Genomic DNA, 121,975 nt, shown 5'->3' with positions numbered 1-121,975 from the left:
GATATACTGGAAATATCTCTGAACTGGAAGTTAAAAGCTCTGGATTGTAATCTTGATTGTACTCTTCAAAATGCATGGCACTTAATTGCATCATTGAAATGATATCTCATTGTGGTTTTAATTTGCATTTCTCAAATGGTTAGTGTCCATCAGTAGATGAGTGGATAAAACAACTATGGGATATTTACACAATGGAATACTATTGGTGTAATACTACCGTAGAAAAGAAAGTTTTACCCTTTGTGACAGTATGGATGGACCTGAAGAACATTATACTAAGTGAAATAAGCCAGTCAGAGACAGACAAATACCATATGATTTCATATGATAAGTGAAATCAACAAACTGAACTAACAATCAAAATAGAGACAGACTCATGAATAGAGAGCAGAACGACTGTGAAGGGTGGGAGAGGGTAGGGGGTAGAGGAATTGAACAAAAAGGTAAAAAGACTCCTGGACAAGGACAACAGTGTGGTGACTGCAGTGGGGAGGGAGGTATAAGGGGACTAAATGATGATTAAAAAAAACATGAACTGAAAGAAAAAGTGCCATTGAAGAAACATTTAAGTCCTTCTGATATGCTAGGTAACTATGTTTAGAGACTTGGCAGTGAGTAATCAGAGAATATACTCGTTCTATGATCAATACTATATTAGGGTTCTCCAGAGAAACAGAACTGTATATACATACATATGGAAATTTATTACGAGATTTGTTTTGAGGATTGGATCATGCAATTACAAAGGATACAACCTGCCATTAGCAAACTGAGACCCAGGAAAGCTGCTGGTGTAATCTAGTCCAGGCCCAAAGGTCCAAGACCAGGAGAGTAGATGGAGTAAATACCAGCCCAAGGACAGGAGGAAAACTGATGTTTCAGCTCAAGCAGGTAGTCAGGAAAAAAAAAGGTAGACTTCCTCCTTCCTCTACCTTTTGTTCTATTCAGGCCCTCAGTGGACTGGATGATGCCCACCCAGATTGGGAAGGGCAACCTGCTTTCCTGAGTCCACTGATTTTAATGCTAATCTAATTCAGAAACACCCTCAAGACATAGCCAGAAAAAATGTATAGTCAGATATCTGGGCATCCCCTAATCCAGTCACATTGACACCTAGAATTAACGATCTCAAAAGCTGTCATTTAAAAGACTTCTGTGTTAGTTTGCAGAGTTTGCAGAAGCTTCCATAACAAAGAGCAGAAACCGGGTAGCTTTAACAACAATGCATTGTTTCACAATAATGGAGGCTAGAAGTCTGAAATTAAGGTGTCAGCAGAGTCAGTGCCTTCTGAGGGCTGTGAAGTGTTAAAAAGGAAAGCACAGGCCCAAAATTGCATCACTTATGCTAAAGCCCATGATACCAAACCTAGATTTAATACCTGACCTACTTGCTGTTTGAACCTCTCCCAGAAATATAATCTTAACCAACCAGTGTGGAATTTTCTGATCAAACTGTAACTGAGCAAACTGGGGCTCAGCCATATGGAACCTTAACACATGACCCAACAATTAGTGTTAAAGAAAACAGGTTTTTATTGACAGGATTTCAACCTCAGGGGGACTGAGGGCACTTCCCACAAGACCCAGAGCTTCCCTTGCTCCCCAAATGGCTACAAGCCAAAACCATGCCCAGAAGTTCCCCATATCCTTACCTGTCTGTCAGCCAGTCATGCAAACAAGTCTCCATCCTCTCTGGAATGTGCCTGTGGGTTTCAGAGTCCCATCATCTCACAGCAGCTCTCTCCTTCAGGATCTGGGGTGCACTGTTCTCAGCCTCCATGCAGTGACTCAGGAAACCATGTGCTGTGCTACACTGGGTCATGGTGGGGTCCAGGGAGGCACACGTCCCAAGAGAGTGGCTTCTCCATATGTCCTTCAGAGAAGCAAAAGTACCTCCTCTCTTACTCCAGACCACATGGCTTCTCTCTCTTTTCTTTCATCCTGCTCTCATTTTAAATGCTCACCCTAGAACTTCCTGCATGACCCCATATCCAGCCCCTCACAGTGTGTTAGCATCTGCCATTTGTGACAGTTCCCTGTGTCTTTTACCTTCTTTCGGCTGCCATCTTTAGTCAAGGCAAGGGTTCCCAGTGGCACAGGAGCATCGGGGTGGGCATCTGCCTCCCCTGGCTATGTCACAAGTCAGTACACACTCTTACTGTCACATACACCTTCGCCCTAGGCAGCAGTCCTCTTCCCTTCAGGAAAGTCATAGCCATTAACTTTCCATTGTTATGCAAAGTATCTCAACCACCATATCATCCACTTCCCCCTCCCCCCAATCAAAGGTTGTGGGAGATACATTATGGTTCTGTTATTTTCAGGGGACCCCACTCTGAACCCCATCACAATACCAATGAGGGAATCTGTCATATGGACCCTTTCCATCTCCCATAACAAGAAGTATCAATCTGTATAATAAAAACCCCTGCCACTCCCTTCCTCCCCCTCCACTGCAAAATGTCCTGATCTAAAAATAATTCTTTCTTTTCTTTTATTAACAGTCCTCTTGCCCTACTCTTCTTCCTATAAAAACATTTCATTTTGCACAACCCCTCAGAGCATCCCTCTAGGTGCTGAATGGGTGGCTGCCTAATTCATGAATCACTTAATAAAGCCAATTAGATCTTCAAATTTACTCCATTGAATATTGCTGCTTAACAGAAGAAAAAATCAGTTCTGAGCCTCTCTTCTTATTGTGTAGATGATATTGTGTAGATGATGGTTTTCTCCCTGTGTCCCTTCGTATTGTCTTTCCTCAATATGTATCTCTTTTTATAGGGCACTGGTCACATTGCATTAGAGGCCCACCCTACTACTCCAGTATGACCTCATCTAATTATTGGGTTGGCCAAAAAGTTTGTTAGTTTTTTCTGTATGATGGCACTAATAGTGCTTAGTTGTCTTTAATTCAAAACAATTTTGTTACATTGTATTGTGACAGCTGTCATATCAGCATGCATTTAAAAAAATTATCAAAATTGGTGAATTTTTGTGTAGCCATTTTAATATTGAAGGTGGAAGAAAAATAAGCATTACTTTTGGCATATTTTGCTTTATTATTATTTTAAGGAAGGTAAAAATGCAACTGAAATGCAAAAAAAGATTTGTGCAGTGTATGAAGAAGGTGCTGTGACTGGTCAGATGAGTCAAAAGTGGTTTGCAAAGTCTGATGCTGCAGATTTCTTGCTGGACAATGCTCTGGGATTGGGTAGACCAGTTGAAACTGATTACAATCAAATAGAGACATTAATTGAGAACAATCAACATTATACCACATGAGAGATAGCCAACATACTTAAAATATCCAAATCAGTACAGTTATTGGTGAAAATGAAAAATGCATCTTTCATTTTACAGAAAAAACTAAATGGACTTTTTGGGCAACCCAATGTATCTGCAATGACCCTCTTTCAAAATTAGATCACCCTCTGAGAGGCTGGGGAAAGGAGTTCAACATATAAATTTCATGGAACAAAATGCAACCCTAACAACTTCCATGGCTCATCTATAAAGCCAAGACAACAGCATCTTCCAATATTTTAATTAAAACTTCCTTCATTTTTTTAAAGCATAGTTCTAGGCAACAGGCAGCCCAAGTGGAATAAAGTATCTCTGGAACACACAGCCTACTCAGGCCTTACTCATCTTTTGATTCTCAAAAGCAAGTGTAATGCTAAGTCCAAAATACAGGGTCCATAAATATTTGAATAATGGCAAAAGACACGAAGCAAAGAGGGAGGGAGGGAAGTGGAATGGAAGGCTCTGCTTGCTTTAGATCTTCCCTGTTGACAAAAAAATCATTGCTTGTTATTTCCTCAGTTAATTCAAGGCTTTGTATAGTCCAAAATCACTGACTCTAACAAATATGAAAATCTTAAATATCTAGATCAAATGCCCGGTATAAATTCACTGTGGACCAGAAGCCTGCATGCTGTCCTTACAAACTCAGAGACTGAATGTAACCACCACATAGAATAGTCTAAACATAAAAATTCCTCACTGAAAGTAGGTCATGGAGAGTAGTCACATCCTAAGTTTGTAGTTTCCTTGAGAAAAGTCAATCTTTACCTTAACTGAGTCTGTCTATTGTCTTTTTGCATCTAATCTAACATACCTTTGGAATGTCAGGGTAATCATCTTTTCCCAGACCTCTCAGGGCACAACCGCAGAACAAGAGCAGAGACCACAGAAAACCCCTCATCATTATCCATGTTTTAGTTAAAAATCATTTTTCAATTATAGTTTACATTCAGTATTATTAGTATTAGTTTCAGGTGTACAGCATAGTGGTTAGACAACCATATACTTTACATAGTGTTCCCCTGATAATTCCAGTACCCACCAGGCACCATACACAGTTACCCTCATGGTAATCTTATTGCCTGAATACCATCTCTATGTGCTATAAATGTTAATTAACTGTCCTGTACCCAACAATGTAAAAGAAGTATGTGTTTCTCAATTTTACCTTTTTAATCCAATCTCAGAGATTTCTTGGCTTTGTTTTCTCCTGCCCCCTTACTCTAGAGCCAGTGGAGTTCATGGAACCCTTTACATCTCCTCCTTTTTCTAGTTTTTGAAGCAATGTATTTTTTTTCATTTTTGTTTCTTCATTGTTGTTCGAGTACAATTGTCTCCATTTTCCTCCCTGCCACTTCCCCCGTCCCTCCTATCCCCACCTGTCTGCTTTGGCTTTGTCCATGTGTCCTTTATACATGTTCCTTAATGACCCTTCCCCTATTTTCCCCCATTATCACCCTCCGCCTCCCCTTTGGTTACTGTCAGTTTGTTCTTTATTTCAATGTCTCTGGTTGTATTTTGCTTGCTTGTTTGTTTTGTTGATTAGGTTCTATTTATAGGTGAGATCATATGGTATTTGTCTTTTACCACCAGGCTTATTTCACTTAGCATCATGCTCTCCAGTTCATCCATGCCATCGCGAAGTGTAGGAGCTCCATCTTTCTTCCTGCTGTGTAGTATTCCATTGTGTAAATGTACCGTAGTTTTTTGACCCACTCATTTACTGATGGGCACTTGGGTTGCTTCCAATACTTAGCTATTGTAAATTGTGCTGTTATAAACATTACACCTTTTCTAATGTATAAAATAAGCTTCAAAATTTCCATTCTACAAGGCATTTTCTCAAACCCTTGAGATTTTGTTTTCCAGCAGTTGTCATCAGTTTGACTCAAATAAACTCATAAAAATTCTTACAGATTTGAACTTCCTTTTATATTGACAAGGGATAATATCCTTCTTTATTTTGGTTTCTTAGGCAGCCTGGGGCTAAGGGTCTCAGACTTACATATATAATATCAACATGAGGATTCTCATATCATAATTTTGTGACCAAATATCCAGGCCCTTCTTTAGTTTCGTCTCTGTCCCTGTTTGAGTGACTAGGTCACTTCGCAATCTAAACTCTGACTCTGTCTACCTGACAAGCTGCATTCCCTGTTTCACCACAAAACATTTTATTAGTTTGTTTTGCAGACTCCAGAGGGAACTGAGGTGTTGGCTTATGCCTTGTGATCCTGCCTATCCTGCTGACCATGTCTTATGGCTCCAACTGTTGGCCATACTTGTGACTCCATCTGCTGTCCATGAGTCACCTAAAACTACTCATTGTTCTTATCTCACAACCCCATTTATTCACCACAGACTCAGCTGACCCTTGAAAGTCCAGTTGCTCCCACCAACCAGAAAATGAATGATACAGATTTATGTTCTTGTTTCCCTAGTAACCCATCCCTTTGACTCTTGCTTTGTAAACCCTTGCCTTATTCTTCCCACTTCAGAGTGAGTTTTCAGTTCAACACAAAGGTCTTTGATTTGCAAGTCATATCAAAACAAAACACTCCTTAATTGCTCAGAAAAGCCCTGTGGAACTTTTGTTTACATACATTAGATGTAACCTTTAGATCTAGCTCTACCCTGTCCTTTTATAGGAAAGGGACTCTGTCCCAGAAGCGCTGCCCGCAGTCACATAGCCAGTTATCTGGTAAGTGAAGCCTCAAATGGCTTCTCTCTTCTTCCACTGTCATTTTTATATCATGGTACTGCCCCTGCTTCTTACACAATAACAGAAACAGCTAATTCCTCCCTACCTCTGAGGGTGGGAGAGAGCAGATAAATGCCCCAAATAACAGACCTTCCCAATGTTGCAAATCCTCACACAGGCCTTGCTGAAATGGACCGGGTATCACCTCAGAGTGAGGGTGGGACAAGTGAGGTCCACCTATTTATTACCTGTGTACCTTGTGAGGGATGAGCCCACAGTCACTGTGAAGTAATCTCAGCCACGAGGCTACTTCGCTCAGATCTTAACCTCAAGGGCCAGAAAATAGGAGGGTATCTTCATTCAGGGCTTTGACAGGCTTTGAGAGAACACTTTCCCCAAATTCCCTATTTGGTCTGATGCTAATGCTTGCTAGCAAGCCATTCTTCTTTGTTACCTATGACAATGAAGGCTGTGAAAACAAGAACCATCCCAACAATTGGCATTACCATATGGAGGGCATTGTACTAAGTGCTTGACATGCATTATATCATTTAGTTAGTTCTCACCACAATGCTGTGGCATAGGCACTGCTATTCTCCCCAACCCACAGATGAGAAAACTAGTGAAATTAAGCACCCTACCCTAGGTCCCACAGCCAGAAGAACTAGAACTCCATCCAATCCAGGCAGGCTTTAAAGGTTGCACAAGCATCAGCCAGGTGGCTTAAGGTAAGTCACTCACCTCTCAGAACTTCAGTTTGTGATGTCAGCTGGGATTAATGATATTGTTACAGGGGGGATCTGGCCAGACTGCTGGGCCAAGCGAGCGGAGGGACCCCCGAAAGAGGTCAGGAAGTGCCAGAGGTCAGCAAAGCTGCAGCTGGTGCTTGATAGATTGCCATACCCTCCAGTGAAGGTAAACAAACTAGTAGGGCTCATGACAGAGCTGGAGGAAGCTTGCACAGAGTGTGCATGGGCTGAAAATGTCACAACAGATGTGTACCATGGAGGTTTTCGTGATGGCAGGAGGAGGGGCAGAGATGCTGTGCGGGCTGATGGGTATGGTGGACGCTAGCCTGGAATGGCTGGGAATTTGGAAGCTTTCACTGCACATGGAATTCTGGGCCCAGACTTTCAAACGGAGGAGGTGCAGGAACTTGCCCTTTTTTTTCTTCCCCTCGCTCTCATGGTTGTGAGCCTGGAGTTCTCACAGGACCCGGCGGGTGCTGGGCTCCACTTGCCCCCTTTATCCCTTGCCCTTGTTCACCTGGTCAGGTGCGGGCTGGTGCTGGGGCACACCCCACTGACAGCAGCCCACAGGACACTGTGGCTCTGCTCTGCACGGGTCCCTGACATTGCCCCTTCTCTCGTTCAGATATCAGCACACAGATACATGGCCCAGAGGCACGAGCAGAAATGGGCACCAGACTCCACAGATGGAGCCCCTGGCAGGACCAGTGGCGTGGTCAGCAGTGGCCACGAGCCCCAGGAGAGGAAAGAACTTGTGGTGAGGCAGTGACGATGCAGACCCCACAAGTGCACACTCCACGGAGAGAGCCTGAAGCTGGAGACTCGTTCATGTAACAGACATGAGCAGACAGATGTGAGTGGAGTGAAGTGTCTGTATGCTGACTCTAGCTTTGGAGGTGGCTGGGTTCTATCTGTGTTTTGCAGAAGAGATTGGCCTGGATCCCAGGAGCCCCAGCTCCACCAAATTGAGCAACCTTTTAATAAAGACCTCTTTCCTTTCCCATCAATCTTTGTGTTTTGCCTGTGTTTGGTGGCAGGTGGCCAAATCCCACTTTGTTGGGTAACAATACCTGCCTCGAAGGTGTGTCATGCCTGTGAAGTGCTTAATATAGACTCCACACTGCAGCCAATTCTTCATACAAAAACGTGATTTTAAGGCCCTCTTCCTGTTATTCTCATTTACTATATAAAAAACATGGGAGAACAAATATATTCCTTCTCTTAATACTTCAATGAGAATAAGAATGAATGGAGGGCCTAGTGAAGACCCTGGGAGACCAGGGGGTTATGGACACAGGAGAGAACCCAAAGAACAGTTAACACAGTTTAGTCTAAGTCTGACAGTCAGTGAAAGACAGGCTATTACCCATGTCATAAAACTAGACAGAGGATATTTATGGACTGGACAACAGGGAGCCTCATTTGACTAGTGAAAGGAGGGCACCTTTGGGATTCCCAGTGAAAAAGTGAGCTCACTTCTATGGTGATAATACAAGAGCCATTACGTGGGCCAGCTACAGAGTGCCAATGCCAGCATTTACACACAGCCCCTCACCTCATCCCCCACAGCAACCCCAGAAAGTAAGGATCATTTTGCCTATTTTATACAAGAGGATACAATCCTAAATCTGCTTGATTCATAAGCCCATGATCTTAAAACTGTACTTACTAGAACAGGCTGGTTGCAAGTGGAAAACAACAAAAAGAGGAAACAGAATTATGAAAGCAGTATTTCACAGATTTCCTGAGTAAGAAACCAAAACTAGAAACTAGAAACTTGTACTCTTCTCTCTTTCTCTCTGTGTCTGTCTCTCCTCCTATGCCCTCAGTCCTATTGTACAATCAGCCACTCCATACTTCTGAGGTTATGTGCTACAGATCCGTCTTCTATCAGACCCTTTTCAAGTTCCCAGGAGAATCATATTGGTCCCGTTTGAGTCAGGTGTCTTCTAATGTTTATACTGGTTGGGTACCAGTACAAGCATGGCAGGCAGAAACCACCCCTGGTAACTGAAGGGAATAAAGAAAGGGGATTGAAGCACTGGCTGGCGTAGCTCAGTGGATTGAGCGTGGGCTGCGAACCAAAGTGTTGCGGGTTTGATTCCCAGTCAGGGTACATGCCTGGATTGCAGGCCATGACCCCCAGCAACTGCACATTGATGTTTCTCTCTCTCTTTCTCCCTCCATTCCCTCTCTAAAAATAAAAAAATAAATAAAATCTTTTAAAAAAAAGAAAGGGGATTGATGTTTGGGGTGGATGAACACTGGAAAGGTATCTTCCTAGCTGTACTACTTCCCTATAATATGTTCAAGCATTTATTTATTTATTTCAGAAAACTCAAACCTAACATGACCTGCATTAACATAAACATTAGTTGAGAAATGTGTAATAAAGATTATAGGTGCCTAAAGACAAGTGCTTCAGACAGAGAAATGAGCAAACCTGGAGTGTATGGTAGTCAAGTAAGTGCAGCAGGCCGGCTGCCTAATTTAAATATTTTTTAGTTGCTATGACAGTGCTGTCTGATAGGGAAAAAAGCAAGCTACAAACATAATTTTAAACATTTTAGTAGCCACTTCTTTTTTAAATGAAAGAGGTAAGTTCATGTTAATAATATATTTTATTTAACCCAACATCCATATTATCATTTCAACATGTAATCAATATTAAATAGTAATAATGATCTACTTTACATTTTTGTACTACATCTTCAAAAATCTGATATGTGTGTTTCATTTACAGCACATCTCAATTTAGATACAATATTTTCATTGGAAATATCTGATCTGTATTAGACTTCCTAAAATTTACAGTTAAATAAGTAAAGTTGTAATCACATGTTCCATTATTTTATACTATCTCTCATTAATTACACAGGATACAATTAATTCATGTCATGAGTTTCAGGTACATCCCACTCAGCTGACCCATCACCCCGACTGCTCCTCCTGTGCAGAAGTGATCATCAGTGAAATGCCATGCAGAGATTGTGGGCCCCTACCCCAAAAGACAAAAATAGCTAGAAAATGGGAGATACACTCATTCACCTCTTTGTTTACTCTAGATGATAATAAATAATTTTTTCATTGATTGACTAAACAGTGTTTTAGTAATTTTTGAGGGGGTTTTTTTGTATTTAAACAACCTAGTTTCCTTAGGGAGAGTTTTTCTGAAATTCTATAATTGCTTGTGGGGGTCAGGAGATGCTGATAAGTGCAAATCACTGAAGACAAAAGGCAAGCAGCTGACACTGTCTCCTGTTGGCAATTCTTGTGGACAGTAGGTATTAGCAAGAGACAATGGTTGGTGTGCAGAGCACCAAGGAAAGACTTCCAGGTTGAATGACAAGTTGTCAGCTACCAGTAGAAGCCATTTGGATAATGGTCTAAAAGTAAAATCTTTTAAATACAGCCCACATCTGACAACCTCTGGTCTGGTGCCAGGGAAAGTCTCCCACCAGACAACGTACGTTCTAGTCCCTTTGGCCTAGGTCTTACACTCTCTTCTCTTTGTTATTGCTAAGCCTCATGGGGCCTCGACTTTTCTTATGCTTTTTCTTATTAGTATTTTGATTTGAAGAAGGTAGTGACAGCTCCATCTCCCTTTTCTTGGCATCCCAGTCTTGGTCCCGCTGGTCCAGCAGCAGCCCCTTCTGCCTGGCAATTCTGCGGTGGTCACGGCACTCGGGCTCGGCCCTAGGGAAGGGGGAGACAGTGACTCTCAGAGACCACTCAGGAGAGATGGCCAGGCTTTGAAATGGACCTCTCTTCTGACCCTCTGCACACAGCCTGGGCACCTCAGAGGTCCAGCCCAAAGGAAGGAGGCCAAGTTCAAGCATTTCCAAGTGTATATTAGGGAGGCCTTAGACACTAAAAAAACTACTTGGAGGTGGAGAAAACCAGAGTGCCAGAGTGAGATGTTATCAGAATCAGACAGTTAGGCACATAGCTTGAAGAAGGTAATTCTTGAAGTGCTAATTCTTGAAGTGCTTGCATTTCTACAATGAACAGCATATTACTAGAGGCTGTTTTTCTTAATTTATGTGTATTTTTATTGTTCTTAATTATGAAAGCCATGTATGTTCATTATAAAAAGTTTAAAAGTACAGAAACATATATGAAAATAAAAATGGCTAATAATTGTGTATGTACTGGATGTATAGATGGATTCATGTAAGGAATGGTTATTGGTGATAGGTAGGTCATTAGACAGATGGATGAATAGATTGTCACACACACATGAACAATGAGAAGTGTACATATGTACTGGTATATATATGGGTCAAAGGTGAGTATGTGACTTGCCAAAAGGCATCGGTGAAAGGCACTTCACAGAAATAAAATTTGAGCCAGCATGAAGACCAGTGGAATTTGAGAGAACAGTATGTAAGTGCAAAGCATTATACAAAGCATAATTCATTCAGGGGATAGAAAATCTGCATGTCCCTCAATTTCCCTTCTCCCAATAAGCTGGCAGTGACCTTTCAATAATCAGATCACATACATTGTGTCCCTCAATATTCATTGTCCCTCCTCTGCCCTGTTCTTATGACCCTTGTCACTTCTATCTTATATTACTGTCATTTATGTCAATAAGTTATCTCTTGTCCCTATTAGGGAACTTCTTGATGTCCCAGTACTGTATCAGATTTATCTTTCGATCCTTTTTAGTATCCAGTTCAATGCCACACACATAGTAGGACTCCAAAGTATTTGTTGAATGAGACAGGCACTACTTAGTGAAGATGGATCAGAAGTTGAATTAGCTAGGATCCCTCAGATATTCAGAAAATTGTCAAATACTATCTAGGCTTCTTTTAAACTCTCTTACATTCTTTCTCTTGATCATGTTCACCCAGGAGCTCACTCAGTTGCAACGTGAGTTGCAAGGAATTTCTAAGAAATTCCTTATGATCTTTTTACCTATAATCTAATTGCCTTCAATCCTATCTCAACAATACTTCTGCCTCTCCTACTAGAAGAGTAACTTAGCTGAGCATCTCTTTTAGCTTGTCATTTCTTTAATGAGCTCACACTCATATGTTTGCCCAGCTCCTTATGGCCAACCACTAGCCCACCTGACCTTGTTCTCCACTTCTCTCTGGTGTGACACTCTGCTTAGCCAGGCCGCTCACTTTTCCACTGCCTCTCCACCTCCTCACATGTACATACAACCTGTGCACATTTCCAACCTGGTGTCTTTCCTCCCAATCAAGAATCTTTTTCCTTCCTTCATTAGCCAGGTCTTAGCCATCTTTCAAGGTCCAGATTCATTTCTCCTTAACCAGGATTTCTTCTCTCTAAACCCCATGACCATCAGAGGGAAGTTCTTCATGGGAGATGACGGTAAGTAGCGATGACTTACACATGATGCGTTTTTTTTTTTTTTTTTGTCTGCTCAGCACTCTCTGCTCACTTGTCCTGGTAACAGCACTCCCAACTATTTGGAGGAACCACTCCTCCCCCACTTCACTTATCCTGGGGTGCCTTTCATGCTCAGCCACCCTTTGGCCACTGAGAGGGGCCAAGATCACTCAGAGAAAGTCAGTGGAGGGAAGCCAAGGGCAGAACCCTGAGGAATTTCACCAATTCACTCAGGACTGAGTAAAAATAGGTGCTTAGAAAAAATTAGGAGGAGAAATAGATCAGTAGATGGAGAATTAGAAAAGAGTAGCATCAGCTGCAGCAAAAGACAAGCGTTTCAAGAGTATCAGATATCAAATTAAGTGGAGGCAAGATATGAACTGAGAAGAGGCCATTGATTTGAGAGCAAGACTCCTTGGCAGCACGGATGAGGGCTGATTTAGCACAATGATAACTCTTATACCATGTCCCATTTTCCAACTTGCTGCTGTCCTACCTCTCTTATCTGAGATCATTTTTGTATAATCTAAAATAATAATTATAATAATTATATGTTATGGCATTAAAATGATAGTAATGTATAATTACAAAAATTATAATTTTGTATAATGTATAAGTAATAGATTTTACATAACCTAACACACAATAGTTTCTACACCAAATTTGTCATTTCAGTAAAAAATGAATAAAAACAACTCAAACAATAGTTGTCTGAATTTCCTCCTTTCATTTTCGTTGACCTAAGATCACTGAGTCAGCAAAGACGTTGGTCACAAGCTCCTGTTTCTCTGTCCTTTCAATAGTGAGAAATGAATGGAACTTACTTCTCCAGGAATGCCACACAGGCTTTCTGCCCGTAGATCTGTGCGATCCTCTTTGGTGTGTCTCCAAAGAAGTCGGGGGCATCGATGGCGGCGTGCAATGCATGGAGAGTTTTGAGCACGTTCAGGTGGCCTGACTCAGCTGCAAAATGAGCTGGGGTCCAACCCACATCAGTGACCAGGCAGGGTCTGGCTCCATATCGTATGAGGAGCTGCAGCACCTCCATATTCCCTTAGGTGCGCCAAGAAGAAATAGGAGAGGATTAAGATTAAAATATCTCTGCCAGCCGGAGGCCAGGGCTAATTTAGGCAGCATGAAAGAGGGGAAGAAATTGGCCTTCAAGGCCCCTCCATCTTCCTAGCATCCTTCCCTCCTTCCCTTTTTTCTCCTTAGGAAGGACCCATCACCCCCCTCCCCTTACGCCTGAAGAACTGAGCTCTCACCCAGGGTCCAAGGCCCTGTAAGTATTCCCTCTACTCCTTCCCAGGCACTCTCCTCCCCGTCCATTCCTGCAGCCCTAACTGGAAATAGTGCTTTCTCTCCCAAGTCACTCCACCCCTTCCTATGCTGGCACCGACAGGGCTGGCTGCTCTTGGCAGTCCCAAGGCTGATTTCAAAAACAAATATTTTGCTACAGCATGGATGGACCTTGAGGGCATTATGCAAAGTCAGACAGAGAAAGACATAGGTGAGTCAGACAGAGAAAGAGAGATACCATATGACCTCACTTATGTGTGTGATCTAAAAAAAAACTGAAGCCAAGCTCATAGGTACAGAAAAAAAGATTGTATTAGTGGATTCTAGAAGTGGGTGGTGGGGTGAAATGGGTGAAGGTGATCAAAAGGTACAAACTTCCAGTTATAAGATAAGTTCTGGGAATGTAATGTGTAGCCTGGTGACTATAGTTAATCATACTGTACTACATATTTGAAAACTCCAAAGAGAATAGATCTTAAAACTTATGACAAGAAAAAAGATTGTAACTATGGATAGAGATGGATATTAACTACACTTTTTGTGGTGATCATATTACAATACATACAAAAATCAAATCATTATATTGTACACCTGAAACTGATAAAACATTATATGTCAATTGTACCTCAATTAAGAATATTTGAAGTCCCACATACATTATAGCTAGGAAAGATTGATTGTATAGGCTTTCTGCTCAGATAGGTGGGACTTCTTATCTGACAATAAATACCAGTTACTAAACACCAGTTACTAGTTTCTATGTCACCCCAGACAAGCAATAAATGTCTACAGCTCAGTTTCCTCATTTGTAAATTAAGGATATCACCACTTACTTCACTGAGTTCTTGTGAAGTAGAAATAAAATCACAGACATGAATTACATATAACATATAGCAAGTGTTTGCTAAAAGGTCTCTGATATAGCTACCATGACATTGCACTTAAATTTTTGCAAAATACTCCCAATTGATTTCTCTATAGCCAGTGTTGCTTCCTGCCAATCCATGCTCTGAGCACTCCTTTGGAGGTTCTAGCAGGGGAGCACAGCTACTCATATACCCTTGACCGAAGACCGGTCCTCTCCTCTAGTTGGGAAGGTTGTCCTCTTCGACCGAGTGCACAGCTTCGGGAGGGACGCACATGGATCGGTGAGGGACGAAGGGGACACCTGCCTAGCCAGCCAGATCAGCCGAATCAACCCTGGCGATCAATGGGGTGACAGATGTAGCAGCCAGATCTCCCTCACATCCCCTGCCAATCCATTCTTTATACAGGAGATAAAACAAATTTTTAGAAAGCAAAGCGGACTGTAACATTTTCTTAGTTAACATTCTTCACTGACGTTCTATTGCCAAAGGCCTTGACAAGCCCATTGGCTGAATTTTTGCCACTATCCTCCTCCAATTCTATAACTGAGCCATGTTAGGCATGGGATATACAGCAACAAACAAGAAAAAGGCCCTGTCCTGCTACAGAAACAATGCTTCATTCCCATTAGAGGTCAGGAGGGCAGAGGACCAATATTAATTGAGAGCAGACGATGTGCTGGGCACAGTACACCCTTTATCTCACTGAATCCTCACTACAAGACTCCAAGGTAGCATTATTGTTCCCATTATACAGATGAATAAACTAAGGCCTACAGACATTAAATAACTTGGTAAGGTGCTATTCCCAGTAAGTGAAGGTGCCAGGATTGAAATGTCCCAATTGGCTCCCAAGAAATGTTCTTCTACTTCCCCACACAGACTACTGACCGGTGCCTTCATGAATGATGGACTTAAGGGGATGGGTTCTACCTCAGCATTGTCCACTCACCTTTGATTGCTGCCCAGTGAAGTGGGGTTCGGTCATTCCAGTCCACATCCTTGTAGTTTGGGTCACAGAGACCTTTCTTCAGAATCTTTTTCACTGAATTGTACTCCCCTGCAGCCACAGCTTGGTGGAGCTTGGTCATGTCTGACATTTTGGTCAATTCCATGACAAAAAACAACTGTGGGAAAAACATGCCACTTAGGAATTCTCCACAGCTTTTTATTCCTGGTGAGGAATCTTTATCATAAATTTGCATCCAGGTTGCTTCATGTGTGTGCTCTGCTGAGTGTATTTGGATCCTAGCTCCTGTGGTTAGTGTGTGTCCCTCACCTACCCAAATCTATTAATGGTTCCCTTCTGCCTCCAGGACTACAGGCTACATACAGTCATGGGCTGGCACTTGTTATTTGTCCTCAAACCACTTTCCAGGGCTGGTAGCGTGACTCTGAGTTAATTGTGCAATTCTGTGCCTTACATTCCTCATCTGTGGAACGAGAACAATGTGCTGAGGCTGTTGTAAGGGTACAGTGACAATCCACATGAAAAGTTTGTACTGGGTACAGAATATATACGCCATGGAAATTAAATACCATTGCTACGTCAATTCAGGAGATGGACAAAATGTAAACATACAAATAAAATGGCTAAAATTATTTACAGCATTAACATACAAACCAACAATTCTCATTGTCTTAGATGCTTGGGAATCCTTGAAAGTCTTTCACAAGATTCATGAGGTCAAAATGACTTTAATTATAATATGAAAATATCTTTGGCCTTGTACACAGTGCTGACAATTGCCCTGATGGTGCACATGCAAAGGGGTAGAAAAGCTGCTGGTGTCTTAGCACAAGGAAAGGAGTAGTGGGCAGTGGCCCTAGATGGGACCAGCAGTCATGGTAACCTTTACTGCCACACATGTGCAGTTAAAAAAAAAGCTAATTTCAGTAAAGAAAGTAAAGCAATAAGAATTATTAGCTTTTATAAAATTTTCAGCCTTGATTACATGACTTAATGAAAGGAATTTTAAAATAATAAAATATGTCAACATGTGGAATGCCTGCATAACTCCATGAACCCATATGTTCTGTATGACAAGGACAGAATTTTGCAAAATCTCACATGGGAACAGAGACCAATTCAAAACAGGCCAATGCATTTTAGTTCAATGAAGTTTAATTTAGAGTATGAAAAGCACACTGAGATCATTTTAGATTCCAACTGACATTCAAAGCACTACCACTTGTCCAGTTTCGGTGCAGTATCAAAAAAAATGTTCACAGTATCTGAAAAGGATATAAAATACTCCTCCTTTTTCCAGCTTCATATATGTGTCAAACCAAATTTTCTTTATATTCTTCAACCAGAACAACAAACTGAATGCAGAAGCAAATATGAGAATACAGCTGTCTTCTATTAAGCCACATATTAAGAAGATTTGACAAAAAGTAAAACAATGCCACTCTTCTTCACATTTTTTTATTTTATAAAAATAGTTAATTTTCATAAAAATATTTATATTATTCTCTATTATGCTTATTATTATTTTTGCAAGTGAATTAATCCACATTTAAAAATTTTTTGTTTTAATTTCTAATGGGATAAATATCAATAGCTATAATCCACATTAAAAAAACTCCCTTTGGGATTCTCAGTAATTTTTAAAAATGGAAAGGAATCCTGAAACCAAAAAGTTTGAGAATTACTGATGTAACAAAAAAGGGGCTGAGATATAGGGAAAAAAAAGAATGAGAAGAGAGCCACTTGAAAAGGGGCTATTAGAAACGTTTCTTTGATCCCAACATTGAAGTTGAGATGTTTAGAAGTTGGAGTCAAATGCAGTTGTGGTCCAGCAGCAGCAGCTGCCAGCACACTTCAGAAACCAAATTACTGGGCCCCAAATCAGGCCTACTGAATGAGACACTGGGGTGGGAGGAGCAATCCATGTTACAGTCAGTCCTCCAGGTGAGTCTGATGTATGAAGACATATGAGAGCCAACCCAGAGTGGGAGAGAAGGAAGCAACGTTATTTATGTGCAACATCCGAAGTGTTATGATGGAGGTGATTTTCTGGGGACAGAAGGAAACAACATTCACCAAGACTAGGAAGTGAAAGGCACTCTCTCTCTAAAAGTGACCTAAGTTGGGTCCCAAAAGAATGATGAACAAAATAGAAACAGAGGGCCGGGCACATGAAACAAACTGACAGCTGTCAGAGGGAAGGGGAAGGGGAAGACTAGATGGAGGAAGGTGAAGGGACTGGCTGAAGAACACACATGCATAACCCGTGGGCGCAGACAGCAGTGTGGTGATGGCCAGAGGGAAGGGGGTGAGGGCCAGGGGCAGGTGGGCAAAAGGAAGGAAAATGGGGAACTCTGTAATAATATAGACAATAAAAATAAAGAAAAAAGAAATTATAGAACATGGAATAAAGTTTTTTTGTTATGTACAATAATACCACAAAATATGACAACTATAGTCATTCTTCTTACAGCTCTAAGTTTGCTTATACCATTCACTTGAGGGGGTTTCTTATGCTATGTAATGCTTAATAGCACAAAGTCAAAATAAAATATATTTTAAATAAGTTTTACCACCTATAATTGAAATAAAATTAAAGCCACAAACATTATTTTTTAGAAAGGATTGTCTTATGGTAGTGTCATGTATTTATGTATCTGTGTGTTTATTATGGTTTAAAGAAAATCATCTTCTGATAAAATATCTAGAGATACCCTATGTGGAATAATTAATTGATTCACCTTTTAAACAAATTATTGGACATTTCCACTGTGCAACACAAAATCATATTCTTCTTGTTATAAAATCATTCAAGAATTTCATCCAATGTTTTGAATGTTATGTTTCTATTTTAATATTGTAACTAAATTTACTTTTAAATAGTTAAAAAAGAAAAGCAGGAATAAGTCACCTTGGGCGCTGACAGTGGCGGAGGGTCCCAGCTCAGGCGCAGCACGTCTGTGGCGGGAAGGCACACTCTGCCGAGTGCAAGCCCTTCACCTCTAGTGTGTAGACCAACGGTCCGCAGATTTTATTATAAAATGCTAGATAGGAAAGTTAAAAATGCTTTTGAGGCTTTGTGGGCCAACAGGTAAAATCAAGACTGTTATGTAACAAGAAAAACTCCTGCCTGCTTTAACGGGGATGCGGTCCCCTAGGAAAGAGCTGGTGATGGTGGGCAAGCATGGTTTGTGCCCAGCACCGCTCAGCCAGAGACATTCTCAGGGCGAAGAGCAACCTGCCTGAGTAGGAAGGGCTGGCAGGTGGGATGGTCACTTTCATTCTCCCCCAGGATGCTCAGATCCCAGCACACTCTCCTCTCCAAGAGCCCGACTGTTGCAAGTTGGCAGCTGGCGGGAGGCAAGGTGACTTCACCAGACTAGGGCTTCACTGCTCAGTGCCCTGTAGTTGCCAGCAGTAGAGTCCCCAAAGTGTAGGTGGTGAGCAGCAGGTCCCTGAGCAGTGGCTAGGCACAGCAGTGGGCTCCAGAGGCAAGTGCTGAGAGGAAATGAGGGACTTGGGGCACAGAGAGTGACCTCAGCTGGCTTCCCCAGGCCCACAGTGCTTGCCCAGTGAGGCCCACCTCCATAGGTGCTGACCATGAGCCTACCGAAACAGGGAGGGAGCCAGATTTGCATTGGAGATTAGTTTTACCAGCCTCTGGTGTGTATGAAGTATCTGGGATCTTGTCAAAATGCAGGTGCTGATTCAGTAGGATGGGGATGGGGCCTGAGATCCTGCATTTGTAACAAGTCCACATAGCAGCTACTAGTTCACAAACCACACACTGGGTAGCAATAGCTCTGTAGCTACAAACTGGGGAGAGAGTGGAAGTAAGGTAGAAGCAGTCTGGCTGAATCGCTGGTGGGTTTAAACAGTAGATGCCTGGGCCTCAGACCAAAGGTGTTTAGCATCTCTGAGTGTCTGGGCAAAGACAAGGCTTTTAGCGTGAAGTGGGTACTCAGTGCATATGTTAGGTAACAAAAGATGGTACAGGATTTTATTTTGTTTTCATAGAAAACCCTTATACCGGTGTGTTCAATCAATGATAAAATAAAATGATAAACAAAGGTGCCAGATGGTTTCTAATCTGCAGGTGTCACAAAAATCCAAACCATTTTTAGCACCAGTGCATGGAAGCCTCTTTTCCTGCCGTTCACACAAACCTTTATGCAGGTTTACACTTAAATAAATCCCACTTGTTTTACATGTGAGTTCATACCAAGAAAATTCTACAACTGCCCATGGATAAATTACAATTTAAGTAGACATCTCAATGGGTAGGTAGCTAAATTTATTTGCAGAGAAATTGATGAACTGATCCTAAAAACTCATGGAAATGTTAAGGGACTTGGAATGGCCAAAGAAACCGTGAAAAAGAAGAATAAAGTAGGATTCACACTTCCTGATTTCTAAATGACTAAAAAGATACAATAATCATGGCAGTATGGTACAAAGCATGTCATGCAGCCTAAAGATAGACATTTGGAACAACAGAATAGAATTGAGAGTCCCAAAATAACTTTACATTTACAGTCAATTGATTTGCAACAAAGATACCAGGAAAATTCAATGGGGAATAAATGGTCCTGGAATGGTATCGGCACAATTGGCTATCCATATACAAAAGAATGAAGTTGGTCCTCTACCTCACGCCATATACAAAAGTTAACTTAATGTACAACAGACCTGCATATATATCCTATAACTAAAACAGTTAGGAGAAAACAAGGAGGTAAATCTTTATTGTGTTGGGTTAGACAGTGGTTTACAGATAGAACAACAAAAGCACAAGCACAAATGAAAAAATTAAATAAATTGCATTTCACTAAAATTAAAAATGTTCTATAAATGATACCTTTGAGAAAGTATAAAACAACTACAGAATAGGAGAAAGTATTTGCAAATCATATAAATGATAAGAAATTTGTATCCAAAATATATAAAGAACTGTTACAACTAAACAATAAAAAAACAAATAACTCAATTAAAAATGGTCAAAGAATATAAACAAAAGTTTCTCCAAAACAAATATGCACATAGCCAACAGTGCATGACAGGTGCTCAGCATCATTAGTCACTACGGAAATGCAAATCAAAACCACAATGAGACACCACTTCACACACACTAGAATAACTATAATAAAAAAGACAAATAATCACAACTGTTGGCAAGGATATAGAGGACTTGGAACCCTCATACACTGTGGTGGAAATACAAAATGGCACAGACACTTTGGAAAGCAGTTTGATAGTTTTTCAAAAGGTTAAACATAAGAGTTATTATTATGTGACCAGTAATTCTAATTTCAGGTATATACCTAAAAGAAATGAAAACACATGTCCACATAAAAGCTTGTACACCAATGTTTACAGCAACATTATTCATAATATCCCTAAAGTGGAAACAGTCCAAGTGTCCATTACTGGACAAATACATAAAGAAAATGTGGGATACTCACACAGTGGAATATTATTTGACAATGAAAAAGGAACGAGGTGCTACTACATGCCATAACATGGATGAATCTTGAAAATATGCTAAGTGAAAGAAGCTAGTCACAAAAGACCACATATTTTAAGATTCTATTTATGTGAAATGTCCAGAATAGGCAAATCTATAAAAATAGAACATTGATTATTGCTTGCTTAGCACTAGAATGAGGTAGGGGTGGGAAGTGCCTGCTAAAAAATACAGGATTTTTAGCCCTGGCTGGTGTAGCTCATTGGATTGAGAGTGGGCTGCAAACCAAAATGTTGCTGGTTTGATTCCTAGTCAGGACACATGCCTGGGTTGCAGGCCAGGTCCCCAGTAGGGGGCACATGAGAGGCAACCACACATTGATGTTTCTCTTCCTCTCTTTCTCCCTCCCTTCCCTTCTTTCTAAAAATAAATAAAATCTTTAAAAATATATTTTTTAAAAGTACAGGATTTCTCTTTGTGGTGATAAAATGTTCTAAAATTAAATAGTGGACGGTGATGCTTTGACAGCTTTGAACATATTAAAAACCATGAATTGTGTACTTTAAGTAGGTGAATTCTATGGTATGTAAATTATATCTCAACAAAGCTGTCTATAAATGATACTATAAATTAGATGCTTTCTTAAAAGAACAAAAAAGTTATTTGTAGAAAACATACACAATTCACAAGCCTACCACTGACTACTAAAATTTAGCAAATTTTTCTTCACATGAATCCCTGTATATCTAAGTGTGCCTGAATCTCTATCTTCCTGGTACAGGTGTCACAATGTAACAAAGTAGCCAAGAAATATAAACTCTAATGAATATGAATAATCTAGAATAACAGCAGCAAACATCTGAAGACAAGAATAATACAGCAATACTCACTGTCTTGTTTTAAAGAGACTCACTCAGTGCCGGCAGGAAGTCCCAGCAGCCAGTCTTGTTGTTTAGCACCATGGAAACTGACCCCTCCTCTCTTCCTCATTAAAGCCTGTCAATTATCCTCAGCTTCACTGGGTGGTAACTCTCTAGTGGATGCGGACTGCCCCTCTGCTTTGCACTGAAACTGGTCAGCAATTCCAGTCTGTTTCCACAGTCCAAGTGTGGTCCCTGGCATGTTAATTTCAAATGGCATTTAATCAAAAAAACATGAAAATTGGAAAACTGATGGGCAGTCCACAGGACAGTGTGGAGTAGTGGGGGACCAGGTGCCCTCCTCACATTCAGGACCAGCTGGGAGAACTTGGACAAAGCCCTTAACTTTGCTGAACCTCTTATCTCACCAGTAAAATGAAGTTTTAACATCTTTCCCTAGGGCTGTGAAAGATGAGCAGCTGAAATAATTTATGAAGCTCCTGGCACAGGGTAGAGGGAGGGAGGGAGGAAAACTTTAGGTGCTTTCTCACCTCCCCTTTCTGCTCCCTTACTCTAAGCATCTACTATCTTTATGATGATGCTACTCTAAAGAGACGTTCTTCCTCCCTCTCTCTCCCCTCCGTCCCTCTATCCCATACTTCCTTTCTCCTCTCACTTCTACTCCTCCTCCTATTCCTCTTCCTCCTCCTCTCTCTCTCTCTTATCCTTTCTCTCTCTCCTTTTTTCTTTTCCTTCCTACATGTATTTTTGTATTTGTTTTCTTACTACCTTTCTCCCTACAAGTATTTATTTTCTTTCTACCTTTCTTCCCACGGGTATTTATTGAATGGCTGGTATCTGCCAGACACTGTGCTGGGCCTTGTGGAGAACAAGGCAGTCATTGTCCTCTCTTCCTTGATCTCAGAGTACAGAGAAAAAGACAGGCAATAAGAAAACAAATAAATGTATACATGTAAAATTACAACTTCTGTAAGTTTCATGAACAAACAACATGCAATGGCAGAGAGTAATGGGAGAAGAGGGCAATCATGGGTGTCCTGAAGTAGTGATGTTTGACCTGAGACCTGGCATGCAAGAAGGTAAGCACCTGAGGTGCTAGGGCAGGTGTTCCAGGCAGAGGGAGGGAGACAGTTTGGATTAAGTGAGAAACAAAGAAGAGGAGGGTGCAGCTGGCTTACAGGGTGTGGGGCAAGTGGAACAAGATAAGATGAGTTTAGCATAAGCAAAAGCTAGATCATTCAGAGTCTCCAAGGACACAACGAGGATTTTACATTTTATTCCAAGGACAAGGGGAAGTCATTGAAAGGTTTTAAGCAAGGAACAAGATGGGGCAATTTATTTATATATATATTTTTAAGGTGACTTTGGCTTCTACTTGGGATAGAGGCTGAAGGGAAACAAGATCAAAAGCAGGAAGATCACTGAGAAGGCTACTGCTCACATCCAGACAGGAAAGAGTAGTGGCTTGTTGTGTTTGGCCGTGGAGATGCAGAGGAAAGATTGAAATCAGAAATTATTTGGGAGGGAATATTAACAGGACTTATCGATAGAGTCTACATGTGCGGTGAGGCAGATATGGAAATCGAGGATGATTGTTGGACTTCTGATTTGACCACTTTGGTGTGAAGGTGGTGACTTTTGATGGGGTAGCAATGACTAGAGGGGGGCCAGGCTTCGATAGCAAAAGGATAGTTTAAATTAAATGTTCTGTTTTGAATGTGTTAAGTTTTGAAGTGCCTGTAAGGCATCCAAATATTGAATAGGAGTCCAGAGTTCTGTGATACCCATTGGCAGATGTCAGCACATAGGTGGTATTTGAAAGTATAGGGCTATGTAAGATAAACCAAGGATATAGCAAGTACAGGAAGGAAGGAGACCCAAGCTCTGAGGCCTGGCATCAGTTAGAGATCTGGAAGCAAAGGATGAATTATCAAAGCAGATTAAGAAGCACTGTCAGAGAGGTTGGAGGGAAACTGGGTGAATACAGCTTCACAGAAGCTATAGGCTAGAAGGAGTAATGGTCAGCTGCATCAAGGAGGGCAGAGTGTAATGAATGCCTATGCCAGTGTGGAAATATTCCTGTGAGATCCCTTGCTCACCCTCAAAGAACTCAGTATCTTAATACGCTTTCTAAACATCAGAACAGTTCCAATTCAGCTTGACTTTATTCAACAAATACATATTTGGTAAGCAACTAATGAGTGTGGAATGATGCAAGGATGCAAGGACAGAGCCCTACCCTCAAGGAACCTGCACTCTAACAAGGATCCACTCATAAAAAGTGGTGCTGTTGTCATCCGCAAACTGCGTGCATCTGGGGCCACAGCTCCTACATGGTTCCTTCCCTAACACGCATGTTGTTCACTTTGTGAAAGGTCACATTACCTCACTTTGCTCTTATGAAAAATCTATATTAGTACCTATTTTTGCTAACCGGAGAAATCCAGAGAGGATTTTCATTTTTTACAGAAAAAAGGTGAAAAGGGTTGGTTTTGCAGCAGCCATTAGAGAGGCCGCGTGCACCCCAAGCAGCGAGAGTGGCCTCCTGGAGCTCCTTCCCTGGAAGCACGCTCAGCGTCCGGCACCGAGCCACCAGAGCTCTGAGCTGTGTCTGGGAGCATCTGTGCTTCATCCCCACTTACTTTGTGCATCTGTTAGCAAGATGAGCTGTAAGATATCATTCACAGAAGCCTAAGAGAGCACATAAGAGTGTTATGCTTAGCATAAAACCAGATGTAATTAAGCGTGTTTGGTGTAACTTGGTAGGCTATTTTGAGGTCTGGGAATACTCAAAATTTTTCCTATATAAATTAGTGGTCCCTCTATCTTTGCTTACACCATTTCAGCTTACTAAAAGTTTTATAGGAAGCTCCAGTTTTGGATAGCACAGAAAACCTGTAATAGGTTTCTGACCTTCAATCTTTTGACAAGCCATGAGCTGGTCAGGAAGTGAGGCAACCAAAGGGAGAGGTCCCCAGGATTTCTTGTAAGTCAAGGGTGAGGCAATGAAAAAATGCCTAAAAAGAGTATGCTTTGATCTAATTTTTAAAAAAATTTTGACACAAACAGCACACAAAGCCATATAAAAGTAAGATGAAGATAAACCTTACCTTACAAAAATATTAATTCTTTGTATACAACTAGTAGTAGTAGGATCTGCTAATGGGATACTGAATTTGTGTGCTAACTGCCTTTCAATGTGACCTCATAGTTGATGAGTAATTTCATCTGGGATTAATGTCAAAAATCTATTCTTAAGTGTCTCTTGCTCATGTCATGATAGGCAACAGAGTCACCAGCAAATATCTGTGGGCCAGCCATTGACCTTTGGTCACACTGACTCAGGCACTGGGACTAAAATTCCTGACCAAGGTGACTTCCATGGAGTCTTTTCCTCCATAGAATCAAATCCATTTTCATATCAGGATCAGACTCTAGAAATCAGGATTCAAAAATTCATTTTATGGATGAGAATATTGAGACCCACTGACATGAACTTATTTAATGAAAGTCACACTGCTACTGGGTTTTAATTCATGTCTTACAATCCCCCACACCATAGTTAAGTTCAGCATGTAGGGTAGATGTACAGTGACCACAAGTTCAAGTGAGGACCAGGCAGCTTTGCCATTCCTTTGCACATTTACTGCTTATTATTGAGCCTTCCTCCGGACACTGTGAATTGACTCTCCTCTACCTCACTTCAATTCTAAAGAAGATGATAATAACAAGTCCATGTAGGCTTTGATCTCAGTGCTTCAACATACATTAACAAGTTTAACCATGTGGGGCCAGTACAAGTATTATCCCTACCTTACAGAAGAACAAACTAAGGCAATCAAATAAGGCCTAAGTCAGTGACAAAGCTAGTCACGGACAACCCAGTGACTTTGGACAACCCAAGTACTTTGTTTATAGTAACTATGGCCTTATCTACTTAGTTGTATTGTCTCCTGAGATGATAAGTCAAAATCACATGCTAGAGTTATTGAAGTTACTTCTTTTCTCCCTAGGAAAATATATTGGTATTTCAAACCAATACTGGTGAAAGAGGCAGTACAGTGAGGTGGACAGAATGATGACATAGGAACTGGGAGTGGCAAGAAGGAAATGAAATATTTGTTGAATGTCTTCATGCATCAAGCATTGTTCTAAGTGTTTTATGTGTATTAACTCATCAGTCCTAACTAAGTCGGAGATATAGATAGTTTACAAGCAAGGAAATGGAGGCTCAGAGAGCTTGAGCATGCTTAGACCAGGGCTATCTATTTCCTGTTGAGGATGGGACAGCTGATCAAACCCAGGCCTGCGTCTGAGACTAGGAAGGTGAGAGTAGGGTTTCATGTGTGGCTCCCAAATCATTTGTTCCCTTCTGCCTACATATATCTTGTAGGGTCTTCCCTGGGGCCTCCTAGTCAGGAAGAAGGACTTTGGTTGACATTTTGGACCATCCCTGGGATTAGACTGGAGAAGGGGGATAAACTGGGCCTGGGATTCCAGCATCGCTGCTGATCAGCACAAAGATGTGTGCCAATACAGAATGAGGCTTATGGAATCTTGTTCTGCAGAGTGAGGATTTCCAGATTGTCCATATTTTCTCTAAGGTGTTATCTTGTCATCTTGTATCATTTAGAGACGTAGCTATGTTTCCCTTAGCCTCTACTGGGTGCTGTGTAGCCTGAATGTGGGGTCTACATAGCTCTCTCATATAATCCAAAATGCCAACTTTTGGATTATATAAGGGCTTATATAAGGACTCTGTGTCACTGTCTATGTACATAATATCCCTTCCACATAGCAGTCTGTCCAGGTGATGCCGAACAGCAAGTGGGACTCTGCTGCCCACCACCACCCTCTAGGCAAAATTCCAGAGGCAAAGGTTTGGTGATGAAGGAAAGAAGTCTTTATTCAAAAGGTTCACAATTTTGGAATAACAGCTTTCCACATGCATTAGTCACTTCAGCCTATCAATTAAGGCCAAACTCTTTAACATCTGAGTTCTATCATTTCCTGTGTTAGTTTTTAATTATCTTACTTATACAAGGTTAGTTTACAAATTAAAATAACATAAGGTACAAAAACTACACAATTTTGGAAGAATAGCAGGCTTTGGAGGGAGAATGGAGGGTTTGACCTCTGAGGCAGAACACGCAAAGAAGAATAACACTGCTGCCCTCTGCCAGGATAGCCTGATCCTAGGTTGCACCCTGAGTTCCTTCCCATCCAATATACTAGCTGCTGGGAAATGCAGGCAGCTGCTGCACAATCATCCAGGCCGCCTAGAGGAAGAAGAGAGCCTGAGAGCCAGAGTTAGCCAGTCTGAGAGTGTGAGAGCCCTTCTTTTATTTCAAATTTCCTAGCCCATAATTCCATGCACTCTGGAGGTGCTCAGCTTCTCATCCAATCCCGACCTAGACTGTTTAGCATTGCCTCCTCCCATGGCCCCCCCTTGCCCCTCCCCAGTGATCTGATCAGATGTCTCTATATGGCAGACATTTCATCTTATACATTGTCTGCTGTGGCTGTTCCCTCTGGCTCAACTGCCTAAAAGAAGTCCCTTTGAGGGACAATTTTACAACAGAATTTCCCTGAGTTTATTATCATACATGTGAAAAGGCCATGTCTCTCTTAAAACAGTGATTGATCCAGTTGAGGAGCCAGATCTTGCATAAATAAAAGATAATTGAGGCTGTATTAAATGGCCCAAGAGAAGCACTAAAGCACTTGAAGATATAACATGTAGGAATCTTTAGAGGATGCAGGAAGTCTTCCATCTGTTCCATCAGGTTCATTCTGCACTGTTCACCGTTACCTGTAGGGACAGTATCCATGGGTACCAGTGCCATCTGGCTTCCAACTGGGCCTGGCCAATTTCCAGCAGGAGATTTGAAGGTGGACGGGAAGTAGGGCTAGAGCATTTAGTCCTTTGGCTTCCTACATGGTTCAGGGGTTTGCTGCAGAGGTCACAGCCCCTGTCAGGTGACCCTTTCCCTGGAATTATCCTCACCAGGTCCCAGTCTTTGCTTTCTCTGTCCTCTTGTTCCTCAGGCCCCTGGGTGGTAAGGGCTCCCTGGTGTTGTTTGCCCAGAGGCACTGCGCTATGCCCAGTGGGGTCCCCTGAATTCTACTCTCAACTTGCTAAACAGTTCAAGTGATCAAACACTCATTAAATAATCCAGTTTGAGGATGACACATGATTCCCGAATCTGACCAATAAAACAGGAATTCTATAGTCAAAGGGGAAAGCCCAGGATGGAATTCAGAATGGGTGAGTGTGAAGTGAGTTGAACAGGGGAAACCTAAATGAAAAGAAGGTTGAGGCCAGATCCTGGAAGGCCACAAATGCCATGGCAAGGTATCTGGGCTTCATTTCTACCTGTGTACGATGCGTTGAGTTTCCAAATAGAGAAGTAAAATGATTACAAGTTCATCATTTTTAGAGAAATAGTTTTGCTATAAGAAACTATAAAGTATTATGGGATGAAGAACATCCATGGAGGAGGGAAAAAGAATAAGAAGGCAATAAAAATGTATATATTTTAATTCAGAAAGTCCATTTCTGGGGATTTATCACAAAGAAATAACTAAAACATGCACAAAGATTTAACTGCAACAATTTTCACTAAAGTGCTATTTCAAAAACTAAAAATTGTAAACAAACAAATTTCCAATAAATAACCTGAATTTATACTAATAAGGGAAAATATAAAGTGTAGGAGACCATTCTGTGTGGCATGGGCCCAGCTGCCACTCAGAGATGCACAGGACCCACACCCACAGATAGGTTCTCCTGTGGGGAATCAGGCCTGCAATGTGCCTAGGCCACTTTGAGTCTTGCTCTTGCTAAAATACTCCCTCAACCTGAATTGAGGACATTTACTGCAAAGTAACTTCCTAAAATCCATGCTAAACCTTCCAAGGATGAGTGTAACTGGTTCAACCACTTCTGTCTTTTCATTTGCAAATATCCCTCTTCTGGGATGTGATTAGCAGCATTGGCTCCTTTGATCTCTGTGAAAGGTAACCACCTAAAGCGAACCTGTGCATAGTAAATGAGGACCATCATGTAACCCAATAAAGGCTGGTCACGGCAAGGGTCAAGGCTTTTGCTCCCCTTGAGAGAAAAGCCATGCTGTCCCTTTTCCTCCACCAGACTCAGTAGTCCATGTGAATGTCTCATTTCATCCATTATGACGTGGACACTGCGGGCCGGTGTCTGTATCAATAAAGCCATTGGAAGTGATACTGTAAGTGTGCACTTATTGACTTGGTGAAAGATTGGTATTCTATTGCTACATTAAAATAGAATGTTATAAAACTGACCAAAAATTTAGTATATAAGCATGTGCTGGTTTATATGGAGAAAAGCTTAAAAGAGTGTACATTGAATTCATAGCTAAACAGTATTTTTTCTACAATGATCATGCATAAATTGTCTAACAAAAGAAACATTATGTAGTCATCGGGGGTTGAGCTTTTGAGGACCTTGATTAGCATGGTGATAGTAGGAATGGGAAGGAGAGATTGTGCATGTGGAATCATGTAACCTGGTGCCTGGATAAAGGAGACAAGTGGCTGTGAATCATAGTGTCACTGAGAGAAACCTGGAGCCTTGGACTTAGCACAAAGCCTCCCACACCTTGATTGAGGTTAGCAGAGGTGTTATCAGTGAGTTGAGCAAGAAAAAAACACATCCTGGAGACAGGTTTGACAGGCCACCTCTCACGGCCCTAAAACTGAATGCATACAAACAAGTCAATTGTGACACCCACAGTTCTGAAGTCTCTAGGTAAACCACGTCTGCAAAGGCATAAGACACTACCGAGGAGGAATGAAGGCTAAGCCTGGCATGGAATAATAAATTTTGGAATTGGCTAAAATATTAAAGAGAGGATTCTTTACCTTCTCTCCACTTTAGAAATTAGAGGCATTACCAGATGGGACCACTGTGTTCCGGAAGGGCTTCACCTCTGAAGTCTTGTACTTCAGTTCCATTCTCTGACCACGACTTTTTACCCTCCCACATAGTCACTCTGCTCAGGGTAGCTTCTTCCCACCAACTCAAATCACCAATATGTTTCAGTTCTTCCTGGTTATTCATGTTATACATGTGTGTGCATGTATTCCTATAAATACATATATATATATAAATTCTCTTTTTCATAGGTGTGTGTGTATAAATTTATGTGTATGTTGTGTTTATATATGTATATGTATATATGTGTTTATATGCATATGTATGTATATATATGCATATGAACATATGCATACATATATAGAGTGTTCACTCTGCTTACCAAATATTGTTCGAAGCAATTTACATGCATGATCCTTTTACTTTCCACTACAACTGTGTGATGTAGATGCTATTATTATTTCTATTTTACAGATTAGGAAACTGAGGGGTTAAAAGGCTATATAACTTGCCCAAGGCCTTAGAGCTAGTGAAGTAAACCAGATACAAGCTCAGGTCTGTCATACTCAGCTGTTTGAATTATTTTACTTCAGTCTGGAGAAGTGTCAGGAAGATATGTACCTCATTCTGAAATAATTACCTAATAAGGTTGGGGTTGTGGGGACACCCCCACTTTATCTTTACTATTGTTGTTGTTTTATCCAGATTTCTAACAATACAAATGTATGACATCTTACCTAGGAAGAAAATTTATCTTTTCAAATTACCATCAATTCTCTTATTTTCTTTGCCTTTGGCCAAGCTACTCTCCCAATTTCCAGGCCCAGCCAACCTCCCTGCCCAGTCGTGCTCCTGGACTGGGGAACAGGACCAGACGGACTCCATGCCACGTGAGTGAATCCCAGCCACTGAGGGGCTCGGAAGGCCTCTCACTCCTCGGCAGATCTCATGACCGTCCCCCAGATGTTCACTCTCCTCCTCCTGCTTTTCACCCCTCAGGCTACAGCCATGTCTCTTTCTTCTCCATGAAATGTCATCCACTTTAGAGTCCTTGTGTCCTCATCTCTACACCTTCCTGACACCCTCCCTTTATTCCTCAATTATAGTAAAATTGGTTTTAGGGATTAAAACTTAAAGTTGGTTTTTGCCCTCCTAATTTCTAAATCCCACAGCACTTTTTTGGTCTTCACCCACTCTACTTAACCAATAGTGCTGACACTACTTACCTTCTGAAATCCCTTTTCTTCCATGACTTCCAGAGAGTCTCTCTCTCCCATTCTCCATCATCACTTTGAACAACCTTTCACAATTTCATTCACGGGCTCCTTTTCCTCCCACCTTCCTTGAAGGTGATGTTCTTTTGAATTCTATCACCTACCTCTGCTCTCTCTAAAAGCTCTCAGTGGCCAATCTCATGCACTCTGGGCATCCTTACTTCCAAATACCTTCTGCCCGGGTCTCTGGATTGAGCTTCAGGACTTCATAAGTAACTATCCATCAGATGGTTCCTCCCAGAGGTGTGCTAGCTCACTACAGTAGAAAAATGTCCCATTTTCTAGTGTTTGCTGGTTTCTGAGGTACAAAGTCCCCACATGACTGATTTCTAGGTATCAAGGTGAAGTTACTGAATAAGGTGGGAAAGAAGTGTGCACAGGAGGCTCTGTCAAGCAGGTATAAGGTGACCCTACACCACTTGTTCCACCTGGTATCCAAGTGCAGAGGATCTAACATTTTTTGACATATGGCAGAAAATACATTTTATATCAGTTACATACATAACTAATTATGTACAAATGAAAGTTCTATGAAACAACACTTAACCTTACCACATGATACACTTTAAAGTTTAACATGTTCTATTTCATTTAAAAAAGTACTTGTCTAGACTCACCAAGTAGATTTCATAAGCCCTTCATAATTCTAGACTCACAATTCTTAAAATATCACTCTCAGGTCTTTCAAATTTAATATACATAGAATTGCATTTATTAACTCACTTCTCCAACCTGTTTCTTTTCCCTATTTTTTTTTCTCAGTGAATGGCCCATCATCTTCCTGGTTTTCCCCAGTTAGGAATCTCAGGGCCATTTTCAATTCATCCCTCTTTTTCAACCTTTCACCCATTTCTACCCTGCTAATGTCTCTCAAGTAGATCCTCCTATCTCAGTTCCCACTGCCACTGTCTTATTTTACACCTTTCTCCTAATAGCCTCCTAATCCATCCCCTGCCTTTGGTTTCTCCAATCTCAATTCATCTTTTTTCAGTACAAAATTATCTTCCAAAAATAAGAAAAACAACTGCTCTGCTTAAAACTTCAATGTCTTCCCATTACCCCCAAGATATTTCTCATTCATTCAGAAACCAATTTATTGGGTGATTACTGTGTGCTATGTTCCTTACTGGATATAGGCTAACAAGAAATGACATCTTTTCTGTCCTCGAGAAGCTCAACTCTAGCATCAACTCTATTGTATTACTCAGAAGACTGTTATTGTTCTCCCAGCTCACCTTCACACCTTTACTTTCTGCTCCATCCTATCTATATACCCAATGCTCTTGCCACATGGAGAACTTGACATTCTCAAGGTATACTGTTTGACTTGTACACCCCTTTGCCTTTGCTCATGGAGTTCCACATTCTGTAGACTTCTCTTCCTTCCTGATGAACTCTCACTTATTCTTGCAAGCCACTGTCATAGTGAAGCCTTTCTTTTCACAAATTCTTATTCTTAAAAAGTTTTAAATATTTAATCAATGTCATCATGCACATACTCCAAATAGTTCAATAGTACTAAAAAACAAGAGAGAAAAGCCAGAGTCTCCCACTTCAGCCCATCCCAGTTCCAATACAATTCCCCAAAGAGAATAACTCTAATGATTTCTGTTTTTAAATAGCTGGTCGCAACCTCCATGCTTCCAGAACAATATACTCTATTATTATTTCTTGGCATATTAGCACTATCTATCTCATTTCTAGCTCACGTGCACACTGGTCCATTCTTTTCTCTTCCCTGATCCTCCTAATAGAGTGCCATCTCTACATTCAGGTCCTGCCCTGTTCTCTCCTCTGCAAGGTTTCCATGTATCCAGACCTTTATTAACTGTGCTACCAACGATAGACAGTATCTTTTCATTCTCCGCTTTCTAAAATGAGGCCCTTAGTAACCCAACCTTCTCTCTATCCTGCTTGCCCTTTCTACATCCTTTTACTATTTAAAAATTACATTAAAAATTAATCATATTAATTTCACATTCTCTTGAATAATCACAGTCAATTCTCCTCTGGCTTGTTTATAAGGTAAATCTGAACCTTGAAAACCAGTAAGCAATATTTCCGTGGTTAAACTAAGTGGAGCTTTCTGATCACAGTTTCTTCCCTGGGCCATTTGCAGAAATATATTCTTGAATTTCAGGTTTAACTGTAGTCTCCAAATTTTAGATACCACCCCATAAGTAGCTCAAAAATCAATCTGTTTTAGGTTTCATCACACTTGCGTATGTTTTTGCTGCAACATTTTCCTCTCGCAGTTCCTAGTTTTAACTTAATTTTTTAAATTAAAGCAATTTAATCTTTTGTTAGTATGTTTGTTTATTGCATTCTGCCACTTTCTAACAGACTCAAGGGTTTCCAAGTTCCTAATCATACTTTCAGTTTTATAGAATCCCATATTCCCTCCACTTTGACCACTGCTATCAGGATGGGTTAGTTTCCAGGCCTGGACACAGCTGTTATCCTGGAACTTCCCTCCTCTGTTCGCTCACCTGGGTTGGAGCCACTTGAATCCTGTGCAGCCAGGGCAGCTGTGACTCCCACCCTTTCCAAAGACAATCAGTAACTCCCTCTCTGAACTCCCACGGTCCTCTGCACTTACTTACATGAGGGAGCACTCTATGTTGTTATTTTATAATCCTTCAGGCAGACTGCATCATATTCATTTTTGAAAGGGTACCTGACATACAACTGGCCCTTAATAAAAACTACTTGGAAACACTATTGAGCACATTATTAAATCTAATATCTTACTGAAGGAGAGAGCCATCATTTTTGTTCATATTAAAGAGCTGACAGTGACCACAGGGGAGAGAAGAGGGAATTTCAGGGGACAATGGGGAGGGTTCACGGGAACAAATTTAAAGGACACATGGACAAAAACTAGGGGGAGGGTGGTGATGGGAGGGAGGTGGGGAGGGTTGGGAGGGTGGGCTGGATTGGGAGTAAAAGGGAGAAAACTGTACTTGAACAATGATTAAAATAAAATAAAAAAAAAAGAGCACCTAAGCACTGCTCTGTTGGTGGGAAATGGGAGTGAGAATTAAAGGCTAAGGAATAGCTTCACAAAGAATCAATTTATAAACATAAGTGCATTATTTCTTTTTTTCACTAACAGTAAAACAAAATCAATATCAGACCCACCTTATAATCTGTATGTCTGGGTCGACTTGCTGTCCTTTTGGAATGTGAGACCCATTCTTTATTAATTTCACTGGACTAAGGTTGCCAGATAAAATACAGAACACCCAATTAAATTTGAATTTCAGATAAAAAATATAATTTTTAGTAAGAGTATGTTCTAAATATTGCATGGGACATATACTAAAGCCTTTTGGTGTTTATCTAAACTTCAGATTGAACTGAGTGTCCTGTAAGTTTATTTGTTCAATACGGCAACCCTACTGTAGGTATTTTCTCAAGGCACTAACCTGCTAAATGCCAACCAGTGCAGCAGCCTCAGAGAATATGATGTGCTGATGATGGGAGAGGCACAGAGCTGGCATTGAGAGAAATAAATAAAATAATGCATACTTGTCTTCAAGACCTGCTTTCAAAACCTTTTAAAGTGTAACACAGGGTCGCAGGCTGTTTAATCTCATTTTAGGGCCAAAGGGAAGAGGGTCTTGGAGATTTCTTGGGTACTCTGTTAGATTATATGTACCCTTTTATATTAATATTATGGGGTAATTTGTTTCACAGGAGGTTATGTCAGATAGGACAGGAAAATGTCATTAGGCAAATACGTTTTAAAAGTATATTTTATTGATTATTCTATTACTATTGTCCCAATTCTCCCCGCCCCCACCCTTAGTTCATGTCCACGGGTCGTGTGTATAAGTTCTTTGGCTTCTCCAATTCCTATACTATCCTTAACCTCCCGACTCTGTACCTACCTATTATGCTTCTTAATCCCTGGACCTTTTTCCCTATTCTCCCCCTTCCCCCTCCCAGCTGATAACCCTCCAAAAGGCTAATACAGTTTTATTTAGTTTTTCATCCATTAGGTTTATGTAAGTCACTGCTTCTTTATAGATATTAGTGTTAGATAACAATGTTGAATGTTCCCAGGAGCCAGGCTCATCCTGTGTTTTACCTGCATTTGCATTTCGTTCTCACAAGGTGACTCAGACTAATGTACCTTGACTATCTCCATGTTAACGATGAGGAAATTGAGAAATTCAAAAAGGGTAAAGGATGTGCCCAAGGTCAAAGCACTCATAAGTGGGAGGAAGAAGCTGTAATCCACGTCTTCTTACTGCTGAGTCCTCAGAATAAAAACTAAATTTCATTTACAGTTCTGTTATCCACCCACAAAACCCCCCACAACACTATTTTAAAAATGCAAACACCAGACATAAATTTCAAACTTTGTTCCCTGAGTCTCTAACTGAAACGTTGAATGAATATGTTTTTATTAGAAAGAGGACTGAAGAGAAAGCATTGGAAAATGAAGAGGGGAATTTCAGTTAAAACCCCAATAACTGGGATATTAGGTGCGCCCTTCTTACACTATTTCCCCCCAAGTCATAGTCGATGTTCCTGATGGCCTTGCATTGTATTTCCACCGAAAAATGAAACCAACACAGTAGTAGGCCTTCCAATCTACAGCACAGTTTACATAATTTTTGAATTGGTGTCCACCCTACAAAGCAGCAAAATGCAGAATGCGCAGGGCATACCAGATTGCAGATGCAGGCAGACGGAATCTAGTGAAACAAGCTACTCTGGCTTGATGCGGGGTGAGCAGTACCCGCCCCGGAGCTTTCTGGGTCCATCCCAGGGCGGGTTAAGTTAACTCGCAGGTCCAGGCCTTCGGACCCCGGGCCCTGGGGAGTGCGTTGGGTGCGCCGGAGCACCTTCGCGTCCCAAACTGCCTGTGTTTGTGGGAGGCTGGTGGCCACACGCTCCTCCCTGGTCCCTCCTCCTGCCGCCGGGGGAGGAGAGGGTCGGGAGATAAGACCTTCCCAGGGCGGGCCGAGGGCAAAGCCCGAGAGCAGCCGACTCGTGTGCGGTAACCTGGCTGCCCCTTGGCCTCGGTGACCGCTGCTGGTAGCCAGCCGCAGTCGGGTTTGACGCGCTCAGGTCGCGTCGCTGCGCCGCGGAACAAGCTTGGTCCCCGGCTGGTGGAGAGCAGCTCGCCAGGGCGCCGGGTGAGGAGGGACCCAGGGGGCGAGGAGGGAGCGGGCGGGGGCGGGGGGCCAGCGGGTCGGCCGGGACCAGCGCCGCCGCGGTGGAGGCCGGGCCCTGGGGCCGGGGAGTGGGGGCTGGGGGCTGGGGGGTGGTGGAGCTGGAATCGTACCGCCTCCTGGTCCGCGCTGGGCTCGAGGTTCTCGCCGCCCTCCGGGACCGCGCTGGGATGTTTGCGGGCAGCGGGACGGAATTCGACCCCAGTTCTCCCAAACCTTTCCCCAAAGAAGCGACCTAAGAATTCGGTATGGGGAGGGAGAAGCAGGCCAGGGGAACTGGGAACTCAGGGAGTTTTCTTATCTGCGGGACTCTCGCTGGGACGCAGCAAACAAAACCAAACCCTCCCTTTGCTGAGTGTTGCTTTTGCATCCACACTGTTCTGAGGAACTGTCTCAGGACCAGAATTACAAAAACAAAGCAAGGCCCGGTACTCGTCACAGCCCCCCGCCCCCGCTGGCCAGGTTAGATCTCCGCTGCATACCCAGCACAGTCCGGTCCCCGGTCCCCCGCCCTGGTAAGAGTAGGGGCTTGTTTTTAAAGGCAAAACAAAACGTGGAAGCAGAGGATCTGTTCTTCCCCATCATCCCCTGGAGCTTCTATGAGAAATTTCTCTCTCTCAAAACGAAAAGGTCAGGCTTTCAGTCAGGCTGGTGGTGCTCAGGACTGCTGCAGAGGTGATGTGGAAGGGGGACGGAGGTGTGTGGAGGGCTCCTTGGGGGAGCTTGCCACCTTTGAAGGACACATCAGTTCAGGTTTGGGAGGGCCTTGTGTTAACCAGTCTTGCACAAGTTGCCTTTGACACAAGTAAGAATGCTGAGCTGGGATCCTGGCATGTGAGTAGGAGCTGGAAAATGTGTCCTTTAGAGTGCTGACAATCCCAAAAGGCTCGCGACTAACTCTTGTGCTAACTTTGAACTCAGGGATCAGGATGTTAAGTATTGACCTGATCCATAAGAAGGAGGTGGCCTTCTGGCCACAGCAATGAGGCACTGGTGAGCTGCCAGGACCCGGACAGACTTATTTCTTCAGAGGGATGCCGGTGGTCCTGATGAGAGAGCCCACAGACTTGGCATCTTCCAGCCAGCCTGCCTGCCTGCCTGCCTCCACTCACTGCCCTTGGGCGCGGAGTGTTCTCTCTTCCCCAGACAACTGAGCAGAAGTTACTGCTGTGGACAGTGTGGTGATGTTCCTCATTGAAATTGGTGGTGTCCTCAAGGCTGACACGACAGTCTGACACCACAGACTGTCCCTGAGGCTGTCAGTGTCTGCAGAACTACTGAGAGTTGGAAGGATGTTAATCTGCCTCAGCCTCTGATTTGACAGTTGGGAAATCCCTTCTGAGGTGTAAAAGGGTATGCCCAGCACCCCAACTGTTTCCTGAAAACAGAAGCCAGGACAGCTGTTTCCTCCTTTCGTCTCCATTTTCTGTCTGTGCCCTGTGTCCTGTGCACTTCAGGGGTGAGGAACACCCATTCCGTCACCCATTTAGATTTGGGGACAATACCATTTTCCATCCTCCCGAGGCTCTCAGCACAGAGCATTAAGGAAAGTGCTGACTAGGTACCCGAGCAACCTGAGTGGGACCCCTGGGAAAGTCAGCTGGAGTTTAGGCATCTGTATTCCTTTCTCTGGCACCCCAGAAAATGGGTATTTCCTAAAAAAGAAGGTGATCATCAGGTTATGTATACCTTGGTTAATCTTAAGCCTGAGTTTTTTGTGTGTAACACCCATGATGTTGGCCCCACTGACCTCTGGAGACATTGAGAAATTTCCATAGAAGTGAAACATTGAAGAGAAAATATTGAGTGACAAGAAATCAAAGGGGGAACGTTGAGCTCAAAAGTCATGTTGTTCTGGAATTCTGTGGAAGTTTTGTGGTTTGAAGGGATGGGCAGTGGGTTCTGGCTGCCTTTCACTGTGAAGCTAACACCTGTTATGTACCCTGACGCTGACTGTCACTTTGCTCCATTTCACAGGTATAACACACTAATAGAAACGGTCAAATATTTGTAGGCTTATAGTTTCTTCTAAAAAATAATGTAGCAGTTGAGGAGAAAGAAAAGTCTATTATAAGAATAGATACTTATTGAATCTACTGGGCTAGTTGATTCCTAGTACTAGGTTTGTTCATTCTTTCACTGACTTGAAGAAATACTTATTGAGTACTAACTATGTGCCAGGCACTAAGTATAGAGCAGTGTGATTAAGACAAATAGAACTGATCTCATGGAGTTTGCATTGTAGAATTGAGGGATGAGCAAGGTGAAGTCAAATAGTACTATATGTCTTGAAGAAAAGGAAACAGTTCCCTGTGGTAGAGTATCACGGGGTCTGTGTGTGTGTGTGTGTGTGAGAGAGAGAGAGAGAGAGAGAGAGAGAAGGGGTGGGAGTGAGGGTGCGGGTGGGGATGGGGGGCAGGGGCTCGGCTTGTTGGATTGGACTTAGAAGAGAGGCTTTTCTGAGAGATGGCCTTCAGGTAAGCCTTCAGAAGATGGGCAGATAGTTCCAGTGGACGGAACCACCAGTGCCCTGTTCTGGGATAAGTTCAGCATGTTCCAGGCACAGTTGGACTGCAGTGTGGCTAGAGGAAGGGGACAGAGAAGGAGAACCAAGGACTGAGGTTGAGGGGCAGGGGCCAAGTCATACAGAGCCTTTAGGCTGAAGTAAGCTGTTGGGGCTTTAAGTACAGTAAGAAGCCGAAAGCAGAGGTGTGACAAGACATGTTCTATTTTTTTAGAGTAACTCTGGGTGTTCTGTGAAGAATGGATGGTGATAGGGGGGAAAGAAGAGAGGCATGGAGACCAGCTCCCAGTTTATTGGGAGTGGTCTAGTGGAAGGTAGAAGCAGGAGGTGAGCAGAAGCTAGTTTTGGAGGTAGAGTGGGAAGTTAATGTTTCCCTCTCAAATGTCCCATTTATGTCATTGTTATATCTTATGAAAACAAATAAGCTAATGAATATGCCTTTAAAGGTAATATAAGATTTTATTACTGTCACTATTTGCTAATATTGTGTTACTTTGAATTCCCCGTGCATCGTTTTCAAAATTTTTATAATAAATTTTTAATGTCTTTTTATCTTATTCTTCTCAATAAATATAACTTATTACACATACAAATGTTCTGCTTTGTTCAGAGTGTTGGGAACCTTTGACTAAGAGCTACTTATAAAACACACCATCATAGAATGTTGTGATATTAATGGTAAACTGAAAGCCGGCTTATTTTTGGAAGTCTAAAGTGATCCGGGAAAATTCAAAATAGATTATGTGAGGTTGGAAATTGGAAAAAATGCAGAAGAGAGCTAGCAGCTTTGCCTTTGTTCTGGATATGCCTGTGCACAAACATCCGCTGGGCAAAGATCTTTTTAAAAAATTTTCATTTATTTTATTTTTAGACAGAGGGAAAGGAAGAGAAAAGAGAGGGAGAGAAACATCAATGTGCGGTTGCCTCTCATGTGCCCCCAGGCCTGCAACCCAGGCATGTGTCCTGACTGGGAATCAAACTGGCAACCTTTGGTTCCCAGCTCAATCCGCTGAGCTACACCAGCCAGGGCAGGCGAAGATCTTTTGATAACTGAAAATCTATGTGTGGCAGCATATACATTTCTGGAGATGGCTGTGAACCAGAGTTGAATAGGATTGTTTCCCTTAGTGAAGCACTCTCCCTTGAAGGAAGCTTGTGAACATTCCCTAATTGGTCCCTGACTAGATTTTAGGGGGCCAGGGAAGAGTGTCTGATGTTGTTTACCAACTAAGGAAGAGACGACCTCAGCAACAGGATCACTAACTGCCATAATAAGGCAACCCTTTTTTCTCTTTGCTGGCTCATTTTGAAGTGGAACTCACTAGACGGAAATGTTTCTGTTTACAAGAAAAAGGAAGCCCTTCCTCATTTACATGGTGTGAGAGGGAAGAGCCAGCTCTTAGCAGCTTAATGGTCTCTTGGTTATCTTCACTTGCCAGAACCCATTCATTATTTATTGGTCAGTGCATCTGAATTTCAGCCTGAAGCAGCCACTCTGGTGATTCAAATTGCAGACAAAATGTGACGGTAATTCGGGGTCCTGTATGATTTCTTTTCTGCCATGTTTACCATCCTAGTCTCTTAGGGTTGAGGATGGTTGAGGCATCTTTAACAAAGAGGTTCAAGTTCCTCCTGCAGGCCATTAATCCATTCTGTTTGAGTTATGTTTTGAAATGTTGAATTAGCTGCTACCCTTTATAAATCAGTAGATTTTACATACAAGTGTAGTTTTCCAGCTTTTCTTGAGGAATAAACCGGAAGATCAGGTAACAAGGGGTTCTCATTCCTGCATGACAGCAATCAGTGAAGAGTGATGTGACTCCCTTTCAGACAGTCCCGTTCGTCAAGGTCCCCACCACTGACCTTTCTGGTACGCAGCTCTGTGTAACTCACGGAAGTTGCCTGGCTGGCCCTTGGAGACTTCTGATCTTAACCCTCAGGTTTAGGGTTATCTGGCCTGTCTGTTCCACTTTCACCCTCATTCAGTGCAAGGATCCTTCTCAGGATCCTTGCTGGTTGGCAGTCCCCAGACCTGTGCTTACACTGTCCTCTAATAGAGAGAACATGGGTCCAAGTAAAACATGTCCCTTTTCCATAAATCTCTAACTGTCATGTGCTGTCTGGGTTTTCCCCCAGAGGAAACATCCCTGGCTCCTGCAACAGCTTCTCGTGTGACTTGCTGCCTTGTCCCTTCACCTGTCTAATTATTGTTGGGTTATTGTTTCCTTGACTAAACTTTCATTAATCACAGTCCCTTTAGCCCCAACAGTTCCTTAAGACATAGTTTAACTGGTGTGCAGTGTCCCAGTATGCTTCCACTATGACATCCACCTGCTTAGAGAACTTAGAAAATTCTCACGGTCTTAAAGCTGATAGGGTAGAAGACATCTGGATGTTTGCAAACTGGATGAAGATGAGCTCCCATTTTTAAAATCTACGTAAAATCAGTCAGTTTCATTTTAGTTGCAGCTGTTAAGTACCTGTATTTATAAATGGTTGTTTTATTACATTACTTCCACAATAGGGTATTACTTCTTATTTTGCTTTCTTGATCTTTATCACTTTTCTTAGGTTGTGAAATGATTTCACAAGAGTTGTGTTCTACTTCCCAAGTAGAGTCATTAGGTACTTTTGCAGAAGTCACTTAGATGTTATACATCTGAGATAATATCTATACTAAATTTTGATTCCATTAGTTCATATAGGAAAGAGAAAATAATATTAAGTAAGAGTGGGTATTTTTTCTCTTTTCAACTTTCAATATAAACAAGTACAAGGTAAGGAAATTTGTGTTGATGCTTTTAAAAGGAGTCATATTCTTAGATAAAGATGGAGCCCCAGAGTCTAACCGTACCCAGGCACCCATCCCTTTTTTCAGCACCCCTGGGAGAGGACCAGTTAGTGGTGTTTAAATCCTTCTCATCATAGAGAACTCTCTCTACTTTGTGAGATAAACATTGCAAATGGCTTGTATTGATCAGGCATCTGCCTCCCTATAACTTGTTTCCAAATGAAATAAACAAGGATATGGTTTCACCTCCATTCCGTAGACCAGGGTTTCCCAATCTCAGCATTAGTGACATTTGGGGCTGGATATTTCTAGCTCGTGGGAGCTATTCCATGCATTGTAGGGTGGAGAGCAACATCCCCGGTCTGGTCCCACCAGGTGCCACTAGTACTCACTCCCAGGAGTGACAAGCAAAAGTGTCTCCAGACATTGCCAGGTCTCTTCTGGGAAGCAGAACCACTCTGGCTGAGAGTCACTGCCATAGGATGATGTTCTAGCTGCCTTTAGTGTGTTTCAGAATGAAACTCTGTGTCCTTATCAAGCAAACATATAGTTGCTTTTAAAACATTGATATAGAAAAATGTCTGAGGTCATTTATATCCAATTATGAGCAGGAGTTTCCACAAGACGAAATTGCTTCTCAGGGGAAGGAATGTGTGTAAAGTTACAGAAATTTGGACTTTCAGAGTTACATATACCTTTCCATAATTTTTGAATATTTATTTTATTTTTTATCTTATATTTTTCCATTACCATTTAGTCCCCTCATACCCCCTCCCCCAGCAATCACCACACTGTCGTCCACGTCCACAAGTCCTTTTTCATTTTTCCTCACACCTTCCACTCCCTGAACTCCCTCCCCAACTAGCTGTCATCTGCTCATCTATGAATCTGTTTCCTTTGCTTCTTAGTTCAGTTTGTTCATTAGATTCCACATATGAGTGAAATCACATGGTATTTGTTTTTTTCTGACTGGCTTATTTTACTTTGCATAACGTTCTCCAGGTCCATCCATACTGTTGCAAAGGGTGAAGCTTTCTTCTTTTTTATGGACAAGTAGTAGTCCATTGTGTAAATGTACAATAGTTGTTTTATACACTCATCTATTGATGGACACTTGGGCTGCTTCCATATCCTGGTGACTGTAAATAACGCTGCAGTGAACATAGGGGTGCTGGTGTTCTTCCGAATTAGTGTTTTGCTTCCTTCAGATATAGTCCCAGAGGTGGGATTGCTGGGTCAAAAGGCGGATCCATTTTTAAATTTTTGAGATGTCTCCATACTGCTTTCCACAGTGGCTGCACCAGTCTGCATTCCCACCTACAGTGCAAAAGGATTCCCCTTTCTGCATGTCCTCACCAGCACTTGTTGTTTGTTGATTTATTGATGATGGCCATTCTGACAGGTGTGAAATAGTATCTCATTGTAGATTTTACTTGCATTTCTTTAATGACTAGTGACATGGAGCATCTTTTCATATGTCTATTGGCCATCTGAATGTCTTTGCCCAATTTTTAATTGGGTTGTTTACTATTTTGGTGTTGAGTTTTATAAGTACTTTATAAATTTTGGATATTAACTCCCTATCAGCTATGGCAGTGAATATGTTCTCCCATTCTGCAGGATGACCTTTTATTTTGTTGATGATTTCCTTTGCTGTGAAAATTTTGAATTTTTAAACAACAAATATGTAACACTTACATAAAATAACAACAAAAGGTCCTACAATAAAAAATACTAATACATTGCTTAAAAAGCAGGGCTGGGAGATTGACAATCTCCTGTCTCTGTCCTGTTGTAAAATATCCAAAGCAGAAGATTTCATCTTCTCAATCATTCGGTTGATATTAGGTCAACTGTGAGATTTTAAAAATCACTTTCTTTAACTGTAGCTAAAAATAAATTATCTTCTATTTGCTCTCTGGTCTCATTCTGAAACTTTCTATGCTTTGTGTTAGTTTTCTATTGCTGCTATTACAATTTATCACAAATTCATTAACTTAAAGCAACACAAATTTATTATCACGCAGTTCTGTCGGTCAGACATCTAAAATGGCTTCACAGGGAATTTCGGGGGAGAAGGGGAAGGGTTTATAGGAACAAGTATAAAGGACACATGGACAAAAACTAAGGGGATGGAAATGGGAGGGAGGTGGGGAGGGATGGGGGGTGGGCTGGGATGGAAGTAAAGGACAGAAAAATGTACTTGAACAATGATTAACATAAAATTAAAAAAAGTAAAATAAAACGGCTTCACAGGGCTAAAATCCAGAGGCTCTCAGGGCTGTGTTCCTTTCTGGGGGCTCCAGAGGGACATCTGTCTCCTTCCCTTTTCCAGATTCTGGAGGCCATGCACATTCTTCGGTTTACGGCCCCATTTCTCCATCTTTAAAGCCAGCAGGGGTGGGGTGGGTTTTTCTCACATCTCATCACTCTGACTTCCTCTTCTGCCTCTGTCTTCCACTTTTCAGAACATTTGTGGGGGGTTTTAACAGACAAAATTTAATATATGCACACAGTTTTATATAGAATGCAGCACCACACACCATGCAGGGCCTTTACTTTTGTACATTCAGATGTGTTTGAAATACTTCTTAAGACTATAAAACAGAACATAGAAAAATAAACAGGAATATATTCAATACTTAAGAAAGTGATGATAAAGAATATAAAGTACTATTTTCCTTTCAATACTTCAGAAGGTATTTATATATATTTTTACAGTTAACATAAAAAATAATCATATCTTCCCATGCTTTTAAGTATTATTTGTAATCAATGTAAAGCTCTATCATTTTTCACACTTAAACTGTTTTCTAGCCATGGCTGAGTGCTCTGCTCTTTAGAGAGTCATCCCAGTAAACCAAGGTTGCACCAGGTTTAATCCCAGGTCAGGGCGCATACAGGAATCAACCAATGAATGCGTAAATAAACATAACAATAAATTGATCTCTCGCTCTTTCTTCCTTCCTTTCTTTTTCTAAAATCAATTTTAAAAATTAAAATTTTTTTTCTAGCTCTGTAACTGCAGTTTTAATCCATTCAGGTAAATGCAACCCCAAAGTTACCATTTCCCAGCATTAAGACACGCACCCACCCCTCTCCTAGGATTTTCTAAAACTTACTTGTGGAGGGGGGGGGGCGGAATCCAAATTAGTGGGCAGTAAATGGCTGACACTAGTAGCCAAACCTTAGGTCTTTGAAATTGACATGCTGGAACTGAGTCATTATTAAAATTTTAAACAAAACAATAGCATTTTTGCAGAACAAGTTTGCAGTTCACAGAGATAGCAGTTCACCCTGGAGTCACAAAGGAAACACAATGCAAATACACATGGAGTTCACTCCAGGGTGTCCAGACTTCTGATGTCTTTGGGTCACAATGGAAGAAGAGTTGTCTTGGGCCACACATTAAATACACAAACACTAATGAAAATAAATCTCAAGATATTTTAAGTAAATTTATGATTTTGTGTTGGGCCATACTCATAGCCATCCTGGGCCACATGCGGCCCGTGGGCCGTGGGTTGGCCACCCCATTAAGCTATATCAACATTGTGCTTTGGGAAAATCTGTTCCTGCCAGATCAAGAATATTCTGGGATAATCTTCCTAAATTCAACTAATTAGCAACCTAATTCCATCTGCAACCTTAGTTCCCCTTTGCCAAGTAACATAACATACTCCCAGGTACTGGGGATTAGGATGTTGGCTTTTTTGGTGGGGCTAGAGGGAAGTAGTGTCATTTCTCTGCCTGCCATATACTCCCACTCCAAAAGTTACTAAAAAAGAGTCTGACAAAGACAGCACTGATACCTGTGAAACAGCACTTTCTTTCTCTTTGTCAGTAACAGAAGACTTACCTGTTGCCGGGTCTGTGTTTTACTTGGACTCATTCATGAGCTCTTGACAGAAATTCTGAACTTGAGAAGGACATTTTACCTAGTGTTTTGGTTTATCTTTATTTTAAAAGGAAGGTGATGTCTGATGAGAATTTGACAGTGACAGACAATGGGGGAAAACAGGGTTAGTGGATGTAATGGTAGTCTCCATGAGATCTTGGCTGAAATTTGAAGAGCGTATAGGAAACTGTGGTGTCAGTGGTAGTTACAAAGCCCACAGAGGAACAACAAAAAGGTATCTATTTCTAAATGGATTGAAATAGAATGTGTTCTCTGAGCTCTCATTTGAAGCCTTCTTGATCTGCCAGGATGATATTTTATGTCGTGGTCAAGGAGCCAAATTTGAAGAAAATGATTTTCAGGCTTTAGTGTTTAAAGAATTGATTTTTAAAAAGTAGACATTCTCATAGATTTAAGATATTGAAAAAGAGAAAAGTAGAGGGGAGGATAAAAAATTACCTTTAGTTTCTAACTATGCAATACCCTTTAAAGAAGATAAACCTTGTAAATATTTGTTATTTCTTTATTTTGTTTTTTCTTCTTGTCTCCTCCTCCTCCCTTTTCTTTTATGTATCTGGAATCAAGGATAATTTTCTCAAATCTCTACATAACATTTTACTAAATATTAAATGTAAATACTTTTCATGATCATAGAAACCCTTCTTAAAATTATTTCTTATTAATAAAGCAATACATTATGTTATAAAATATGTTAAACATAATGGAAAAAACAAACATAATTCCATTACCTTCATTATATTAATAGTCCTTTTAGTATGAATTTTTAATGGCAATTTTATATCCTTTTTCCAATTAAAGTTGCATTGTAAACAGTTTCTTAAGTCATAAAGAAGTATTTTGTAATCATCATGTTCATTATAATAAAATCCCATCAGTGCTATTCTCTTGTTTAACATATGTTCAGTTTCCATGTGTGCACGTATGTGTGTTTGCTCTTCAGAGTTGGAACAAAGACCATAGTGTATGCATGTTTAGGGCTTCACTTCCCTGTATATAAGATGCCTTTGTGTGTTGACTCGGATGTGCTGTGTAAGGGTCAAAGGATACAGAGAACAAATTGGTTGGTGCCAGATGGGAGAAGGATGGAGGGGAGGGGTAGAGAGATGAAGGGATTAAATGCACACTGACAGTTATGAACAGTCACAGGGATGTAAAGTACAGCATGGGTAATGTGGACAATGATACTGTAATAACTATGTACAGTGTCATGGTGATACCAGACTTACTGGGGTGATTGCTTCGTAAGTTATATGAATGTCTAACCACTTTGTTCCACACTGAAACTAATATAATATTGTATGCTGACTGTAATTGAAAAATAAAAAAGTTTAAAAATAAAATACAATAAAGAGTGCAAAAAAATCTTTTTATTCTCAAACATAATGATTGACACATAGGCACTCTTAAAATTGAGTAATTGAAAACATAAACAATTGAATGAATGAATGAGTCAGCCAATTATTAAATCATTTTAAAGGATGAAATCAGATAACACATATGATAGGGTGATGAAAAATGCTCAACAAATAATACTTGTTCCATTGCAGCTGTTTCTGAACACCACATCTGGGATTGGCTGTGTCCAAATCCCCAGGGAGCTAAGATGCAGATGGCTGGGCCTACCTCCTGAAGGTTCTGAGTCAGTGGTCCTGGGGTGGAGCTTCCAAGTCAGTATGGTCCAAGGTCTCCTCAGAGCATTTTGTAGCACGCGTGAGGTCAGGTTGGGAACTCCAGCGTGTAGTTTCACCTGGCCTTGTTGTGTCTCGCTCCACTCTGAGGACCAAAGGTAATAGCCGTATGTGGCACTAGTCTGTTAGGAAACATGGGGTGGGCAGAGCACCCCAGGCCTGCTCGGGGGAGCCTTGCCAGTGCCTGGTTGTCTCCAGTTTTTCCTGAGGTTATTGACAGGGGAGATAGGATGAGTGCCAAGGAGCTGTGGGCAAGCTAACCTTTGTTGGGTCAGTGCAGTGTTCCTAAAAATCACTGTTGATCTCCTTATGTATTGCACTTTGTCTTCATTTTTTTCTATTTTTTATCTCCAGTGATTTTCCAAATGGGGTGAATGACACTCCTCTATTTTGTTATAGACTAAACATTGGGTATGGGATTTTCTAAGGCACTCGGCTCCTGACCCTGTAAACACTTTCTGTGGATGATGCTAACTGCTGAAAAAACAAGTTGTGACAGTACAATAGAGGTGGTGTGGTAGAAGCTGGCCAGAGGCAGCCTGACTTTAGTACAACTTCTTTGTCGTTTCTTCGGGAAACTGAGCAGTCATTTCCCTGGATGTGTACACAGCACTCTGCAGCTTTCTAGCATGGTGCTCCAAATATACATCAGGGCAAAACCAGTGAGACAGTCTCATCTCTTTGGAGAAGAAGTTCTTACTCTTTGCTAAGTCATCTTCTCCATCCAAGCAGTTCCGAGCACCTTAGCATCATTGAAACTAATTTCTCTATTTACCAACTTAGAATATAATAGTTTTTGACTGAGCAGGAACTGATGCTACACAAAGTTGGTATGTCACGGTTAAAGTGGGAACTGAGGCATTCTGGGTTCAGGCCCTGCCTCCAGCTCTTGCTAGCTGTAGGGTTAAGACAAATTAATTAAACTCCCCTTGCCTTCCTGCCCTCATGAACAGGATGAGGATACTTAAACCTCCCTCACAGATTATTTTGGTCATGATTAAATAAGATAACTTGCCAGAAACTGTGCAAAATGTTTGGGATATAAGAAGCCTTCAGATGTCAGCAGTGATATTATTTAATTAGTGGAGAAACGTTACTATGGCCACTCCTAAGTGTGCTGATATGACAAGATATCTACAATGCATTATCAAATTAAAAATGTAAGTGTAGTATATAGTGTGGGGTTTTGTAAATAAAATTCAAAACTATATATTTATATATACATATAGATATATGTGTGTATGTGTGTGTATTGGGTGTATGTGCATATATTCAAACATAGAAGTACATATGGAAAAAATCTATTAGCAAGTGATTATCAGTGAGGAGATAACTCAGTTTTTAATTTACCTTACTGTGTGATGTTTAGATTTTTGAAATCATGTATTAACAGGCATTAACATGATTTGAAATCACATATGGTCATATATAAACTAAAAATAATGCTGAAATAAGATAAAATATAACAAACCAACATTTATAATTTTAAATAATTACACTGTACACATTTTTTTCTGACTGTATATATACATATACATATTTAGGAAATATAGTCATTCTACAAGTAGCCCAAGAAGCTTAGCATTCCAGGGACACTTTTCCCAGCTACCTATCTGGATTTTTATAACCTGTGTGATAGAGCTGACCTTGCTATATCCCTGTCTCCTCTGCAGCCTTTCTCTCTGAATTCCTGTTGCCCTGAGTGTTTGTACCATCTTATTTAAGAATGTTTAAATGTCCCTGCCATTTGCTATTTTCCTGCATTAGATGTGCTAGTCTTATCGCGGAAACCCCATTGTAAGCCCTTGCAGAGCAGGGATTGTGTCGCATTCTCCAGTACTTCCACAGTTGTTGACGTAGCAGAGGGTATGTAGCATATGCTTAATAAGTACCCATTGACTGAATGGCTGCAGTTATGGCTGCAGTCAAGATAAGCCATACTGGGCCGAAATAACAGCTTAACCTGGAGATTTCAGTGGCTTTACACAACAAAGATTTGTTTTCTGCTCTTGAAAGGCCTTGTGAAATGGCAGGGGCTCCTCCCTATTCAGTGACAGGGGTCCAGGCTTCCTCCACCTCAAGAACCACATGCGGTTTCTATGTTGCTGAGTCAGGGAAAGGAAGGGATGGAGAGGACATACTGACTCTCAAGGGTCCTAGGCCACTTCCATTCAATTCCCCGTTTGTCAGAAATCAGCCCCATGGTTCTGTCCAGCCACAAGGAAGGTGAGAAAAAGTAGGGGAGCACATAGGTGCTTAGGAGCACTAATAGACCGGTGTGTGCCACCGGTCTGCATCTTCCTCCAGAATAGCCACGCCAACTAGTTCGCACCCCATTGGTATCAGTGGGCCCGACTTGCACATGAATCATTAGACTTGGCTCACGTCATGTAAGTAACTGTATGTGTAAGAAACTACTAGGAATCAGAATTTATTCATTCAGCACACATTTATCAGTGCCTGCTGTGCACTGGATGCTAATCTAGATTTTGGGAATACAGCAGGGGAAGAAAACAGTCAAAATTACCTGCATTCACAAGACTGACTTTCTAGTAGACGAAGATAAACAATTAAGAAATAATGTCTGAATTTTAGTTGATGATAGATATTGGAGAAACATAAAACGTGGTGGAGGGCATGTGTTAGTGTAGAGGAGGGAGTTGGATTATACTTTCAAATTGGTCAGGGAAAGCCTCACTGAGGAGATAACATGGAAGTAGAAACTTAGGGGTGAGGGAGCCAGCCATTTGGGTCTCAGGCCAAAGAGATCTTCCTGGAAGAAGGGACACATGTGAAGATCCCCAGGTGGGCACAGAGCGCCTGATGTATTTGCTGAATGGCAAGGAAGCCAGTGTGGCTTCAGGGAGTCAGGCTGGGGTAGGATTGGGGGTCTACTGAGTAAGCCTGTGTAGAACCTTCTAGGTGACTTTAGGTATGTGGCTTTTGCTCTGTGTGACATAAAGCCATTTGGCAATTTTGAGCAGAGGGGTGACATGATCAGTCTGGCTGCTGCATTGGGAATAAGCTACAGGGACAAGGGTAAAAGCAGGGAGACCAATTTAAGGTTATTGCTGAAGTTCAAGTGAGAGATGGAGATGGCTTGGACCATTTCCATCACTCCAGAAGTTGAGGGGAGAAATGTTAAAGGGGAAGGGCGATGTGCAAATATGAGATGGTTTTTGTGAATAAGATGTTGGCATGAGCCCAATTGCAGTATCATTTACTATTATCATGAGCCTGATATTCTATTCATTGGACCACATACATTTATTCATGGATTCTATAAACATCTATTCAATACCAATGGCACGCCAGTCCCTCTGTTAGGCCCTGGGGACAATAAAGAAGACCTGACCTCTGCCTTTGGGAAGATTTCAGTAAAGTAGGATTATAGAAATAACCAAAAATACAACCTTGTCAATGCCAAAAAGGAACCACAGCTGTAGCAGTATAATCATTCTGTAACTATGATGGAAATATTGGCTAAAACTTATTGAATGTATACTATGTGCTAGACATGCTTCTGGATATTATGATTATGCTCATTATAATATGATTATTACAATCATTATATGTTGATGCTTTTCTTTATAATCAAACTAGACTGCTACAGCTTTAGAGAACTAGTAACTAAAAACCTAATATAACAACCTAAAAGTGTTATTTTTGTGCTCTGCAAACAGATTACCAAAGATATTGACACTCTGGTACCTATCAAAAATGCAGCCTAGAAAATGCATGTGCCTTTTTTCCAAATGTCTTCATCCCTTATTATACATAGAGGCATGTTAGTAGTATCTAATAACACTGATTTGCCAGTCTACTCAAATCTTCTTTATTGCATGTTTTTTTTCTTTTGATAATCTGCCTTGAAGAAGGTTAAGCTGAAACCACTGCTCAGCCTCCAAGATGTTGCCTCCCAAACTGCATGCGCTCTTCTGCCTCTGCAGCTGCCTCACCCTGGTTCATCCTTTTGATTGGCACGACCTAAATCCTGTTGCCCATATTGAACCATCAGGTAAGACGTACATTTATTCAAGGGTTGCTCAGTTGACCTGTTGCCAGACTCAAAGTGGCCTCAGAGAAGTTGGCCTTTTAGCCGGTTTTATCAGGAAGATGCTTGTGGAGGCCCTGTGTTGTCCTGTGGCAGGGAACAGGGCCTTACTTCCTCATTCCAAGACCTGTCTTCAGGTATTATGGACGACTACAGGACAGACCCGGACAAGCTGAAAGCTCAGTTTGCAGCCCCATGAGGAACTTCCCTCCCTCACTGCCCTAACTACTCTCTCTCCCCCATAGTAACCCCACTCTCCTGGAACCCCCTCAGAAGTGACCTCAACACTTGCTTCCACACAGGGGAAGAAGAGGCAGGTGTCGTGTTCAACAGGTGTAGTTCTGGTAGCAGTGGTGTGAGAAGATGGCAGCTGAGGGTGTGGGGATCCAGAGGGGAGCAATTTTTGCTACCTAATGACAGAGAGAAGTAGGAATAAGTAGGCACTAAGGAGTTCCAGATGAAAGTGGACTGCGTCACTTGCTCTTTCTTACACTGTGGTGGGAGGGAAGGAGTAGAGAGGAAGGCACAGACAAGCCCAGAAGAGGTGGCTAGAGTAGAACAGTTCTCTCTAGACAGGTAGATACATCTACCACCATTAAGAAGGAACTTTATTGCAAGAAATTGCTTCTGGAGCTTTGTGAGTTCCTGCTAATCCCAGAGGGTTGTGATGCATAAGCTTCTTTATCTAGTCTCCTCAGGTGAGCATGTAGGTGGCTTCTGAATGATGTCATAAGGTCTGTACCCACAGACCTGTGCACCTGGATAGATAAGGTCCCTCTGTATGTAGTTATTCAGGCTTGATGGGTGACTCATTGCTATAGCATTTACAAAAGACCTTTCATAGCCAGAACCTTATAGATAAATTTTGCCCTAGTTCATGGTCAAGTAAATGAATGCATCAGTAGGAGAGGGACTCCATCTTATATCTGCATTGGTATAAGAAATAGCACAGGATCACACAGGTCCATTCACTCAAAACTTGCCAGGAAGCTGAAGCATCAGTGAACACTGCTAAGCCAGAGAGTTTGTAGTCAAGTTCAAGGAGCTTACAGCCTCATTAAAGTAGTTCCCCATTGCCTTTTCCAAGCATTGAAAACAAGAAACATCTTACATGATGAGCGAATTATTACCTAGGAGACATTAACATCAGGCACTTTTCATTGGTAGAGGGTGGTAATTTCAAAGCGTGTGTTCTATCCCCTCGTGTTTGAAAACCACTGGACACTGTCATTGGACCGGCAGAAGCTTGGGACACTGTGTCACTCATCTCTGCAGTTCCAGCGTTGAGCCCAATGCCCCCTTATTTTAAATGCTCAAAAATGAATGCACAAATGTTTTTTATATTATTAGAAATAGTTCATTAAACAAAAGATTAAAATAAAAGATGATTATATATATTCTTACTAAACAAATACATAGGAAATATGGTTATGTAGTTAAAAGGTTTGTAAGGATGGGCTGGAGTTATCCTATTTGCCATGGAGGACATAAAGCCCCATAAGAGAATGTGGTGTTCCTGGCATGTGTACAGTCCATCTCCAAACCCAGGAGTGTACATCAGGAATACCTGACAAATGATTTCCGCCAGAAATGGGTTATATGATTAATAATATACCAAGGGTTCCAATGCTTTTATGAAAATGAAGTTAAAGAAAAATAGGAAGTTACATAAATTCTGAACCACACAATTAGGTCATCTAGAGAGGGGCCATTCACCTGGCCATCCTCTCCCCTGCCTCTCTCTTCATGATGAGCCCTGATAGATAGCTACAGAACAGGAAATCCAGGGCGATGACCAGATTAGCGGCAGGCTGGTGAGCCTTTCTGCAGCCCCCCCGGCACTGGCTAGCCACAGGACCCTGCAGACCTAAACCCAAACCTGGGCCAGTTGAAAGTTTCCTAAGACCTCATGGGTCAGGTGTCCTGACATAGGCAGGCCTGCAGTTTTCACCTTGACCTGTGGTTGCTGAATGCTGAGTGGAAACACTTGTAGGTGGAGCAGGTTTTAGATTTTTGGGAAAGGCTTCCAGGGCACAGGTGGAACTGAGATCTCACAGGGGGAACATGGTGCCTCCTGGATCCCTTCCATGACTCAAGAACTGAACTCCTGCCCTGGCTGGCGTAGCTCAGTGGATTGAGCATGGGCTGCGAACCAAAGTGTCACAGGTTCGATCCCCAGCCAGGGTATATGCCTGGGTTGCAGGCCATGACCCCCAGCAACTGCACATTGATGTTTCTCTCTATCTATCTCCCTCCCTTCCCTCTCTAAAAATAAATAAATAAAATCTTAAAAAAAAAAGAACTGAACTCCCAACTCCAGAGGTAGTACCTGCAGGGAGCTGTGGGTTCCCTGGGGCTCTCACCAAACTCTGTGAGGACTTTGTGCCATCTCACTGTGGCTGCCCGTGGGTGGGACACAGCAGGACACAAGGCAGGTGTGACCTACCCTACCCTTCTCTGGACTTGATGTCTCCCTGTGACTCCACAAAGCATGGCTCAGTAGACAGTCTCAAATGGGAGAGAAAAAGACTTTATAATTCTAAACCTACCCTAAAATGTCAGCCTTACTAGTGAAGTTGTGTATGTTTTTTAAAAATCTCTGAGGAAATGCCTTGAATTTTGAATCTGCCCAAGGGGAAAATGGTAGGGTTTAACTTCGATCAGCTAAAACGCCTCTAAAGGACTGAACTGGGGTAGCCAGAGTTAACTCACTCTAGGTAAGGGACAGATAACATTAGCTGTTTGCCTCTTATATGTTGTGTTCTGTGCCAGCTACTTGACATATGTATCGCACCATTCTTACAATGGTCCTGTTGCCTGGTCAAGTGCTTTGCTCCCTACTTTACAAATAAGGATAAGAGAGGGGAGTAAATGGCCTAGCTCAGAGCATCACTGCTTATGAGAGATACAGTTGGAGTCTAAGATAGGATCACCAACTCCAAGCCCCAGGCTCCCCCTCTGCCTTCCTTGGAACCACCTTCTACCATTTGCCTGTGAATTGCTGACTTGTCGACAGGTAACCTGGTACCTTAGCCCAGTGCTTCTTAAACTTTAATAGACACACCTTTTCTGGTTCAGTAGAACTGGGGTGAGGCCTGAGGCCCGAGGCCCTGCATTTTCAAACTTCCAGCTGATGCCAGTGATGCTGGTCCATGGACCAGTTTTGTGTAGCCAGACCTTATGTATTGAAAGGCTCATCTCTGGCAGGTACTTCATAGTTATTCACCAATGTGGAGAATATAAATGGGCTTCTGCTTCTGATTCAAAATCTTTCTGGGTGATTCTCTGTAATATTAACACAGGTGCCATTCCTCACATAGTCTAGGTGTCTTAGTGGCAGAGGCAGAATGTGATGGAAAGCATGAGGGGATCCATTTAGCAGAGTAATCAACTCACAGTCCAACAGAAGGAAAGGAGTGGGCAAGCCAACTCTGGAAAAGTAAAGCCTGGCTATGCTGATGTGTGGAACCCCCATCTGGAAATGAAATCTGGTTTAGAAAGGAGAAGACACATGAAGTGAAACCACAGAAGTGTTGAGGGCTTTGACGGCAGAGATGAAGTTCCAAGAGTGGGTTGGGAAGAGAATGACCACCGTGAAGCACTTGGAGGAAATGACAGACCAGTGGCAGTGAAAAGCTCACTTCAGCTCATTTTTACAAACATTCATTGAACACTGACTATGTGGATCTGAGGGTACAAAAACATAGATACAGCTCTTAAGATATAGCCTACTATGAAAGATGGAGTGTACAAACACATAATTTTAATATAATGTGATAGGAAGAATGATAAAAATATATACAGGGAATTGATTTAACACTAAGGATAAAATGATTAAGTCTTAGGGATCAGGGAAGGCTTCAGAGAAGGCCTGACATGAAATCCAGATGTTAAAGGTTGAATGGGATTTTGCTACGGGGATTTCAAACACAGGGAACTGACATTCACGCAGGTGTAGAGGCGTCAGACAGCCCAGTGTGTAGCTTAGGAGTCCCGGCACACGTGCAGGGGAGATGCAGGGGAAAAGCAGGAGAAGAGTCCAAGGCAGTGGAACTCTAGATCACCTTTCTTAAAGTGCCCAGGAGTTGGGGGTTGAACTTGTGTGCCTGCGAACACACCGAACCCCAGAACACTGGAAAGCTAGGCCACACTGGTGCCTCAAGTAGCTTAGGAAGGTATGTGTAGATTTAAATACCAACTGCAAACTACCTTCCAAAAAGATTCCAGAACATTCCCCCTTCAAGAAAAACCATGTAGTGACAGGAAGCCATTGAAGGATTTTACAAAGAATCACCCCGCTGAGATACATGTTCTAAATCACTCCAGGAGCTGGGTGAACTGATGCATTTGAAAAGGCCAATTTCTGAAATAGGAGAGATGACAACTGTCTGCCAAGAAACAGTGAAGGTGTAAATAAGGCAGTTGAGCCAGAGGTAACGCTGAGCTGAAAACAAATGTTAAAATTGAGACTTGGTTGGATGTAGGGAGTTGGTGAGATCCCCAAGTTTCTGGTTGGAGGATGAGGAGGGAGAGTTGGGAGATAGGTTCATTTTGGACCATTGGCTTTGATGTACCTACAGGAAGGACATCAGGTGGGTACATGAACTGGGAAGTTGTAAGCACAGATCAGAAATGTGAGATAAAGTTCATGCTCAGCCAAAACAGATTTTGAAAGTGGGCTTTGATATGCTCTGGATTGGAGGAGAAGGTAAGGGCAAGACCATAAGCTTTGGGAGGTGACAGTCCTAAGTGTCTTTGAGGAAGAGCTATGTCTCCATCATTTTCCCCACACATTACCTTGCATACAGCAGGTCCTCAATAATTGTGCATTTTACTAGTTAGTAAAGAGATAAAGGGTGCCAGACACTATGGGCAAGAACTCAACTGGAATTTGTTTACATAATGAAGTCTGGGATGCAATGGATGACAAGTGAGATAATATTTACCTGTTTTTCAGCACGGATCAATAAAATACAAGCTCTGATGGCTGCTGCAATGTCTGGCCAAGCTAAAATCCCCAAAGGAAGTGGACCTTATTCCGTCGGTTGTACAGACTTGATGTCTAAATATACTCCTAAGGTGATGCTTTAATACCATGTATCCTTATATTGACTGTTGCTATGGCTCCCTAGAGGTCTTAAAACTTGACCTCAACATCATCTGAGAATGATTCATTTTGCCATTTCAATCGCAAAGCTAGCTGAGTCATTCCCCAATTCAATGCTGTCATCTGATTAACTGTGAACTCTGCTTTTTCCCTCCTTAATTGCTGAAACCAAGCTCACTTTCTTTTCATCCAGAAAGCTTGTCATTGTTCTATTTATCTTCTCTTTTGACTGTATTCAATAGTGACAGCAGCTTAAAAAACTCTCTGAACCTCCTCATGAACAATAGAGGTGTTTGGATTCCCACTAAAATAGCTGCTGGAATCTGTTTGAGAAGCAACTTGACTGAAAACACACTAATTTCTTTCCTTTACAGAGCAGCTTCTTGCGCTTGTATTATCCATCCGAACCCGGTGATCACCCGGACACTGTGTGGATCCCAAACAAAGAATATTTTTATGGCCTCAGTAAATTTCTTGGAACACACTGGCTTATGGGCAAAATTTTGAATGTATTATTTGGTAAGATTTCTACAAATCCTGCTTTGTATGCTCTAGAATATAAGAAAGTCTTGAAAACAGCAAGAGTTTCAGGCAGGTAAGGACCAAAATAGATTTCCACCAGTCTCAGCTTCTACCGAGATGACAAAGAAAGTACCTATTTCTTAGAAGGCCAAAGGCCAGGTAACTCTCAGCAGATTCTGTGCATTCTGAATATGATGGGATGGGTGGAGGGGAAGGAAGTGTCAGACTTTCAGACTGGCTCTAACATCTCTCCATGGCTGGTCTTTGGTTTTTCTTCCTACGTGCCGAGCCGTGGGGGAGCCATAACGAGGTGAAAGCAGCAGCTGGGCTGATGAGACTAACAGCCTCTGTGCTGAAACGCTTGCTAACATCGGGCAAAAAGAGAAAGAAAGTAGAAGCCACCATAGTTCTCCAAATCCAAAACAGAGGACTGGAAGTTAATTTTCCTACTTACTCTACTGTCATTCCCATCACCCAGCCCCAAGGGACCAGCCTCTCTTTCTAGGATAATCTGATGTGCATTCACCATGTCATTTGTCTACATTTCATGAATATAGACTTTTCCTTCTTTATCTATTCAACCAGATACTACTGTTGGGCTGGTGTTAGCTATATCTTAAGATTTCCCCCTCAAAACTACCTATAGCTTTTAGCATTTATTTTAAACATCTCCTTGGCATTATTTTTTTTAAACTACACATCTTTATGGTGCCTGAATAACTTACAAGTCACTTCCATAGCAATCATCACATTCAATCTTATGATCCCATCTCCATTCCACAGATGAGAAAGTGAAACACAAGTAAGTGATGAAAGTGACAATAACAACTGAGAAGTGAAGGAAGAGAAGACAATATTTCCATTTTTTGCACCCTTTACTATGTGACTGCATAGGTGGTTTATGTATGTCACCTACTTAAATACAATTCTCATAAATACCCTATGAGATAGATGTCATTTACTTCCTTTTACAGAAAATGAACCTCAGCTTGGAGAGTTCTCTTAACTTGCCCCGCGGTCAATAGCTAGTGAGTGGCAGAGCCGTGTCCAAAGCCATGTCTGAGTATGAAGTCAGTAGTCCCTCCACCTTTCTCTTGACCATGACCTAGACAGAATGAGAGGAGTCTCCTAGTCAAAGATTCTGGCTTTCAGTGTAAAGTTCCTGAAGTTTAGCTTGTTTTCAGAACATTCCCTTTGAAGTTTTGCCAAAACCTGGGATTGGTAGTAAGGAACAGCCTTCCTGACTACACCTATAAGTAGGAAAATGTCTCACTTTCAGCTTAGAGCTGGAAGGAGAACTGGTAATTAATGATCCTGTGGTCTCGGAGAAAAACATGTGGCTCAGGTCTGCGGTTGATGGGTATCTAGTAGGAGAATTTTTAATGAATTTATTAATGATTCATAAAAAATAAATTCCTTGGATCAGGATTTGTACCAAGGAAGTGCAAGTTAAATAAACCAGCAACATTCAAGTCAAAAACCCTAATTATAACCTTCCATTGTTGTCTAGGTTCAATGAAAACTCCTGCAAGCTGGAATTCCCCCGTGAGGACTGGGGAAAAATATCCACTAATTGTTTTGTCTCATGGTTTGGGAGCATTCAGGTAAAGTTTGAGAAGTTGAACAATTTTAGTTTTGAGGGATCAATGACTGAACATATTTCCCCCCCAAAAGGGAACAGCAGGTTTTAGAATGTCATGAGGACCCCTGGCCTGGGAGAGTTGGGGTTCCTCCAGAGTTAGCTGTGATCTATTGATAAGTCCTAGTCCTGTCTTTTTCCCCTACCAGCTCATGAAGACTAGTCTCATAAAGGAGGAGAGAGGGTGTTGCATTTTTGGTTGTTGTCCTTCTGTATTATAATATTTATACTCTCAAAATCACCCACTGTGACAGTTCAGGGCCTCCGAGAAATAGATACCTAGATTGGATCAGCTGTGAAAGACATTTATTGAGAGAAATGTCTGTGAAGGATAGAGGGGAAGGATCTGGAAATGATGGGGAGAGCCTTCAGACCATGATGCAAGTGGACATTGGGAAGGAGATGAGAAACAGAGAATGATTGGGTATGAAGAGTCTTGGACTGAAGCACAGTTCTAAGAAAGATTTGGCCAGGCTAGTGGAAGGAGTACTTGACCCAATGTTGTTCATCAGAGGAGCCCTGGATCTCACAGGAAGGGCCTGTGCTAAACCCACACAGTACCTGTCAGTGGGAAGCTTTCCTTTCATGTGGTGGTAGACCCAGAGGGGTGGGAGCTGAGTGGGGTCTTTAGTCAACTGTGGTCCCCAGAGCGTATCTGAGGGGCACATTTTCGTGATCATCACACCCTTTCCTGTTCTTTCTTACATCTTCTCATCTGCCTCCCCTTCTTTCACCTCAGAGTATTATACAACTTTCAGAAAATAACAGATGGCTTTTAGCTAAAAGTTGGGTAGCATCTGCAATAAGAAATTATTTCCATTTCTTTTATTGTAGTCTAGCTAGTTATTTGATTTCCACTAGACCAGTGGTTGGCAAATTAGAATCCTAGGGCCAAAGCCAGCCTGTTGCTTATTTCTATAAACAAAATTATATTGGAACACAGTCACGCCGATTTATTTTTCACATTGTCTGTGGCTACTTTTGCATGATGACAGCAGAGTTGAGTAGTTGTGACCAATAATGTATGGCCCACAGAACTGGACACGCATATTCTTTGGCCTTCTACAGAAAAGGTTTGCTGATCCTCGTATCAGATCATTGTCCCTTACTGAGTAGATCATGCATCTTCAGGAGTAGAAGACATAGTTCCTACCAACCTCCTTTTTGTTCTTGATGAACATTTTCTACTAAATACATGACATGAGAAGGTTGTGCAGAGTGAAGACCTGGAAGGGGTACAGATGCAGTGGCTCTGCACATGATTTTTAAACATCTCTCCCTGTGCAGTCACTGAAACAACAACTGACATGTTCAGCAATGACCATGTTAGACATGATTATAAGCACTGCAATGTATTTACTTAATCCTTACAATAATCCCACTAGATACTGTACTGTTATAGCATCATCCTCCCACAGATTTCTAAAACAAAACAAAGCAAAATGAAAAACCCAAGCAGCAGTAAGTTAGGTGACTTATCCAGTAAACAGCTAATAGGTAATAGAATCAGGATTCAAACACGGTGGTCAGACTGCAGGTCCTGTTCCCTTAAGCACCACACTGTACTGCCTTCCTATAGGCACTATTTTATTAAAACCTGACAACTCTCCTACAACAAAGGCTTTATTTATTAGCCCTCTTTATAGGAGGACAAAAATTCAGTAATGTAATTACCTGAAGTCATGCAACTAGTAAATGTCAGAGCCGTGACTGAAACTCAGAACTCTCAAAGGCAGTATTTGTAATCTCTGTACCAGGATTTCTCAGCCTTCATACTATTGATGTTTTAGATTAAATAATTTCTTGTTATGGAGGGCAGGCAGTCCTGTGCATTGGAGGATGTTTAGCAGCATTCCTACCCACCGGATGTCAACAGCACCTTCCCCCAACTCATGATAATGAAAATGACAAAAGACATTGTCAAATATCCTCTGAGGAGTGGAAAAGTTGCCCCCCATTGAGAACCACACTCTCTGCCTCCCCCGACCCCTGCACTGCTTTGGGGGTGTAATGGCTTCATTGTTGCCCCAGTTTGTTAATGAACCCCACCTTGGAATCATGGCTGGTAGTTGAATGCATCCCCCTTTTTGTTTTGAAGGACAATTTACTCTGCTATTGGCAATGACCTGGCTTCTCACGGGTTTATAGTTGCTACTGTGGAACACAGGTATGTCACCTGGTATGTAGCTGGGCTCTAACTTTCCTAAAGGTTTATAAAAACTGTTGGATTGTCAATTATGATTACTTGATAAGAAAAAAAGGAGACTGAGTTTGATTGTCAAGAATTTAAAAAGCAGCTAACATTTCCAGAGGGTTCATTGTGTGACATTTGAACACACCACCGTTTAATCTTCACAACCACCCTATGAGATGGTTACCATTCTCCCGTTTTAAGGAGGAGGAGTGTGAAACAGGCGAAGCCACACAGCTAGTAAGTGACATTGCTGGATTTGATCCCAGGAGTGAGTTTTCAATAAGGCCTCCTCCGGGAATTGTGAAGATGGAATGGATGGAGTTTACTCACAAGGACACCTTTTACTTACAAGTGCCTTGGGGGTGCTCTCTCATTTCAAAAACATAGTGTGGAGGAAGAAAGGGAAGTCAGGAAGGTCAGAGTGAGGTTAAGGGTGGGGAAGTGAGGGTAACTGATTCTGTTTGTGTTGTAGAGATGGATCCGCTTCTGCGACTTACTATTTCAACGACCAGTCTGCTGCAGAAACAGGGAACAGGTCTTGGCTCTATCTGAGGACCCTAAGACAAGGGGAGGAGCAGGCTCCTCTACGAAGCGCACAGGTACGAGGCACCCAGGAGAGGTGGTGAGGTGACAAGAATGCACAAGCAATGGGATATTTGCTAATGTAACCCCACACATGCCACCTGTGCCCCTGACTCCTACTTCCCATTCCCCAAATATCTGTCAGAAGATTCTCTGAGGAATGAAATTCCCTTAATGAAAATAAGGGAAATAGTGAAAACAAAGACAAGCGGGTCATAGTGAAAACAAAGACAAGCAAAAATTATGGGAGGTGACAGTGATTTTACAGAATTCTTTTGCATTAGAACCTCTCATTTTAAAACCTCAAGATAAATTCATAGTCCCATAAGAAAAAATACTTTTAGAGTAGGCATAGAATAGCATTAGGAGTCCAGGCCTTAGAATCCTACTTTCTGCACTGGAATCCTGGTACCGTCACTGAAGTGGGTGGGGTGACTTTGGACACGTTACTTCCTTGGCCAAGTTACTTTTGCTTCCATGTTTTCTCTGTTATAAAATAAAAATAACAGTGTCTTTCCTACAGGGCTGTTGGGAAGATTAAATGAAATAAAGCATACTGGCTTTCACCCTGTGACAGCTTTCTAGTGGGTGCTTCCTGTATGTCAGCGATACCCACCGGTGTGCTGCAAGAACTTTTAAAACTTGCACTACCTGATTGTGTAGTCAGGGCACTGACGTCTTTTACCTTTCCGTCAAATTAAAAACAAGACATCAGCCAACACACCAATAGCCATTCAGTGTGAATAAATCAAAATTATATCTATTTTTTGTCAAATCGGCAAAAAAATTTTTTTAGTGGGCCGTAGAATTTTAGTAATTAGCTCATGTGTGTCATGAGATGAAAAAGGTTGAAAATCACTGACATGTTACTACACTTAACCCCACCCACATTTCACACATAGGCAGTCAGTCTTATACAACAAACAGAAGCTTAGGGGGCTTGAGCAAGAGGTCACACTGTGGGCAAGCAACGGAGCCAGGGTTTGGGCCCCTGCAAAGCTGGTGCCTCTTGTCATGTAGGCAGTTTTCTGATCACTCACTGCTTAGACGTTTCGCAACTGACGATTTTTTCCCACAGGTAAGCTCTATACAAACTTTAAAATAAATGTTACAACTTTGTATTTTGTCATTTCCTTCTTCTAATCATGCAATTAGGTGCAACAAAGAGCAAAGGAGTGTTCTGAAGCTCTCGATGTGCTTCTTTCTGCATTTCCAGTGAAGAATGTTTTAGATTTAGATTTTGATATGCAACAACTGAAGGTGAGTGAAAAAAGTCTTTTCCCCTTGTTCCCAAGTTCTTTATTGTCTGCTTCTCTGCTGTAATACAAGGTACAGCATGATAAAGGGCTGCAAAATAAAATTTCAGGTAACATATTCAGCAAGGAGGAATGCGTTAGGTTGAACTCTATGTGAAGCTGCCAACAGCCAGTCTGCAAAGATGGCAGTTTCACATGGTTCAACTTAATACCTCCAGTGGGAGTACTGTAATTCCTTGGATGGTTTCTGCATGTGTTCGAGTTTGATCCTGGAAAGTTGGTTCAAAAGTTTTGGACCAAATGTTGGGAGGGGAAGAATGTCAGACCAAATGAACAGCATAAACAAAGGTTCAAAAGAGGGTGTGGAGGGTGGCGTGCAGGGAGCAGAGGCAACTACAAGTACTGGAGTTTGAGCATAAGTGGATGGTCCGTCGTCCTGACACAGTGTAGTATTTGGTGTTCTCCAACCAGTGAAGTGTTTGTTGTTCCTCAACCAGCCACTCTCTCCTGTCTCCATGCCATTGTATGTGTTGTCCCCCTGGACTGACTCACCCCCCACCCTAAGTGCTGCTTAATTTTCAACTCAAGGCAGGCAACACCCCCTTCATAAAGAAGCCTCCTTGCACCTCACTGCCCAGCCCCAGACTGGGTTAGCTACCCATCATATCTGTGCCTTGGCGCCGCTCCATCGTATTTGCCTCGGGCACCTGTATCTCTTTCTTCCCCAATAGACTGTGAGCTCTCTAAGAATGAGCTGCAATGCCTGGCACAGAGCAGGTACTCAATAAATACTCATGGAATGAACAAACTAATAAATAGCAACTGGGGAGACAGAGAAGTCAGCATTGATGTTGATGTTTCAAGTGTGGGAGACTAGGAAGACCATTAAGTTCACTTCTGAAGTCTTACAAATGCTTAACATATGTACGTGTGTGTGTTTGTATATACATATTTATGTCAGTGTACTCTATATGTGTATACTTGTATACGTGTGTATTTCTTTTATAAGAAATCAAGGTATATAATCATGCCCATGAATTGAATAATAATTAATGATTCATAAAATCATTTAGTCTGTTCTTCTAACAACCTTTGAGATAGTTATGAATTAATATCATGCTTTTTCTCACAGAACTCTATCGATAGGAATAAAATAGCCGTAATTGGACATTCTTTTGGCGGAGCCACAGTTATTCAGGCTCTTCATGATGACCAGAGATTCAGGTGAGAGAATGGGGCAGAGAGAGAGCAGTCATCTATTAGAAGAGGGTGAGGGATAACCCACATGAAATACAACTTCATCCAATTCTTACTATGGGAGGGATCTTTTGAGACTTACAAGTTTATTTTCTTGCTGCCATTAAGTGCTCTCTGTGAATTTTGCTAGGCAGAAACCATGTATTTTACTTCTCTTAAAATTTTCCCCCTCCTCTATATATTTTCATCATTTTTATCAGTTTGATGGCTTAACATTTTCACTTGGAAATGCATCTTTATACACACATTTTATTTGTGACATAAAGATTGTCATATAATATTGCTATCTTATAGTCTAGACTTCCCTAATAGGCAGGGTATTTTTAATTAACTTTTTTCATCTTTAATTTGGAGTGAGGTCTGAAATTACATAGCTTTGTGGGTGGGAGTCAGGCTCAGACTCCAGTTTTCAAACGGCAGAAATATTTTCTCTCTTGATCCACTTCATCCCAGACTGGTGAGATCCTGGAGAGCCCACCATGTGGAAAGGGGAGGCTCATTGGTGAAATTTCATCTCACATTTCTTAAAGTCTGTTTCAGTGTAAGGGGATTCTCTTCTTTGTCCCAGTTAGCACATGAAACAGTGTCTAAAAGATTGAAAAACATAGGGTAAACTGACTTTTAAAAAGAAAGTTAGTTATATTTTGAAGTTCTATGCCACATATGTTTTTCTTCAATGCCCAGACACTTTTCCAGGCAAATGGCCTCTAAATATAAAGCTATGGTTCCTGCTGTTACTCTAAAAACAGGTGCAATAAATAGATTATGGAGTATCCAGAGGGTCTGGAAACATAGGAACAATAGTGCATGCATGGAATTTTTTCAGACATCTACAATTTTAAAGAAATCACTACTTAACAAAAACTTATTTTGAAAATAGTATAAAAATGAATAAAAATTTTAAAGATTGTATATCATGCGAAAGGTTGCAATTCCTAAATGCCTCTTAAAGAAAATGAGTACATAATTCCACGTCTGCTACCTTGCAAAGCTCACCACGTCCCTGCCCCACAGGAAGTACAACACGAGTGAGAAAGCCCCTAATGAACCAGCATGGTGGTGTCCATCAGTCCCAGCATTATTCGGAAGTCCTGTGTGTCAGCCAGTGAGTAACCAGCCTCCTTTTATCATTGTCTACAAACACCTGCAGGTGCGGAATTGCCCTGGATGCATGGATGCTGCCAATGGATGAGAAAGTATATTCCAGGTTTTCTCAGCCCCTCTTTTTTATCAACTCTGAGCGGTTCCAGTATCCAGCTAATATCATAAAAATGAAAAAATGCTTCATACCTGGTAAAGAAAGAAAAATGATTACAATCAGGTAATAGAAACACATATTTAGGCATCTGAAACAGACACTTGAAACTTGGATGAACAGCAACAGATATCAGCTACTAAAGAACTATCAAATGTGTTGTTTAGACTTTCAGTAAGTGAGAGTATCAGAAAATCTCGGATTCTAAGTGCATTTAGGCATATTCTTTTTAAAATGCAAATGTTTTGAGTAGTGTTATTATATGTAGCTTATATGCTGATAATCAAAATTTACACCAGGGTCCATGCCGCTTTCATGACAATACAAGAGCAGGTGACACATTTGGGGGGCTGGGGTAGAGGGAAGTACTCCATCACCAGGCAGGGTAGGAACTCTTTAGAAAGTCAGATCCCCTGTTGAGACCGGCAATGTGTTTACCTATGTGAAAAGAAAATGAATTTACAAATTCCCCCAAACTATAATGAGATCCGCTTGAGTGTCGTTAATATGCTCATGTCATGGACGTGAACAAGAGATCCCAACAGGGTTCGAACTCACGTGGGGTGGGTGCTACAAAAAGGAGACAGCACTCATCCCTCCCCTATCAGAAGCCTGGCTTATTGCCAAGGGGAGGAGATGCAGGAAAGAAAGGTAGAGTATAGGTAATGAAGACTTCGGGTCAGAGGATGGAGAGGACTTTCCCAACTGAGGTGGTCAGAAGAGGCTGCTTGGAAGGGACCAGAGTGGAACTGGGTCTGGACGCGTAGACAGAGTTCAGACAGATGGCGAGGAAAGGTCTAGATAAGTCGAGGCCTTCAGGTGAGCTTGCTCATGTGTACAGGCCAATTCTGAAAGACAAAGAGTACAGAACACCTAACCTTTCCTCCACCCTACCTCCTTACTCAGCTTTTTTCTCCCTGTTTCTGCTAGAATCCTTGGAAGAGTGGCTTATATTTGATATTTCATGCCCTCACTTCCAATCACTCTTGACTCCTGTGGTCAAGCTTCCTGAATGCCCACCAGTGTGCTGAACCTGAGCCTGCCGAGGCTGTAAAAAGCCCAGTAGCCTCATTTGCAGACTCAGCCTTTCTCTCCACGGCCATTCCATATTTTGGAGGACCCCTATTTCTCCTCCCCTAGCCAGCCCTCCCCTCCTTTCCTACTTTCCCTGTTGTTTAGACTGCTCTGTCCCTCCCCCCTTCCTCCTCGGGCCATTTCTTGCTGTTGGTGGCATCCCGGTTTCTGCCCTGAGGTCTCTCACGACCCTGTATTTACCTTCTTTGTGAGTCTGACTCTCAAGCTTTGGTTAGAATGTGGGGGAAGCGTGAGCAGGTGCCTCCGTTTTGAGTTAGAGGTGACTAAGAGGATGGTAGTTTGTTTATAAAGAGGAGCAAAGTGAAAAAAAAGAGAATTTCACTGAGTGGGGCTGAAAAAAATGTATTTTAACCTTGGTATTTCTTAGCTTGAGACTGGGAAACCCGGGTAGAGATGTCTGGCCACAGACTGTAAATATATAGACTTTGTATGTTATACAATAGATTAAACCTTTGGAGCAGTTGAGACCACAAAGTGAGAAAAGAATTGGTCTGACAATAGAACCTGGAGAGATTCTATTTACGTTTAGGTGTAGAATCTAGATTCTACATTTAGGTGATGAGCCAGTAAAGAACGGAGTGTAGGGGAAGCTCTCTTAGAGGCAGGTGTAGTGTCAGGAAAACAAAGAGAGAAGAATGCAAGAAAATCAAGTGTCAAATGTCCTGGAGGCAATAGAAAATGAGCAATAAAAAAGGCCATTCTATTTGATGATATGCTGTTGGTGAATTTAAAGTGCAGCATAGCAGCATTTGTAACACGTTTGTTGTTTAAATAATACAAGGAAAAGTGTTTTTCCAATCTACTTAACCCAAGGTTTATATTCAGTGCTTCCTTTAGTGTCAACTAGATATGAAGTTAAGTGGCGGTGGTCAGGAAACAGGCTTCTGGCTCTGAGTTGAACACATGACACATTCCATCTCCTCCAATTGCGGGCATTCCAGTCCCCTGAAAAGCTGGAGTCATTTCTTCTAAAGACAGGATGCCATGCAAAAGTGGAATCTTTATCTAGAAGGGAGGACAAAATATACTCTGGGATCCCTAAATGAACAGTCTGTGACCCTCAAATTCTTATCTAAGGAGATCAAATCACTAAGTCTTGTTTCCTTGGTTTTCGACAAATAAGTCAGGCCACTATCTTTCCTGCACCAAGACTATGAGTGTAATTTTATCAAACAATGTGATTTGTAAATGTCTCATTTATCTTTCAGGGGTTCGGTCCATCAGAATTTTGCTGACTTCACTTTTGCAACTGGCAAAGTAACTGGACACCTATTCACATTAAAAGGAGAAATAGATTCAAATGTAGCTCTTGATCTTACCAGTAAAGCATCATTAGCTTTCTTACAAAAGCATTTAGGTAAGTAACTAATTAACTAATGTTTTTTCATGCCATAAACCAGATGACTCTCAGGACAAAACTGTCTGTCTTTATACAGCACTAGTTCATATGAACAGTTTCCAACGGTTTATAATGTAACATAGCAAGTCAGTTTAAAACCAGAAATTTGAGAAATTAATTTTGCTGCATTGCATAACATACACGTACTTCAGACAGTAAGTCTACCTGTTGAAAAGCCAACAGTCTTCCTAGAACACTGGGTGGGCTTTCATGCTGAGAATACTGATCACAGGCCTCAGTCCCATCTCATTCAGATGCAGCTGCTGAAGCCGCTAGGCCAGAGGGCACAGGGTACCTGTCTCTCTGATCATTGCACAGATTACGTAACTTGTGATGCTATGATGCCATCTAGTGATATTCAACTGTTAACACTCTCGGGAGTTTAATGTTTTTTACATTTATATTTTATAGGACTTCAGAAAGATTTTGATCAGTGGGATTATTTGATTGAAGGGGAAGATGATCACCTTATTCCAGGGACCAATATTGACATAAGCAGCCACAGCATTCTACAGAACTCCACCGAAATTGACAAACACAATGCAGATTAAAAGTGTTTTTAAAAAAGTCGTATTTTAAAACGATCTGAAATGTGTGTTGTATGATTTTAATGTATTTTCTCAATGAACTCACATTTTAAAATGTAGGCAATGCCATTACAGTGACTGAAACTTGGATTAAAGTTTTTTGTTTGTTTGTTTTAATTGTATATCTCCACAAGAAAACATAGCACTATTGAGTATCCTTTACAACCTATGGAGAACTTCAATCTTAGGTCACAGCAAAAGTTTTGTTTTTTTTAAGTGTAAGGAAAGACTGCAATATATAAAAACCATACCAGCCTTAATTTTACCTTTTACTAAAATTATCCTTTTTTTAAAATATCAAGTTAATAACTGTTTTTACATTACCATAATGAACAAAGATATTAAAACAGGCACAATGCCAAGAAAACATTGTGAGGACATAACACTCCCTAAAAATAAAGAGATTTTTTTTGCCTCATTTTTCTATTATGAGCAGTGGAATTGTGTTTTAGCCACATAGTATTCTAGGTAGAATCTGATGGCACCTCCCTTTGCTTTTTGTTCATGGTTAGAGAAGTTACATCGAACAACAATAAAGCCCTTGCTTTGCTACAGGCTTAGTGACTCTGCAGTTCGAATGTGGTGACTAGATGGGGTGGGGACAAGTGTGAACGCATTGGCATTGGAGACGGGGCAAGGGCTTTGTGTTTCTTAAAACTAGGATCTATACTGTGCATACCACCACAGGTAGAAACCCATGTTTTTAGAAGTGTGGACTTTGAAGTTTGATGGGTCCAGGTTGATCAAGCCTCTAGCTCTTTGACCTGAGGCAAGTTATTTAACCTGTCTAAAAAGGTTTCAATTTTCTCACCTATAAATGTGGATAATATTAATATGCACCTTAGAGTCAAAGATTAAATTTTAAAAATGCATTTAAAGTATCAGCTGAGGAACTAAATGTAGAACTAACATTTAATATTGTCATGTTCCCCCCAGCTGGAGAGTTGTGGTTCTGTTACCACAGATACTCCAAAATTCTACCCCGCTTTTAAGGAAGTGAGACCACTACACTTTTAAGGATAAGCTTTATTCAAATATTGTGTCATATTAAAATACTTCCAAATTCAAACAGACTATTAGTCAAAACATTTAACTAGACAGAAAAAACACAGCTTTGGAAACAAAATTTCTGAGAGGAGTTACAAAAACCATCGTCCTAAGTAGCATTCTATAATAACTTTGTGACAAACCTATAATTTTCTATTTCAATTTAAACACTATATTCAAAAGAAACCAAAATAGATTTTTTTGGAAATGTGACTTAGCACATTAATTGGTTAGCAAAGTAAAGATCCCCGGTCTATATATATATATTCAGCAGTATGGCTATATATACACTGCATGGTCAACCCAAGATCTACTTTGTTGTCAGCACACATCAGATTCTTCAAAAAGGGACAACTCCTTGTGATCCACGCTCTCAATCTGCTCTGCACTCGGCTGGTCTGGAGGCCAGGGATCCAAGGCTGAGTCTGCATCACCTCCAGCACCCTTTTCTGAAAGAAGAGAAAAATCTCGAGTTGAAAAAGAAACATAAAAAAAAAACAAGACAATCATTTACCAAACAAATTTAATGTCCTCTAAAAATGAGGAAAGGGGACAAGTGAGTATTCTAATTACTACAGAGAATTATTACTACAAAAGTGTTTTCTTCTTTTTTTTTAGTATTTATTTTGGTTCTCACAGTACCTATTATCAAAGTTCCTCTAAAATATTATGCAACTGTATATTTTCTATTTTGCTCGAATGATGTTGCCAAGGCTGAGCGCCAGTTAGTCTGTTGTTCTCTCTGAGTGGTGTGTGCTTTTCACATGAAGCCACCAAGAGCTGATTTCATTCTCCATTTGCTCAATTCTAAGAACCAGTGTGCTACTTCTGAACATATTATGCAATACCCAGGAACTTCCAAAGAACTGAACTGTATCATGTATATAAAACTAAAAATCCTGCAAGGAATTCCAATATATCATTTAACATACATAGATCATCTGAACATATGAGATAATTCACACTGAGAAAATCTTTAACATATGAATTTGTCAGGTTCACAATCTAACTTTCCATATTAAGTCAATCAACAAACACATTTCCTATGATATTTCAAGAACTCTTCTTGGTTGTTTAGCCTGTTTTAACACTTTTAGTTGAAGTGGTGTTTTTTTACTACTAACATCCATGGAAATTAATAAACCATTTTTGTCTGAGGATTCCTGATAATGGTATATTTAAGATTTGGCAATCTGTTTTACAAACAAAAGTCAGCTTTAATGGTGGTATCACTCAATAACATAAAGGAAAGGTCTTTCTCCACTGTTTGGACTATAGCCTAACAAAAGAAACCTTTGGGTGACAACCAGGTCTTCATTTTAGGCACAAAATAATTAAAATCAGAAAGGGGACTGTAGGCAAACCAGAAAAAAAAGGCAAACAACAAAACGTAATCCTTTAGAAAGTGTGACAATAGAATTTTATAGTGAAGAGTCACCTCAAGGACATTTTCTTCTCTTCAGCTACTTGTTTCTCTGGAACAGCTCCCCTGGAGCACTCAACACAGAGAGCAAAGGACCCTTCTCCAATTTTTAGCTCCCAAATTCCCACAATTCTGGTGTTTGGTGCATTGTTCAAAGGCTGCTACGCAAACACATTACCCATGGTGAGCCACACAGAGATGCTTTATTAAAGACTTCATGAAGAGGAATGGTTCTTCTAGATTCTTTTCAAAACCTAATGGCATCATGTGCATGTGTAATGTCTGTATAGAAACGAATTCATGACATATCATCGTGTAGTAAACTAAAATAGCTCAGATGAAAAAAATTCTAAAAAACAAACAATCCCAGATCATAGTGACTTGACTCATCACAAAAAAAAGTCCTCTATGATTTAATGCCTCACGATGCTCACTTTACAAGGAAAACCACCAGCTCCTTTGTACAAAAGCATCTATATCTAAGAGTTTCTTCAAATTTGAGAGGAAGGTCATTTAAATCTCATTAAGGCCCAATTTAAAATATAAGGCCTTATTCATGCTAGTTTCTATATTTGCTAATTGGCTTAAAGCCAGAGGTAGTTGTGTCGACATTATTTTATGAACTCTTTACATTTTCTTAAATGATTCTCTTCTATTTGACAGGTATGGGGTAGTTTACCCAAACAGAATCCTATGTATCTATGTGTGTGTCTGTGGATTCTTGAAAATTAATAAATGGGAAAGGTCAGAATGTAAAAGAAAGTTTTAGTAAATACTAATGCAATATAAGTGAAATGGGTTATTATTTTTGGCAAGTAAATAAAAAATGGCATTAACATAATGATGTTCTCATCAACATTAAATGACCTAAATGTCCAACAAAGGAGAAATGGTTTAGTGAATTATTGACCATTGATGTCATGTCATGTTATACAGTTATGGTCTTTGGGTTTCAGCCAAGACTGAAACTAAAAAATTCTGGGACTAGCACAAAGAGCAACAACCTGTGGCTTCTGAAAAGCGAACATGAACAGGTACAGCGAGGGCCAAAGTCAGAACCTGAATAACAACACATAAGGGGCAGCTTCACAGTTGTCTTCCTTTCTTTTATCCTTCCTTGTCCTACTTTCTTTCTTTTCTCTTACTTCTGACCTGAGGCTGGACTAAATCAGAGCTGTGCAGCTGAATGGAGAGCAAAAATCTGAGAGAAATGCCCTATTTCTAGCCAGCAGATTGGAAAAAGAGGCCTCCCTAGTGGCTGTAAGGGGTGGGGGAGTGGGTGGGAAACCCCTTCACTCTTTCTCTGTTTTCTCTTCTGGCCTTGTGCTGAGAGCAGCTCCAGTCACTGCAGAGCAGCCACCTAAAAATCTGAGCTAAGCCTCTGGCCCTGAAACTGGGAACAGGACCCTCTGTCATCTGAAGAGTATGGGGAGGGGATTGGTTTTCTCTCCTCTACCTGCTTCATTCCAAAGACAGGCTCCGCCACGTAGGGCCGGCAGTTCTGAGGGAAAACCTTGCCAGAAACATGCTTTCCAGCCAGAGGACCAGGAAGAAGATTGACCTCTAGGGGCTGGATATAAGAGGACCCCTGGAATCCAAAAGTGTAGAGGAAAATCGAGGGCAGGAAAGGAATTGGAAAATTTGAACCCCTGGTACTACTATATGTGAACTGAAGTAAGTCCCAAGGTCGCTGTGGAACAGAACAGAACCAAGTAAGCACAGCAAAGTCTTTAACACCTGAACAGCTATAGAAACCACTGCGCAAGTTCCAGACTAACCCTAGTGTCCTGGGCAGACCTGAGCATCACAGCTGAGACTTCGTAAACTAACCTGACCTGGAACCACCAACATAGGCGGAAAGGCAGAGTTTGTGGTATGAACCTAACTGGGTTAATCACCTGCCAAAACAGAAACTTCAAATTTTTCTAAAAGATTTTAACAGGAGCCAAAGTCTTATAATGTAACATTCAACATATTTAGGATATAATACAAAATTACTCAACATACAAAGAACCAGGAAAAGCTAATTATTTCTCAAGACAACCAGGAGATGCAAACCCTGAGACGACCAGACGTGGGAACTACTGGACAAAGATTTTGAAGCAAGAAGTTCATCAAACTCCAAACAAGATAAACTCAAATGCTTAGACATATTATAATGGCATGGGAAATTTCTCAGCTTATAATCTTAAATAAAGAACAAAATATAAAACTGTATGTGGACTGAAATCAACTATGTTCAAAATATGTAAATGATAGAGTCCATATAGTCAGAAAAACTGTAAAAGAAAATCACATTGACCAATCCGTTTATCTTTGGATGGATATGTTACAAGTAATTAATACTTTCTGCTTTTTAACTTTGCTGTTTTCCCAGATTTTCTGCTTCAAACATATGACAGTCATGGACACCAAACAATTTTCATTTCAAGTCCCCAAAATTGAGGAGTAAAACATTAACGAGTTGCCCAAAGGGATGCGTGGCATGTGGTCGAGCAACACTGATTCTGCTGTTGCTGTTTCTCGCTGTTATTACAACATCAGCATTTTTTCTTTCCATTATCCCTAAACACAAGTCTTTGGAAATAGTTTGTCGTCTTTCAAAAGGAAGGACAATGCTCTCACTAATTACCATTTGTATAATCCCATGCTTCAGATGGTCTGTTATCCAATTTGGGTATGCTATTCCAGACATTCTCGGGGCTCACTGTCTCCTCAATACCGTCTGACAGGTTCAAAACCTACCAAAGGAAAAAAACATTTTAACTGATTGTTTACAAAAAGTATAAATGAGTTTTGTGCAATCCTTTTAAAAATGAAATACTTTAAAAGGCAATGAAAAGGATTTTATTAAATTTCAATATTCTGTTGCAACTCAATGGTACTGTGGTGCAAAAGAACATATATTGAGCAGTCCTAGAGATCAAAGATAGATAAAATTTAGATCTCAGCAAGTTCAAAATTTGGTCAAGAAACAGACTTCTAAGCAGATAATTATAATACAATGTAGTAATTATAGACTTCTGCAGCAGGAAGTATAGAAATATAAAGTAGATTTAAACCTGTTTTGGCAGAGGGAGTGGGAAAGAGATGGAGCAATTTAGAAAATAATGCACATGAGTGCTTCCTGGGAGAGGCAATGGCTACAGTAAATCTTTTATTTGTTTACCTTTATTTCTATTGTTAACACTAATACAGATGTCCTCATCTGCCCCACTCCATCCCCTTTGTCCACTTCCAAGCGGCAATCAACCAGTTTGGGAAGGGGACAGAATACAGACTAACAGAACTGTATTATTAAATACAATACAGGAGTCTAGCAGAATAGTATATTTATGAGAAATCAAGCCATTTGAGTTCACCTGACATAAGGTACCAAACACAGAGGAGTAAGACCAAAGGCTGGAGACGTACATTGACACTTAACCCTGGAGGACCAGGCCATGTCAATGAGCTTTTATATTCTAGACTGTGGCTCTCAGATTTTAATGGCATAAGAATGCACACACAGTGGGACAGTCCTGGTCCCACACCCAGGAATCCCGAATCAGTCAGCCAGGACCCAGCCCAGAAGTCTGCAAGTAACACACTCGGTGGTTCTGATAAAAGTGGTTTTCAGACCACTGAAGAAACACAATCAACTGCCAGTCCCAGTGATGTTTTACACTGATGTAGTGGTATATACGATGTAGTCAGGCTGGCATTTGACAAGCTTCACACTGGCAGTGTGAAGAATCAACTGAAAGAAGACTAGAAGAAGTAAACCAAGTAGAAGGTTATTAGAGTAATCTGGTTATGAAATGAGAGACTTAACCAAGGCCATAGCATGATACATAAAAAGTTTTAATAGGTAAGAAGTGGAAAGTGTAGAACTTGGAGACTGATAGGGTTTCAGGGGTAAGGGAGATGAAGGACCCTAAGACAATTTCTTGCTAGGATGTTTATCCTTGAACTTTTAAAATGATTTCTGCACTGCATCTAAAAATGAGGGGGAATCAACAGGTAAACATCTGTTCAACTGCATTTTCTCATTTGATAAAATTTCCTTAACAGTCTGCAAGAACAATTTGAGGTAAAGCACTTCAACTTTACTCACCTTTGTGCCTTCTTCGACTATTTCCAAAATCTCACATTCAGACCATGTCTGTCTTGACCACACAACACATCTGGATCCTACAGTAAATCCTTTCAGAGTGTAGGTGTTCTCTGGTTGAGCTGCCACATTGAACAGAGTAAGACTCAATGCATACCTCTTCATTCCTTAGTGTTGGATATACACAAGCAAAGCATTTTCCTAATCTGCCTTTGCTCTTCCTATGTAGTCAGTATTGTGTAGGTACAACATGTTGTAGGTCTCTGATCTTTCCTCAATTTTATTCTAAAATTCTTCCAGGGTCCCTGCCCCAATAATTCCTTACCACTTTCAAAAAACAAAACAAAACAAACCACAATGTGTGGTATTTTTAAATGATGTGAGTCTGATTCTAACATGAAAAATTACTACTAAAAGGTGGTTATTATTGCCACATGTGGTGTGGTCTATAGTTGTTACAATAACCATTTCTATAGCAAAGCAGCATATTGCAAATGAAAAGTCAATCTTCACAAAGCTATTATTTTTTATTATAAAATGTAATAATGAGGACTAAGGATCTAGTGTAATATCTAAACAAATGATCATATATCCACAGATATATGGAATTAAACAGACATACTATGGAATTAAAATATTTTGAAAATATATTAAGAGATTAAAATGCAGCATTGAACCCTGTAGATAGAATGATCTCTAGTTTTTTTAAACTCTATGCAAATAAATATACACAGGGGAGAAAGACGACAGACAAGAAGTACACTATGGCATCAACCATGGTTATTTCTTGGTGGTGCAATTATGGTGATTTTCATTTTCCTTAGTCCATTGTTTTCTCTATTTTGTACAATGGCTCAAATTTAATACTATGAAAATTATTAAAAAGCCTTACATTGATTATAAAAAAACACTAAAAGTTAGCCATCTTGTCTAACTTTTAAATCTTATTAAACAGCTAAGAAAATAATGATAATAATTTACAGAAGAGTTAATGACAATAAATATTCTCCAATATTTTACTCCTGGCTGTTAACTTTTTTGGTTAATATTTTACTTGGCTCCCTAACTCAAATTTTTGTTTAGGGAATTCGAAATGAATGGCAAGGTATATGCATGAAACAAAACAGTTAAATTTGAAAACTCTGCTAAAATGATCCCTATCATAAATTCATGCCTATGGTAGTGCTTGGCAAAGAAATGCTATGTTTTAAACTTACCAAAAAATATAACCTCTTTATATGAAATATGTTGTGTTTACATTTTAATGTGATTATTTTTTGGAGACCCATTTTATGCATTCTGTTTTTAAACACAAAGTAATTCAGACCTCTGGCCAAGATGGAGACATAGGTCGATATACTTTGCTTCCTCACACAACCAAAAGAAGGACAACAATAAATTTAAAACAAAAAAACAACAAGAACTGCCAGAAAAATCAAACTGTATGGAAGTCCCATAGTCAAGGAGTTAAAGCAGAAACATTCATCCAGACTGGTAGGAGAGGCAGCAGGTGGAGAGGATGCACAGCAAGGTGGTGGCTGGAGGTCCCACATTTCTGTGTGGATAAACTGGGAGGAACAACTGGGGAGCGAGACAGACTGCACATCCCAGGGTTTCAGCATGGGAAAGAAAGTCTCAAAACCTCTGACTGTAAAACCTGTGGGGGTTGCAGCAGTGGTTGCAACCCCCCAGGAACACCCAGCCTCCCAGAGGAGTTTGTTGGAGAGACCCACAGGTTCCTAGAATGTGCACAAACCTACCCACCCAGGAATCAGCACCAGAAGAGCCCACTTTGCCTGTGGGTAGTGGAAGAAGTGACTGAAAGTGGGGCAAGAGCCAAGCAAGCTGCATATGTTCCCTTTCTGGCCCCTCTCCAACATATCAATGCCACAACACAGAGCTGTGGGTTGTCCTGTCCTGGTGAACACCTAAGGCTCCACCCCTACAATGTAGCAGGTGCACCAAGACAAAGAAATATGGCCCAAATGAGAGAACAGATCAAAACACCAGAAAAAAGAACTAAGTGACAAAGAGATAGCCAACCTATCACATGCACAGTTCAAAACACTGGTAATCAGATGCTCACAGAAATGGCTGAATATGGTCTAAAATAGAGGAAAAAGTAAAGGCTATGCAAAGTGAAATAAAGAAAAGTGTACAGGAAACCAATAGTGAAGGGAAGGAAACCAGGACTCAGATCAATAGTTTAGACCAGAAGGAAGAAATAAGCATTCAACTAGAACACAATAAAGAAACAAGAATTCAAAAAAAATGAGGAGAGGCTTAGGAACCTCCCGGACAACTTTAAACATTCCAACATCTGATTCATAGGGGTGCCAGAAGGAGAGGGGAAAGAGCAAGAAATTGAAAACTTATTTGAAAAAATAATGAAGGAGAACTTCTCCAATCCAGCAAAGGAAATAGACTTCCAGGAAGTCCAGGAAACTCAGAGAGTCCCAAAGAAGTTGGACACAAGGAAGCACACACCAAGGCACATCATAATTAAGTTACCCAAGATTAAAGATAAGGAGAGAATCTTAAAAACAGCAAGAGAAAAAGAGACAGTTACCTACAAAGGAGTTCCCATAAGACTATCAGCTGATTTCTCAAAAGAGACCTTACAGGCAAGAAGGGGCTGGAAAGAAGTATTCCAAGTCATGAAAGGCAAGGACCTTCATCCAAAATTACTCTATCCAGCAAAGCTTTCATTTAGAATGAAAGGGCAGATAAAATGCTTCCCAGATAAGGACAAGTTCAAGGAGTTCATCATCACCAAGTCCTTATTATATGAAATGTTAAAGGGTCTTATCTAAGAAAAAGAAGAAGATCAATAATATGAACAGTGAAATGACAACAAACTTGTAACTATCAACAACTGAACCTAAAAACAAAAGAAAATAATACAAAACAAATAAAAAACAAACTAAGCAAACAACTAGAACAGGGACAGAATCACAGAAATGGAGATCACATGGAGGATTATCAGCAGGGAAGGGGAACGGGGAGAGGGTGAAAAGGTACCAGGAATAAGTGGCATAAATGTAGGTAGAAAATAAACAGGGGGAGGTAGAATAGTATAGGAAATGTAGAAGCCAAAGGACTTATGTCCGACCCATGGCCATGAACTAAGGGGGCAGGGGAGTGTGGACTGGAGGGGGTGTGCAGGGCAGAGGGGTATAAGGGGGGGGGGGGAAATGGGACAACTGTAATAACATAATCAATAAAATGTATTTTAAAAAGTGAAAAAAAAATACCCTCCAAATCTGATTCTTTTTTCAGGTTTTAATCACACCCAATTAATTTAACAATTCAAATAAGAATTAATTTTTTTCTTTAAGACAAATAAGTAATTTTGAAAGACACTAAGTTAGACTCAAGTGAAAGTGAATGAAAAAATACTCACATACCTGAGACATGGTCTGGTAAAACACCGTGTTTCCCCCCATCTGTAGATTCTTCTTCAGAGAACAAAGGCATCAATGAGGAAATGACATCTCTGCTTTTATATTCTGAATATCCTTTATATATATCCATTTCAATCTGCGTTTTGGGATCACAAGGCTTTCCATGTAGATGCACTGGCAACCTATGCTGGTCATCAGAACACTCCACACAACTTGGCATTCTCGTGTCCTGAGCGTACGTGGATTCTAGGCTCAGCTGGGCTGCAGGTAAGTCCAGCTCTGGCTCTTTCTCGGCTTCACAGATGAGGGGAAGCTGCACTGTGAATGGCTCCAGGGTGACTTCTGTGTCACAGCCGCGGGGGAGTGGTGAGACCGGAGGCACCAGGCCCGGCTCTTCTTTTTCTTCATCGCCGACTGGAGAATGCTGTAACTCCATGGATTCTAGTTCTACGAATTCTTCTGCTTCATCATCAGGAGAAAGCGGCACCTCAAGTGAATTCAGCTCTAGTATCTCCTTCGTGTCACTGGCATGCAGTAGTAACGTGTTCAACCCTGGAATCAGGTATGTATTCTCAAACGTGGCTGTGTCGACCAAACGGCACTCTACTTTACCTTCCGGTACTTTGGTGTCCATTTTATGTTTGCATGGGCTTTCAAAAGCTTCAAAAACGTTATCAGTTTCAGGATCACAGAACTTATTTGGCTTGGTTTCCATCATGTTTAAGTCTTTCCCAATTCTTTCCAAGAGCTCACCTGTCTGTGGTTCCACATACAGTGTTTTCTGTTGTCCAGCTTTACTAATCAGTTTCTTAAGTCCATCATCAGGGCTGGGGGGTCCCAGATCTCCCTTTATCTCTGGCCCATTTCTTTTATAGGGTAGATTGCTGTTACTAATACCAATCTTAGAATATTTTTTCATTTTTTCATTAATACTTTCCCCTTTGCTTTTTAAGTCAACGATTGCTAATGGGATATCGCAAACGTCCTTTTTGATTTCTAATATTGTTAACTCCAGGACATCTTCTGTTACTATTTCATAAAAGTAGTCATTTCCCTCTGGAGGGCACACACCCTCTGAAACGTTAAATCCTGAGAGACAACATGGAAAGGCTTGCATAGGAACCAGCAAAAGTTCAGAAGGGATGGCCCGGAGCGCTTCTGGGTCCACAGCGTCTACAATGTTTCCAAAGTCCACAAGCCTGGCGGAGGCACAGTAATCCTCACAAACACTGGTGATGAGTGCCCTGTAGTAATGCCCATCTTCTCTGTATCTCACTATGCAAGGATCCCCAATGTGAAGGCACAAGACACAACTTGTCCAGTCTGTCGCCTGTTCTCCCGCACTTTGTACCTCTGCTTCTAAATTTTGAAGTTTCTCAGTATCGGCAAACTGACACCAAAAATATTCAGGTCCATCGATCACAGTGGCGTAAGCTCTTATCATTTTCATCTTTGGATTATACCAGTTAAGAAATACTGATGTGCCCATGTTTGTTTTGTTGGCAGACCTTGAAAAGGCACCGTTCAATATTCGGGTGGAAGGTCCTATTTTAGGTTGTTCACGGAAAGCGTATCTGCTAATCATATCTTCTGCTATGATCCCATGTTGATCAGCAAGAATAACTTCCCATCTGTCTCGAAATTTAACAAATTCACATCTTATTTGAGCCTCCTCTGTCCTTTGGGAAAAGTAACGTGTCATTTCTTTACAGTTCAAAATCTCAGGACTCCAAAGTCCCCTTAGGGAGCAGTGGATGCACAGTCTTGGTAACAGTGCATTAATAAGGTCAAGTCTACCTGTCTTGTTATTATGAATCACAGAATCATTGCCATAATCTATAAACTGTACAGAGAGAAGATTATTGGGTTGGTGTTCCTTAACCACAGCACGATACCATAAATTGTCTTCTGGAAAAATGGCACATACTATATCTCCTCTTTGCAAAGGTGGACCTGCATAACATTCGGGCCTTGTACTAACATCATTCAATCTCTCTGAAAGATGATTAAGTTCCACTTCATCTTCTGTTAGTTGAACATAAAAGTCTGAAACATCATTTATGTGAGACACGTATACAGTTGTTTTGCAGCCGGGCATTATAGTCTTCTGAGGGAACTCAGAAAATTTTAGAGGCAAATCTTTGTTATATGAATCTCTTGTTTTTCTCTCTGAAGGAGTGAACTCTAGTTTTGTGACTTCCAAAAGTGGTGGCTCAGCAAAACTTTCTTCTGTCTTTTCTGTGGTTAAAGAAGACACTTCACTGTTTTTATAATCCACAGAGTCCTGATGTTGAGTGACTAAGTTTATCTTTGTTGAACTTTGTGAAAGTTTAAGTTCCTTACATGCTGAGCTGATCTTAGGTTTGTGTGATTCTGCCAAGATCTCCATATTGTAGAATTTGTCTTCTACGGATTCACTTAAATGCCCCCTAGCTGACAACTTTGTATTGTCCTTTTTTATATCAAGAGTTTTTGTTATAGACAATACTTCACTTTCGTCTTGTTTTCTTTTCCCACCATTGTAACCAAGTAGCGCCAGCTTCTCATTAACGTTCTCATTAATTTGAATACCGTTATCATATAGTTCTATAATCAGTGTTCCGTCTGGATCTTTTGCTACGACCATAGCCTTCAATGATTTATCTAAAGTAATCTCCTGAAACCATGTTGTAATTTCTTCTGGTATATGATCAGGAACATCAGATAATGAACATTTAACAGCTTGCATGGGCAAAAATAAGACATCGTCACATGTATCACCAGGTATTGAAAGCAGATCATCATTTGTTACCACATAAATGTTCCCAAAATCAACAAAAAAGACTCTGTTTGGGTGTTTTTCTATCATTATCCCCCTATACCAATTTCTATCAGTATACTTGGCAAGGCACAAGGCTCCAGGGATCAAGGGAGACTTGTTTATATTCAGCAAAGTTTTGCTTAATTGTAAAACAGAACATGACAGCTCTTCTAAAATATGTGCATTTCTTCCCAACTGGCAATAAAATGTCCAAGGGTTGTCAACATGTGCTATGTACACTGATTCTTCACTTCCAACTTTCACATCATGTGTCGAATAGTAGTAAGAACGTAGCTGCAGAGGGAACCCCAGCGGACTCGGAAGTTTTATTGGTCTCGCAAGTCCCTTTTCCACCAAAATACGGCTTGCGCTCTGAAAGGGTGTTAGCAAATCCACAATATAGAACAGTTCTTCATCAGCTGTTGATGCAATAGCAAATATGGTGCATTTTAATTCTAGATTATCTTCCCATGCATTACCTACAAATTCACTGAAAACTTGTACTGCCTTTTTACCCCAGGCAAAAGGATTTTGACTGGTGGGTTGAATTAAATTATAAAGACTGCACCTAAAAGCCTGAGCCTTAACTTTGAGAAACTCTTCAGTAATTGAACAAATATTCTTCACAGACACCCTATCTCTGTCTCCATAATCTACAAATACTACTTGGACATGCTCTGAAGATGGTGTCTCCCTGATCAGAGCTCTGGACCATTTCCCATTTACTGTTCTCTTTGCCAAACAAGCAGGAGTGGTTCCCTGGTAAGGAATGGGGGTATTCTTGCAATAGTCCTGAATATCACACATGAGAGTTTTAAATCCTTGCATGTTCCTGGTCAGCTGGCACCAGAAATGTCCGGGGTTTTCAACATAGGACACTTTGACTTCTACTGTGCTTCCCACTTTTATCTCTCCTTTACAAGAAGACCCTGGTTTAATTTCCAAGAAAGTCTGTATAAGAGGAGAATAAACAGGCACTCTCTGCTCTTTTTCCTGCACAACTTGTCCAGTTGAAACATTTGTAACAACTACTGAGTCAGTCAAAGCCTCTGAAACAAATGTAGTTTTATCTCTCTTGGCTTTCTGTTCTACTTCTTCCTTCCTGGCAGAAGATATTTTGTTAGTCTCAGCACTATCATGCCCTGGGAAGTAGGCACAGCCAGGAATATTTCCCTTTGTTTCAAATTCCTGATACTTAGCATATCCAGCCTGAGCAATCACCTTACTAATGTTTTCTTCCCCTAGTCTTGATTCATCAAGAATCTCAACAATGTATCGATTATCCCGATTATCAAGGACATGGATAACTAATTCTTTGTGGAGCACAGTCTTTTTAAAAAAGGAAATTGCCTCCTGGCTCCAAGTTTCTGCTAAAGGCGAGATATCGGCCAGCGTGCACGCCAGAGCCAGTCCTGGCAGCCGTCTAAACTGAGGGAGCAGCATCTGCACGTCACGCCAGTCTACATTTTCTGAATTGCCTCGATCAACTAAGAATACATCCACACTCTTGTCATCTAATCTGGTGATCACTGCCCGATAATAACCATTTTCTTTCCACTTGACACAGCAGAGGCCATTGGGCTTTGGTTTCAAAGCTACACCATCCAGCTTACTGGCTGACGAATAGAAACTGCACATTTTCCTCATCAACCTGCTGAAGGTGCCACTGTGTTTCCTCAACCCAATCCAAAACTCAGAAGGATTTTTGACAAACTCTACCTGGGCATCATAGAAAGTATTCATTTTTAACCTGATGGATCTTAAGGCTGGGAGTGAAAGCTCTTCATCCGCTTCTTCAGCAGGGGACTGACAGTGAAGAGCTGTTTCTGGTTCCTCCCCCTCCTCCTCCTCCTTTTCCTCTGCTCCCTGGCTCTGGAGGAACCGGTCAGCTAAACAACAGGACTGCAGTCCAAATACACAGTTAAGATTGGTCCCATCTTCTCCATACAGGGTGACATAATACACGTGCTCAAAGGAACAGTAAAATTCAATCTTTGCATTCACTACCTGACCCAGTATCAGTGCCTTTAGGTCACCCACCTGTGACCGAGACCAGCCTCTGCCCCCGTCCCAGAGACCGTACAAAGCACAGGGGTAGGTCACCACAGGCATTCGAAAATATTCAGGCAGCAAGTAGCGCAGGCTACTACAACTCACTAACTCCTTCCTGCCAAAGTCCACGTGAAGCACCTGGGCACAGCGCTGAGGCCGAAATGTCTCAAGCAAGAGCGCCCTATACCAATGCCCATCCAAACCACAGGATGCACACGGAGAGCCCGGCTTGTCTGGGCTCTCCTCCCTTCCTTCCCCAGTGGCACTGGTGTAGTTTTCATCTTCTGTCCCCGTGGAACCCCGGTATACGTGGGCCATGCTCTCAGAGAGGCGGTGGATCTCCTGCGAGAAGCTCCGGAGCTGACAGTGAATGCGGTGGGGATGGCACACCTGAGTCACCTTCACAGGCTCCGTCACGCCCAGCTGCAGCTGCGGATAGAAGTAATCCAGGCCCGGCTGCTCTGGCTTGGGCAGGACTCGCTGCAAGACCACGTCCCCGGAGCCCAGGCCAGCGGAGCCCGTTGGGAGGTAACGTTTGAGTAGCGAGCGGAAGAGGCTGTGGGGTACCTGCCGGGCCAGGCCAAGTTCCTGCATCCTCTGGAAGAGAGAGGGCACCTCCAGAAAGACCAGGCGGTGCGGGAGAAGCACGTCTAGGACCCGCCCCTGCAACTCCTTGCCCTGCAGTTTGCCAAGGAAGTCCAAGGCGCTAGCCGACCAGAGTTGGGACTCGCCCCCGCCGCCACCCGCGGGCACCAGGCCGGCCAGCACGCAGCCCAGCACCTCCGAGGGAAGGTGGAAGAACTCGCTGCGTCCGGGCACCAGAGAGCCTGAATCGGCCGTGAGGGTGCGGCCTTCGTCCAGCAGGAAGACGCGGCTCTCCGGCCCCTGCCGGCTGAGCACGCGGCCGCGGTGCCACAGGAGCCCCACCTGCACCAGGCACAGCTCCCCCGGCAAAGCCGCGGTGCCGCCCAGCGCCCACAGGCCCCGCGTGGCCGCCGCTTTCTGGATCTCCTGACTCAAGCGCAGGTACTCGTCCCGCCGCTCGCCCACCAGCCCCCAAAGCTGCACGGGGATTATCTCAGAATGCACGTCCACGAAGGACACCCGCAGGATCAGCGAGGACCCCGGCGTCGGCAGCCCGGGCGTGGAGCACATGTCGGCGGCTTGGCGCGGCCCCGGTCTCGGTCAGGACGGCGAAACCTTCCGCGCCAACGGGAGGAGCGCGGCGGACGCGGGAAGAAAGGAGTGGGGAGACTCCCCGGCGACGCGAACGCGGCTCAGACCCGGCGGCTCGCCCAACCGTCCACGGCTGAAGCTACGGTTGCACGGCCGCGCAGGCGCTGGCAGCGCGCGGCGCCCTGGCTTCCCCAGAGGGGCGCGGCGGAGGTGGGCTGGCCGCCTGGAGAGCGGGCTGGGTTGGCGTGAGGCGGGGAGGGACTCCAAGGGCCGTTCCGCCCGCAGGAGGCGGCAGGATTGGGAAACAACCCGTCTGGCCTTGGAGCACCTTCCACCCTGGAGGACGCCGTGGGAAGGCCTTGCCACGGGCTCGGAGAGGCCCAGGCGAGGGCTGTCCAACTGATGCTGATGAGCCTCGTGAGCCGGGCTCGCCGCCGCCGGTGGGGAAAGGGGCGGAGAGTGATGCGCCAGCCGCACGCGCTCTGCTGAGGCGCCAGGGCCCGAACCCTCAGGCCCGCAGGGGCTCCCGGGCTGTGGGGTGCCCAATGCACTCGTGCCCACAGGGGACAGGGTTTGCTGTGACGTCCACCAAGCTGCTGACTCTTTTGTGAACCCTTTTGATCACCGGAATTGTTACAAGACTATATGGAGACTTAAATGCTTTATTCCCCCAGTTACCCGGTGGGAGTCTCTTATCTGTTTCATTTGCCTAACTGTGGCATCCTAAATTTTCAGACATTTACTCTTCATTTGCCCCCTCGGCTAGGACAGAACTTGGATTCATAAAAGGAGGCCAGGAAGAATGGAAGGAACATGAATTCATACTCTTGCTGTGTCTACTGAGGCCGAGGGCCTTTTGGCGGGACTTCTGTTCTTTGTCCCAGACCTAGGTCTTAAAGAAGGGAGCCCTTGGCGACTCCCTTTGTCCAGAGGAGGGAGTGCAGTGACGAAGTGCAGGTACTGTGACTGCTCCCACAGATGTTTCTGCACCAGATCTCTGTTCATTCGAAGTGAGACACATTCATCGGAGTGTCTCTTAGTCTCACACTTTTCCATTTCATTCCTTCACATTGTCAAGTATCACCAGATACAATATAGACAAAATTAAAGCAGTGCTTAATATAGCCCTAGATTAACCCTGTAAATCTCAGTGTCTTCAGCCTATCCAGATTAGAGGCTACCATGTGCTTTCTTAGCCTCCTGGGCTTGCTTTGCACTTTTGCGATTTGTCATCCTGCCAGTTTAAAAGCTCCTTCTGAGGAGAACTATTTCTTGCATTCCTGGAATCTAGCCTGGGGCTGAGGCAATAAATACTGCCAGAATGAATAAATGAATTTGATTTCTCTGAAAAGCTAGACTTTACCTATACACTCACCCTTGAAAATGCAATTCTGTTTTCAAATTTACTATAATTAATGTCTCAATCATTATGTAAGAAAACCATTTGATTTAAAGACATCTAGTGGATCTAGCTGAAACATCTTTTCTTCATGACTCTACTATCCTCTCCTTTTACACACCTCCATTATTTACCCACCATGTCTTCCAACTGCTTACTATTTCTCCTTTCTACCAGAGTGTTATCTTCTTGAAAGCACGTACTCTTCTCATTTATTTTTATATTCACAGTGCCTAGCACAATGCTGGGCTTTCAGCCAGCACACAATAAATACTTACCAAAGGCATAAGTACATAGTCTGGCACTATGTCCTTTATTGTGGAGGGAAGGAGTTTATTATAAACTGGTCTTACTCTCATTTGGGATTGATTATCACACGGAGTAATGGAGATTTCAATTACTCCTCTTTTTCAATTTAAGCAGTAAAACTGAATTCTTGCAGAGACCACAGGGTTGTAGATACACTAATTGACTTATGTTTTCTGTTTAACTTGCCCCAATTCCTTCCATTTCTCAAGGCCTTTACTCCTGGGTGTCAAGGTGTATCACATGGCCATTATGGGCTGATCAGAGCCCTTTCTCTCCATTCTCCCAGACATTTCCAATGCTTCATCTCTTCTGTGTCTGGGGTAGGTAACTCTACTTTGCCCTGTCTTCCTCTGCTTCTGGACAGGGAATTAAAACAAAACAAAACAAACAAACAAAAAAAACAAACCTCAGGTCACTCCCTTCTGGATACCACTCTCACACATGACGGGCTAGCATCGGGCCTGAGAAAGTAGCAGGTCTGCGGGTCCAAGTGTCATGGAGGCACACTCGCAGTGAGAACAAGGTGAAGGAGGAGACAGCAAGGACAGGCCCAGGAAAACAACCAGGAAAAAAAGTATCACTGTGGTAGATACCTGCCACAGAAACAAGAAAGTGGAGCAGTCCATGCAGAATGGAGAGGAAGACCACTCTTTGGGAAGGGGTGGAGGCCACCAGCCAGCAGGAAGCAACAGATGGGGACAGGCTCACCGACTGGCCCTTAGCTCCGGATGGGCCATACCCAATGGGTCAATAATAGGTCAACAGGTCAATGATGAGATGGGTAGAGATGGAGATGATATGGAAATGTTCATGGAAAAGAGCAATGAGAGAAATCAGGAGAAAACTTAGGGAGCTGCAGTTGAGGAACTGTCTGCATATCATTATGGGGGAACTTGTTTTTTTCTATTGTTACAATGACCATCATGAAGAGCTTTGCCCTTATGTTTTGACTCCTGTCATTTTCCACGAGATGAATACTGTGACTCCCACTGTTGTTTTTCTTTTTCCATGCATTTCCTGATAGGCCTTTACAGGTCTCTTTGCTCTGAACCTTGTGTAATATCCATGCGTCAAGAGGGTTCTGTTAGCAGCCTCTAGTTGGAGATTGCCTTAGTACACCACCTTAAGTTTCTGTCAACAGTAGTTTCATCCATTTGCATGGAAAAATGTCGTTAATAAAGCATTAGAAATCAAAAGATTTTTAAAAAAATAAATGAAATAAAAAACCTCAGACTATTGCAGATTACATGAAGATCAAGCTTTGGGTACATATTTCCCATACTTTATTAAGCAGAATATCTTGAGTTCCATAGAAGATAAATAAAACTTTTTACCTAAGCTTCAGAGGCCCTGAGCTTCAGGAATGGTAAGAATGGGAATAATTTATTCTAATATAAATATTTAAAAGTTAAAAGTGGACAATTCCAGCCAAGATGGAGGTGTAGGTAGAAACCCTTCTCTTCCTCGCACAACCAAAAGGATAAAACCCAACCTAAAATCAATAAATAACCAAAATTGCCAGAAAATCAAACTGCACGGATCTCTGACAACCAAGGATTTAAAGAAAAAATCAATCAGAACAACCAAAACAGTAAGACGACTGGACTGAGTGGGCAGACTCAGAAAAACTGTGGCACAGCGGCTGAGCGGCGCAGCTGGTTCGGCAGAGCTGCCCACAGGAGGGACTGACTTACGGGGAAAGCTGAGACTCAGAGCTGACTGTGGGCTACGGCTGGGGTTGCTGCAGTGGCAGATAAACTTCCAGTCTGACACAAGAGTCTGTTGGAAAGTGCACTAGAGACAGCAGGCAAGCTGCACTGTTCCCTCTCTGGCCCCTCCCCCAAAGGCAAAACTGCAGCGCAGCAAAGAGGGTTGCCCTGCCTGGGTGAATACCTAAGATCCTGCTCCCTTATGACCTGTCAGCTGCACCAAGACAAAGAAAATGGCCCAAATGAAAGAACAGAGCAAAACCTCAGAAAGAGAACTAAGCGATGAGGAGACTGCCAACCTATCTGATGGAGAATTTAAAGCCCTGGTAATCAAAATACTCACAGAACTGATTGAGCTTGGTCAAAAAATGAAAGAACAAATGAAAGATACCCAAAATGAAAAAAAGCAAAATATTCAGGGAGCCAACGGTGACAAGAAGGAAACCAGGATTCAAAGCAACCATTTGGAACAAAAGGAAGAAATATACATCCAACTGGATCAGAACGAAGAAATAAGAATCCAAAAAAATGAAGAGAGGCTGAGGATTCTCTGGGACAACCTGAAACATTCCAATATCTGAATTATAGGGGTGCCAGCAGGAGAAGAACAGCAGCAAGAAATTGAAAACTTATTTGAACAAATAATGAAGGAGAACTTTCCCAATCTGGTGAAGGAAATAGACTTCCAGGAAGTCCAGGAAGCCCAGAGAGCCCCAAAGAAGTTGGACCCAAGGAGGAACACACCAAGCCACATCATCATTAAGTTACCCAAGATTAGAAATAAAGAGAAAATCCTAAAAGCAGCAAGAGATAAGGAGACAGTTACTTACAAAGGAGTTCCCATAAGACCATCAGCTGATTTGTCAAAAGAAATCTTATAGGCAAGAAGGGGCTGGAAAGAAGTATTCCGAGTCATGAAAAGCAAGGACCTACATCCAAGATGATTCTATCCAGCAAAGCTTTCATTTAGAATGGAAGGGCAGATAAAGTGTTTCCCAGATAAGGTCAAGTTAAAGGAGTTCATCATCACCAAGCCCTTATTATATGAAACATTAAAGGGACTTATCTAAGAAAAAGAAGAAAAAATATGAACAATAAAATGACAACAAACTCACAACTATCAACAAATGAACCTAAAAGAAAAGAAAAACAATGAAAACAAAAACTAAGCAAACAACCAGAACAGGAACAGAATCAGAGAAATGGACATCACATGGAGGGATTTCAGTGGGGAGGGGTAAGGAGGAATAGGGGGGCAGAGGTACAGGGAAGAAGAAGCATAATTAGTAGGCATAAACTAGATGGGGAGAGACAATAAAAAGTGGTATAGGAAACAGGGGATTCAAAGAACTTATATGTACAACCCATTAACATGAACTATGGATGAGGGGAATGCTGGAGGATTGAGGGGGCAGGGTGGAGGAGAGATAAAGGGGGGGGGGAATTTGGAAAACTGTAATAGCATAATTAATAAAAAATACTTAAAAAATAACAGTTAAAAGTGAAAATGATGAAGTGAGGGATAGAATGTGCCTGAGAGGTATAGGGATCTTATACTGTGAGTTATTTCAATAATTTTTATGAAAGCAAGATGAAGGGAGATTGGGCAAAGCAGATGACATTGTATTCTGTGTTCTCCTAGACCTCTCTTCTAAAATAGAGAGCTCTAAGCAGAAACACAGGACAAGTTCATAGTTTCCACATCACTAGTTAGCCCTATTTCAAGATGCTTATTTAGGAAATTACTATTCAATAAATATATGTTTACTTATTCAATTAAAAATACCCTGTATAGAGAATGAGAAGACAATCTAAGATAAAGGATCAGCAAACCACTGCTGACAAAGGACTTGTCTCTATAATATGTAAAATACTTTTAAAACTCAACAGTAAAAAAAAATCCAATTTGAAAATGGGCAAAAGATATGAAGAGACACTTCACTGAAGAGGATATATGATAGCAAAGAAGAACATGAAGCCACATTGAGCACATTAGCCATTAGGGAAAACCAGAACTGCAATCATACATTACTACAAACCCATGATAATGAAAGGAGAATAGTGGTAACAAAACCGGGTCACTCATATTGCTGGTGGGAATGCGAAATAATGTAGTCACTTTTTAAAAACTAATTATGTACTTGTCTTATGACCTTCCAATTGCAGTCTTGGGCATTCATTCCAGAGAAATGAAAACTTATGTTCATACAAAAAAACCTGTACAAAAATATTCATAGCCTTTATTCCTATTTGCCAAAAACCGGAAACAACCCAAATGTCCTTCAATGGGAGGTTCCCAAGGGAATTGTGCTGAGTGAAAGAAAAATCCCTAATTGCATGCTGTATGATTCCACTTATATAATAGTCTTGACTTAACAAAAGTATAGACAGAGAGAACAGATAAGTAGTTGCCAGTAGTTAGGGATGAGAGGAGAGGGGAGGAGTGTCTACGAAGAGGGGTAGCATGAGGGAGCCTTGTGATAAAACTATTCTGTATCTTGAATGTGGTGGTGGTTACATGAAGCTCACAAAGGTGATAAAATTGTATAGAAGTAAATACAAAACATCCAAGACTATGACATTATTGTGGTGCAATTAGAGTAGAAAGAGCAAGCCAAGGCAAATTATGTATTTCCCCTCTTGTTTCCACATCTGAAAAAGAGTGAAAGAGCACACACCAGAGAGAGCCTTCTGAGGCATGTAATAAATGTAAGTACAGTTGACATGCTTGCATTAAATAAATTGTATGACATACAGTGGAAAAAACAAAGGCTTTAGCCTTTGCAAGTCTTTGGTTCTCATCTCAGGGTGAAATAGTTTCTTCATCTATAAAAATGAAATTCTACTTAACTTTATTAGAAAGATTAAATGACTTGATTTAGGTAAAGGACCCACCACAGTAGATATTTAGTAAATTATAGCTGTTAGTAATAATAGGCAAATTAATAACTTAAAATACATTCTTAGTTCTCTTAAAGATTAAAAAATCTTAAATTAGATATTTTAAAGTTAGGTTTATTGAGGCATAATCTATGTACAGCAAAATTTGCCCTTTTGTGCAGCTTGATGATGTTGTGACAAATGTACAGTCACACTTGTATACAGCATGCATTTGCACACGTGTAAATGCCCACCAACACAGCTAAAATGTAAAAACGTTTGCATTATCCAAATATCAGTCATGTATCAAAGTTCTCCTGTGCCTCTTTGCAGTGTGTCCCCCTCCCTCCCTCACGGGCTCAGTCTCTGGCAACCACAGCCCTTTTATAGGTTTTCCTTTTTCAGAATATCATATGAGTGGAATCCTATGATTTGTAACCTCTGGTGTCTGACTTCCATCCTGTAGAGTAATGCCGTAGAATTTATCCACGCTGTTTGCATCAATAATTTTATTGTTGGGTAGCACAGTATAGACATTTATTTACTAGATAATGATCTTTCAGGTAATATCCAGTTTTTGGTGATTATCACTGTAGCTGCTGTAAACATTCACATATACGCCTTTGTGTGGACATAACTTTCATTTCTCTTGGGGGAATATGAGGACTGGAATTGCTGGGTCATATGGTAAATAAAGGGGTGGGGCAAAAGTAGGTTTACTTTTGTTTGTATGGAAAATAATACAATGATTAATAAATAAAAATACAAGAACTTTCATGTACTAACAACTGTGAACCTAGTTTTGCCCACACTGTATATGTTAATAAGAAATTACTTTCCATACGACTATCATTTTGCATTCGTACCAACAACATATGAGCTGCTGTGCATCCTCACTGGCACTTGGGGTTACTGGTTGTTTTCATTTCAGCTATTGTTGTGTTTTGTAGTGGTATCTTATTGTGGCATCTCACTGTGGTTTTAATTTGTGCTTTCCTAGTGAGGTTGCACATTCTTTGTGTGCTTATGTGCCCTCCCATATCTTCTGTGGGGCAGTATCTCATCAGCTCCTCCGCCCCTTTAAAGGGGTTGTCACCTTTTGGGTTGTAAGAGTTTACATGTGTCTCACTTCACTGTGGCTTATTTGACTTAAACGTCAGTTTTGAACTAGATAATATAAACCCTTCAACTTTGTTCTTTTTCCTTAATATTATTTTGCCTATTCAAAGTCTTTGTTTTTCCTTATGTACTTTAGAATATACTTGTCAATCTGCAAAAGAAGATAAACTTGTTGGGACTTTTTGTTAGGATTTCATGGTAGATAAAGATCAATTTGAGAACTGACTTCTGAGCAATACAGAGTTCTGCCATCCATGGACATGGTTTCTCTCTCCATTAGCTGAGGTCTTTACTTTCCTTCAGCAGTGTTCTCAGTGAACAAGCCTTGTGTGTACTTTGTTAGATTAATTCCTAAGCTCTTCATGGTTTTTAATGTTATTATAAATGGTATTTTTAAAACATTTAATTTCCAATTTTTCAGTTACCGAAATAGGTATGTGTGTGTGTGTGTGTGTATAGTATATTGTATACCATAGTGCGTGTGTATATATATATATATATATATATATATATATATATATATATAGTATTGACCTTCCATTTTGTGACTTTGCTAAGATTCATTAATTCCAGTAGCTTTTTTGTAGATTCCTTAGGAACATCTACATAGTTATATCAGCAAAGAATAAAAGCAGTTTTGCCTAGTTTGTTGAGAACTTTAATCATGAAAGGATATAGATTTTATCATGTATTTTTTTCACATTCTATTGTGAATTAGGTGATTATGTTCAATGATTTTTAAAAGTTGAACTAACCTTGTATTCCTAGGATAAACCCCACTTATGTATTGATAAGATATGATGTCGTATTCTTTTTATAATGCTGAATCCAATTTGTTAACATATTTCCACACTCATACTCATGCACTTTTAATTTTTTATATTTAAAAACTGTAGTAAAATATACCTAAAACTCACCATTTTAACCATTTCTAGATACACAGTTCAGTGCTACGAGCACATTCACACTGTTGTGCAGTCACCACCACTAACCATCTCCGGAACTTTTTTGTCATCACGAACTGAAACTGTGTCCCCATTAAACACTAGCTTTTCATTTTCCTCCACTCAAGCCCCTGGTAAGCACTGTTCTATATTTTTTTGATTACTCTGGGTATCTTGTATAAGTAGAATCATACAATATGTACCCATTTGTGTCAGGCTTACTTCACTCAGAATGATGTTTTCAGGATTCATCGATGATGTAGCATATCTCAGAATTTCCTCCCTTTTTAAGGCTGAATAATCCCCTTGTATGTGTATACCACAGTTTGCTTATCCATTCATCTCTTAGGGGACAGCTGGCTTGTTTCCACCTTTTGGCTATGTGAAAAATGCTGCTATGAACATTAGTGCACAAATATCTGTTCATGTCCCTTCTTTCAGTTCTTCTGGGTATATACCTCGAAGTAGAACTGCTGGATTATAATGATAATTCTGTTTAATAGAGGAACTTCCCATACTCTACCATTTTACACTCTTACCAGCAAAGCACAAGGGTTCCAATTTCTCCAGCTCATCTTTGACACTTGTTATTTCCCGTGTTTTATTTTTATAATAGCCATCCTAATGAGGGTGCAGTGGTGCTTATGGACTTTTGCGTCTATGTTCACAAGAGACATTGATTTGTAGTCTTCTTTTATATAAATGCATTTAAGCCTTTTGGACAACAAGTAAAGAAAACAAATGAGAAGTTGAGGATGTCCTGAGGTTTCTTGGCTGCAATACCCACTGTGTAATGCAACAGAGAATCCTGGAGGAAGAGCAGATTTTAAAGGCAGGCAGGAAGTAGATGCACAAAAAATATATATAAATGATTTAATATTGGGAAATTTGAGCTCTCGAGGATGGGGCCGTCCGGGTGTAGATATATAATGGGCAATTGAGAAAACACTACTGAACCTTGAGAAATGAGCAAGGATTAGAAAAACAGGTATGGTAACATCTACCATTTACTCAGTGTCTTTCTGTATTTTGGGAATTACCAGCCCAAGTGTAGTAGCTGAACTCACAAAAACATGTGGCTCTTTCTAGAGAGTAAAATTGAGAAGAGGGCCAGGTACAGAAAATTGAGAACTCAAATGTAAGGACTCAGCAATAAAGAAACAGCCAATAGAGACTAAAAAGGAGGAATGGAAAATATAACTGACAGCAGGGAGAAGTGTTATGGAAATCAAAGCAGAACATGGTATCAAAAAAGAAGGGACTAATTCTACAATGTTTAAAGTAATTCCCATTTTATTTTCTTCTATCCTCAGCCAGGGAGCATGTCCATTATTGTAATTAATAGTTATCCCTCCTTTGTAGTCAGAACCAAACATAGATTAACAGGGAGAAGTGGATTAATAGCCTAACTGGATTTATTATACATTAATAAATGCATAGTGGTAAGGTATGGGCATCCTTTGTGCTAATACAAACATTTCAGATCTGACATCCTAAATTAAGCCAGTTTCTTAAAAAAATTGTTTTAAGTTTTCACCTGAGGATATATTAATTGATTTTAGAGAGAGAGAAATAGAGACAGAAAAAGATGGAGGGAAGGAAGAGGGTGGGGAGTGAGAGAGAAAAACATTAATCAGTTGCCTCCACATGTGCCCCAACAGGGGATGGAACACGCAGCCTAGGTATGTGCCCTGACTGGGAATTGAATCCTCATCCTTTTGGTGTACAGAAAGAAGCTCCAAGCAACTAAGCTACCCAGTCATGGCAAGCCAGTTTCTTTTTTACTTGTGAAAAATAAAGATTAGGATGCAAAAATCATCTCTAAATTTGTTATTATCATTTTAACTGAAAACTGCACCCGAATAAAACCACATACTAGGACAAAACAAAACTCTTAACAGCCAGTTAAGTGTCTTAAAACATTTATTTTAAAAATCAGAATAATGCACTATATTTACTCACATATATTCCTGTTTGTTATCAGATATTTTCAGCAAACAGGCATCTTTAAGCATCTTCATCTGCTTTTATCAAACCTCCAAAGTGGATCCTGCTGCTGCTGACAGTCACAGCAGCCTGCTGGGGGTAGAGTGTGGGGAGAGAAAAGCAATCATAGTCCTCCCAGTTCAGAAATAATATAACACTTGAGTGGGTAAAATGCGCATTTGTGTGGCATCAATAAAAGCCAAATAGTGATAAAGTTTCCATACACACTCTAAAATGAATAATATAAATTTATCACATATTTATTAACTACTAATCAACCAACCAAATATTTTGTATTATTTATAACTTTCAAATTTTACATTTTTGTGGAATAGCTATTAAACTGATCAATCCTTTAAAACTATAATAATTATGTATGTGTAAACACATGTGATCTTGGGAAAATGCAGTTAAGCATTTAACGTTGTCAACAATCTCATGAAATTGTTACTGACCCAATGTAATTATTCTAAAGGTGAGAAGAAAAATGATTCAATCGAGTGTGCATAAATGTTCTTCTCTCTCCACCCTCCAAAAATCTCTGAATTCAACAAACACCTTCTCATTGGCTTCTATTTGAATTGTGTAAGAGAAAGATGTAGAAAATGGACCTTGCTTGTATGCTGTTCATTCTGTATAGGGGAGCAGGCATGCATCCATACACACAGACACGCATCTGCAGTTGGGGTGCAATAACAGAGCAGGAGGGGGGCGATGATGATGTTGAAGTCCTCAGAGGTCATTCTAAATGTTCTGGTTGGATTTAACCAGTGGAAGTGAAGAGGAATGTGGGTGGCGGTGATGGAAGGAAAGCGAAATGAAGAGCAGAGCATGAACACTACATGAAAAGCAGGCAAGAGCACTGCCAGAGAAATCAGTGAGCAATGCATTTAAAAGGAGGTTGAGTGCAGGCATGCAGTGAAATGCAGATTAGAAAAATGAAGTCAGGTTGAGTGGTTCTTGAATATAGTACTAAGGCTTTTAATTTTTATTGTGCGTATAAAGGAGTAATTAAAGGTAAGAGTATGGAGACATGTTCAGGTTGTCTGAAGGAAGATGACTGCTGCTGTGTGGATCTCTGGGGGAGACAGGCTGGCCATACAGAGCCTGTATTATAATTTAAGGCCTCAATAGCACTTTCCCAATCTTGAAATGGGGGAAATTAATTAAATCCAGGAAAACCAAATCCCAATATTGTTAATCCTTTTTTTCACATGGCATAAATATAATGAACCCCTACAAGTATATGCAATTCAAGGTTCTAGAGTTCAGTCACTTCACCTTATCAAAACATGGAAGTCAAGAGTCATGAGGGAAACTGATCATAGTTACAACACTTTGTCAGAATTAGAGCTCCAAATTGGATAAAGGTCTTTAGAACCCACATTATCTTTCTTCCACATTATTTGGCAGTTAATAATAATATATACTTGTTTGGTAATCATTTTAAAGAGTCCTAGTTTAATTGGAAAGAAAATTGAATGTTCTCATTTCCCCATTTTTTTAAACCACGTGTACTAAAATCAAACATTTTTTTCCCACTACCATCCGTTCTATGAAATGAGCTATTGAAGGAAGCACCAAACATTTTTTTCCCAATGGAGGTAGTGAGGGAATTACTTTCATTAACATACATAACTATTTTAATTGTTAATAAATGGTTGTGCTTAAAACTTTGAAAATGACAGAACTTCCCTTTGTTTCCTTTTTCTCAGCAAAGGGAAAGAGATTTCAGACTAGTCTATGATAGTCAGATTTTTAAAATAATGAAGACAAAATGAATTGGTTCATGTTGACTGTAATCAACATGAATTACGTAAACTCAACTTTTGTTGAGTACCTAACATCAAAAACCTGCTCCTAATGAGTAGAGATTTGCATAAAAACAAGACTGAATCCTACCACTAGTCACTCACAATAAAATAGGATTTGGAGTACTAGATAAAGACACATTATTCCTTACTAAAAGCAAATTTAGGAAATGGTATCTTTTTATTTAGATATATATTCTAATTCATTAATACTTGTAAAGAAGAAATAACTATAATTAAAAATAAGAATTTATATTTTTCTTTTTTTTTAAGATTATTTTTTATTTATTCACTCCTAGAGAGGGAAGGGAGGGAGACAGAGAGAGGGAGAGAGAGAGAGATAGATAGATAGATAGAGAGAGAGAGAGAGAGAGAGAGAGAAACATCAATGTGCGGTTGCTGTGGGTTATGGCCTGCAACCCAAGCATGTATCCTGGCTGGGAATCGAACCTGCGACACTTTGGTTCGCAGCCCGCACTCAATCCACTGAGCTATGCCAGCCAGGGCAGAATTTATATTTTTCAATGAAGAAAAAAAAATTGTGGTGGTTAAGCAAAAGAAACTCAGCTATTAAAGTGTTATTCACACTAAACTGAAGAAAAGTACCACACGCAGTAGTAGTATAATAAGAAAGGGAGACTGAAATGGCTAAGTCTTTCGGTATGGACACAAAACTACTCAAATTGTTATTCCTTTTTATTTACTGTTAATTATTTTGGAGAGGAGCAAGATAATTTCCAGTTGGTAAAAGTAAAGCAAAGTTCAAAACGCATTAATGAATATGAGTTCATTGGAGAAGCGTGAATGTGGTGGGACCTGTGTGTTGAATACACAGGGTTTGGTCAGAGTGTGGAAGGTGTTAATGTTCGGGCTACGGTATGGTGACTCCATTCTAAAATTTATGCTAAAGGAAATTCAAATTGATTCAACATGTACAAGACAAAAAAAGCCATAAAGAAAAATCTGTGTAACTGGCCGTTGTAATTAATTTGTATTTTTATCCTGGCTCTGTTACCAAGTCACTTATCAGCATGAACATCTCTATTTCTCTGGGCCTTCATTTCCTAACATGTAAAATGAAGGAGCTAAACCAGATGATCCCAGGGAGTCATTTCAGGTTAAAAAATTCCAGTTATTCATGTTGAATCCAGTTACCAAGAAAGAGTCTCAGTACTTAAGCAATATTTTCACCCCGGAGTCCCTCAAGAATAATGCTAAATAATTTTTATGCTCCAATTTGCATATAGTTCTTTTGATCCAGTCTTTACTTAATTTTAAACATTACAAAACATTAAAAACAAACAAACAAGTTCCCCAAGCGGTTCTAATGCAGAACACGTGGGACTTTACATATTATTTTAAATGTATTTAACACTCAGTTCATACAGAATGACAAATGCAACGGGAAACCAGAGCACCTAAAGATTCCATGCAAACTGTACAGAAAAACAATAAGCAACTTCAAATTAGTACATCACATTAAAGTATATTTTAAAGTACATTTCCCCTCTTAAATGGCAGTGTTTGTGCATTAGTGAACCATAGAGCACTTGTAAAGTCTTCTGTTCAATGGCATCCATCCCATGATAACAACTGTTTGGTCATCCTCAAGGTCTTTCTTGGGTCTGAGCTTTCTGAGTTTTCCTGTTTTGACAGTTACAGCCTCTATCCATAACTAGACCCATGCATCTAGAAATGCCCACTGTCTGATTCTGGGGGAGCAGGGGGAATATGGGTGAATCTGAAGAAATCTCTCATTTCTCTAAAATTAGAAAATGGATGTGATTCAGGGATTGGAGGGAGACATAACTATTTCATAGACAGTTCATATTTATCGCTTTTTGGCAGGAAGCTTTGTCAAACTGAGAAAGTTTTAGGCTAGAGATAGCTTCAGTATGATTTGTGAGTTCTCTGTCTCTTTCCAGAGTCTTTAGTGTTAGGGAAGGAAGGGGAAAGGAGAAAGGATGCATGTTAGAATTGGCTGACTTAATCTCAGCCTTGCTTTTAAAATGCCACTGGAAGGCTTTGATAACAAATTGCTTTATAAAAAATATCTATCCACCTGCACTTAAATCAAATAAGTTGGATTTTTAACACACTGAAATTTCTTGAGAAACAAATCTAAGTTGTAACAGAATGTGTAACAAAGTAAATACTCTTGTTTTCATCAAGATTCAGAGTCTATTGCTGTCAGCAGGTCCTTAGCATGTGGGTGGAGTGCTGACCAATTACCGCAGATCTAACTAAAAATGGGGTGATGACAGAAGGTAGCTTCTTTCCTTCAAATCCAAACATCATGCCAACTTGATTTTTTTCATCTTCCTGGCAAGAAATGGTACATTAACTTCCTTCAACACTAGGGAAACTTAAAGTGTTTATTCATGAATTTTCATTCACCTCTCTTTAATTTATAGTATTTTTCACTTGAACAACAACAGAAAAATGAATTATCAAGTGTAAATTAGAAATACTGACATAACAGATTAAATATATTCCTTAATCGCTCTGTATGTACACATCCTTCCCCATTCCTATTGTCTACTTCGGGTCTGAGGTGCCGTCTCCCTCCTGGCACTTCTCTACGCAGGCTCTTCAGTACAGAATAACATCTCAGAGGTCAGAGCTCCCAAGGTAAGTGGTCAGGATTGCATTCTTCTTTCGAAAGTGCCCTGCTGGGTCTCATTGGATGGCCAGAGTGATCCAACCAGATTACTCTTGAACAAAAAGAGGAGTCAAAGAGAACTTGGGTTTCCAGAGAAAAATAAAGTGCTGCCCCCTATAAACCACAGTCACTGAAGAGTAGGGTGTCTTCCTAAAGAGGTAGAAATAATAGGGGTGTGTGTTGCAGATGCCCACATTTCAATGATACTGAACACTGTATCTTTAAGGGCTTAAAATGGACTGACTCCACTCATTTCTCTGATTTTTTCATAAGTAAGCCAGAACACCAGTGACCAAGGGGTCTGAAAGATTAACCAAAGAAGTTAGTGCATATTTCCAAGAATTATAAATATTCTACATATATGCATACAAATTTTTTAATGACAAAGTCATTTTGAATCCACCTAAGCTGAAAACAAATATTTTGGTATTTCACCTTTATAAACCAGTTTATAACTTACAAAGCATTTTCATGTGGTATATTTCTCACAGAACGTTTTTAAGTCTTGTATTTTCTGTGAACAATTTACAATGGATATCCCTTTTTTTTACAGATGAGGACACTGAGGCTTAGCAATTAGATGCATAATAGCACGTTGTGGGTCTAGGCCACAGGCTTCTGGCCTGCATCCCAGAGTTCTGTGTACTGAATGCTGCTGCCTAGAAGGCTCAGATTCAGTGTGCCTTGGTTCCAGGCCAGCCTCCTCTACATGCAGTTTGTAGATGAAGCGTGACAAGGAGGCACTTGACTTGACAGTGAAGATGAAAGAGTGTCTTCTGAGAGTTAGGTCACAAAACCTACACCTAATGATCAGTATAAAGGTTCACATTAAATAGAGAAGAGTGTCCAGCTCAGAAAGATTTGATTAATGTGAATTAAGTTATAACTGTGTCAAAGGAAATTATTTATAAGAGGATGAGGGTTATTTGACAATAGAAGATATAAATACTAAAGATACAGGGAAATCACAGTGTAAACATTGGAAGTAACCATTGTAAAAAAGGGTGTCTTGGATCTAATTCCTGTCTGATTTGGTTCGTAGGTGATAAGTAATGTTGATCTGAGAAAAACACTATCAATTAGAGAAATAAGCTTAAGAAATTACAATGTAAAGTGTGTTTGGTTAGAGAGTTTGTAAAGCAATATATATATATCAATATGTTTGGAAATATTAAGCATGTTATATTGGTAGACTGAGAATTTATTTACTAAATAGTGAATTTATGAGACTCACCTCTCAGTCAGTTAAATGTATGAAGACATAGACAAAATAAAGAACGTGAAGCTGTGATGATATCATATTCTTGTGACAATAACAATGAAGTGAACCAAGAACAACTGTAGTCAGATCAATCAGCTGAGGTTTTAGTTAAGAATGGACTATGTGATTATTCCTTATTGCACTCATAATTAGACTTCTTCCTCATGATAGCGACACAACAACCAAACTATAGCAAATGAAATGTATATAAATCAGGGATTGGGCAAAGCAAGGTCATACCGCCTCTACATAGAGGAAGAGGTTGGGACTGGCTTTGAATAGAAGTTAAAGAGGGAGATCACATAGCCAAAAACATGGGTAGTATATAAATGGGACATACTGAGCCTCTGTGCAGGAGTGTATGTCGGTAGTGCGTATTTACTAGATTTTTCCTCAGGGGGCACAGTGGCACCACTGAAAATAACCCAAGTATATACGAACCCACGCTTTCTTCTCTGGCCTACCTATTGCCATAATGCTTGAGAAAATAGCAGAGTCCTTCTCCGTGCCTATTACTGTGGAGTCAGACATATAAGGGCTCTTGGGTTGATATTCTTAAGTTTATAAATAGCTCTTCCTTGTTATTACTCTGTGTTCAGCAATCTTTGATTATAGCATGGCTCCCCATTTAGCTTGAATTTAGAAGGAGGCATGCTGTCCAGAGGACTTCGGCAACTGAATCACTTGCCAAGTGTGTTTCTCAATGTGGCTGAGGTGACACTGCAGTTTGCTCGACAACTGCAATAAGTTCAGCTGCAATGAATTTGTATTTGCAAGGCCAGTTTTCTTAGAAGTACTCATTGGTCAGGTTTCTAAGGTCACGGTCATGCACTGCAGCAAATCATCAAGGCAACGTCACCCTGGTGATCCTTGGTGGTTAGCCAGCTTTTCTGTGGTAACACTTCTCTACCACTATGCACTTTCTCTTTTCTTTTAAAATTTCTATCACCAGCTGTGGGACCTTCAGACACTCAGTACACGGCCTTATTTAAGAGCATGGGTTTAGAGCTGAACAGATCTGTAGTCAATTCCTAGCTCTGCCACATATTAACTATACAAACTTGAATAAGTTTCTTATACTTTGAGCCACAGTTGCCTCATCTGAAAAGTAAGGATAACACTACCTATTTTAATAGATTCTCATAAGATTTAAAAAATTAACACGTATGAACAGCTTAGCTCAGAGGCTGTTGCATATTAAGTACTCATTTTTTGTGTTATCTATACAGTCTCAGTATTTTGTCCTCGGATGTTCTCTTGCCCCTCACTCCCCCTGACCCTGATTTTGTTTTTCATCAATGGTCTCACCCATCCTCATAGTCTCCCACACTAGAAACCTGAAGGTACCATTTCCTCTTTCCCTCCCTCACTTTCTACCTACAATCAGTTACTAAGTCCTGTGGAATTAACCATAAAATGTCCCTAGAATCCGTCTTTTCTTCTATTTCTACAATCATCTGCTGGCTATACTGTCAAAACTACCTTTGTTGCTAAAGAAATCTTGCCCCCAAACAAATCTTAGCACATTGTTCCCAAGTTTAAGGAGCTGCTTGCTAACTACGGATGATACCTAAACTACAAAACTTGGCCAACAAGGTCCTTCTCAGCCAAGCCCTTCAGTACTGCCCTAGACTTCCCTCCCGACACTCCCCGCGGAGGACCAGCTCCCCAGCCACTCTGAGTTTCCTGCAGTTCTGCAGCACCAGGTCCACAGGCGGCTTGATGCCCATGTTCACACTGCTCCCTCACGCTGTTCTTGAAAAATGCCTACTGATCCTTCAACACTAGACCTGGTATCACCTCTGTGACACCTTTTATGGCCTCCTAAACAGTTAAAGCCATTTTTAATCCATCATTCACATTGCCACCAGTGTTCTGTTCATACCACTGGAAAGCACTAACATAACCTCCTTAACAAGACTATGTCCTCTGGAGCAGGACTTGGGTTTGATGCCCTGACTGCACCAGTTAACCACCCATCCTGGCCAAGTTAGCTAGAATTCTTTAGGTTTTTGTTTCCTCCTCTATAAAAGAGAGAGATAACAGCAACCTACTAAATAGACTGTTAGGAGAATTGCATGAGTTAAGCCATAAAAATGATTAGCACAATGTTGGCCATATACAAAGTGACTGGTAATATTAGCTTTACTATTTCTGTAATTTTTAATACTTACATGTCTATCTTCTCCATCACACTGTAAACTCCTCTAGTGCAAAAAATAAACATCTTATTCCTTAGTGTTACCAGCACTTATAATAGTGCCTGATTCAGGCAGACCAAACCAAATCCTGTTTCAGTAAGAAATATCCAGATTTAAGATAATCTCAAGGTATAATCCCAACAGTCAAAATAATGCTTTACAACTTGGGTACAATGCTTTACAAATTGCTTTGGCAATTTATTTCATGTTAATGGATAGAAATCTGCTATCCCTTGCTGATCTCTTTATTCTCAAAGCTTCAATGACCATCTATGCGTGGATGGTGGGCAGTTCTAAATCTCCATCCCAGTATTCTCCCTAAGACCTGGACCAACATGTGAAGTTAATCATCTAGATACCTCTTCTTAGATATCTAACAAACATCCAAAACTTAACCTATCTAAAACTAAGCTTGTTATTCTGCCACAATATCTTCTTCCCTGCAAAAGATTCCCATTTGAGGAGATTACATTATCTGTTACTCAGGGCAGAAGTCTGGGAGTGAGACCCCGCTTCTCTTCATCTTCTCCAACCATTTCTCTACCCACCCAGTCATGGTTCTATCACCTAGATATTTTTAGAATCTACCTCCTTTTGTCCCCACTGTTAGACTCTAGTCCGAGCTTTCACTATCTTTCATCTACCACTATCCTAGACTTTTCCAAAACCATGTGGCAGCCAGAAGGATCTTTCTAAAAATGCACATACCATCCAGGTGGTGTCCCTCGCTCTTATGGATCACGGGACCTTCCTGAGTCTGGTCCCTGCCTCTCTCTGGTCTCACCCTGTGCCACTCTCTTCCATGTCTCTGGGCCTTGGCCTGCCGGTTTTCCTTCATGTTCTCTGTCTGCTCCAACTATTCCCTCTACCTAGAACGTTCCTTTCTGCCCTTTTTACTATGCTAAGTGCTACTCGTTCCTCAACTCTCAATTCGAAAGTCCACCCTCCAAGGAGGTTTTCTTAATCTTTCAGCCTCAGCTAGACTTACGTGGCATATATTTCCACAGCACCACACACTTTTCCCTACCACTCATCACTTCTAGTTTCCTGTTCAAGAAGAAGCTCCAGCCAGAGGGCAGGGGCTGAGACTCTTCTGTTCACCCCAAAGCGCAGCACGAGTACAGGGCTTGGCATGGAGCAGGCACTCAATTAATATTACATTGTGTGAGGAACTGCTTCTGTGAATTTAAACCCACAACTCACCCATTCTTTCAAATATTTTCTAAAGTACAAAATATCTGAGCACTTCATTTTTATTATATTCTTATGCTTCTTAAATAAGTCTATCTACTTCTACATATTGGTTTACTTCAGTAAAAAATAACATCTAAACCAAATAAAAATGACACAATGCTTTCTTACTGAGCAGAGCTTTGTGGTAGTAAGATTAATGGATAATGCAACATTTACCATCAAAGTAACAAATTTTGTTTGCAACAATAGCATTTTCATAGAAGTGATCTCTAGTATTAAATCATTATACCTGTCCAAAACTATAGTATTTTGGCTAAATACAGTACTAAAGGCTTTACATTGCAGAAGAATCTATCCACTGGCTTTATACCAACAAAGTATCAACCTATTAATTTCTGAGTATAACTTAATTATTTTACTTTACTGAAGAAGGTAATAGAACTCTGAGGAGAGGTTAAATCAAACAAAAAGCAACATAAAAAAGAACAAACTGTGTTTTGGAGGCAGGGCCATGCTACAAATCAGAGGAGAAAAGGAGGACTATTTACAGATTAAAAGTAATTTAAGTACAAAGAAAAGAAACAAAGAAACAAAACAAAGGAAGGAAAGACCTCACTTTACCATTCTCAGCCAAGATGGTAAAAAGCCTTTATAGAGACTCATGAATCCTTCTCCTTGAACGGCCTGAACCAAGCAGTCAATAGATGATTTATACAAAAGTCCCCTGAAAAGGAAACAAGACAATTTTATTACACTTCTTATGTATAAACACATGTATTATGTAAATTAAAATATAGGCTTAGGAAACTTACTATAAGTTAAATATTTTCTGCTAATTTAGAACAAATAATATTTTTGGTTCTATATATAGTAAGTCCTCACTTAATGTCATCAATAGGTTCTGTGATTTCAAGCAAAATAATGTATAACAACACCAGTTTTACCATAGGCTAATTGATAGAAACAAGAGTGAAATTCCTATGGCACCTGATCAGCATTGTAAGGAAACAACATTGAATGGAATGACATTGTTTGAGGACTTGCTGTATGTAGATCACCTCTCTTAAGTTTAAAGACATTTTCAAGGTTGACTCTTCTGATTCGTCCCACCCTTGGTCTTATACTTAGAATTCACTCTACCTGATCTCTTCCAAAGAGAACATACTGTTTTATGTCAAATCAAATTCTCCATGTTACCTGCAAGTCATAAGCTTCTGAAGAAAGTACTCTGTAAATTCTCAGCAGAGTATGTTTTCAAAACCTCCTTGAAAACAATAAAGTCACAATAAATATCTTGTGTCTAAATAATATGATTGTTAAATTAGCTTATTTCCCCAAATGCACAGTACTTTTTCATCAAAGAGCAAGTAGTTGCATAAAAACAATTTCCTAGTTAAACACATAAACACACAAATATATTTCTATCAAGAATAAATAAGGGACGCATCTTTAAAGAACAATATTATTACAGACATTCAGACACATGGATACTGAAGACTTTCTACCTTCCTTCCTTATCTCGTGGTTGATTCATTATTCGGCTTTTGATGACATCAGCTGGTGTTCCCAGAATAGAAGCTACCAGTCCAGAACATAAACTATAAATATAAATAAATGAAATTGAATGATAATAAGCAGTTTCTAAATTTTAAGAAAAGGGAATTTAATATTTAGAAAGAATAGAATACTAAGTAAATTACTTTAATATTCTTCATGACAATGCACTTTTAGCTTAAAATCAATGCTAAATTCATTGAAGAGGTAGAACAAAAAAATGTCAGTCAACTATACATTGAACACCTAGCAGAGGTAGGTACCCTTCTGGACAATGAACAAGACAGATAAGATCCTGCCCTCTGGGCACATACGCTGTACTTGGGTGGGCAGCAGAAGAGAAATGAACAATTTCAGGTGCTGATAAATGCTATGAAAAAAATACAATGGTAACTGGATGGCAGCAGGGAAGGAAGTGTCTGTGTGAAGACCTGGAGGAAGAGTGTTAAGGTAGAAGGAATTGCACAGTAAAAGCCCTAAGTCAGGAATAGTCTTGATGTGTTTGAGAGGCAGAAAGCAGCCTACGTGGCTGCAGCACCCTGAAGGACAGTCCAGCCAGATGAAAGACAGAAGACACGGGCAGAGCTCAGCCCATGAGGGCTATTTAAGGAGTCTGATTTTATTCTAGGTATTCTCTGCCCATTATGCTCTAACAATAAAACTAAGTGTAGTTCTCTATACTTACCACACTATCCAACATCTCCATGCCTTTAATTCTTTCATTTGGAATGTCCTGCACCCCACATAATTGGAAAATTCTGGTTTTTCCTTCAATCTATGCTGAGGCACAAGGTCTGATGAGTATCTGCTTATCCCTGTCTCACCTTCTTGTAAAAGGCTTCTTGTCACTCAAAAGAGACAGAAGAGATGTGGTCAGCCTACTGCACTGCACAGTAAACTGAGAGTTGTAAATGAGTGACTGAAAAGTTAAGAAACCACTGGCAGCAATTCGTTATGTGGATAGACATGAGAGAGACAACACAGAAACACAATCAAGATTTCATAAGAAGCAGAGAACTCATTAACTGCGCCAGGCTGCCAAGAGAACAGCATGCGATGAGAAGAGGTGCGGTCGACCTGGTCACAGAAAACAGCTCGCTCAACTCCCAGAAGTGGGCAGCTGAGTCCCTAGACAGACTGAAATTGTGGGAGCCCGAGGAAAAGGTTATGCTTGGCTAATGAAAAGCTGAAAGGAAAAGTGACAAAGATAAGGATTGATGAAATCTTTTGAAGTCTCAAGGCTCTGTTGTAGGGAAGTTAAAGCTGCACTAGGAACCTTCGTACTTATACTTTTGTCCTCCGCCCAGGACAAAACCATAGTGATAATGGACAGAGTGAATGGACAAGTGTTCTGTTTTCTGCAGGAGACCAGTGGCTATCAACAAGACTAGTTCAAAATACGCCATCAGCACTGAGTCATGATCAACTGTTCTCCTCAGGATCAACTGCATAACCATGCTCACGTATAATCTTCAATCTTCACACACTGGAGACTGACTTTTTCACAGTTTTACCTTTTAACAGTATCACGATTTTACAAAAAAATAAAAGGGGATTACTCTGATCTTTCTGTTCCATACAATTTCCTGACTGTTATTTCAACTCCCTATCTTTCCTCTGCACCCCCTACCATCATGTCTTGTCACCTGCTTTCCCACGTCTTTAAAATCCTGGCCACAGTATTCCACTGCTCCTGCCCTACCCCAGGACCTCATTTTACTTACATCATTTTTTTTAATTATGCTAAAATATACCTAACATACAATTTACCATTTTCACCATGTTTAAGTGCATACACCAAGTTCAGTGTTTACACCATTCTTATTCTTCTTCATATTAAACTCCTTTTCCCTCAGGTGTTGATGGCATGTATGAAGCTCTCTGACTGCAGAGCTGCAATGCCCTTCTAGCCTCTGTGAGCATTCGTTTTATCCTATGACACAGCATAGAGAACCTTCAGAGCACAGAGCATGTTTACCTACTTAGATCTGAGTTCACGGCAAGCAACTTTGGAGCTGCCTCACATACCACACAGACTCACACCAACCCATTTAAAAACCTGATCCAGTCAGTGGAGCTCAAAAATGAACCAGATACCAATCATCGTATTTTCTCAAAACCTGATTTAGAAAAATAAAGCTCAGCAATTCAGATTAGAGCTAGAATATATATAGCTGGAAATCTTAAGTTTCTCCAATAAAAGACACATCTGTTGGGTATAGTGTACATTAAGCAGATTTAATCCTGCTGGGAAACCCATGAATCTTAGGTTAGAAGTGCGGGATTTCAAAGACTGTTTGGATAGAAAGGGAATATAAAAGAGAGATAACATCACTGTGGGACTTCCAAATAGACCTGAATAACCAGCTCCCAGAATACAGCATAACACTGGCACAGACAAGCATCTGGAAAGATAAGTCTCACAATGACTTGACCAGATAGAAACTGGTGAAGAGGGAACAGGATGCACAAAGACAGTGGAGGAAATAAAGTTGGGGTGACTACAGATACAATACAAATGTTTACGAAGATGGAGGTAAAAGTGGAAGGGTCCCTAAAATCCTCAGTTTTCTGTGAAAGAGGAGCAGACTATTGCCAGAGAAGGTATGGTGTATGTGGACTGTGAACGCACATACCTGGGTGAGAGCTTGGAATGGGAAAGAACAGTGGACAAAGATATATAAAAAGATTGCCCCAGCAACACTAAAGATAACACTTATTTTTAAAGGAGAGGAATGAAGAAACACTACTCTCAGAATATTCAGTTAAGGTGAACCTGAATTATGAATCCCATATATATATGGGATTCATATATATATATACCTCACATATACACACACAACACACACAGGAATCATTTATATTTATGTATGTATATATAATTGGTTTGAAACCACTAATATACTTTTGGGGCTGTCTCAATAGCAAAAAGTGTTCTAGAATTTGGAAACAAGATCAGAAGCTAAATAAAATCACTATAATGTTAAGGACACTAGTCATCTATAAAATAACTCACTCTAGTGGATATTTGAAATTGTGTTGCACAGAGATTAAGGCACATATTAACTCCTTCCTGGAATGCTCTTTTCCCTGTCTCTGTCAAGAGCCATGGCCCTTCAAAACACGTATCTAATTTTATCTCCTTTGTTGGGCCCTTCCAAAGGGTTACTTTTTCCTCCTCCGCTGAACTCCACAGTAATTAGTCACTTTCTTTTAGCATTTACTGTGCAGTGTTTTTATACTTGTCTTGTTTTCTGCCTTGGTGAACTTCCTTGGAAGGAGCTGGGCTTACCTTTTGTACTGAGTATAAGGGCCTACACAGTGCCTTCAACATAAAAGGTGCTCAAACACACCTGCTCAATTGATTTGGAGAGTAGATCATCAGAATCTGCCCCCAGAAGAGCTCCATCAAGGCGCAAATATTTGGGGAGTTTTAATATGAAACATTCAACAACTCTGCCTTATCTTACCCATTTTACTTTTTCTAAAGAAAACAATAGAAGTCTAGAACCAAAACAATCACTTACCTAGATAAACCGTGAGTCATGATGTTGTCCTCAAGGGGTGTATTCAGTACCAGGTAGTGTTTCACTGTATCATATGTGGTTAAATCTGGCAATAGAAAGAAAAAGAAGGCTTAAGTATTTATTTATTCAACATGAATGTCTTCTGAATCTTAAAGACAAGTGTGGGCAGAGAGGAAACCTTAGAAATAATTTGGTCATATCTTTATTGTCATGATTTGCTTATTTTTCAAAATCCTTTTCATACATCACCATACAAAAAAGTGAAAACGCTCCAGGGAAATATTTAATTATGATATTACAACATAAAAGAAGACTGTTGCCCATATATATTACTAAAAATAATAATGTTTTTCATTTTCCCTGAAGTGAGTGGTTAGATGATTAAGGCAATTTCAAAATCCAATGAAGTTTCCATTACCTCCCATATTCACCAGTGCTGCTCTTTGTATATTGGGTACCCAGCCTGCCCAAAGCCCACGTATTCCTCCTTCAGCTAAGATTTTTGCAAATGCATGATGCACACCACGAAATCTAAAGGAAAATAATAATAAAGGGTAAAAACTGTATGAATTGCTTTATATCGAATGCAACTGGATAAGCATTGCCTATAGCTGTTATGATTCAGAGTAAAATAACATCTGAATTATCTGGAATTATTAGAAATTGAAGCAATCCACATAAGTCTATTTTCCAGATAAATTTAATAACCCTTGAGTAAAAAAAAGGTCAACATTTAATTAAACATTTTTAATGGAGATCTTTATAAACTGTGTCATCTGCTTCTCAGATTTTTGAGATTAAACTTCTTGATATTTTATATAATTAGTGCACATGATATTTATAGGAGGGAACAGTAGTTATCATACCTCTGGGTTCATTTTACTACTTTGTAGGAGACTTGCAAATTTTGTAATTTCACCAAATAATTTTTAAAAAACATTGGTTCTCATATAATCTCAAAAAAGAAATTATATTTTTAGGCCAAAAAGTAGGAAGCACACCCTCATCATAAGAGGTTTTAAAACTGAGTAATTTTCACTTTATCAAAATTTACTATTTTATTCTTATTTTGTTTATTTTTCTATATACAGATTAAAAAATGGTACTGAGCCATAAACCAAATCTGAAAATCTCTGGTATAAAATAGAAGTTTGAATTTTATATACTTATTAATACCTGGAGTCAAATGCTACCCTTACCACTTATTAGCTGTGTGGCTTTTCCTCAGCCTTACACTCTCTCACCAAAAAGACAGTATGACCTGTTTACTAGGCATGAGTCATTGCTGTTATGCTCCATGGGGCTTTATGCTCATGAACGGTTAATGTAACTAAAATTTATTGTGCATTTATTAAGCAACAGACTTTTTTACAAACATAAAGTACATTTTATTTCTGAAAATTCTATGAAGTGTGTATTATTATTCCAATTTACAACTGAGGAATTTGAGGCTTAGAAAGGTTAGGGAACTGACCAGGGTCACAGAATTAAAATGTGGTAAAGGCTGGATCTGAATCCCAGGTTGTCTGATCCCAAGGTTCAAGTTCTTTACAACAACATTCAATGTTGTTTTAATTAAAAGTTCCAACATTAAAGACAAGAGAGGGGAAAAAACCGAGGCAATCAGTTAAAAACACAGATATTTCTGGATCCCAACAGTTAGTTCTCTCCTTGTATCCAGTGAAGGCCACAGTACTTCTGCCTGCTACTGATTAGACGTTGTCACCAGATAACAGAACAGGCCCTGGGGCTCTGTAAACTACTTGGTTAAATCGCAGTGGTTCTCTTTTCTCCTCTGTGGTGCATTTCCCCTGAGTCAGCTAGGGAGCAGCAGAGGGAAGAGCAGTGGTCAGCGGGGAACTCCCAAAGGAGGCACCAAGCCCTCCTTCAGCTCTGGCTCAGCAACAGACCCCTTCATACTCAGCTCAAGGCATCCTGCACTTTTGCTCTTTCCTGACAGGGGCTCCACATTTAGCTGTAAGTTTTTTGCCATTTCTCTGGAGGAAAGTAGTATGTTTATGAATTGTTGAACATGAAGCCCTTGGAAGAAAGGAAAACTTTGATAATATAGGGTAATGCAATAATAGGATTTTATATCACAAAGGCATAGATTTAAAACTTCCTTAAACTTGGTAAAAAGAAGAGGAGCAGGCCCTGACTGGTAATGGTTCAGTGAGTTGAGCATCCTGCTGCAGACTGAAAAGTCCCCGATTCCATTCTGCGTCAGGGCACATGCCTAGGATGCAGGCCAGGTCCCCTGTTGGGGGCATGCGAGAGGCAACTGATTGATATTTCTCCCACTCTCTTTCTCCCTCCCTTCCCTCTGTCTAAAAATAAATAAAACCTTAAAAAAAAAAAAAAAGAAGAGGAGCAGAATTAGACAGGGAAGCCATTTCCAAGGTCAACTTTGCTATTTCCCTTCTCTCAGAGAAAAAGGGAAGGAACCCAAGCTTTTGGCACCTTATCAGCTAGGCAGTCTATCATGCAAACCTTTTGAGATGGCTCCTTGTAACACAAAGAAACTGAGAGAAAAAATGTTAAGTGACATTCACAACACCAAGTCGGGAGGGCAACACTGGGATTCACACCAGGGCAAATTTTAATGATCAAACTCTTTATATTGAGCTGCCTTGGCTGGGAAAAGCAATACATGTATAATTTGTCTGGTAGAGAAGACATATACCTTATCATGCAAAGAAAAGATCCATCTCAGCTCTTCTCTTAATGGATACTACAACTTACAAATTAAAAGTTGGAACTCATGTCTTTACTGAGAGTCGAATTACAAAACTGCGTATGTCCATTAGGTAAATGTTCAAAATCCGATGGTGACAAAGCGGAAAAGAAAGGTTATCAGTGAATCAGAGGACTTACCGCAGTGGTTTTCCTTCCAGTTTCCTTTTTCCTTCCATCTGCATCTGAACCTTCACTAGATCGGTTGGGTTGGCTAGGAACTGGCCAACCACACCAGCCATCATCCCTCCAATCACTGATTTCCTAATTATAAAAGGAGATACACTTTTAAAGACTACCATTAATTTCACAAATTTATAAAGAACAATACCACACTGGCACAGCCCCTGCATTAGATTTAAGACAAAGTGAAGAAAAGATCCGAACAAATCACAGAGGAAAGTAGGCGGTGTGTTTGTTTACAGATGGAAAGACTTAAGTACCACAAGGAGTTGAAATTCAAATCTGAAGTTTCAGAGGCCTTACATGGCCTGAAATTCATAGGAAGGGCAGTTGCTTCAGAGATACAAACATTTGAACTGATAATCTAACTGAAGTTTAATTCTAATCATAGGAGAATAAAAACAGCCTCGATGCAATTGCTATAACAACAGCTGCTAAGTCACATTTTATAAACTTCTGTATCATTAGTTCCCCAAACTGACGAGGGTTGAAAGCCTTTTGCTCTCTGAAGAATCTCTTTGTGTCCCTAGACTCTTCCTTCTCCTTACCAGGGGCCCTCCCACCCTGCGCCCACCCAGCGTCAGCAGTGATCAAGTCTTGAGCGTTATACTTTCACATTGCTTTGAATCTGTCCTCTTATTCTCATTCCAGCTGCTCTAGTCTCAGTCCAGGCTCCAAACAGCTTTTTCTAGATTACTACAATAGTATCTTGGGGGATTAAGGCTATTTTCTGTCCTTTAATTCTGATATTTAAAGAGGTCAAATGCGTACACAGTAACAATGGGTCTTAGTCCCAGTTCCCCTCCTGAGGCAGTTGCAGTGACCAGTGACTTGTTTCTTAGGCCTTTTTAGAGACAATAATTATACAGTCACTGAATGCTCATTATGGCAGGCACTGTTTTAAGCATTTAAAAAATATCTAATTCTCACATGAACTCTATGACATTAGTACTACTGTTATTTCCTCTTTACAGATGAAGACACCGAGGTACGAAGCAGTGAAATGGCAGCTCCAATCGCACAACCAGTGAGTGGGTGGCACAGCCCAGGTGGGATTCCACTGAGGGCAGAGCCCAGTCTCAGGCACTAAGTTACACTTTGGGCCCACACACACGCATATGCATACACGTTTCTTGTTAAAGACACACATGTGGAATGCCAGGCTGTATACTGTTCTACACTTTTACTTTTTTCCTAATAGTATGTCTGAAAGGTTATGCCTATCAGTCCATAAAAGAGCTGCCTCACAGAATTCCATTTTATGGGTACACCAAAATTCATATAACCAGCATAAGTTTTCACAAAGAAATTTAAACATGCACGTGACATTTGACAGATCTTGCCAAACTGCTTTCTATAGAACTTGTATCAACTTACACTCCCACAGACAGCCTATGAGAGTGCCATTTCTCCTCACAATGATGAGCAGAGTAGATCATTGTTTTTTTCCTTTGCAAATCTCATCCCCATTACCTCTCTATAATTGTTGCATAATTCTAATTGTTTAGGCATCTGTCTCTTACTACCATGAGATCAGTGATGGCAGGGATATATCTTTTTCATTGCTGCAACCTCAGTATCAAGTTCAAGATTGGCATACCATAATCATTCAGTAAATACCTATTGACTGAATTAATTGTCCTGTGTCAAAGGACATGATACCAATGCACCCTGAGAGTTGGCTTCATGGGAAAGTATTTCCTTTGAACCTTTTACCTACCTTTCCCCTTCTGGAGGGAATTAGAAAATCACTCTGGGAAAGCAATTAGTATAGCTTAGTACATTATAATTTTTCAAAAACAAGGCCAAGAGATTTTGCCTAGAAGGTGAAATTCTCTTATTGTCCTTTTCTTGTAGCTGTGACTTGAATTTATTTTTTATCCCAGAAAAGATATTATGAACATCTTTATATGTCATATAAAACCTACCTGAGTTTCAAAGCTGTGTTATGTTTCCCTATGTAACTATGTCAATATTTATCTACTTCCAAATTATTAGTTATTCAAATTTTAAAAAATTGCTCTTATCAACACTGCTGCATTTAATATCTGTGTGTGTCTTTATGCACAGGTCCAAGGATTCTGTAGTGATTATGATCATAAAGAAAGAGTTGCTGAGTCAAAGGATTACACATCTGAAAATTTTAACAGGTAATTTATGCTCAAAAAAGCAACTTACATTCTCATTAACAGTTCAATGGCTAAAAGACAATTTTAATTAATTTCTCTGATTACCTGTAAGTTGAACATTTTTAAATATTTAATGAACATTTATAGCTCTTCTTCTGTGAATTGCCTGTTGATGTCCTTCCTCTATTTTTACTTGTATTCTTTATATATTTTACTGACTTGTAGTTTTATGTATATTACTTATAATAACCACTATTTCTCTGTTTCTGTTATAAGTATGATAAGTGATATGAACTTTAATCATCATCTCTTCTAATCCTATGAAAACTAAAGCCTGCTGATAGGCATTACTTCCACAGCTGGGAAAACTGAAGACATAAAAGGTGGAGTAGTCTGCCCAGGTTACATGTTGGCAGAGTAGGAATTTGAGTCCATCCCTGTCTTATTCTAAAGCCCAGGATTTCTCAGCAGAAAATGGAATACAGAAGGTGCTCTATAACAATTTTTAAACATTAAAATATTAAATAATATATATATACATGATTTTTACATACATATAAATATTTGTATACAATGTGCACTGAATGCTCAATTATTTGGATTTATATTGTAAATATTTATTATTTTAAGGCTGTAACTTGAGGCAATTTTGGTATAAATGCATGATTTTATATACATTTAATGGATAAAACATTAAAGCCTTAGGAGCAACAGCGTATTATTTTCAAAACAAAATTTACCAAAGGGGATAATGCTTATCTTCACTTTTGCCAAACACAACTTCACGGAGATGTTCATAGGTGACCATTCGACCTCCAGAGTACACTGTGTAAAAGAGATCATAGGAAAAGGTGAATTCATCTGTATGTCGAATAAGAGGACATTCTGACCTGGCCTAGTTGGTCTCTCAAGCTGCGTCTTTTTTTCATGCAGCCTATGCTTCTGACACATGGACTTCTTGATGTTTCTGCATGTGGGATGCCTCGTTCAGCCTCAGGCCTCCTCACATGCTGTCTGATCTTTCTTGAATGGATTCTCCCTTCTCTGTTTTGCTAACTTCTCCTACTCTTCAAATCTCTACTCAGAGAACTGCTTTTCCACTGAGTGCTCTCTGACCTTTTCTCCAGTGTGTGCTAGGCTGTCATTGCACCTCTTATGTTTCCCCTCTGTCCCCATGGAACTACATAGGGACACAACTAATATGGCATTTGTCATATTGATTAGAGAGTAACTTGATTTTCTTGCTCATCTTTTCATAAGATCATGAGGTTTTCAAGATCTCTATATGCCATAGTACAAAGCTTGGTACACAGCAGGCATTTTCATTCATAAACATGTATGACTTCACTGGATAATTTATCATAGCACAGGGATTTTTCAATCAAATGTCAAACATATGAAATTAAGCTTCAGTGTAAAACTGTATATGGTGGTCAACAAATACAAATAAAAATGAAATTCAAGGCAATAATGGGAAACAAAGGAGAAGTATTAAAAAAGTATGGAAAATAAAAATCATTAAAATCAGTACATGATATCCACATAGAGAATTTTTCTTGATTTTTCAGGAAGTTTGATGACATATTCAAGATGTTAAAAAACATACAAAGTACCAAAATAATAGCAGTCTTTTTGTACACTTCTGGATTGTTCTTAATGAATACACTCTAATTTACTCATCTGAAGAACCAAAGCTTTAAAAATAGTAAGATGGCAGTTACTACTGGGCAGTTCTCTGATAAAGGGTCCCTTCACAGGTGAGGAAACATTATGAACATAGAGAAAAATGCCATACCTGTCCTACCACCTTTTGAAGCCAAGTTTATGTTCTCCTGTCCACAAACTGAAAACCCAACAACTCCTATCTTTGTACCACTTGGGAAGCAGAGCAGAAAAGTGTTCTCACTGGCTGTAGTGTACTGATGACTATTTTCCTTTAAGAGTGACTAAAGGCTCACACAGCTGATTAGGTAGCCCGGAGAACTGAGGAAAAAAGCACCTGCTTTCCATGTACTCTCCTACCAGAGCTGGATTAGATGGCCATTCTTACTTGCTCTCTTTCAGAATAGCCTGGTTTCTCACATATGGGACACAGACTGGTGAGATTTGGCATTGTGGTCAAATACATTTTAATTTTCAAAGAACACAACAACTTTTAACTTTGTGTTTAAAGTTTCTGAAGGGGAGAAAAATGTCAACTATGCATATTTTTTCTTAAACTTGAAAAAAATTATTAGGAAAATTTTGAAACGTACAGAGTAGAAAAAGCAATATATACTTCTCTCAATATCTATTATTAAGATTAATTAATCCCTAACATTTTGCCATATTTGCTTTATTTTTTTGGTTAATTATTTTAAAGTATATTACAGACATTATGAAGTTTATCCCTAAAAAAATTCTATACACATTTCTAACAATTGGTAGTTAATTTTCTTCTTCTTAAGAGACTATATATTTATTTATCACATTAGTAGAAAAAGCTGACTGGATTTTGGGTATAGCTCAACAGAAAGCAGAGTGCACAAACACAGAAATCATAAACTTACCAGCCAGAATCAAGATAAATACCTACGTGTCTGTAAATGGCAGGTGTGACTCCTTGCCAAAGCTTGAGAAAGCCTTCCTCTTGGACAATCCCCAGGGCTGTGCGCACCATGCCCCTATAGGGCGTAGCTTCTCTTGCACTGTCTCCCAGTCGAGCAAGGGCAGCTTCTCCTTGCATTTGGAGTCGAGTTTTTATGAGATCGAGGGGAAAGGTAGCTAACAAAAACAAAGCAAAACAAAACGAGGGGGAAACCCATAATGCTCAGAGAAACAAAGAAATTCTAAAATCATAGGACTCATAGTTTAGTTGCCACAAGGGCAGTGGTTCTCAAATTTTAGAATACATCAGAATCAGCTAGGGAAATTATTAAAAATTACAGATTTCTGCACACTATACCTATGGATTCTCAGTAGGTTGACAGGAGGTTAGAAATCAGTTAATTATTATACACACCCAAATTTACAAATCACTATACCAGAGCTCCTCCAAATCACCAGGGGGGAAATGTGACAAGTCTTGTTTGTTTGTTTTTTTTAATTCAGAAATTTCAACAGAACTCATGGACATGGACAACAGTGGTGACTGTGAGGCGGGGAGGGGGTTGGTTGGGTGGAGGTGGAAGAGGATATAGGGAGGATAAATACTAATGAAAGGAATACCACAAAGAAATGAAGTATTAGAAAAAGAAATGTGAGCCTATAATTTATTTTTCTCCTTAATTTGTGCTTTCCAATGAGAATAATTTCAGGTATACAGATTTTGTGATGTCCTCTTGATTGCAATTATGCTTAAAATCTAAGGTGACTTTTGCAATACTGTAGTACCTATACTAGGTTCTTAAATGTCAGATGAAGCTGAATTCTCTAATTTCATGGGTGATGTTCACATGCAGATGAATCACTAACTTGTTGCTTGAGATATAGAAGATGCAATATGGAGTTTATAATGTCATCTTTTACATATGAAGGTGGCATACTCATAGTCCTATTAAAGCACGTATTGAGTTGTTTTTCCAGTATTCATAAGGCTTATGCCTGACCTCCTTACAAGTGTCAATTGTACTTGAAAAATTTTTTTTCTAATGATTACATTTTGCATTAGAGATATACCTTTTACCTTGAAATAGAATAAAGCTAACTAGTCCACATTAGAAAGATCATGCTCATAACTTTATATTACACAATTTCGCAAATAACTGAGATGATCAGATTCAGGTAAGTTGATAAACATTTTTCACATTACATAAATCTATTCAATGACAACCACCTGATACAAAACCATAGGTATGCCTTTTCCAAGAGCAAACAGAGTGGAAGCGAATATTAAATCTTACCACTGGTCTTTAGAAAAGTTTGTATCTTGCTGATAGTTTCCGTAAAACAGAACTAGTTTACATATAGAGAATTCAAGCAGTGCTTCATTGAAATATGAAACTTGAAAAGTCTTGAGATATAGAAGCCTCTATATGAGCATAATCATGCCTCTCAAAGTAACTTTTTCTTGCCGATTACTTAAGTAATGCTTCAGCTTCTGATCCTAAATTGTTTTGCACTCAAAACCATCTCATGTTTTGATTCTCCCTACCTCCCACCTGGGCCCACCCATGATTCTCCACAGATTTTTAACAAGAAATATTCCTTTACAAAAACCATTGGTAACATAAGTTTTAAAAACACTGGAAATACATATAATCATTTAGAAATCTGCTCTTTAATTTTTAAAAAAGTGGGTCATTTGTATTTCAGTAAAAACAATGAATAAAAATAACTCTCCATCAGTTTGGGGAGGACAGAGAAAAAAGGAGAGAGTCAAAAGGGCAAGAGTGGGGGAGCGCAAAGGGCAAAGTAAGGGACCATGTGCTGGCTCTGCCGGAAAAACAAAATAAACTCATTTTTGAACAGGACAAACATTTACAAATGATAACACATCAGGGCTGTTGGTTTTTGTTTGCTTGTTTTTAATGGGAGAGAAAATGAAAGGGTAATCTTAAAACGCACAGAGAAGGCTTCAGGTAGACAAGACTCACAAAATCCTTGGAAGAAACACCACCTGCTCATGCAAGGGTGTCATCATTCTGCTCTAGGTGGCCTCTCAGGTTTTCTCTCACTTGCTTCTTCAGATGTACCTGTTCCTCTCTATGCTCTTATGATACTTAATAATACCTTCATTATAGTGAGCACAATGCACTTGTCTGTCTCTGCATGTCTCCCCACCACCCAGTAAGGTCAGGACTGAGTCTTTTTAACCATAGCTCCACAGTCTCTAGGACTGCAGTAATTATTATAATGTCAAGATTATTGGGTGCCCTGCCTTGGATTGTGCATTTATATATTATTGGTTTCTCAGAAACCTGCAAGGTAAACACAGCCAAGCTCAGAGTGATAAAACTGGCAAATGCTGAGTAGATGCTCAGAAGTGTGATAGGTTAATAATTGAAGTTCCACAAGTTGGGTCCACAATTTGGACCCAAAAGACAATGATGTAATGAGGGTGTGTAAGAATATAAATCACAGAGATTGTTTCAATAAGGTGAAAAGTAGATTGTGTTTTTCAGAAGGTCATCCTCATGAAAAGGAAAACAATTCCTGCAGAGGAACGTCAGCTCGTGAAGCTTGCAAAAGTACGGGTTTGGGCAACATTGCACACCTCTGAGGAAGAATAAATTGTAAGGCAAACATCTTAGTGACATCCAGTCCCTCCTCCACACAAAGCTGGCCTTACCCTGACGCTGTCACATCTGCCGGACACGTGTCAAAGGACAGGACACCACCCCGGAGACCGCACACATCGGGAACCAAGCCACCGGCCACGTACCTCCCCTCCCCCAACCCTCGCCTCCCTACCCGACCCCACCCCAACCCCAGCACAGAGCCTCAACCGCTCGCTGCAGAGGCCCAGGCGTGGGCGGCTGGGTACCTAGCTCGGCCACGGTAGCCGCGCAGCCAGACAGTAGGAACTTGCTCGCTCGGGGCCATCTCTGGGTGAGTGGCAAAAGCCCCTCCTCATCCTCTGGGGCCGACATTCAGCAGCAGTGCAGGACGACAACGCACCCCTTCTGGCCGGCGCCCTGCGCGGTGGCTGGTCTGCCACCCTACCAGCGCAGCCTCTCCTCAACCCACGAACGGAGCGGCAGAGACCATGTCCCCTGCCCTGGTCCGTCAGTCGGGCCCTGGGAGCCCGCAGCCTTCCTAGCAGCCTCAGGCTTCAGTGGTCCAGCCGACTTAGCAGCCGAAAACAACACGGAGCCCACAAGGCTTCTGGGAAATGCAGTCCGCGGGACTCTGCGCCTCTTGGGTCGCATTCTCTGATTGGCTGCGAGCCGGGTACTCTCTGCGCCACCGCCCCCAGTCTACTCGGCTTCAGCGCGGGTTCTTCCCTCCAGGCCCCTCGGAACCCTCCCTCCCACCTCCTTCCAGCCCTAGCCTTGGGTACCGGTTGGCCACGACTTTAAAGAGAAGTGGGAGGGACCGGTGACGCGAAAGTCATCTAAAAATTGGGGCGGGGAAAGGCGGCTACAGTTAAAAAAGCGAAGACAGCTGCAAAAGTTGCAGCAAAAACTTTGCGAGATCTGGCGGGTGTTCTCTATCCCAGAGAGAAGGATCAAGTGCCACGGCGACAGGGTTTTTCTTTCTCTGATTCTGGAAGGTGCTAGACAAAAACATGGAACTAATTTTCCCACCAGTGATTATAATCCTAGGTTGTATTGCTCTTTTGTTACTCCTTCAGTGGAAGAACTTGCGTGGACCCCCGTGCATAAGGGGCTGGATTCCTTGGTTTGGAGCTGCATTTGACTTTGGGAAAGCCCCTCTAGAATTTATAGAGAAAGCAAGATTCAAGGTATGTGGCCTTACCAGGTGTGGTTTCCGGAGAAGGTGATGTTTTCTTTTTTATTTTCTTTCACTGCATCTCAAATTTAATATTAGAACAGGGGGAACATATTAATGCCTGCTATCCTCAATTAAATGATCTAATCATTTGTGAATTCCTCAACAACTGTCTTATGCAAGGTTTTTCAAAAGAAATAAATTTTTATCAGGTATGATGTACAATGCAGTTTGTTACTAACTGCCTTTTTGGAAGCAGACATTAAGAGTGCTAGTTACTTACGTTATCATCGGAAAAATCCTGAGTAAAATGCTTGCAATAATTGGGAAAGACAAGCGTAATTTCAGTTTGTGAATAAAGCATAATAAATTAGTATCCAAATCGGAGTTAACACCAGGCTGTTGTAAAAATTGCTTGCAGACTTGGTCTTCACAGATTTAGCCGGCCATGTATTTTCCACTGGTGATATCATTTAATGATGATGACATCCATTTTTATTGGACACTAAGGAGATTAGAAATGGTTGTTATAGTAGATGTTTTCATCCTTAAAATATATAGCACATTTTGCAAAAATGTAGCATATTTTGCAAAAAGAATGTATAGAATACTGCCAACTTTCTTCTCTATATCAACCAATGGTTCATCAAACATCCCATGTGTATGCATATTGTGTGGTTGTATTTTTTTGCACTTAACCGATTGTTTCCTCAGAATAAATTCTTAAAAATGGGTGTGCCGAAAGAACAGGAACATTTAAATTGTTTATGTTACCGTGTTGTCCACGCAAAAGGATTTAACAATATACGTTTTTTCTTTTCTTTTGAGTGTAGCTAGGGGATCGCCTTGCTCCTCATATCCTGGCCCACACAAGGAACCATAATTCTTGCAAGTTTGATAGATGGAAAATACTATCTTTAAAAGAAATTCCCCTTTGTCTTCTATAGCCTTCCTTAGGCTATGGTTTTGATAATGTTTAGGGAACCTTTTTACAAGCTTGTCTGAAAAGGTCAAGCAAAGTCACAAAGATTATTGTGTTTTCTAAAAAGTTTATAGTTTTAGATTTTACATTTTGATCTATGATCCACTTTGATTAATTTTTTTTGTGCGTGTAGTATAAGGGGTGAGATTCATTTTTATTCCCTATCTGGATGTCCAACTGTTCCAGGATCATTTCTTGAAGGACTTTCCTTGCCTCACTGCATCACCTGTACAGCTTTTCTTCATAAATTAGTTGACTGTATATGTGTAGACTAGTTCTAGCTTTCCTGTCCTATTCCATTGGCTTATATGATCACTCCTTTGTGAGCATTACACTGTCTCAGGTACTAGAGTTTTATAGTAAGTCTTTAAATCAGGTAGTGAAAGTTCTCTACAATTTTTTTTTGTATTTGTGTTGACATTCAAGATTATTTAAATTTGAATTTTAATATAAATTTGAAACTTAGCTTGTCAATTTCTATTAGAAAGACTGCTGGAATTATGATTGGAAGTTTGTTAAATTTGTAGAAAAATTAGGGATGAGTAGCTTTTTAACAATATTGTCTTCTAGTCTATGAATGCTGTATATACTCTCCATTTAGCTATCTAATTTCTTTCAGAAATATTGTGTAATTTTTTTAGTGAAGTCTTGCCTGTGATTAATAATTATTTTCTCATGTATTTTATATTTTTGAGGCTATTATAATTGTTTTCACTTTTGTTTTCTTCTTGTATCCTTCTTCTTGTCTCCTTCTTGTATACTGTTTATTTTTGTATATTAACCTTGCATCCTGTGACCTTGCTAAGTTCACTTATTAGTTCAAATAGTTATTTTGTAGATGCCTTAGAGTTTTTAAACATAGCATGTTCTGCAAAGAGATAAACTTATTACCTCTTCTCCCCATGATGTTTTTTCTTGCATTATTGCAATCAGTAGGATCTCTAATAAATTGTGCAACAAAAGTTGTGGGACTAGACAAGCGTGTATTGTGTTCAGTATTTCACCATTAAGTAAAACTGTCTATAGATATTTAAAAATAACTATAGATATTTCGAAGGTGCCTATTTCACTCCTGACCTTCAGCCCATACCCAGAATTCATCAGGAAAATCAATAATGACCTATTGTTTTTTCACTTTTGCACAACTCTCTCCTCGGTAGAGTTTTAGCTCATTTAGTTCTTAT

At 40.5% G+C, this 121,975-nt stretch overlaps 5 protein-coding genes across 11 annotated transcripts in view; 2 read left to right on the top strand and 3 right to left on the bottom strand.

Annotated features, from left to right (window-relative positions):
• Positions 1 to 9,375: 9,375 nt before the first annotated feature.
• ANKRD66 (ankyrin repeat domain 66) lies at positions 9,376 to 21,655 on the bottom strand. The gene is made up of 4 exons (XM_045843824.1): positions 21,607 to 21,655; positions 15,235 to 15,409; positions 12,942 to 13,170; positions 9,376 to 10,449 (listed from the first exon to the last, which is right to left on the bottom strand). Exons 2-4 carry the CDS (start codon positions 15,395 to 15,397, stop codon positions 10,248 to 10,250), a joined length of 594 nt encoding a protein of 197 aa, XP_045699780.1. The 5' UTR covers positions 15,398 to 15,409; positions 21,607 to 21,655; the 3' UTR covers positions 9,376 to 10,247.
• A 13,957-nt stretch (positions 21,656 to 35,612) lies between these two features.
• On the top strand, positions 35,613 to 67,958 carry PLA2G7 (phospholipase A2 group VII). Its single transcript, XM_045843830.1, has 12 exons — positions 35,613 to 35,936; positions 50,770 to 50,912; positions 55,906 to 56,027; positions 56,430 to 56,574; positions 58,088 to 58,181; positions 60,315 to 60,383; positions 60,883 to 61,009; positions 62,148 to 62,252; positions 63,381 to 63,472; positions 64,656 to 64,826; positions 67,064 to 67,212; positions 67,666 to 67,958. The coding sequence occupies exons 2-12, from the start codon at positions 50,804 to 50,806 to the stop codon at positions 67,803 to 67,805; spliced, it is 1,323 nt and encodes a 440-aa protein (XP_045699786.1). The 5' UTR covers positions 35,613 to 35,936; positions 50,770 to 50,803; the 3' UTR covers positions 67,806 to 67,958.
• A 138-nt stretch (positions 67,959 to 68,096) lies between these two features.
• TDRD6 (tudor domain containing 6) lies at positions 68,097 to 83,815 on the bottom strand. 2 transcript variants are annotated; one of them, XM_045843828.1, is made up of 4 exons: positions 77,812 to 83,815; positions 74,408 to 74,526; positions 72,944 to 73,052; positions 69,105 to 69,337 (listed from the first exon to the last, which is right to left on the bottom strand). In XM_045843828.1, exons 1-4 carry the CDS (start codon positions 83,813 to 83,815, stop codon positions 69,210 to 69,212), a joined length of 6,360 nt encoding a protein of 2,119 aa, XP_045699784.1. In that variant the 3' UTR covers positions 69,105 to 69,209. The 2 variants fall into 2 exon arrangements, with proteins under 2 accessions (XP_045699785.1, XP_045699784.1); XM_045843829.1 differs by lacking the exon at positions 72,944 to 73,052 and having other exon boundaries at positions 68,097 to 69,337.
• A 10,321-nt stretch (positions 83,816 to 94,136) lies between these two features.
• SLC25A27 (solute carrier family 25 member 27) lies at positions 94,137 to 119,215 on the bottom strand. Of its 6 annotated transcripts, none has more exons than XM_045843332.1 (9): positions 118,902 to 119,215; positions 116,009 to 116,200; positions 114,178 to 114,262; positions 111,267 to 111,389; positions 108,811 to 108,923; positions 108,393 to 108,477; positions 104,817 to 104,909; positions 103,933 to 104,035; positions 94,137 to 94,272 (listed from the first exon to the last, which is right to left on the bottom strand). In XM_045843332.1, exons 1-9 carry the CDS (start codon positions 119,005 to 119,007, stop codon positions 94,204 to 94,206), a joined length of 969 nt encoding a protein of 322 aa, XP_045699288.1. In that variant the 5' UTR covers positions 119,008 to 119,215; the 3' UTR covers positions 94,137 to 94,203. The 6 variants fall into 6 exon arrangements, 5 of the variants coding, with proteins under 5 accessions (XP_045699288.1, XP_045699287.1, XP_045699289.1 ...); XM_045843331.1 differs by lacking the exon at positions 94,137 to 94,272 and adding an exon at positions 96,546 to 98,956; XM_045843333.1 differs by lacking the exon at positions 94,137 to 94,272 and adding an exon at positions 96,546 to 98,805.
• Positions 119,216 to 119,512: 297 nt separating this feature from the next.
• The window catches only part of LOC123821656 (24-hydroxycholesterol 7-alpha-hydroxylase), an 81,497-nt gene continuing 79,034 nt past the window's right edge, over positions 119,513 to 121,975 (top strand). Inside the window, exon 1 of the mRNA XM_045843270.1 lies at positions 119,513 to 119,822. Coding sequence (XP_045699226.1) covers positions 119,646 to 119,822 — 177 coding nt within the window. The 5' untranslated portion in view covers positions 119,513 to 119,645. The remainder of the gene's footprint in view (positions 119,823 to 121,975) is intronic.

The sequence above is a fragment of the Phyllostomus hastatus genome, unplaced genomic scaffold (genome assembly GCF_019186645.2).
Source record: "Phyllostomus hastatus isolate PE091 unplaced genomic scaffold, TTU_PhHast_1.1 phas_contig_40, whole genome shotgun sequence".
Classification (NCBI taxonomy): Eukaryota; Metazoa; Chordata; class Mammalia; order Chiroptera; family Phyllostomidae; genus Phyllostomus; species Phyllostomus hastatus.
This window is presented reverse-complemented; position numbering and strand designations above follow the sequence as displayed.

Excerpts from the sequence above, each read along its gene's own strand:
- PLA2G7 (XM_045843830.1), top strand. The coding sequence starts at position 50,804 with ATGTTGCCTCCCAAACTGCATGCGCTCTTCTGCCTCTGCAGCTGCCTC. Across the intron at positions 56,028-56,429 it reads TGTCTAAATATACTCCTAAG|AGCAGCTTCTTGCGCTTGTA; the intron begins GTGATGCTTTAA and ends TTTCCTTTACAG. Across the intron at positions 63,473-64,655 it reads CATGATGACCAGAGATTCAG|GTGCGGAATTGCCCTGGATG; the intron begins GTGAGAGAATGG and ends AAACACCTGCAG.
- ANKRD66 (XM_045843824.1), bottom strand. The coding sequence starts at position 15,397 with ATGGAATTGACCAAAATGTCAGACATGACCAAGCTCCACCAAGCTGTG. Across the intron at positions 13,171-15,234 it reads TCACTGGGCAGCAATCAAAG|GGAATATGGAGGTGCTGCAG; the intron begins GTGAGTGGACAA and ends GGCGCACCTAAG. Across the intron at positions 10,450-12,941 it reads TGTGTGGCATTCCTGGAGAA|GGCCGAGCCCGAGTGCCGTG; the intron begins GTAAGTTCCATT and ends CCCCTTCCCTAG.
- TDRD6 (XM_045843828.1), bottom strand. The coding sequence starts at position 83,815 with ATGTGCTCCACGCCCGGGCTGCCGACGCCGGGGTCCTCGCTGATCCTG. Across the intron at positions 73,053-74,407 it reads TAGTCGAAGAAGGCACAAAG|GTTTTGAACCTGTCAGACGG; the intron begins GTGAGTAAAGTT and ends TTCCTTTGGTAG. Across the intron at positions 69,338-72,943 it reads AGCATGGGATTATACAAATG|AAAAGGGTGCTGGAGGTGAT; the intron begins GTAATTAGTGAG and ends CTCTTCTTTCAG.
- SLC25A27 (XM_045843330.1), bottom strand. The coding sequence starts at position 119,007 with ATGTCGGCCCCAGAGGATGAGGAGGGGCTTTTGCCACTCACCCAGAGA. Across the intron at positions 111,390-114,177 it reads GATAAGCATTATCCCCTTTG|GAAATCAGTGATTGGAGGGA; the intron begins GTAAATTTTGTT and ends TTTTATAATTAG. Across the intron at positions 104,910-108,392 it reads ATGACTCACGGTTTATCTAG|TTTATGTTCTGGACTGGTAG; the intron begins GTAAGTGATTGT and ends TTATATTTATAG.